This window comes from Pelobates fuscus, chromosome 2, assembly GCF_036172605.1.
Source record: "Pelobates fuscus isolate aPelFus1 chromosome 2, aPelFus1.pri, whole genome shotgun sequence".
Classification (NCBI taxonomy): Eukaryota; Metazoa; Chordata; class Amphibia; order Anura; family Pelobatidae; genus Pelobates; species Pelobates fuscus.
Window position 1 is genome coordinate 4,892,453 of NC_086318.1, and position 144,179 is coordinate 5,036,631.

The following is a 144,179-nucleotide window of genomic DNA, read 5'->3' on the forward strand; positions in this document are numbered from 1 at the left end:
TGGACACATCAGTTGTATGAATTGCGCCCAGATCCCACGAACAGAACGGGAGATTTCTGCCATATAAAGTCCTGTTCGGTGATAAGACCTCGATGGCGGCCATGTTTTTGGGTCCGTCAATGGACAGCGGGCCCTCGACTCTGTACTTATGGAGCGGAGGTCGGGTAGCTAGTCATACGAATCCCCGCTACCAGTCTGGTTGTCCCTGTCGATCGAGACACAAACGGAGACCGCCCGGAAGGGGTGCTTTACCTGCGGTTAACCGCAACATGAACGTTCTAATCGATGCCACACGCCAGAACGTAGGTGGTCCCTCATTCGTAAGTCTTTCGGTAATTTTCCTTCTGGGAATTGGACACGAATGGAGGGTCCCCTGGGACCGTCGATTAGCTTGTGGTTAACCGCAGACCGCAAAGCCTTGTGCGGTTAATGAGCGGCACACTCCGCTTGCCGGGTGGTCGGCCATTCGATACTTCGAGAGGTGATGAGGTTAAGTGGCGGCACACGCCAAAGGCTGGGTGGTCTATCGTTCGTACCGACAAATGAGGCTTTATTGCAGTTCGTATAATCCTTTCGTATGAACTGACTGCCAGCAACATAGGCTTTACATGAGAAGAAGTGAAATATAACAGTACGATGGTTCTTTGTAACAATGCTCCCTCCTTATGGAACACTCTGGCAGACACTGTCTGACCCCTCTTCGGGGCAGATTAAGGCTGTCCAGACTGAAGAGTTATGCTGGACTGAGGTCGGTTTGTCGTGATAACCCGTCGGCATTGCCATTCTGTTTCCCGGGTCGGTAGGTGATAGTAAAATTAAACGGTTGTAGCGACTTGGGGATAGCTTCCCTGGCCAGGGGAATTTGCCAATAACCTTTACAGAGGTCAATGGTAGTTAGATAGTTTCCCCTGGCTATGCGATCCAGCAACTCATCTACCCTGGGCATGGGGTATGCATCGGTCACGGTTTTATCATTAAGTTTCCGATAGTCCACACAGAATCTGGTAGTACCATCTTTCTTAGGTACCAGTACTTCTGGGGACGCCCAAGGACTATCGGAGGATTCAATGACCCCTAGCTTGAGCATCTCAGTTATCTCTTTTTTCATCCCTGCCCGGACCGCCTCGGGGATCCGGTAGGGGTCCTGTCTTAAGGGTTGTTGCCCTGGGGTGTCTACTTGGTGAGTGGCTAAGTCGGTGTACCCCGGTTCCTGTGAGAACATTGCCTGTTTCTCTTGGAGCAGTTTGTGTAGCTGCTCCCTCTCCACTGGCTTAAGTCGGTCCCCTATCTGCACTTGGCTCACTATATCAGACGGGCCATCTTTGGTTAACAAGTCAGGTATGGGCAGGCTATCGGGGTGTTCGGATGCGGGGCTACATATGGACAATACATCTTCTGGTCGTTGAAATATTCTTTTAACATATTCACGTGGAATATCTTTCTTAGGTTCTCATCGTGACAGCTGGCAATTACATAGGTAGTGTCCCCTCTTTTCTCTACTATCTGGTAAGGTCCCTGCCAGGCTGCCTGCAACTTGTCTGCTTTAACCGGCTTGAGTACCATCACTTTCTGCCCTATACAAAAACTAATTTTTCTCGCTCCCCTTTCTGTCGCTTCTGGGCCGCCTGAAGGTTAGCCTGGACCGACCTGGCTAGTTGCTCCATGCGGTCCCTAAGCTCCAGTACATAAGGTACGATGGGGACTCCTCTGTCTCTCCCTCCCAGTGCTCACGGATCAGGTTCAGGGGACCCCGTACCTTACGTCCGTACAGCAGTTCGAATGGAGAGAATCTGGTAGTTTCCTGGGGCACCTCCCGGTAAGCAAACAGGAGATGCATCAGAAAACGTTCCCAGTCTCTGTATATTCCTGGGTAAAGGCTTTTAACATCTGTTTGAGGGTTCCATTGATCCTCTCACATAACCCATTGGTCTGAGGATGATACGGGGAGCTGAGTAGAGATTTTATTTTGCAGACATGCCATAGTTGTTGCGTTCGTTCCGCCGTGAACTGGGTGCCTCTGTCGGATAGGATCTCCCGCAGAAATCCTACCCGAGAGAAGACCTGTACCAATGCATTGGCTACGGTGTCTACCTGGATATTAGATAAAGCTACGGCCTCAGTATAGCGGGTAGCGTAGTCCACCACGGTAAGAATATATCTCTTCCCGGATGGACTAGGGGTGGCAAGGGGCCCTACGAAGTCGATGGCTGCCCGGCTAAAAGGTTCCTCTATAATTGGCATGTTCACGAGATGTGCCTCAGGGTGGTCTCCTCTTTTGCCTACCCATTGGCAGACCTCACATGTGTTGCAGTATGTGAGTACATCTGCATGTACTCCTGGCGAAAAGAGAGTATGGGTAATACGTTAGAGGGTACGGGTTACGGCTAAGTGTCCGGCTAAAGGGATATCGTAACCCACTCTGAGTATACCACGTCTATACTTATGGGGAATGACTAGCTGTCTCCTATAGTTCCCTTTCTTTTCGGTATGTCTGTATAGCCGGCCCTGCTCCCATGCGAACGTCTCTTGGTCTGATCCCCCAGTCCCTGTGTCGGCTCTTTCCCTATATTTCTGAAGGGTCAGGTCAGTTTTAGTTTCAGCCTCAAAGGCTGCAGGGGTATCCCAGGGTAATGGGGATGGGTGATTAGTCACCGTCGGGTTTGGTCTTACCTGAGTCTCCCACACTGGTGAAGGGTCTTGTGTCCTTCCTGCTTGCGACCGGGTCATGACCGGATGCGCCTTCGAGTTTGTAGGAAGGAGCATAAGCAGAAGTCATGGGTCCTAGATCGTTGCCCAGTAAAACCTCAGCTGGCAAATTATTCATGATTCCCACTCTCACAATTCCTTTCCCCGCACCCCAATCCAAATGTAATTGAGCCGTGGGTAGTTTGTAATTATCTCCTCCGGCCACTCGGACAGCAACAGTGTCCATGGAGCATTTATGGGCTGGGACCAGTCGACCTTGTACCAGGGTGATAGTGGCCCCTGTGTCTCTCAGTCCCTGTGTGGGGCGGCCCTCCAGTAAGACCTCCTGTCTGTGGTGTTGCCGGTTGTCGTTCGCGGCATATACGGGGTTAGCTTCGTGCAAAGGTCCCAGATGTTCTTCCAAGGGGCTTTCTTGTTCAACACAAAAAGCGTGTGCGGGGCGGTTTTTCCCCAAGGGAGCCGTATTGTAATTCCTCGAGGTGTAATTGTTGTTGAGGGGGCAGTTAGCAATGAGATGCCCCGGCTGCTTGCACTTGTGGCATGTAGGGCGGGAGCGCTCCGGGGTGTAGGAGCTGGGTGGTCCGGCGTATCGGGTAGGTCCCGTCGGTACAGGTGTACGGAACTCCGTTTGTGGGCTTGGTCGGTATGTGTCCCTGTTCATGTACCCGAGCGTCCCGGTGTTCATCAGCCAGTCTCGCTGCCTCGTTGAGATCACCCAGTCGTCGGTCTTTTAACCACTCTCGGTCTTTTTGCTCAAGTCCTTCATAGAAATATTCTAATAAAAATAATTCCAAAACTTCAGCCGCTGTGACTGCTCGACACCCATTCATCCAATGGGTAGCTGCTCTCCGCATTCGGTGTGCCCATTCGGCATGGGTATCATTCGTTTTCTTTTAAGTGTCGCGGAATTGCCGGCGGTACGTGTCAGTACTGTTTCAGTAACGTGTCTTTGACAAGCGGGTATTCGGCTACTTCCTCGGTGCTAAGAGTCCTTAAAGCCTCCATGGCCCGACCGGCCAATTTCCCTGCCAGTATCCGCGGCCAAGCTGTGGTGGGGATTTGATGCAAGGCACATTACCGCTCAAAGTCGGTTAAAAACTCGTCGATCCCCATCTTGTTCTCCACAAAAGGTTTAAATGCCGCGAACGGGATCTTCGGTAGCCCCGTCCCTTCCGTGGGGTTGCTGTTCGCGTTGACGGTGTTGCCAGGTTGTGCGGTTCTCATGCTGAGCTCATGGGCTCGAGCGCTTTCGATATCCGCCTCTGCCTCCGCCATCAACTGTCTCACTAGTTCCACGGAAGGGTTCGGCCCGTATAGGGGGAGCCTTTCCCTGACAATTCTTGTCTTTTCATCGTTGGGTAGTGCCGTGGGTTCTGCCATGGTGAAACTCTCTCCTTGGATGATTGCTCGCGTTCCCACCTCGGCTCTCGAGTAAATCTTTCAATATGGTACGTTTCAACTTATCGTAATTGCTCTCCATCCGTACCGTATCTCTCTTAATGATTCCAGGATGATCCCGCCGCTGCCACCAATTGTTACGATTGCCTCCGGTCTAGCAGGAGGTTGGATCGCTTGGATTTCCTGGTTCCCGAAGTCAGAGAGTCGAACGATGCTTCAATCGGTAGAAACCTGTAAATGTAGAATCTCCCACTAGCTATAGTAAAGCTAGGATTCCCGGATCCCTACAACATGAGTCGAGGCTGCGAGTTGAGGGTAAAACGAACTAACTTTACTGGCACACAAGCATGGCAATTTATGCAAGTCCCCAGGTCCAGGGACAGCCCCCTATGGACCTGGTGGGATACAGGTACAATGCAACGAGTCAACCAATCACAAGACATTGTATCTTTCAAATTAGTACCCGCCCAGCTTGGAGATAATGAGGCCAACGGTTATACAATCTAATTATCTCCAAGCGCCCAAAAGACCATGCTTTATTTTATTCCAGCAAACCGTATAAAAATACATAACTTAGGCATTATTAATAGTGATGTACTGAACTGTTCGCTGGCAAATAGTTCCTGGCGAACAAAGCGTGTTCGCGTTCACCGCCGCGGGCGAACACATGCGCGGTTCGATCCGCCCCCTATTCGTCATCATTGAGCAAACTTTGACCCTGTGCCTCACAGTCAGCAGACACATTCCAGCAAATTAGCAGCACATTCCAGACCCTCCCACCTCCCTCCCAGCATCTATTTTCGATTCATTCTGAAGCTGCATGCTTAGATAGAGGAGGGAAAGTTTAGCTGCTGCTGATTAGATAGGGAAATTGATAGCTAGGCTAGGGTATTCAGTGTCCACTAAAGTCCTGAAGGACTCATCTGATCTCTGCTGTAAGGACAGCACCCCAAAAAGCCCTTTTTAGGGCTAGAACATCAGTCTGCTTTTTTTTTCTGTGTAATGTAATTGCAGTTGCCTGCCTGCCAGCTTCTGTGTCAGGCTCACAGTGGATACTGTGCCCATTTGCCCAGTGCCACCACTCATATCTGGTGTCACAATAGCTTAAGCTTGACATTTAAAAAGAAAAAATGTTTTTTCACTGTAATAGATTGAATAGCAGTTAGTTGTCTGCCAGCTTCTGTGTCAGGCTCACAGTGGATATTGTGCCCACTTGCCCAGTGCCACCACTCATATCTGGTGTGACTATAGCGTGCCTTTAAAAACAAAAAAAGTTTTTCACTGTAAGCTAATAGCAGTTAGTTGTCTGCCAGCTTCTGTGTCAGGCTCACAGTGGATACTGTGCCCACTTGCCCAGTGCCACCACTCATATCTGGTGTCACAATAGCTTAAGCTTGCATTTAAAAACAAAAAAAATGTTTTCACTGTAATAGATTGAAGAGCAGTTAGTTGTCTGCCAGCTTCTGTGTCAGGCTCACAATGGATACTGTGCCCACTTGCCCAGTGCCACCACTCATATGTACATGAGTATAGTACATGAGTATATGAGTGTACTTTGCCACTCATATCTGGTGTCTGTATAGCGTGCTTTTACAAAGAAAAAAGTTTTTCAGTGTAAGCTAATAGCAGTCAGTGTCATTAAAGCGGGTGTCAGGCCTTCAGCGTGTGCTCTGCCAACCTCAGCAAGTGTAATTTGCCACTCATATCTGGTGTCTGTATAGCGTGCTTTTACAAAGAAAAAAAGTTTTTCACTGTAAGCTAATAGCAGTCAGTGTCATTAAAGCGGGTGTCAGGCCTTCAGCGTGTGCTCTGCCAACCTCTGCCAGTGTACTTTGAATAAAATGGTAAATAAAATAAAATAAAAGTAGTCTTACTCACACTTTTCAGAGCTAGAACCTAGCTCTGATATAAAGCATATAAACGCGTTTCGCCGCAAGGGCTTCTTCAGATAGATATTAATATTATTACTTTACAATAAAGAAAATACTTTGGCATAAAACATTTTATAGCCATTTTCTTTTCTTTTTCACCTGACTATACATATACTGTCTACCTGACGAGAAGCCTAAAGAATCCTTAGGTGGGGATGATACCACCCAAGCGCCTACATTGAGCAGTACAAGTCTGCTCTATATACTGTGAGTAGTATATTTATTCTCTTTTTACACCTTTTAATTACTATACAGAGAGCACTATATACTTTATTTTTCCTCCCTGGGTCGAATAATACCAACTTGGACGTTGAATCTGAGCCAGATACTCGCCAATCAATATTACTCCGCATATCCTTGAGTGGGGATTATTCCACTTCACGTGCGTTATATCAGAGCTAGGTTCTAGCTCTGAAAAGTGTGAGTAAGACTACTTTTATTTTTTTACCATTTTATTCATCTATATACTGTGCCATTGGAGTTCCTTTTGTCTTTTTCTCCACATATTACTTCACTGGATTTCAAGGACACCTTTGTGAAGACACACCCCATTTTACGCCTCAGAATCCCTGTTCTTATACATGGCATGATAAGTGTTTTGGACTATTGCCAACTATCCATTTATATTTCATTTAATATTTCATATTAAATTGTATTATTTTATATTATTTATTATAAACACTTGTAGCGGAACCCTATTGTGGCTGTCCTCCCTGTATTATGGATTGCCCTCATCTACCCTGTTAGTCTGGGGGCAAAGGGGAGAAGTGTGGCGAAACCGACCTCGCCACGTGTCCTTGGAGGGGGCTGCTTGCCCGCCTCTTGCCTTTGGACTATGGCCCTGCAGGTTAAACTGTTTATTTTCCCTGCAGAAAGGCTTATTCGTGTGATCTGAGTGCCATTCATCTAATAATGTGCAGTCAGATCAAAGCTATCTGGGGATATGTAGAAATGTGTGTTTTATGTACTAAATGTATCAGTATGTAATTTTATGTATTTTACTGTCTTTTTGTCTGCCATGTGGGTAATGGAGTTTGGCTCTGTCTTTGGAGATAATTGGATTCCTTCTCCAATTATCTCCAGGGCAGAAGGGAGGAAGCCAGGATGCATTGTGGGGATGGTTTTACTTTTACTGTTTGAACCAGATTAAAATACAATCAGCCAGGGGGAACAAAAGATACTTTTACTAACTTTTAAACCCCTGGTCTGATTCATGCCATTTTTTTATATGTTATTCCCCTGAATGGATTGATTGTGAATATGTATTTTTATGCGAATGTGATGAATATTATAGAAGTTATGAATATGGTGTAAAAGTTATGTTTGAAACTGTACAATAATGGGATTATGTGTCACACTAAGGGGAGGGGATGTGTGGGTTGTACCCAAGATACCATTGGTTGTTTTATGCCTCCCCCTGGGTGTGGCTTGTCTGTGTACAGTTGTAATAAAAGGCAGGCTGGATGTACCAGCCAGCAGTTCTGTTCCTGAAACTGTGTGTCGTCCAGTTATTGGGATTACTGTGGGGATATCGCTGTGTTACTTTGCCTGCTGGAAACTCTGCCTATGGATCTACTATTGCCTTGTTCCTGAGCCTTCCTGGGATCGTCAGTGGAGAATAGCTGTGGGATATCAGCTCTCCGCTACATTGGTTGGCAGCGCTGGGATCCAGACTCACAAGGGAACAAGGATTAATGGAATACGGATGGAGAGTGACTATGCTAAGCTTAAAAGATCCACGCTAAAGGACTTACTGGAAGCAAGAGGGATTGCAGCAAGCAACAAAAAGAAAGCAAGTCTCATTGCAGAAGTCATGGCAGAATACCAAACCGAGGACAGGGCAATCCCTGAACAGCAAAACACATCGGATGGGTCAGAACAAGAAGAATTTCAAAGACAAGTGAAATGTAGACTGGCCTTTTATGGAGGAAAAGAAACGCTTGACATTATTTCCAGGACTATGACCGAGGTGCAAGAATTTATGTGGCGCCAAAGGCCACAACCATCCACAGTACGGGACACAGCAAAAAACTATGTGGAGGCGGAGGAAGACATAGATGCTTTCCTCCAAGATTTTGAAAGACTGTGTGCCTTGCATAAAATCAATACTGAGGATTGGGTACCTATTTTGGCTGGGCGGTTGTCTGGGAGGGCAGCAGAAGCTTATAGAACTGTACCAGATGAGGAGATCCGGAACTACAGCCGAGTAAAAGAGATTATATTGGCCCGGTATGCCATAACACCAGAGGCATACCGAAGGCGGTTTCGAGAGTTGAAAAAGGCAGATAAAGACTCACATGCCGAGTGGGCTTGTAGGTTGCAGCGGGCGGCCCTTGGCTGGGTGCAAGCCAGCAAGGCACGATCCATGGAAGATGTGATACAAATGTTGCTCATGGAACAATTCTATGATGGGGTAACAACGGATGTACAGGAGTGGGTAAGAGACCGCAACCCTGTATCCCTCACAGAGGCGGCTAGGAAGGCGGATGAGTACCTAGATGCACGCAGGTCACAGAAACCGGTAGCCCCAAAAGTCACAATGAAAACCTTTGGGGGAACAAACTACCCCCCTGTACCACCCCGACAGCTACCACCACCACCACCGGCTGTGCAACCACGTTTCCGCCAACCTAGCTCTGGGCCCTGTCATCACTGCCAGAAGTGGGGGCATTACAAAAGAGAGTGCCCACAACTCCGAGACCGATCCTCATGGATCCGACCAGGGCCCCCACCACCCCCGAGAGCCACTGCCCATCACTACCAGGAGGAGCCACCAGTTGCTTATGGCTCCGCGGTTCCTGTCACCACCATAGAACAGTGGGAGGTACTACACGAAGCTAACCCACTACAAGCCCATGCCGATAACCGCCAGCACCACAGACAGACGGTATACCTGGAGGGAAAAGCAGTACAGGGGCTCCGAGACTCTGGTGCCACTATAACCCTGGTCAAAAGCCACTTGGTCGCTGACAAGGCCAAGACTAACCGGACTATAGCCGTCAGAGTTGCTGGGGGAGCCGTCTACCGGCTGGACACTGCCAACGTCCATTTGCATTGGGGAGCGGGGGTAGGGAGGGTGGAGGTGGGGTTGATGCCCCAGTTACCCGCAGAGGTGGTACTGGGAAATGATTTGGGAAAGCTCACATCTGCTTTTGAGCCACAACCCACCATCACTGAGGAAGCACACCCAGTGGTCACCCGACAACAGGCCCGCACCCAGGACTACAACACACTGCCGGAGGTCCAGGTAAGAGAACCTTCCCCTTCCCTAGACTGGGTCCCCTGGTCCCCCCCTAACGAATTTGCAGCAGAGGTGATAACTGACCCTACCTTGCAAGTATATAGAGATAAAGTCACCTCTGATCACCCTGGGGCAGAGGGGGAAAGATTTGTATGGGAGGGACAGCTGTTATACCGGGAGTCCGACAAGAAAGTAGAGGGGTCAGACCCGATTGTGTTAAGGCAATTAGTGGTACCACAGAGGTACCGAGCCGAATTGCTGCGGATAGCACACGACATTCCGCTATCCGGGCATTTAGGGGTTAGTCGGACCAGATACCGACTGACGCAAAATTTCTTTTGGCCGGGAGTTAGCCAGGAAGTACGGAAGTATTGTAATACCTGTGACACGTGCCAGAGGGTGGGGAAGAGGGGAGACCGGCGGAAAGCAAAACTGCATCCGCTACCGATAATTGAGGAACCCTTCCACCGAATAGCGGTGGATATCATAGGCCCCCTCCAGAAACCTAGCCCTTCCGGCAAGAGGTACATCCTCACGGTGGTAGACTACGCTACCCGATACCCCGAGGCAGTGGCCCTGACAAATATCCACGCTGAGACAGTGGCCGAGGCCCTGATGCAGATCTTCTCCCGGGTAGGGTTACCTAGGGAGATCATCTCGGATCAGGGTACTCAGTTTACTGCCGAGATCACCCAACAACTCTGGAGGCTGTGCAATGTTAAGTCCATTATTAGTGCCCCATACCACCCCCAGACCAACGGGCTCTGTGAAAGGTTCAATGGCACCTTAAAGCAAATGCTCCGAACCTTTGCTGAGACCCATAAGAACTGGGAGCGATTCCTGCCGCACCTCCTCTTTGCTTACAGGGAAGTGCCTCAGGAATCAACGGGATTTTCCCCATTTGAGTTATTATTTGGGAGGAGGGTAAGAGGACCCCTAGATCTCATCCGAGAACATTGGGAGGGAGACCGGAGTGCAGACGGTACCCCCATCATACCCTATGTGTTGGCACTTCGGGACCGACTGGAGGCCCTAACTAAGACAGTAGGAGAGAACCTCCAGGCGGCCCAGACGCGTCAGCTTACATGGTATGATCGGGGCGCCAGGGACCGTAGCTTCCAGGTGGGACAGAAAGTTTTAATTTTAAAACCTGTCCGACATGATAAGCTGCAGGCCGCATGGCAAGGCCCTTATAGAGTCGTGGAACAGAGATGTGACACCACTTACATAATTGGCCCCTGCACAGGAACTGGAGGGCGACGCATGCTCCATGTGAACATGCTAAAGCCCTACCGGGAACGTTCAGAGGAGGTGACAGCGATTTGTGCACCCACCTCCGACGAGTGTGACAGCCTTCCCCTTCCAGATCTGCTGGAAGATGGGAAGCTGTCTGGAGATTTAGGAGAAGTTGTACTGGGAGACCGGCTGAGTCCACAGGAGCGTATCGAGGTACAGCAGCTGTTGCGAGAGAAGCAAGAAACTTTCTCTAATGTACCTGGGTACACTCCTCTGGCAACTCACCGGGTCGAGACCCCAGGGCAACTACCCATGCGCCAGACCCCCTACCGCATCCCAGAAGCGGTGAGAGAAAACATGCGCAAGGAGATCGATGAGATGCTCCAACTGGGGGTGATAGAGCCCTCAGATAGCCCATGGGCCTCTCCGGTAGTCCTCGTGCCGAAGCGAGACGGTACGACTCGCTTCTGCGTGGACTATAGGAGATTAAATGAGAAAACCGTGTCAGACGCCTATCCTATGCCCCGGATAGACGAGTTACTAGACAGAATGGCCAGGGGCCAATACCTCACCACTATTGACTTGTGTAAAGGATATTGGCAAATCCCCCTGGCCCCAGACGCCATCCCGAAGTCGGCCTTTGTCACCCCATTTGGCTTGTATCAGTTTAAGGTCATGCCATTTGGGATGAAAAACGCCCCAGCTACCTTCCAGAGGATGGTAGATCGACTTCTGGATGGATTCCAGGACTATACCTGTGCCTACCTGGACGATATTGCTATTTTTAGCAATACGTGGCAAGAACACTTGGCTCATATAGGAGCTGTACTAGACAGGATAAGGGAAGCTGGTTTGACCCTGAAGCCGGCTAAGTGTAGTATCGGAATGGCTGAGGTGCAGTACCTGGGACATAGAGTAGGGTGCGGTAAACAGAAGCCCGAACCTGCCAAAGTAGAGGCCGTAGCTCAGTGGCCCACCCCTAGGACTAAGACCCAGGTGTTAGCATTTCTAGGGACCGCGGGGTATTACAGGAAGTTTGTCCCCAATTATAGCGCCCTGGCCAAACCCCTCACAGACCTGACCCGTAAGAACCTTCCCCGCCAAGTAAACTGGACCCCGGAGTGTGAGCAGGCATTCCAACAACTGAAAAATGCACTGATAAATGCCCCTGTCTTGGCAGCTCCCAATCCAACTAAACAATTTCTTGTTCACACAGACGCTTCTATGTTTGGATTGGGAGCAGTACTGAGCCAAGTCGGGGCCGATGGCGGAGAACATCCCGTGGCTTACATCAGTCGTAAGCTGTTACCTAGAGAAGTAAGCTACGCCGCCATCGAAAAAGAATGCCTGGCTGTGGTGTGGGCCCTAAAGAAACTGCAGCCCTATCTGTACGGACAGCCTTTTTCCTTGCTCACGGATCACAACCCGTTAGTATGGCTGAACCGGGTGGCTGGGGACAATGCCAGGCTGCTGCGCTGGAGTTTGGCGCTGCAGCCCTTTGACTTTAATATCCAGTACCGACCGGGTAAGCAGAATGGAAATGCTGACGGGTTGTCCAGACAAACTGACATAGAAAAATGATCCGTGAGCCCCGGACATCCCCAAGCCGATCCGTGTTGGATCAGACTGTGTATGCCGGCTTGTGGGCAAGGGGGAGCAGTGTAGCGGAACCCTATTGTGGCTGTCCTCCCTGTATTATGGATTGCCCTCATCTACCCTGTTAGTCTGGGGGCAAAGGGGAGAAGTGTGGCGAAACCGACCTCGCCACGTGTCCTTGGAGGGGGCTGCTTGCCCGCCTCTTGCCTTTGGACTATGGCCCTGCAGGTTAAACTGTTTATTTTCCCTGCAGAAAGGCTTATTCGTGTGATCTGAGTGCCATTCATCTAATAATGTGCAGTCAGATCAAAGCTATCTGGGGATATGTAGAAATGTGTGTTTTATGTACTAAATGTATCAGTATGTAATTTTATGTCTTTTACTGTCTTTTTGTCTGCCATGTGGGTAATGGAGTTTGGCTCTGTCTTTGGAGATAATTGGATTCCTTCTCCAATTATCTCCAGGGCAGAAGGGAGGAAGCCAGGATGCATTGTGGGGATGGTTTTACTTTTACTGTTTGAGCCAGATTAAAATACAATCAGCCAGGGGGAACAAAAGATACTTTTACTAACTTTTAAACCCCTGGTCTGATTCATGCCATTTTTTTATATGTTATTCCCCTGAATGGATTGATTGTGAATATGTATTTTTATGCGAATGTGATGAATATTATAGAAGTTATGAATATGGTGTAAAAGTTATGTTTGAAACTGTACAATAATGGGATTATGTGTCACACTAAGGGGAGGGGATGTGTGGGTTGTACCCAAGATACCATTGGTTGTTTTATGCCTCCCCCTGGGTGTGGCTTGTCTGTGTACAGTTGTAATAAAAGGCAGGCTGTATGTACCAGCCAGCAGTTCTGTTCCTGAAACTGTGTGTCGTCCAGTTATTGGGATTACTGTGGGGATATCGCTGTGTTACTTTGCCTGCTGGAAACTCTGCCTATGGATCTACTATTGCCTTGTTCCTGAGCCTTCCTGGGATCGTCAGTGGAGAATAGCTGTGGGATATCAGCTCTCCGCTACAACACTCTTATATGTTTTACTGTATATTTTAGGCGCAACCTTTTTTTGTTCTATTTTGCAGCACTCCTGTCCGCCCTGAACGCACAGGTGGATCAGTGGCTGACTCCGCACCAACTGGAGATCGGCAAAGTGGTTTGTGACAACGGAAGAAATTTGTTGGCGGCATTGAATTTGGGCAAGTTGACACATGTGCTGTGCATGGCACATGTGTGTAATCTGATCGTACAACGCTCGGAAGCAGGCCAGGAAGGTGTGTGGCCATTTCAGGCATTCATACACGGCCATGGCGCACTTTTCAGATATCCAGCGGTTAAAAAACATGCCAGTGAGGCGCTTGATTTGCGACAGCCCGACACGTTGGAATTCAACACTCCTAATGTTCGACCGCCTGCTCCAACAAGAAAAAGCCGTTAACGAGTATTTGTATGACCAGGGTGCTAGGACCGCCTCTGCGGAGCTGGGAATTTTTTTGCCACGTTACTGGACGCTCATGCGCAATGCCTGTAGGCTCATGCGTCCTTTTGAGGAGGTGACAAACCTAGTCAGTCGCACCGAAGGCACCATCAGCGACATCATACCATTTGTTTTCTTCCTGGAGCGTGCCCTGCGAAGAGTGCTGGATCAGGCCGTAGATGAGCGTGAAGAGGAAGAGGAAGAGTTGTGGTCACCATCACCACAAGAAACAGCCTTATCAGCATCGCTTGCTGGACCTGCGGCAATGCTGGAAGAGGATTGCGAGGAAGAGGAGTCAGAGGAGGAATGTGGCTTTGAGGAGGAGGAGGAAAACCAACCACAACAGGCATCGCAGGGTGCTCGTTGTCACCTATCTGGTACCCGTGGTGTTGTACGTGGCTGGGGGGAAGAACATACCTTCAGTGAGATCACTGAGGACGAGGAACGGGACATGAGTAGCTCTGCATCCTTGTGCAAATGGGGTCTTTCATGCTGTCGTGCCTGTTGAGGGACCCTCATATAAAAAGGCTGAAGCAGAACGACCTGTACTGGGTGTCCACGCTACTAGACCCCCGGTATAAGCAGAAAGTGCCTGAAATGTTACCGAATTACCGCAAGTCGGAAAGGATGCAGCAGTTCCAAAATAAATTAAAAAGTATGCTTTACACAGCGTATAAGGGTGATGTCACAGCACAACGGGAATCTAACAGGGGAAGAGGTGAAAGTAATCCTCCTCCTCCCACGACCATGCCGGCAAGGACAGGACGCTTCACAGACGTGTTGTTGATGGAGGACATGCAGAGCTTTTTAAGTCCTACGCATCGCCACAGCCCTTCGGGGTCCACCCTCAGAGAACGACTCGACCGACAGGTAGCAGACTACCTCACCTTAACTGTAGATATCAACACTCTGAGGAGCGATGAACCCCTTGACTACTGGGTGTGCAGGCTTGACCTGTGGCCTGAGCTATCCCAATTTGCGATAGAACATCTGGCCTGCCTCGCTTCAAGTGTCCTGTCAGAAAGGACCTTCAGTGCAGCAGGAGGTATTGTCACTGAGAAGAGAAGTCGCCTAGGTCAAAAAAGTCTAGATTACCTCACCTTTATTAAGATGAATGAGGGATGGATCCCGAAGGGACTGACACTGGGCGATACATTCGACTAAAAAAGGCCTGATGAGGGGGACTACTTAACACACCACTCCTATCTGGTGGCACATTAGATTACACGCGCAGTGCCCCAAATTTGAAGTAGGAGGACCAACCAAGCATCTTTTTCCATCTCCCGGTTCCTAAAATCGATGCCATATACACGTCCCCTGATAGGGGACTACTTAACACACCTTATAATAACACAGAGAGAGGCAACACAGAGAGAGGAGTCTGAAGAAGAGGAGTCAGAGGAGGAAGGTGGCTTTGAGGAGGTGGAAGACCAAACACAGCAGGTGTCCCATGGGGCTTGTTGTCACCTTTCGGGGACCCTTGGTGTTGTACGTGGCTGGGTGGAGGAAGAGACCTTCAATGGACATCAGTGAGGACATGGCTAGCTTAGTATCCAACCTTGTGCAAATGGGGAGTTTGCGGTTGTGCAAATTGACTGTTTGTGGTTGTTTGCGGTGCGTTAAATGGGGAGTTTGGTCTGTCACTGTGAAGCGGGCGTAACCCTTACACTACCTGATCGATACAACATCATACCTGATGTTTTAAAGCAGGTTATTCCAAACAATTTAGGAATGTTAGGTGATTTATGCCCTTTATGGATTAAAACCAGACTCTGCATCAACTATGTAATTTTCCATGGGAGTTTTGCCATGGATCCCCCTCCGGCATGCCACAGTCCAGGTGTTAGTCCCCTTGAAACAACTTTTCCATCACTATTGTGGCCAGAAAGAGATCCTGTGGGTTTTAAAATTTGCCTGCCCATTGAAGTCTATGGCGGTTCGCCCAGTTCGCCCGTTCGCGAACATTTGCGGAAGTTCTCGTTCGCCGTTCGCGAACGGAAAATTTTAAGTTCGCGACATCACTACAACAGAAGAACCATTGGCGGTAAACACACTCATAGCCAAGATTTGCAGAGGGGTTTTCCAATCTCCACCATTTGCAGCATGGCACCAAACACAAACACATTGGTATTGTCACAAGGAAATCTACCCTTAAACAAAGACTAACCATAGACTTATTGGCACCACACACCTCTGCTACCCCAAGTCTCAACTCCCTCATAGCCTCCAAGGAGTTTCCTTACTATACAACACCATTGATCTACCTTTACAGCTATCACTCAAGCATGGGTTGAAGCTTGGTTTAGTAAGACCAATATCATCAACGCAGTAAACAGCTACCATTTACCCTACACACTGGCACTTACATGACATAAAATGGGCAATCCTTTCCCCGCTCAACTTTCGGGCTACAGATTAGCCTACTATCGATATTCGCAGATACTCTGTGCTGGTTATGATAACATATCCAGAGGCCTTACAGTCATAAACTATCTAGAAGACTTCTTGTTGATCAAAGATAACATATTTTTCACTAGAAGCCTCACGGCAGCTTAGTCTGGTTGACCACTTGGGCGTCCCAGTACCCCATAAGAAACAGAAGGCCCAGACACTATCATCACATTACTGGGCATACGACTTAAGTCTGCATCCATACACGCAAGTTACCACAAGACAAATAGGGAACATTCTCAACTACATCAATCACCTCCTGCTTAGTACTTACAAATGCAAGGAACTACAATCCCTTCTAGGTTCCTTAATTTTACCATGCCAATCATACCACAAAACCACACTTTCACATCCAGAGTACTTTCCCCTTTTCTTCACACTTCCAACATGACGATCAGAGGATGTCCCTAGACACCCCAGCAACAGCAGACCTGCACATGGGGGGGAATTTCTTAACCACTTGGCATGGTAAAAGCATGTTCCTTCCAGGATTGTCTGACACTTCTCCAACCAGATGGTCAGACGCGGCGTCTACCACGGGTTTGGCAGCGATCTACCGGGAACCATTACTTTGGAGCTGTTGGCCATGGCATCCAGGTTTGGAAATTTTTCCACCACCTCAGCCCCTTTGGGGGATCTACCCCATTGTAGCAGCTGCTGTGGCATGGGGTAAATCATGGTCAGGGTCATCAATCCGTTGTTACTCAGACAACTAAGCACATGTCATATCATCAACAAATGCCACTACTCATCCATAAGGTCATGATATTTCTGGAGAACTCACTTGATTGGTAACTTATCACATTTCTTTTACTTTCATGTACCAGGCGGGGGTATACATCCCTGCCGACAACTGTCTCATTTATATTCCAGGCATGTTCATCATACGCTTCCTACAGCCGCCCATACAGTCACGGCCACTCTTTCGTTCCAGAGACAAAATCATGGATTAGACATACTCATGCAGCATAGCATGCACTATCCCACCTAGCACTTTCGTCCCATACTTGTAGAACGCATAACACAGCTTTTCGCCTGGCTTAAAGAATCTCATTGGAACATGACATAGCTCAACCTGTGTCATAACATTTCTCCTAGGTTTTGCTTCTTTTTGCCACCTTAAACTTAAACTATCTCACACACCATTAATTATATATTTTACAGGCATTCAAAAACACAAGATAACCTATGGCCAAAACTACCATAACTTCATGCTATCATACCAGACAAGAATATACTCTGAGGTTTTCAGGAATCGATTCCCCCACGTTCCTCTCAGAGATTACCAATAGTCATCCAACTTTTCATCCTTATCGGACCTATTAGATCTACAACCATTCAATTATACCACCAAGTTGGCCATTACCAGCCATGCACACTGCCTTCTATGTATTTTTCAGGCCAGAGAATCCACTACCATCACCACCACTCAGACAGATCATTGTCTTTAACGATCCCACGTATGTAAACACATATATCATTACCTATTGGCTCTACCACATTCCAAAACGAGTCAACACGCACCAACAGTAGAGATAACATACTATCCTACCCACAACAAATGGTGTCCACTTTCGGTCCTAGATTCCTACCTTCAAAATCCTTGGTGGGTGGGGGCCCTAAACTAGAATAAGAGGGGGACCTAATGTCCTCCCCCCTGGCCCCCACCCCTGAACGGCGGGTGGGGGCCCTAAATTGGAATAAGGGGGGAACCTAGTGTCCTCCCCCCTGGCCCCCACCCCTCAGTGGCGGGTGGGGGCCCTAAATACTAATAAGGAGGGGGACCTAAGGTCCTCCCCCCTGGCCCCCACCCTTGAGCGGCAAGTGGGGGCCCTAAAAAATGTCCTTTCCCCCCCAGGTGACTAGGGGTCCCCAAACCTCTAGTCACCCCTTCCCCCCCCAATAAAAATTAACCCCCTACCTACCCCCCTCACCCTAAAAATAATCAGGGGGGGACCTTTAACTAAGAACCTGTAAAAAAAAAATCTTACCATTCGATGTTTTCTTTCTTCTAAAATCTTATTTTTTCAGCCCCAAAAAAGGCCAAATAAAAATCCATAATAACCGCCGCAATTATAAAAAAAAAAAAAAACAGCGCAAACAAAAAAAAAACATCTTCACCCATGGAGGGCTCCACGCAGACTGAGCTCTGCAGGGCGCCCTGCAATTAGGCTCTGAGCACTCTGATTGGTGGGTTTAAGCCATCCAATCAGAGTGCTCTGACAGGTAAATGAAGAGACTGACAGGTAAGTCTCTACATTTACCTGTCACAGCACTCTGATTGGTTGGTATGAAATCCACCAATCAGAGTGCTCTGTATCATTTTACACAGCGTGGGAAAGTTCTTTGGAATTTTCCCACGCTGTGTAATTTGACTCATAACTCTCTGATTGGTGGATTAAGTAACCAATCAGAGAGTTATGAGTCAAATTACACAGCGGATACCTAGGGCTCATCACATCCCCTTTCAGAAAAAGGTGCCTGCCCTCCGGATTCAAATACCTATCAACCTCACCAAACTGCAGTTTTGCTGCTATTAAGATTGCTAAAACAGCTCTATGAGCAGTGGGTTGATTACAGCAGATAGCAACCGTATTGTTTACTTTTCAACACAGGAGCAGCTCCCTTTATAAAGTGGGTCTCTTGCAGAAAAGCTATAGCTATATGGCGAAGGAGGAGTTCTACAGTAAACGAGATCTATGTTCCGGAATGTTAGACCCCTGCAGCTCTGAGTTCGGAGAGTATATGAATCTGGACAATAAGCCATGGTATGTAATGTAAGCAGCAATCTGCGACAATCCTAGCTGAAAACGAAACTAGAAAACCTCTGGCAGTGGGGCAGCCAACATGGAAAGTAGCAAAAAGATACGTGGTCAAACAATCATGTCCTGCCAGACCAGAAGGCAAGAGGCAGCCAAACAAGTGGGAGCACCTCCAAAATGATGGGGGCCACACCAAAGCAGGGAATCATCGTGCAGGCACAAAAGCAAAGAAAAGAGAAGTCGAAGGGAAACATAAGATAAAAGACTAGCAGAGGTGTAATAGTGAAAATCAAGTCCCAAAAGAAATTTGAATTGTCCTCGTAAGCGAAGTAATAGACCTCTCACTGGACAGCCAACCCCGCCAGACAAGGCCCTACAGGGCTGAAATGGCACCCCCTCTCTGCAGTGATATATTCATACGAATCTAGGTGGAGGAACATGACTAAGCTCGACCAGATGATTCAATATAACCTTAGAGAGCTTACAATATTGCACGCAACAGCAACAGGAAGTAAAATAAGTAAATGAGCATAGTATAGCTATCATGAGAGTAATATAACTCACACGCGAATGATACATAGCACAGGAACAAAATAAAACATCAGAACATGTAGACCGTCATGCGTATCAACATCATTGCACATCAGAAAAGTACATTTGCAGCTAAATGAGAAACCCTAAGACCAGCGTCCAATAATTCCCTTCTCCCCCTGCAGCCAACACCACCCCTCACTAGGGAGCAGGTAGGGAGTCGACCCTTCCAGCTCCAGAAAAAGAAAAATGATAATGATATCCCCCTCCATACATTTCTGAACCTTCCAAAGTACCATATGACCAATACGGGGGAGGCCATGCACATCAGTCCTGAGATGGAGCACATGGGCCGATACAGAATGCCCATATAAGCAGGGCTGTCTTTAACACGGGCCCAGTTACTCCTGGGGGGCTCAAAACAGCTGCCCCGTGGGCCACAGGACTGAACAGCCCACCGGGATACTGAGAAATTTCCCGGTGGGCTGCAGCAGGTGAGGTAGTCAGGGCCCCCCCGGCCTGTCTGCCTACCTGCTGGGAGAAAGTGAGGTGAGGTCACTTCCTCCCAAGTAAAAGAGTGCCGCTGGGGAGTAGGAGGAAAGGGACTGAGGTAGCCATGTTCCTCAGGTTTCCATTAACCTCAGCCACCCAGCTCCCACTGGACCCCAGGGAAGCCGCCCTTCTGTAAAGGTAAGGCTACAGGAGGGTGGCTAAACTATGTAAATTGATATGTGTGTGTTTGTATCTGACTGTATCTGACTGTATGTGTGTCAGTGTGTGGATCTGTTTGTGTGTGTGTGTGTGTGTATCTGGCTGTGTATGTATCAATGTGTGCATCTAACTATGTGTGTATCTGACTGTATGTGTGTATCTTACTGTGTGTGTGTATCTGACTGTATGTGTGTGTAGCGGTACTTACCTTATCCGGGGGCCGGCCGCGGTCCTCTCTTCAAGCCGCGCGCGGTCCTGCGGCTGCACGAGCCGTGCGCGGCTCATCCGACTCTCCTAACAGGAAGACGGGCAGTGACCGCGAGATGCGGTCACGTGTCCCGCCTGCAGCTAAGAGCGCGCCGCGAGTCTCGGGCGCGCTCTTAAAGAGACAGTGGGAGCCTAAATTGCAAAAAGGCTCCCATTGGCTCCTGTCATGCCAATCACCCCATACACTTACCTGTTGGGGGTGTGGAAGTGACAGGAGCCAATCACATTAGTTTGAAGGCTACTTATACTCACCCTTTTCCCTTAGTTCCTTGCCCTATCGTGGTTTCTGCTACAGTTCCCTTTAGTGCTTATTGTGTTCAGTTGTGTTTCTCCGTATTTGACCTTGGCTTTGTATTCTGACTTCGTTTTCGCTTTATCCTTGTCTGTACTGTTTGCCGGCTTGCTGATTCCTGTGTACCAGACCCCGGCTAGTTTTCGTTTACGCTGTCTCTTTGTGCCCTTGACCTCGGATCGTTCCTGACTCTGTCTTCTCCTATTACGTCGAGTCCGGCCACTCTAAGGTCCGGTAGACGTATCTCTCCTCTGTGCTGTCTTCTGTTTGGCTGGATCCTGCGTGAAGGGGTATATACTCGTTACATTACGATAGGGCCATGGACCCCGCAGATTTAGCTCAACAGATGGCGTCTCATGAGGCTAGATTTGTAGAGCAGGATCACCGTATGGATCAGATAGCTCAGGCTCTCCAGACGCTCTTAGCTAGAACCATTCCAGCAACCGCACCTAACCCTCCTACACCCCTGCTTCCTGAAGTATCGACTGTGCCTAATGCTACAGCACATTTAACGCCTCCTCCTAGGTATGGAGGGGATTCTAAGACATGCAGAGGGTTCATTAACCAAATAGAGTTTAATTTTGAGATGTATCCACGTTCATTTCCCACAGAGAGGTCTAAAGTTGGGTTCTTTATGCACCAACTTACCGACAAAGCACTTGAATGGGCAAACCTTATTTGGGAGGCTAATGGACCTATGGTGCATGACTTTCACAGTTTCCTTACAGCTTTTCGCAGAACTTTTGATACTATGAAAAGGTCTAAGAATGCCGCGAGAGCATTAATGAGGGTTAAACAGGGTTCTAGGCCTGTGGCTGATTACGCTATACAGTTTCGTACCCTTGCCTCACAGGTCGATTGGACCAACAATGGGTTAACTACTGCCTTCATGGAAGGCTTATCAGACTCTATATTGGATGAGGTAGCAGCTAAGGAGCTTCCTGTTGCCTTAGAGGACCTTATTGACTACCTCATCGATATAGATAATAGGATTCGTGACAGGCTCTATACCAAGAACAGGAATAGACGTTTTGTTACACCTATTCACCCCAGAGTTAATACACCGGAGAGTGTAAAAGTATCTGAAGAGGAACCCATGCAATTAGGGGTTGCCAAACTCTCTGATAATGAAAAATTACATAGGAGAAGGGAGGGACTCTGCCTATATTGTGGTAGGAGAGACCATATGGTAAAGGAGTGTCCTTTGCTCCCGGAAAACTCTTGCACCTAAGACCTTATAGGGGACTGGCCTTGGGTGTGATTTCTAAGTCTCCTACATTGCCTCCTAACCGACTGCTTCTCCCTGTTTCTTTACATATGGGAGAGAGTTGTATAGTTGAAAATATATACGCCCTGGTTGACTCTGGGGCAGCTGAGAATTTTATAGACTCTGGTTTTGTAAAGAAAAACAATATTCCCATCAGGGAGAAGGAGATACCCTTGGCCGTTGAGGCCATAGATGGTAGACCATTGATATCTCCAGTTGTTACTCACGAGACTGCACCGCTACACATGTACACAGGGGTTCTACACTATGAAACCATTCGGTTCCAGGTCATCACCTCTCCCTCTTCACAGTTGGTGTTAGGGTATCCATGGTTACGTGCCCACAATCCCATTTTTGACTGGGAGACAGGGCAGATAAAATCATGGAGTGAAGCCTGCCATGAGTCATGTACTATTGAAGTCACGCCTGTGAATTCTATTAATGTTCCTACCATTCCTCCTTTGTCTACGGCTATACCCTCTCAGTATTTATCTTTAAAGACTGTCTTTGATAAAAGAGAGGCTGACAAATTACCGCCTCACAGACCCTACGATTGTGCTATTGACTTGTTGCCTGGCACTATACCTCCCAAGGGCAGGGTGTACCCTCTATCGGTTCAAGAAAACCGTGTCATGGAGGAGTACATTAAAGAATCATTAGACAAGGGATTTATTAGGAGATCCTCTTCTCCGGCTGGAGCGGGGTTCTTCTTTGTATCAAAGAAAGAAGGTGATTTAAGACCTTGCATTGATTATAGAGGTCTTAATAAAATCACCATCAAAAATGCTTACCCTATACCATTAATAACAGAATTGTTTGACAGGCTCAAACATGCTACGGTATTCACCAAATTAGATCTTAGAGGAGCATACAATCTGATACGTATAAAAAAGGACCACGAATGGAAGACAGCCTTTAACACTAGGTCAGGTCATTATGAGTATACCGTCATGCCATTTGGGCTTTGCAATGCCCCAGCAGTATTCCAAGAATTTATTAATGATGTCTTAAGGGACTTTATTCACTCATTTGTTATTGTGTACTTGGATGACATTTTAATATATTCTACAGACTTACACACTCATCACAGACATGTTACGACAGTTCTGAAGACCCTTCTTGCTAATGGTCTTTATTGCAAACTAGAAAAATGTCTATTCGACCAATCCGAGGTCCAGTTTTTAGGGTATTTGATTTCCACTAAGGGTTTTCGGATGGATCCCCAGAAGCTCGCTGCGGTCATAGAATGGCCTCTGCCGCAAGGTCTGAAAGCCATCCAGCGTTTTCTGGGTTTCTCTAATTATTATAGACGTTTTATCAAAGGTTTCTCGTCTATCGTAGCACCTATTACTCGTATGACTAAAAAGGATGGCAATACACGTGCCTGGTCTACCGAGGCACTTCAGGCTTTTGACTTTCTTAAGACCTCGTTCGCCTCTGCACCTATTTTACAGCATCCTGTCCCCTCATTGCCATATATACTTGAGGTTGATGCTTCCGATATAGGGGTAGGTGCTGTCTTATCCCAAAGGGAGTCTCCTGACAAGCCATTGCATCCTTGTGGCTTCTTTTCCAAACAATTGTCCAAAGCAGAAAGGAATTATGATGTGGGTAATCGCGAACTCCTTGCTATCATTTTAGCACTCAAAGAATGGAGACATTTGTTAGAGGGCACTAAGGATCCTATCCTCATATTTACGGATCATAAGAACCTATCCTACCTTAGCGAAGCTAAAAGATTGTCTTCAAGGCAGGCTAGGTGGTCACTGTTCTTGTCTCATTTTAATTATATAATCACCTATAGGCCAGGTGATCGGAACACTAAAGCGGACGCTCTGTCCACACAATTCGAGACTATTGACAAACAGGAGATTGATGTCACTCCTGTCATTCCCCCAGACAGGATAATAGCAACTACTATATTGTCTATTTCCTCGTCCCTCTTGCAGGCCATACAAGCGAAACAAAGCATGGCACCTAGCGAGAGGCCTAATGATAAATTGTTCGTTGACGTTCCCGAGAGACGGGATATTCTGTCACTGTATCACGATACTAAGACTGCTGGACATCCTGGTATTTCCAAAACGGTGTCAGCCGTTTCTCGGTATTTCTGGTGGGATACCTTACGTAAGGATGTTACTGACTATATAAGTGCTTGTACTACTTGTGCATGTATGAAATCCTCTCGTAGAGTTCCTGGTGGGCTGTTGCATCCGTTACCCGTTCCCGAGAGACCTTGGTCTAATCTATCAATGGATTTTATTGTTGAATTACCCCCTTTGAATGGTAACACAGTCATCCTAATGATAGTAGATCGGTTTTCCAAAATGGCTCACTTTGTGTCTCTTCGCAAGTTGCCCACTTCCAAGGAACTGGCTCTTATCTTCGCTAGAGAAGTGTTTCGATTACATGGTATTCCTTTATCTATTGTATCCGATAGGGGTAGCCAATTTATTTCCAGGTTCTGGAAAGCCTTTTGTTCGGAGATGGGTATTTCTCTCTCATTTTCTTCCGCTTACCATCCCCAGTCTAATGGAGCTGCTGAACGTGCCAACCAGTCTCTGGAGCAGTACCTCCGTTAGTTTTGTGTCTCACCATCAGGACAATTGGTCTGACCTGCTTCCTTGGGCTGAATTTGCTCGGAATAACGCCCCTCATGATTCTTCCGGCAAAAGCCCTTTTTACGTTGTCTATGGCCAGCATCCCGTGGTTCTTCCGGCTGCATTCTCCTCACAGGGCATGCCAGTTCTGGATGAGCATTTGGCTGCTTTGCGTAATACTTGGGAGCAGGTTCAGCGTTCTTTGGTGGACTCTGCTGCCCGCCAGAAGGCTCAGGCTGACAAGCATCGCAGAGCGGCTCCTTCCTATGTTGTGGGGGACAGGGTTTTGCTTTCCACACGGAATATTCGCCTCCGGGTGCCTTCTATGAAATTGGCTCCCCGCTTCATTGGTCCTTATCGCATTATACATAAGGTTAATCCCGTTTCTTATGCCTTGGGTCTGCCTAAGAATCTGCGTATACCTAATGTATTTCACACCTCGTTGTTGAAGCCTTACGTACGCAACCGCTATACCCGGCATACTCCCCCTCCCCCTCCTGTCTCTGTGGAGGGTCATGAGGAGTTCGAAGTGTCTGCTGTTATTGACTCTCATTTCCTTAGGGGTCGGCTTCAGTACTTGGTACATTGGAAGGGTTATGGGCCTGAGGAGCGCAGTTGGATTTCTGCGGATGCTGTTCATGCTCCCCGCCTTGTACGTTCTTTCCATTCGCGTTTTCCTGCCAGGTCTGGTCCTGCCCGCCCAGAGGGCGTGTCCTCAGGGGGGGTACTGTAGCGGTACTTACCTTATCCGGGGGCCGGCCGCGGTCCTCTCTTCAAGCCGCGCGCGGCTCATCCGACTCTCCTAACAGGAAGACGGGCAGTGACCGCGAGATGCGGTCACGTGTCCCGCCTGCAGCTAAGAGAGCGCCGCGAGTCTCGGGCGCGCTCTTAACCCCTTAAGGACACATGACATGTGTGACATGTCATGATTCCCTTTTATTCCAGAAGTTTGGTCCTTAAGGGGTTAAAGAGACAGTGGGAGCCTAAATTGCAAAAAGGCTCCCATTGGCTCCTGTCATGCCAATCACCCCATACACTTACCTGTTGGGGGTGTGGAAGTGACAGGAGCCAATCACATTAGTTTGAAGGCTACTTATACTCTACTCACCCTTTTCCCTTAGTTCCTTGCCCTATCGTGGTTTCTGCTACAGTTCCCTTTAGTGCTTATTGTGTTCAGTTGTGTTTCTCCGTATTTGACCTTGGCTTTGTATTCTGACTTCGTTTTCGCTTTATCCTTGTCTGTACTGTTTGCCGGCTTGCTGATTCCTGTGTACCAGACCCCGGCTAGTTTTCGTTTACGCTGTCTCTTTGTGCCCTTGACCTCGGATCGTTCCTGACTCTGTCTTCTCCTATTACGTCGAGTCCGGCCACTCTAAGGTCCGGTAGACGTATCTCTCCTCTGTGCTGTCTTCTGTTTGGCTGGATCCTGCGTGAAGGGGTATATACTCGTTACAGTGTGTACCTTTGTGTCAGTGTTTAGGTGTATCTGTGTGTATGTATACCTGTGTCTGTGTACTTGTGTGTCAGTTTGTATGTGTAACTGAGTGTTTATATGAGTGTCAGTGTGTATCTATGCGTGTGCAATGCATACATCCCATAATTCCAGAACCAACACTGCACACAATTACACCACTACATTCCAACACTGACACTGAACACAAATACACCACTGCACGTGTATCTGTGGGAGACCCCTTGTATGTGTGGCGGGCTTTCGGTACCTGGGAGACAAAGAGGTCCCTTTTCCCGTGCCCGGGCTCCCAGGTACAGAGGATCCTGGGATGGAAAACCCTGTGTATCTCTGTGGGAGACCCCTTACAAGGGGTTATGCATAAAAGCCGAGTGTGGAATAATAAAATCATGTTGTACTCCCAGAGCTGTGTCTCGTCCAGTTACTGGGGGGAATGGGTGTCCTTATGTTCTGAGTGGCTCCAGAGTGGCTAAGGAAAGGAAATAGCGGTCTCTCCCCAGCGGCAGTGTAAATTGCAGGGAGAGGAGGCAGCCGGCCTCTCTCCCCAGCGGCAGCGTATCCTCCTGGGAGTGGAGACAAGCAATCTCCCTCCCCAGCAACAGTATTCATCACAGGGGGCCGAAGGTGTCGACCTTTCCCCCCAGCAGCAGTGTTTCCTACAGGGAGGAGAAACAGTCGGTCTCTCCCCCAGCAGCAGGACAATTTATTGGGAGTGGAGACGGTCGGTCACACTCTCCAGTGGCAGCATGTGTTTCAGGGATATTGCCCTCTCTCCCCAGCGGCAGCTTACCCTACAGGGAGAGGAGACAACCAGTCTCCCCAGGGGAGACAGTATTATCCCAGATGGGACCGTGGTCTCTGCACCCGACCCACAGGGATGCTTGACGGCCTGTCCAGATCCCCAACTAACCTCGCAAGAATACCAGGAGGAGGAGGTAAGCGATATCTCACCTCCACAGCCAAGTTCCAGCCAGGTTCTGGGGTTAGTGGTTGGGACTACCCTACCCACTGACCCCCTTCCAGCAGAAGAGTGTCACGTATTCATCCACTTATAAAAATGTGGTTAATGACTGTAACGTATCACCTGGCACCCCGACTGGGTACCTCCGTTAATGGATGCTCCTAGTGCTTCCTGAGGACTCCAAGCACTCTGGCAGACACCACAATCACCGAATCCGAGAAACCTTTTAAATTCTCCCAAGCATATGAATGCTGTAGACCATTGAATAGGAACCATACGAATAGGCTTGTACTCCTAGCAGTCAACTGGAACAGCATACAATAAATCCTTCCCCCAATAATGAGACGACACTTCACTTTGAGGGTAAAACAGGAACTCTGGACTGGCTCATCCAGCCTGGCTTTTATTACACTTGTACACTTACAGGCCACACCCAGGGGGAGGCATAAAATAACCAATCAGATACATGGTACAACCCACACATCCCCTCCCCTCAGATAACCAGTTAACATAATTATACAGCCAGGAAAACTACAGTTTTTATACATGTGCTATAACTTTAAATCCATACATCCAATCTTCCCAAAAACCACATATTTGGAATCAGCACACTTTAAACATAAACCCTTCCAAAAATCAGACAAATCCATCCAGTGGATCAAAAGTTAGCTGGAAGTCCTTTATGACCGACCGCAAGCACAATTTCCTGCCCAAAACAGTTCCATGCATTTTGGCCCTGCGGTCGGTCACAAACAAGGGAATGAAAACAGGCGAATTGCCTGTGTTATAGAGCCTGGAGAGGGTTAGAATGAATTCCCTTGTTTGTGGGGTTCTTTCTACCGAACGGCGGGTCATTCGGTAGTTTCCATACGAATTTCTGGAAGTATGGAGGTCTCAGCGGTGTTTGCCTAGTCAAGTGTCCGATTTTAGTTCCAGACACTCGACGGCAAAACACCGCTGTTCGGTAGTTTAAGATGGCCGCCGCCACGTGTTTGTTTCCCGAATGGCGGCCACCCAGAGGACAAAGAATACATTACACTGATTGCCAATTACCTGTTTGCAACATTGTTGCAAACTGTAATTGGAGGCACACTTATTCCTGGGTGGTCTGGTTGTTCGGTAGTTTCACTCAATATAATAAATGGAGTGATTCTACCGAACAATCTGATGAATGCTGCATACATATCCCAGGTTAAACTTAATACACATATAATATTACAGGCAGTACACTAGAATATATATCACAGTCTTAAAGGGACAGTAGTCCCAAAAGTCCCAATATGTCCATAGATGCTGTTAAAAGGGCCAGTAGCAGCAATATACAGTACAATATGCCCCAAATAACCCAGGGGCCATAGTCAGCAGGTAGGAGGCTAGCAAACAGGCTTCTCCAGGGCCCAGTGGCGAGGTTGGTTTCGCCACAATGACATTTACTGTCCACACAGGAAAAGTTGTGACGAGCAGCAACCAAATCCACAGAAGGGTTAATGCCGAGCAGCAATTATGCAAATGGAAACCTGGTAACTGCTTTGGGGTCAAAGGCCGGTTACAGCCTATCAGATCTAGAGGAGGGGTATTTAGGCCCAGTTCTCATCCTGCTCAGTGCCCTGTTGTGGTTTCCCTTGTGGTTGTCCGAGAGCGCGCCATTGATTCTGGTAATTCTGGTTATTTTGATACCGGAGAAACTGACGGAAGCCAAGCACAGAGAGATGGACACAGGTTTCTTCAGGAAGGAAGAGATTCTTTATTGGATCACCGATCGGGACTCAGAGGGACTAGCGTCACCAAAATACAGCAAAGTCTGAGTACTGAATACATAGAGTACATTCCTTATATAGCACTGTAGCTCCTCCCACAATTAACTACACCCACACATACCCTTAACCTATTTAATAAATAGAGTCTAAACTCATCCATCCGGTCTAACCACGTGGCTCATCTGATACAAAGGAGAGGGACGCGTAATTCCAGTTCTTACATTCCTGCACCTGGTCAGTACAGTGATGACAGTATCTTAGCTACGTGTTATTAACTAACTGATACTACAAACACATATACATACATATGCCTTGTGGCAATCTTAGCCTGCTAAACTTGTATTTTACTGGAATTACATCACATTCCCCCCTTTGATGCCTCTGATATTTCACAATTACTTGAGGCATCACTTAACCTTGGTTTGCATATACCTCAGGTTACCATGAACCAGACCAGACTTATCTTATGATGTGAATCTTCAACATTCATCTTCTTGCATTGGTTCTCCCTGATCTAGAGCCTTATACTTATATATCGCCATTATCTGTGCAGCAGCCTTCCTCTCTGCTATACTTCCTATCAGGCTTTGCACAGACCTAACTACCAAGGGTATAAGACACGGTAGGAGTAGACACAACAGTAAAATCAGTAGGACTCCACCTACCACTGCCTTAAGCCCTCCAAACCACTCATACCAGCTACCAAACCAACTACTTGGATTATACCCTTTCCATACCTGAGTAGGCACATGCGCTAGTTTAACCATATGGCTAGTAAGCTCAGCTATTGCTTGCCCTTCGTCATCTATTTGAAGACAGCAATTACTTAGGTTAAACTTCCCACATACACCTCCCTCTACTGCCAAAAGGTAATCCAAGGCTAATCTATTTTGGTAGACTGCTGTCCTCATCCTGGTGTTATGCTTCGCTAGAAGATTGAGCGCTTGTGATGTTTCATTAGTGATAATCTCAACCACCGCCTGTAACCTTATAATACGGTTGAGCATATAAATAGGGGTTCTATAACCAAAGGTACCATCCTCAGCCCACGTGGCTGGCCCATAGTAATCTATGATACGCTGGGGAGGCCATTCATTATCTTCCCAGGTGCCTATCTCTATGGGTCCCCTTTTCTTCCTATGATTCACATCATACACTTTAACACCTAAAGTCTCACCTGTTTCAATCGGTAACAAGAAGAAGGATAGTTTGAGCATACCCAACACACATGCCCCTTCCCAGTCCTGTGGCAACTCCGAATAGGCTTTCTTACCACAGATCCAGTACAAATTTGCTGGGGCTCTCCAGGTAGATGTGATGGATAGATCAAACCACACGTCCTTTAAATTGGCATATCTAGCAAACGGGTTAGATGGTTCTGAGACATTTGAAGCCGACCACCAAGTTGTATTTTTAGTATCATCATCATAAGCTTTTTGCCCTAGACAAGTTAATTCTCCTACAGAAGTATTATACATTATTCCTTTCCTTGCTATGCAAACATAACCTATGATGGAGGTCTTTAATCTCCACTCAGATTTACCTCTAACACTCATCTGATAATCGGCTTGTGAAGATATTAATTGTTGAACTGCCTCAGAACCGGACATTACCTCCTTTGCTTCCTAAGGCCATTGGTCTCCCATGTTAGTACCTCCACACACATAGCAGTTGGTAACATTAAGACTACCGGCAATACTTTCAGCTAGGTCAATGAACAGGTTTTTAGCGTTATGGGGGATCTTATTATCTATACTCATCTCTTCATAAAAGGAATGGTATACTTGATGAGTCTGGGAGGATACCGTATCAGTCTCTATTCCTATAAACAATAATGTCCCAGGATCTAAACCCGTCCCGTATATCTGAAACCCAAATAAATTTCCATATTTATCTAAGAACTTGTCGGGGTTATTTATAAGAATATGGACTGGATTGCATTCCATAGACTTACAGTATGGATTGGTAGGCAACTTAGTAACAATCATGTCTTTGTCTACTGTCTGTCCCCAAGTCGCCCACCCCACACAAGACCAATATGGACAAAAGTTATAGTCTTTATTTGGGCATCTAGGACTCACATATTTATTTTTGCTACTGGGACAAATATATTTATCGTTAGACCCATACGTCCTCTCCCATCTAAGATCCCCACATACATTCCACGGTTTTCTACCACTTGATATCGCCTTACATGCATCAAATAGCAGAACACCCGAAGAATGTACGGATTCTAACACCGTCTTATTAATTAGGGTCCCCTGAGGATCTCCATTCCTGAGAGTCAACCAAATTGTACGAGGTTGATACTCTGGACTGAAGCACTTAGGTTCTCCTACTCCTAAATGGCACACACTATAGTCTATATTTAGGTATCTACATCTTGATACCTCTCCTTTACATTCGTATTGTGAATGCCAAATTAGGGTTTGGGAAATATGGTTACCTGTTCTCGTAGTCTTAATGCATACCTCACAGCTAGGAGTGTCGGTACCTCTACCTTCCTGAATATAAAAACACATATAAATAAACACAATCAAAAGCACATCTTTCGCCGTCATCCTCAGTCTTCGTCCGTGCGATGGAACCTCAGCTTCCAGGATGTGAGGGCTGCAGGGAATGGAGTTCTGCTCATCTTCACAGGTGTCCCTTCGAGACTTTCCTGGCTTATACACTATGTGATGGTAAGCGGACAGGCTTTATTATGGCCTTCTCACTCACACCTGTAACAATAAAATTTGTAATCCACAATAATTCCTCGTTACTCCGACTGAGTAGTGCGTTTCAACCGGATCTTGCAGGGATTCTCTGGATCTGCTGTAATTTGCCAAGAATCGACTGCTGCTGCTGGTTTAACCCTGGAGTGATGTATCCACGGAGTCACTTCTGCTACTTTTATCGCTGTAGGGGTAGACAAAAGAACAACATAAGGACCTCTCCACTTGGGCCCTAACGGTACATTATTCCACTCTTTAATCCACACTTGATCTCCTGGATGATAACTATGAACAGGGGGATAAATATTCACAGGTAATCTATCTTGTACCCATTTCTGTACCTCCTCCATAGTCTTACCCAACTCTACAACCTGCTGCCGGGTAATTCCTTCTCCCAACTGACTCAAGTCCCCCCTTAAGTTACCAAGTACAGGAGGTGGTCGCCCATACATGATTTCAAAAGGAGAGAGGCCCATCCTTCTGGTAGGGGTACTGCGGATTCGCAATAAAGCTATGGGTAAGAGAACGTTCCACTTAAGTTGGGTTTCCTGACACATTTTAGCCAACTGGTTCTTTATAGTTCTATTCATTCTCTCTACCTTACCAGAACTCTGGGGTCTATATGCAGTATGAAGCCTCCACTTTATACCAAGCATATGAGTCAGTTGTTGTAGGCACTGATGAACAAAAGCTGGACCATTGTCCGATCCTATAGAACAGGGTAGTCCATATCGGGGTATTATTTCTCGTAGCAGGAATCTTACAACTTCTCCTGCTTTCTCTGTACGAGTAGGACATGCTTCTACCCAGCCTGAATAGGTGCACACAATTACCAACAGGTAACGATGTCCACCCGATTTAGGCATTACTGTAAAGTCTATTTGTAGATCGGACATGGGGAGTCCCCCCATAAACTGGACTCCTGGTGGCTTTACTGGTCCTTGTCTTGCATTATTCTTAGCACACGTTACACATCTGCGTACAATGGCCTGAGTCAAGTTGGACAATCTTGGTATGTAGAAATGTTTTCTAAGAGATTCTTCAGTACTGTCTCTCCCAGAATGTGTCCCGTTGTGATAATTTTGGACAATTTCTACCGCTAGTGATGCTGGTATGACTATTCTTCCATCTTCTAGCTGATACCACTTGTTCTCCAAATACTTTCCCGGTTCAGTCTTTAACCACTCCTCTTCTTGAGCTGTATAAACTGGAGTCCATTGGGACAGTGGAGTTGGTATAAGAGCAGCTATATGCCCCACATACTCCTGTCTTCCTGATTCAGCAGCACGCTTAGCTGCACTATCTGCCATCCGATTTCCTTTGGTTACATCACCATCTCCTCTCAGATGCGCTCGACAATGTATGATACCGACTTCTTTCGGCTCCCACACTGCTTCCAATAGTTGTAGGATTTCGGCAGCGTACTTGATTTCTTTGCCTTCTGAATTCAGTAGTCCTCTTTCTTTATACAAAGCTCCGTGGGCATGAGTGGTTAAAAACGCATACTTAGAGTCCGTATAGATATTTACTCTTAAACCTTCAGCCAATTGTAACGCTCGTGTTAGTGCTATTAATTCTGCCTTTTGTGCTGATGTTCCTTTCGCCAGTGGCCGAGCTTCTATCACCTTGTCTATTGTTGTCACTGCATATCCTGCATAGCGGATCCCTTCTTTCACATAACTACTGCCGTCGGTGTAATATTGAACATCGGGGTTCTGGATGGGAAAATCACGAAGATCTGGTCTACTTGAAAATACTTCATCCATTACTTCCAAACAATCATGTTGACTTTCAGTAGGTTGCGGCAAAAGGGTAGCTGGATTTAAGGTGTTTACAGTCTCTAAATGCACTCTTGGGTTTTCACACAACATTGCTTGATACTTGGTCATACGGCTGTTACTAAACCAATGATTTCCTTTGTAATCCAACAACGTCTGTACTGCATGTGGGACTCGTACATAAAGTTCTTGACCCAGAGTGAGTTTATCGGCTTCAGCTACTAGCAGGGCGGCTGCAGCTACGGCTCTTAGACAAGGTGGAAGTCCGCTGGCCACTGCATCCAATTGTTTAGACATGTAGGCAACAGGTCTTTGCCATGATCCCAAGTACTGTGTCAATACTCCCACAGCCATTCTTCTTTGCTCGTGTACATACAGGTAGAATGGTCGTGTGTGATCAGGTAGACCTAATGCTGGGGCACTCATCAAAGCCTTCTTCACATCTTCAAATGCCGTTTGCTGTTCTTGGGTCCATAAGAAGGGGTCGTGCTCTGTACCTTTGATAGCTGCGTACAGAGGTTTTGCTAGTATCGCATAGCTGGGAATCCATATCCTACAGAAGCCTGCTGCCCCCAAGAATTCTCGCACTTGTCTTCTATTCTTGGGTATTGGTATTTGGCAGACAGCTTCTTTTCTCTCTGGCCCCATAATTCTTTGACCTTCAGAGATATGGAATCCTAGATACTTGACAGTTGGCAAACACAACTGAGCCTTCTTTCTAGACACCTTGTATCCTGCCTTCCAGAGAATGTGTAGTAGATCGTGCGTTGCTTGCTGACAGATTTCTTTTGTAACTGCTGCTATCAACAAGTCATCTACATATTGTAACAATACACACTCTCCTGGGATGGACTCGAAATCCAATAGATCTTGACTTAGGGCTGAACCAAATAGGGTAGGTGAATTTTTAAACCCTTGGGGCAGTCTTGTCCAAGTCATTTGGCGTTTTGAGCCCGTTACAGCGTTCTCCCACTGGAAAGCGAAAATACATTGGCTTTCTGCGGCAATTCGGAGGCAAAAGAAGGCATCTTTGAGATCTAAGACTGTGAAGTAAGTAGCCCCGCCCGGAATTAAAGCAAGCAGGTTATATGGATTGGGTACAACTGGATGTATGCCAACAACCGCATCATTGACTGCTCTTAAGTCCTGTACAGGTCGATACTCATCTGTACCGGGCTTTTGAACAGGCAGCAATGGGGTGTTCCAGGGGGAAGTACAGAATTTTAGGATACCATACCGTATGAACTTATCCAGATAGGATTGGATGTTCTTCTTAGCCTTCTGCGGAATGTGATATTGTCTTAGGCTCACTGGATAAACCCCATGTTTCAGTTCAATTTTTATTGGTGGAATATTGCGGGCCAGTCCTGGTGGGTTGTTCTCTGCCCAAACTCCTGGTATGTTAAACAATGTCTCATCACTCCTAGGGTTTTGGCTAGTCAACACTGTATAAAGTCGCCACTCTTCTTCCTTTGGTACGGATAAAGTCATAATACCTGAAGGTCCATTAAACTTTAAAGATGTTGTTCCATCTGGTAGGAACGTAATCTGCGCTTGTAATTTTGATAGCATATCACGTCCCAGCAATTGGACTGGACATTCAGGCATATAAAGGAATTGGTGTTTTACTACGTGGCCTCCCAATGTACAGAGTCGACTTTTAAGAACCGGTTTTTCAGCACTTCTTCCAGTTGCTCCTATCACAGTAATAGTCCTTCCAGATGGAGGAGCAACTAGATTAGTCACCACTGAATGTTCAGCACCAGTGTCGATCATGAACGCACTCCTCTTTCCCCCTATTGATACATCGACCATAGGCTCCGCTCGACCAAGGGGGATGGAGCCCGGTCGGTATCAATAGTCCTCCATGACCGTGTCAGCCAATCCTACAAAGTCCCTACCTTCTCTATCGCGAGACCTTTGCGCTGCTGGAATATACCTGTCTTCCCTAACACTTCCTCTGTTCCCATTACTCCCTCTATAACCATTACTCCCTCCGGGGCCTCCTCTACCTCTCGCTCTACCTCTAAAGTTTCCGTAGCCTGCCCTGGGTTGGTCTCTCTCGTACTGCTCTCTTTGCGGACATTCGTTCCTCCAATGCCCTTCTTCCTTGCAATACGCGCATTGATCCCTACTCAAAGGCTCCCTACTCCATCTATTATTGCCTCTATCTGGGCCCCGTTTATCTACGCCTGCGATCGCTACCGCTAGCATATCAGCCTTTTTACGCATCTTGCGCTCCTCCTCTTTCTTGCTTTCTGTTTCCCTATTCATATAGACCTTATTAGCTACCTCCATTAGTTGGGAGATTGACATACCTGCAAACCCTTCTAACTTTTGTAGCTTGCGCTTAATATCTCCGTATGCTTGGCTGACAAAGGCGGAGTTAACCATTCGGGAATTGTCTGCGTCTTCCGGATTAAAGGGGGTATACAAGCGGTATGCCTCCAATAATCGGTCATAAAAGACACTGGGCGCTTCATCGCTTTTCTGGATCACCTCAACTGTCTTCGACATGTTAATGGCTTTCTTTCCTCCGGCTTTCATGCCAGCAATTATAGCGTCTCTATAGGCTCTGAGTTGAACCATATCAGCACCATTTACGTTCCAATCGGGATCAGTGTTGGGATAATGTGTTGCGGCCCATGCTGCTGGATTAGCTTGGTTCAAAGCACGGGCTCTATCCTCTAATGCTTTAATGGCTGCTTGATTTATTCTTGTCCTTTCCTCATTGTTAAATAAAGTCATTAGTAACTGCTGGCAATCAGCCCATGTCGGATTATGCGTCTGTACTATTGAGGTGAACAGATCAGTCATAGCTTGTGGTTTCTCAGTATACGAGGAATTATGGGTCTTCCAGTTTAAAAGATCGGTTGTGGTAAATGGGACATATACGAAGACTGGGTCAGCGTGTGCCATTTGACCTGCGGCATCGATATAAGCTGACCCGGGATTCAGACGAAGAGGCATCTGATAGTGCTTTAATTGTTGGGCACCAGTCAACTGTCGGGTTTGGATGGGGCTACGTAGAGAGGCGTCAGTCATGGGTTCCGGTCGGGGAGAGATAGGGTATGGGGATGTGGGAGGTCGGTTTTGGGAAAAGGTCGTAAATAAAACACTTCGAGCCGAGCTAGATGAAGCTTGACCGGAAGTCTGAAGTGGCGCCAAATCAGGATATTCGTTTCTAATGGGGGTGGATTCTGGTTCCGGAAGGGGAGATTTAGTACGAGGGGGGGTGGATCCTGTACTGGAGGAGGAAGCGGAAGTGGATGAGGGTAATGAGGGGAGGGGTGCAGGACTTCCTGCGTTTGCGTCACTTCTTCTTAACGGAAAGTAAGGGGGCGGCAAAGGGATCTCGGACTCAGGGGGCGTGTCCAAAATGGGCCTAACACCAGTCCTAGTGGACGAGCAAGTCCTAGCTACCATGAGGCGACACTGCTCCTCGTGGCATGTCTGGAGCCATTTTGGCGAGTCATTTACGGCCTGTCTCCAACAGTCAATATAAGGAAACTGGCCGTAAAGTTCAGGCCTACCCGATACAGCCACGTGTAAGCGCTGTACCAGAGTTGGATCCAAACTGCCACGTGGCGGCCATGCCGCAACCAAAGTAGGCCACTCCCTAGTACACAAAGTGACCAAACGTACAGGAGACATCTTTACCCCAAAATCACAAACTTTGAATCCCTTTTTAAAATTCTTAACCATACATCCTAAGGGATCCGGAATCGTTGACTGCGACGCACCCATACTTAACAATGGAACGTCGTTGACAACGATTACTATACACGCGTACTATTCAACAGTCACACCCGTTTCCTCTGGCAACAGCACCACGTGGTACGGTTACCAAGTGAAACGTACACAATAACAATAAACACTCAGGGAATTCCCGTACACACACAGCTGTTACACCAGTCACTATATAATCAATATTATGCCCTTTGGCGTAACTATACAGTCACCCACGCTATAATTCTCTATATACAAATTACCCGTCTATAACACACCCCAGTAACATCGTCTTTTACAAATAGCGGTTACAGTACGGTTAGCATAGGTCAAAGCACAAGTTAAGGTCACAATACAATTATTAGTGGTTATGGTGTTAAACATGCAATGGACGACAATGATTAGTACTTATTATATAATGTCAGTAAATATACAGGGTTATGGTACCGTGCACTATAATACAGCAACACACTATTAACACTCTCGCTAGACGGCTGAGCTCGCGCTATCTAACAAGATATACACTTTACTAAAACAATCGTTAACACATTTACAATTCCCAACTAAACTATTGGCCAGTACCTTGAATGGACTACCTAAAACTATATACACCCGTTTTGGTTAGCCACACTGCCCAATCACCACATATACATAGCGAGCTAGAGAACCGAATTTACACAGGCGCCTCTTAGTCGCACTATACAACGAGCTAGAGATCCGAATTTACACAGGCGCCTCTTAGTCGTACTATCAAAAGTCTAGTGGGTTCCAAATTTACACGCCTTCCCACTTAGCCCAGATAGGATGAGAACTAGCGAACCGAATTTACACAGGCGCCGCTTAGTCTCCCGGTCCCTCCGACCTAGCGAACGTAATATACACCCTAGAACGCTAGTCTAGACAAGACACCGGTGTCCGGCTAGGGCTATTTACACCAGGACCCCGCCTGACTAACCAAATCAAACGGTCTGACTAAAGAGCGTTCGATCGAGCGGTGCGCCTTCGCTCCTTCCCTCCGACAGAGGGGGCAGATACAGATTCAAAAACCCCTTTGGGCCTACCGCACAATCGGTATACCCCTAGCGGGTCCTGCCGTCTAAAACAGCAGTTATCTTACCTCCTCGTTCCTGAACCTGAGTTCACACTCATCGACGGGGACACCCCAGCACTTCTCACGTAGAGGCCGATGATCTCCTGGACAACAGACCAGTGGCGCCGAGACGAAGGGAGGTCCACGCAGAAGTTCAGGGGTGCAGCCGTAGAGAACGTGGGCAAAGATAGACCGTCTCACGCCTCTGCCTCTCAGCTACCGTTGAACGATGAGCTTCCCGGCCAATGCACCAAATGATACCGGAGAAACTGACGGAAGCCAAGCACAGAGAGATGGACACAGGTTTCTTCAGGAAGGAAGAGATTCTTTATTGGATCACCGATCGGGACTCAGAGGGACTAGCGTCACCAAAATACAGCAAAGTCTGAGTACTGAATACATAGAGTACATTCCTTATATAGCACTGTAGCTCCTCCCACAATTAACTACACCCACACATACCCTTAACCTATTTAATAAATAGAGTCTAAACTCATCCATCCGGTCTAACCACGTGGCTCATCTGATACAAAGGAGAGGGACGCGTAATTCCAGTTCTTACATTCCTGCACCTGGTCAGTACAGTGATGACAGTATCTTAGCTACGTGTTATTAACTAACTGATACTACAAACACATATACATACATATGCCTTGTGGCAATCTTAGCCTGCTAAACTTGTATTTTACTGGAATTACATCACAATTTGTCTTTGGTATTGTTTTTGACTTCCCTGTTTTCTGGCATCCCTGACTCCTGGCTTTTCCTTATTGTTGTGTCTCTTTCTGTATCCCTTGACCTCGGCTATTCCTGACTATTCTTTGGTACGTTAGTCCGGCCATTCTAAGGTCCGTTAATACGTTACCTATTAGTGCTCTGTGTGACACAATTCTACGTGCTGGATCATTCTGTAATCCTGACATTACAACAGGGCCATAGATCCTGTAGAATTGTGTAAGCACATAGCTGCTTGCGAAAGGAAACTGGAGGAGAATGATCACCGCTTGGATCAATTTGCCCAGGCCTTCAGTAAGCTTCTTACTCGTACAGCGCATCTGTAACCTGCGACTGCTCCTACTGTCTCACCTCCGCCTTGTGTACCTCCGCCTATAGTATACAAGGCACCAACTATCTCCCTATCTCCTCCTCTGCATTTTGATGGTAATTTCCAAGAATGCCGGTGTGACGAAGTACCCTGTGACTATGACTCTTTGATGTATTTGGCTTTAAAGCCCCTATTCTACCTTCAGACAGACTATTTATGTAGGTTGCTTTATTTCTCTTATGTTTTAGTCACCCTGTACCCATTATAGGTGCAGGGTGTGTGTAATGTAATTGTGCCCTCTGTTGGTAGCAACAGCAATATGCACTACCTGAATAGCAAGACTGGTTCATTTGCATATTCGGGTAGATTTGCATATTGCTAATTCTGCAGGCACGTGAGATATTTTCTGTTAAATATTGTCTCCCCCACCCCTTTAAAAATATGCCATTGTGTTATAATATGTCACTATATGTTGCCTGGTATGATTTGACTGTTTATAATTTTATTGCGTTTTCACAGCAATGTTAATGTAATGACCATATGGGCTAGTCGCAAGTAAAATAAAGTTTTATACAGTTCTTCTTGATCCCTCAAAACGTAGCTTTGTCTCGTTATTGGAGGGAACTGTTATAATCACACTGGGGATTGCTCTACGTACTCCGTTGAGCTTGAATCACTTAGCTCTTTTAAGAGTTGTTCCTGTTCCGCTCCTGTAACGCTTCCCCGCACAGTCCTGGATGCTGGAGGTTCATACAGGGTGGAAGGAAGAGATCTTTCCCACACTGTTCTGGAGGACAGATGCTGATCCAGAGTGGAAGGAAGACGGCGAGACTCCAGTCAAGCTACGGCAGTTGCGGAGTCTGCAGTGGTTGTGGTGTCCGGTGCGGTGCTTGTGGTCCTCGGCGCAAGCTAGGAAGCGTCCATTAACGGAAGGATCCGTTACAGCCGGGGATTCCTTAACCAAGTAGAGTATCATTTTGAGGCCTCACCAGGATCTTTTCCCACAGACAGAGCTAAAATTGGTTACCTGATTAATCAATTAAAAGGTAAAGCTTTAGCTTGGGCCAATCCATTATGGGAGAGTAATAGGAGTGTGGCACACAATTACCAGGAGTTTATTACAGAATTCAAACTTACGTTTGAACCATTAGGCAGGGAGGATGACGCCTCCACTGCCCTGATGCACATCAGACAAGGGAACCGGTCTATCTAATATGCCATAGAATGCCATAGAATGCCATAGAATTTCGTACCCTAGCTTCCGAGGTAGACTGGACTAATAGTGGGTTAATCTCTGCATTTAAAAAGGGATTATCTGAAACTATGCTAGATGAGATTGCGCCAAAGACTTACCCAAAAAGCTTAATGAATTTATCACTTTTGTCATGCAGATTGATAATAGATTGAGAACCAGAGAAGCTACTCGAAACAAGACCAGACACATGAATATGCCTTTAGCACCCCACTTCTCCAAACCTATTGTCCCTGAATTTCCTGTACAGTCCGAACCTGAACCCATGCAGTTGGGGGTCACTAGACTGTTGGAAGCAGAAAGACAATATGGGAGAAATGAAGGCCTATGTCTATACTGCGGTAGAAAAGGACATATGAGAAACAATTGTCCCATACGTCCGGAAAACTACCGCACCTTAAGGGGACAGGTCTTAGGTGTAATGGAAACGTCCTCTGGAATGGATAAAAATCGGTTTCTCCTTGATATTTCTATTGCCTTTGAAAAGAAGAACTTTTCATGCAAAGCCCTGATGGATTCAGGTGCTGCTGGAAACTTCATCGACGTTCAATTTGTTAAAGATAATACTATACCTATCAAGGAGAGACTATCACCCCAAGCTGTTGAAGCTATTGATGGGAGACCACTCTCACAACCATTGATAACGCATGAAACCTTTTAGTTGTTTTTCCTGGCATGAAACCTTACCCATTAATATTTCCATTGGTGCCTTACATAAGGAAGAGATTACATTTCAAGTTATTGAATCCCCTTCCTGTCCGATCATATTAGGCTTTCCATGGCTTAACAAGTATAACCCTCATATTGACTGGGCTAATGGGGAAATATTAGAATGGGGTAAGGATTGTTATGAAAGGTGTATATTGAATGTTGCCAAAAGAGTGGGCACTATTGGATTACCCACTAGTACACCTCAAAACCCAGAAATCCCTATACAGTATCAAGACATTAAAGAAGAATTCAGCAAAACTCAGTCGAATACTCTTCCTCCTCACAGACCTTATGACTGTTCCATTAATTTACTACCTGGCGCTATGCCACCTAAGGGAGCAGTCTATGCTCTGTCACCTCAGGAGATGTGGGGATATTTATGGGATGATAATAGTAAACAGTTGAGAATTGCCCACTATTTCAACTCTCTAGATCCCAAAGATCGTTATCGTGTAAGTGAAATGTTTTCCATATAAATAAAATCACAATTTGTTATAAAAATAGATACAATTTATTGTGACAAATTAAATAATAATAATAATATGTAACATGCGTGATAATAATCAATGAATATTCAGTATAACATGAGTATGCAATACAATGGCAATACACATTCCAATGGTTAACACAGCAATTGTCAAGACAAGATTTATGATGGGCGTCATAGAGAAAGAAAGTCTTTCACACAGCACAGCGAAAGGCCATAAAACTTTGGTTAGCAGTTAACTAATAACCCTTACAATGCTGGCTAGATCCTCCTAGGCATAAAATACCTATTCTCATGTAATTTTAATTAAGATAACATTTAAACCCGCTCATTAATCATTTCCTGGAACCATCCAATAAGAATAATCTACCAGATTCTATAAGCCGAATTTTAACTTGCCTAAAAAGATATCTTATCTTATTTTAGAGCAAATCAATACACCTGGATAAAAACAACGGTATGCTAACATGTGATAAATCACATCAATATATAATTATTCTTAATTCCACCTGCAGAATGGAATGTTTATAACTATATATTCTTTAGTTAACTAAGATTTCTAAATATCGAAATCTGACTGTGATTTATCCAGTCATATATCATGCTATTAGATTTAATTAATTAAATAAAACCAGCATTATTACCAGTTAAGTAGATGTTCTCATCAGATTAATAGGTAGTCCCAGGATTGGTTGTATGAGTGATTGCATGGAAGTATGCGAGTGTTAGCCTCAGAGTGAATGTCTGTCATAGATCTATCTTCATGTCCGAATCTGGAAGCCCAAACTCCAACTGACTCTTCTCTGACTCACTTGCTTCCTCCCTGACTCCTTGCTTACTCTCTCACTCCTTTTGCTTACTTCCCACTTAGCCTGTGATCCTGATTTTTAAAGGGCCAGACTTTCTGTTCGTCATTGCTTGATAAGCCAATAGGAATTGGAAGGTGGGGTCACCCTGCATATAGCAATTTAGGTATTTGGTCCATAGAGGGCAGTATCGCCTCACTAAACTTTCCTATCCAGGAAACAGTTAACTTTTCCTGATGACGATTTTGACGTAATTTGGCTTATCTATATGGCTGTCATAACTTAAGTTTACTTGTCAGTTCAAAGCATTTGCCTCAGTCTTTGTATCGGCAATTTTTGTCGTAATTTCTAAAACTGACAGTTTAAACTTAATTTCAACTTTTGCTTTACAATGGGGCCCTGTGAAATTTAGAAAGTAAAATTAATTACTTTTCTGGTCACTGGTGTCTGGCTTTCTTGTGTGAAGCTAACTTAAGAAGAGTATTCCATCTCCCTTCTCTGTTAGACTCATTGTATCACTTGGTTTGTTTATATAATGCATTCCTTAGCTCTGGCTAAGTGGTTAGTGTTACAGAAAGGATAGAAATTTAATGTCCCTTTGTTAGCCTGAAATGGAGTCTGCTCTGTTCTGAGTGACTCTGGCAATATACACTTTTAATTTCTATCATAGCACAAAATGTCTGCCGATATAAATATCCTGACAGAGAGTAGAGTAATGAAGGAATAAATTAAGGATTCATTGAATAAAGGCCAAATACGAAAATCATCCTCGCCTGCTGGTGCAGGATTCTTTTTTTGTATCTAAAAAGGATGGTGAGTTGCGCCCATGTATCGATTACAGGGCATTGAACAAAATCACCATTAAGAACGCCTACCCCATTCCTCTTTTTGCTGAATTATTTGACAGACTCCAGGGCGCTAAAGTGTTGAAGAAACAAAGAACTGGACTGCCCAGTGACCTTAGGAAAGTTAAAATATAACTTTTAATGAAATCTCGATGTATTAATAAAAATAAACTTTTAATGGATTGATTTAATAAGAGCTGAATAGATATCAGGCTCTAGACGGACATAACATAAAGGAAAAGAAAACGTTTAGTAAACGTATATGTCCCTACTTGAATAGTCAGTTCCTCAGACTGCAAGTGCAGACTAATAATGAGTTTTTATACTGAGAGATAATCACTGATCTCAATACTAGTAGGGGCAAAGTGAAAATAATATATACAATGATATATACACAAATCGATATTCAGACAAGTAAAGCCAGATATATAAGGAGGTAAGTATTATATCTTAGTCCCAGACAGGGGGAGATTTATTGGATATTTTGATAAGTATCAAGTTTAAACCTCATAGATTACCCAGAGCAGGCAGATCATGCCACTACTCTGGACTGGCTTATACTGACTTTTAATAGTGTAGCTTGGGTCGGCTAAAGGTCCCTGCCTTTGCCAGACAACATATGGTAATGTGGACAAGTGATGTAAAAGCATAGATGTCCCCAAAGTAGAAATATAGATAGGGAGAGCTGAACGAGGTGTCTGTCTACGAGAATCAGATAGTATGGTACTATATTGCTGATTCCTGCTAGATAGCGAGACTGCAGTACCTGAGGGTCTAGAGAATTACTGGTATATACTGCCTTAATTCACGAGGGTTTCAACAGATATACTGAATTTAGAGTCAGATAGCCCGGCTGGCGTCCCAGCAAATCACTGAGATTATAATCAGCTACTTGGACTCAGTTATTATACACAGATTGTCAGTATGTGATAGTACTGGTAAAGTGCTCAGACTGGGTTAAATGATTCCTATGGTTAGGAGTCAAAGGACCCACTAGTATGTATTACAGAGATCGCTGAAATTAACTTTAGATTGGTAGAGCTTTTTAGAAATGAGCTCAATTAATCTAGCTTAAATGGAATTAGTACGGCTGGTCCAGTGCTACTGCATGAAACACAACTCCGCAGGATCAATGTAGTCTGGTCAGTACCACAACCAATAACTAATTTGCTTGATAAATTGGTCTTGTTTGGAAAAAGTATAAGCGGCTCATTAGCACCTGACCGTGAGAGACCGCTAGTCAAGTTGCTGGTACTGACTAGATAACGTCTCATCAATTGGTCGGAGTCCGAAGACCCAATAATGGATACTGCGGAGATTGCTAAGAGTAACAAAAAATATATCAGAGTTAACTGGAGAGTAGTTCAAAAATAGTCTCGTATTGTCTATATGATACCCGTTAACCAAACCCGCTAGATTATACTGCAGAGATTGCTAGAGATAACTGCCGATTGCCAAAGATTTCTAAGATACCACAGATTTCTAAAGTTCAGCTCTAATGATCTGGTTCTTATAGATTTAAAATTAAACAGCTTGTCCAAAACAGCTACAAAAGAACGGAACAAAAGCCCCGACGCGCGTTTCGCCTGTGAGCTTGACCTTAGAAGCGCTTACAATATAGTGAGAATCAAGGAAAACCACGAGTGGAAGACTGCATTTAATACCAGAAGTGGACACTATGAATATCTAGTGATGCCACTCGGGTTGTGCAATGCTCCAGCGGTTTTCCAGGATTTCATTAACGATGTTCTCAGGGATTACATTTACTTGTTTGTCTTGGTCTATCTGGATGATATCCTTATTTATTCTCCTGACATTCAGACTCACCACAATCACGTTAGACAAGTTCTGCAGACCTTGTTAAAGAATCAACTTTATTGTAAATTAGAAAAATGCATCTTTTACCAATCTGAAGTACAGTTTTTGGGATATAATATCTCTGCCTCGGGGTTTCAGATGGATCCTAAAAAGCTGGAATCTGTCATACAATGGCCTTTACCCACAGGGTTGAAAGCCATTCAAAGGGTTCATTGGTTTTGCCAATTATTACAGAAGATTTCTAAAGGGATTTTCTTCAGTAATAGCCTCCATCACCAATATGACACGCAAGGGGGTTAGCAGTACGATATGGTCTAAGGAGGCTATAGAAGCCTTTGAAACTCTCAAACAGCGGTTTGCCTCCGCCGACATATTGATACATCCTGACACCAGTAAGCCTTTCATACTGGAAGTTGATGCATCAGAGACAGGGGTAGGGGCAGTCCTCTCCCAGAGGGAGAGCCAGGAAACTCTGTTACATCCTTGTGGTTACTTCTCTAGAAGGTTGTCTCCTGCCGAGTGCAATTATGATATTGGCAATAGGGAGTTGTTGACCATTATTCTAGCTCTGAAGGAGTGGCAACATATTTTAGAGGGTTCCAAGAACCCTCTTTTGATCATTACTGATCACAAAAACCTGGCTTACATAGGAGATGCTAAATGATTGTCTTCTAGACAAGCTAGGTGGTCTCTGTTCCTTTCTCGCTTTAATTTTCTTATCACTTACAGGCTTGGTTCTAAAAATGTCAAGGCTGACGCCTTATCCAGACAGTTTGATACTGAGTCTATACAAGAGCAAGAAAAGTCCCATATCATTCCCCCGGAATGTATCATTGCGTCCACTGTCCTTTCATTGTCCTCTCCGCTGCTTTGCTCCATCATGGAGGCTCAGTCTCAGGCGCCCTGCGGTAAACCTCAGGACAAATTGTTTGTTCCATTGGGGGAAAGGGTTAATATCATGAAGGTGTTTCACGACAATGTGTCTGCTGGTCACCCAGGTATTAATAAATCCACTTCTGCTATCATGAGGTCATTCTGGTGGGATTCCCTCAGGAAGGATGTTAAGGAGTATGTGCAGGCTTGTTCTGTTTGTGTGGTTTCCAAAGTACCTCATAAACTCCCTTCCAGGAACTGGCTGTTACTTACCTCCTGGACCTGGCTGTAATACTTACCTTCCAGGACCACGCTGTGTTACTTACCTTCCAGGGCCTGGCTGTGTTACTCACCTTCCAGGACCTGGCTGCGCTACTTACCTTCCTGGACCTGGCTGTGTTACTTACCTACCAGGACCTCGCTCTGTTACTGACCTTCCAGGACCTGGCTGTGTTACTGGCCTTCCAGGACCTGGCTGTGTTACTGGCCTTCCAGGACTTGGCTGTTACTTACCTTCCAGAACATTGCTGTTTTACTTACCTTCCAGGACCTCGTTGTGTTATTTACCTTCCAGGACCTGGCTGTGTTACTTACCTTCCAGGATCTGGCTGTGTTACTTACCTTCCAGGACCTGGCTGTGTTACCTACCTTCCAGGACCTGGCTGTGTTACTTACCTTCCAGGGCCTGGCTGTGTTCCCTTCCAGGACCTGGCTGTGTTACTTACCTTCCAGGACCTGGCTGTGTTACTTACCTTCCAGGGCCTGGCTGTGTACCCTTCCAGGACCTGGCTGTGTTACTTACCTTCCTGGACCTGGCTGTGTTACTTACCTTCCTGGACCTGGCTGTAATACTTACCTTCCAGGACCTGGCTGTGTTAGTTACCTTCCAGGGCCTGGCTGTGTTACTCACCTTCCAGGACCTGGCTGTGTTACTGGCCTTCCAGGACCTGGCTGTGTTACTTACCTTCCAGAACATTGCTGTTTTACTTACCTTCCAGGACCTCGTTGTGTTAGTTACCTTCCAGAACCTGGCTGTGTTACTTACCTTCCAGGACCTGGCTGTGTTACTTACCTTCCAGGACCTGGCTGTGTTCCCTTTCAGGACCTGGCTGTGTTACCTACCTTCCAGGACCTGGCTGTGTTACTTACCTTCCAGGGCCTGGCTGTGTTCCCTTCCAGGACCTGGCTGTGTTACTTACCTTCCAGGACCTGGCTGTGTTACTTACCTTCCTGGACCTGGCTGTGTTACTTACCTTCCAGGACCTGGCTGTGTTACTCACCTTCCAGAACCTCGCTGTGTTACTGGCTGTGTTACCTACCTTCCAGGACCTGGCTGTGTTACCTACCTTCCAGGACCTGGCTGTGTTACTTACCTTCCAGGGCCTGGCTGTGTTCCCTTCCAGGACCTGGCTGTGTTACTTACCTTCCTGGACCTGGCTGTAATACTTACCTTCCTGGACCTGGCTGTAATACTTACCTTCCAGGACCTGGCTGTGTTAGTTACCTTCCAGGGCCTGGCTGTGTTACTGGCCTTCCAGGACGTGGCTGTGTTACTTACCTTCCAGAACATTGCTGTTTTACTTACCTTCCAGGACCTCGTTGTGTTAGTTACCTTCCAGGACCTGGCTGTGTTACTTACCTTCCAGGACCTGGCTGTGTTACTTACCTTCCAGGACCTGGCTGTGTTACCTACCTTCCAGGACCTGGCTGTGTTACCTACCTTCCAGGACCTGGCTGTGTTCCCTTCCAGGACCTGGCTGTGTTACCTACCTTCCAGGACCTGGCTGTGTTACTTACCTTCCAGGACCTGGCTGTGTTCCCTTTCAGGACCTGGCTGTGTTACCTACCTTCCAGGACCTGGCTGTGTTACTTACCTTCCAGGGCCTGGCTGTGTTCCCTTCCAGGACCTGGCTGTGTTACTTACCTTCCAGGACCTGGCTGTGTTACTTACCTTCCAGGGCCTGGCTGTGTACCCTTCCAGGACCTGGCTGTGTTACTTACCTTCCTGGACCTGGCTGTGTTACTTACCTTCCTGGACCTGGCTGTAATACTTACCTTCCAGGACCTGGCTGTGTTAGTTACCTTCCAGGGCCTGGCTGTGTTACTCACCTTCCAGGACCTGGCTGTGTTACTGGCCTTCCAGGACCTGGCTGTGTTACTTACCTTCCAGAACATTGCTGTTTTACTTACCTTCCAGGACCTCGTTGTGTTAGTTACCTTCCAGAACCTGGCTGTGTTACTTACCTTCCAGGACCTGGCTGTGTTACTTACCTTCCAGGACCTGGCTGTGTTCCCTTTCAGGACCTGGCTGTGTTACCTACCTTCCAGGACCTGGCTGTGTTACTTACCTTCCAGGGCCTGGCTGTGTTCCCTTCCAGGACCTGGCTGTGTTACTTACCTTCCAGGACCTGGCTGTGTTACTTACCTTCCTGGACCTGGCTGTGTTACTTACCTTCCAGGACCTGGCTGTGTTACTCACCTTCCAGAACCTCGCTGTGTTACTGGCTGTGTTACCTACCTTCCAGGACCTGGCTGTGTTACCTACCTTCCAGGACCTGGCTGTGTTACTTACCTTCCAGGGCCTGGCTGTGTTCCCTTCCAGGACCTGGCTGTGTTACTTACCTTCCTGGACCTGGCTGTAATACTTACCTTCCTGGACCTGGCTGTAATACTTACCTTCCAGGACCTGGCTGTGTTAGTTACCTTCCAGGGCCTGGCTGTGTTACTGGCCTTCCAGGACGTGGCTGTGTTACTTACCTTCCAGAACATTGCTGTTTTACTTACCTTCCAGGACCTCGTTGTGTTAGTTACCTTCCAGGACCTGGCTGTGTTACTTACCTTCCAGGACCTGGCTGTGTTACTTACCTTCCAGGACCTGGCTGTGTTACCTACCTTCCAGGACCTGGCTGTGTTACCTACCTTCCAGGACCTGGCTGTGTTCCCTTCCAGGACCTGGCTGTGTTACCTACCTTCCAGGACCTGGCTGTGTTACTTACCTTCCAGGACCTGGCTGTGTTCCCTTTCAGGACCTGGCTGTGTTACCTACCTTCCAGGACCTGGCTGTGTTACTTACCTTCCAGGGCCTGGCTGTGTTCCCTTCCAGGACCTGGCTGTGTTACTTACCTTCCAGGACCTGGCTGTGTTACTTACCTTCCAGGGCCTGGCTGTGTACCCTTCCAGGACCTGGCTGTGTTACTTACCTTCCTGGACCTGGCTGTGTTACTTACCTTCCTGGACCTGGCTGTAATACTTACCTTCCAGGACCTGGCTGTGTTAGTTACCTTCCAGGGCCTGGCTGTGTTACTCACCTTCCAGGACCTGGCTGTGTTACTGGCCTTCCAGGACCTGGCTGTGTTACTTACCTTCCAGAACATTGCTGTTTTACTTACCTTCCAGGACCTCGTTGTGTTAGTTACCTTCCAGAACCTGGCTGTGTTACTTACCTTCCAGGACCTGGCTGTGTTACTTACCTTCCAGGACCTGGCTGTGTTCCCTTTCAGGACCTGGCTGTGTTACCTACCTTCCAGGACCTGGCTGTGTTACTTACCTTCCAGGGCCTGGCTGTGTTCCCTTCCAGGACCTGGCTGTGTTACTTACCTTCCAGGACCTGGCTGTGTTACTTACCTTCCTGGACCTGGCTGTGTTACTTACCTTCCAGGACCTGGCTGTGTTACTCACCTTCCAGAACCTCGCTGTGTTACTGGCTGTGTTACCTACCTTCCAGGACCTGGCTGTGTTACCTACCTTCCAGGACCTGGCTGTGTTACTTACCTTCCAGGGCCTGGCTGTGTTCCCTTCCAGGACCTGGCTGTGTTACTTACCTTCCTGGACCTGGCTGTAATACTTACCTTCCTGGACCTGGCTGTAATACTTACCTTCCAGGACCTGGCTGTGTTAGTTACCTTCCAGGGCCTGGCTGTGTTACTGGCCTTCCAGGACGTGGCTGTGTTACTTACCTTCCAGAACATTGCTGTTTTACTTACCTTCCAGGACCTCGTTGTGTTAGTTACCTTCCAGGACCTGGCTGTGTTACTTACCTTCCAGGACCTGGCTGTGTTACTTACCTTCCAGGACCTGGCTGTGTTACCTACCTTCCAGGACCTGGCTGTGTTACCTACCTTCCAGGACCTGGCTGTGTTCCCTTCCAGGACCTGGCTGTGTTACCTACCTTCCAGGACCTGGCTGTGTTACTTACCTTCCAGGACCTGGCTGTGTTCCCTTTCAGGACCTGGCTGTGTTACCTACCTTCCAGGACCTGGCTGTGTTACTTACCTTCCAGGGCCTGGCTGTGTTCCCTTCCAGGACCTGGCTGTGTTACTTACCTTCCAGGACCTGGCTGTGTTACTTACCTTCCTGGACCTGGCTGTGTTACTTACCTTCCAGGACCTGGCTGTGTTACTCACCTTCCAGAACCTCGCTGTGTTACTGGCTGTGTTACTTACCTTCCAGGAACTGGCGCTGTGTTAAGGCGCGGTGTATGCCGGGATTGGTAGTTCTTTCCCTCCCATTTGTCCTAGCAGCAGTCAGTCTCCGCACTCGGTGTCCCGGCATGCCGTGCGGCATGGAGCTGGCGCTGTGTTAGGGCGCGGTGTATGCCGGGATTGGTAGTTCTTTCCCTCCCATTTGTCCTGGCAGCAGTCAGTCTCCGGACTCGGTGTCCCGGCATGCCGTGCGGGGGGCACTCTGTCAGAATGGACGGGGAGACCGGGGCAGAGCGGTGCAGCGGGGAGCCGGGGATGGAGCCGGCAGCTCTGGACACAAAGTCCGCCCACCAACCGCGAGCCCAGGACGGGGAGCCGGGCAGAGTGAGGTCACACAGGTCAGAGTGACGTCATCACCCCCAGCATGGCCTCTGACGTCACACACTGTCTGTCAGGGGCCCCTGGATAAACTGGGGGTTCGGTATCCGAGTGGGAGGGCCCCTGGATAAACTGGGGGTTCGGTATCCGAGTGGGAGGGCCCCTGGATAAACTGGGGGTTCGGTATCTGTGTGGGAGGGCCCCTGGATAAACTGGGGGTTCGGTATCTGTGTGGGAGGGCCCCTGGATAAACTGGGGGTTCGGTATCTGTGTGGGAGGGCCCCTGGATAAACTGGGGGTTCGGTATCCGAGTGGGAGGGCCCTGGATAAACTGGGGGTTCGGTATCTGTGTGGGAGGGCCCCTGGATAAACTGGGGGTTCGGTATCCGAGTGGGAGGGCCCCTGGATAAACTGGGGGTTCGGTATCCGAGTGGGAGGGCCCCTGGATAAACTGGGGGTTCGGTATCCGAGTGGGAGGGCCCCTGGATAAACTGGGGGTTCGGTATCTGTGTGGGAGGGGCCCTGGATAAACTGGGGGTTCGGTATCCGAGTGGGAGGGCCCTGGATAAACTGGGGGTTCGGTATCTGTGTGGGAGGGCCCCGGGATAAACTGGGGGTTCGGTATCTGTGTGGGAGGGGCCCTGGATAAACTGGGGGTTCGGTATCCGAGTGGGAGGGCCCTGGATAAACTGGGGGTTCGGTATCCGAGTGGGAGGGCCCCTGGATAAACTGGGGGTTCGGTATCCAATTGGGCGGGCCCCTGGATAAACTGGGGGTTCGGTATCCGAGTGGGAGGGCCCCTGGATAAACTGGGGGTTCGGTATCTGTGTGGGAGGGGCCCTGGATAAACTGGGGGTTCGGTATCCGAGTGGGAGGGCCCCTGGATAAACTGGGGGTTCGGTATCCGAGTGGGAGGGCCCCTGGATAAACTGGGGGTTCGGTATCCGAGTGGGAGGGCCCCTGGATAAACTGGGGGTTCGGTATCTGTGTGGGAGGGGCCCTGGATAAACTGGGGGTTCGGTATCCAAGTGGGAGGACCCTGGATAAACTGGGGGTTCGGTATCTGTGTGGGAGGGCCCCGGGATAAACTGGGGGTTCGGTATCTGTGTGGGAGGGGCCCTGGATAAACTGGGGGTTCGGTATCTGTGTGGGAGGGCCCCGGGATAAACTGGGGGTTCGGTATCTGTGTGGGAGGGGCCCTGGATAAACTGGGGGTTCGGTATCTGTGTGGGAGGGCCCCGGGATAAACTGGGGGTTCGGTATCTGTGTGGGAGGGGCCCTGGATAAACTGGGGGTTCGGTATCCGAGTGGGAGGGCCCTGGATAAACTGGGGGTTCGGTATCCGAGTGGGAGGGCCCCTGGATAAACTGGGGGTTCGGTATCCGAGTGGGAGGGCCCCTGGATAAACTGGGGGTTCGGTATCTGTGTGGGAGGGGCCCTGGATAAACTGGGGGTTCGGTATCCGAGTGGGAGGGCCCTGGATAAACTGGGGGTTCGGTATCTGTGTGGGAGGGCCCCTGGATAAACTGGGGGTTCGGTATCCGAGTGGGAGGGCCCCTGGATAAACTGGGGGTTCGGTATCCGAGTGGGAGGGCCCCTGGATAAACTGGGGTTTCGGTATCCGAGTGGGAGGGCCCCTGGATAAACTGGGGGTTCGGTATCCGAGTGGGAGGGCCCCTGGATAAACTGGGGGTTCGGTATCTGTGTGGGAGGGCCCCTGGATAAACTGGGGGTTCGGTATCCGAGTGGGAGGGCCCCTGGATAAACTGGGGGTTCGGTATCCGTGTGGGAGGGCCCCTGGATAAACTGGGGGTTCGGTATCTGTGTGGGAGGGCCCCTGGATAAACTGGGGGTTCGGTATCTGTGTGGGAGGGCCCCTGGATAAACTGGGGGTTCGGTATCCGAGTGGGAGGGCCCCTGGATAAACTGGGGGTTCGGTATCCGTGTGGGAGGGCCCCTGGATAAACTGGGGGTTCGGTATCCGAGTGGGAGGGCCCCTGGATAAACTGGGGGTTCGGTATCTGTGTGGGAGGGCCCCTGGATAAACTGGGGGTTCGGTATCTGTGTGGGAGGGCCCCTGGATAAACTGGGGGTTCGGTATCTGTGTGGGAGGGCCCCTGGATAAACTGGGGGTTCGGTATCTGTGTGGGAGGGCCCCGGGATAAACTGGGGGTTCGGTATCTGTGTGGGAGGGCCCCTGGATAAACTGGGGGTTCGGTATCCGAGTGGGAGGGCCCCTGGATAAACTGGGGGTTCGGTATCCGAGTGGGAGGGCCCCTGGATAAACTGGGGGTTCGGTATCTGTGTGGGAGGGCCACTGGATAAACTGGGGGTTCGGTATCCGAGTGGGAGGGCCCCTGGATAAACTGGGGGTTCGGTATCTGTGTGGGAGGGCCCTTGGATAAACTGGGGGTTCGGTATCTGTGTGGGAGGGCCCCTGGATAAACTGGTGGTTCGGTATCCGAGTGGGAGGGCCCCTGGATAAACTGGGGGTTCGGTATCCGAGTGGGAGGGCCCCTGGATAAACTGGGGGTTCGGTATCCGAGTGGGAGGGCCCCTGGATAAACTGGGGGTTCGGTATCCGAGTGGGAGGGCCCCTGGATAAACTGGGGGTTCGGTATCCGAGTGGGAGGGCCCCTGGATAAACTGGGGGTTCGGTATCCGAGTGGGAGGGCCCCTGGATAAACTGGGGGTTCGGTATCCGAGTGGGAGGGCCCCTGGATAAACTGGGGGTTCGGTATCCGAGTGGGAGGGCCCCTGGATAAACTGGGGGTTCGGTATCCGTGTGGGAGGGCCCCTGGATAAACTGGGGGTTCGGTATCCGTGTGGGAGGGCCCCTGGATAAACTGGGGGTTCGGTATCCGTGTGGGAGGGCCCCTGGATAAACTGGGGGTTCGGTATCCGAGTGGGAGGGCCCCTGGATAAACTGGGGGTTCGGTATCCGAGTGGGAGGGCCCCTGGATAAACTGGGGGTTCGGTATCCGTGTGGGAGGGCCCCTGGATAAACTGGGGGTTCGGTATCCGAGTGGGAGGGCCCCTGGATAAACTGGGGGTTCGGTATCCGAGTGGGAGGGCCCCTGGATAAACTGGGGGTTCGGCATCCGAGTGGGAGGGCCCCTGGATAAACTGGGGATTCGGTATCCGAGTGGGAGGGCCCCTGGATGAACTGGGGGTTCGGTATCCGAGTGGGAGGGCCCCTGGATGAACTGGGGGTTCGGTATCTGTGTGGGAGGGCCCCTGGATAAACTGGGGGTTCGGTATCTGTGTGGGAGGGCCCCTGGATGAACTGGGGGTTCGGTATCCGAGTGGTAGGGCCCCTGGATAAACTGGGGGTTCGGTATCCGTGTGGGAGGGCCCCCGGATAAACTGGGGGTTCGGTATCCGTGTGGGAGGGCCCCCGGATAAACTGGGGGTTCGGTATCCGTGTGGGAGGGCCCCCGGATAAACTGGGGGTTCGGTATCTGAGTGGGAGGGCCCCCGGATAAACTGGGGGTTCGGTATCTGAGTGGGAGGGCCCCTGGATAAACTGGGGGTTCGGTATCCAAGTGGGTTTATATCATTAAAGGGACACCCCAGGCTCCCACACACGTTAGATGCACTGTGTAGGTTAGGTTACAGTTAGTTATACTGGGTGGGTTTATATTATTAAAGGGACATTCCAGGTTCCCACACACGTTAGGTGCACTGTGTAGGTTAGGTTACAGTTCGTTATACTGGGTGGGTTTATATTATTAAAGGGACTCTCCAGGCTCCCACACACGTTAGATGCACTGTGTAGGTTACAGTTAGTTATACTGGGTGGGTTTATATTATAAAAGGGACACTCCAGGCTCCCACACACGTTAGGTGCACTGTGTAGGTTAGGTTACAGTTAGTTATACTGGGAGGGTTTATATTATTAAAGGGACACTCCAGGCTCCCGCACACGTTAGATGCACTGTGTAGGTTAGGTTACAGTTAGTTATACTGGGTGGGTTTATATTATTAAAGGGACACTCCAGGCTCCCACACATGTTAGGTGCACTGTGTAGGTTAGGTTACAGTTAGTTATACTGGGTGGGTTTATATTATTAAAGGGACACTCCAGGCTCCCACACACGTTAGATGCACTGTGTAGGTTAGGTTACAGTTAGTTATACTGGGTGGGTTTATATTATTAAAGGGACACTCCAGGTTCCCACACACGTTAGGTGCACTGTGTAGGTTAGGTTACAGTTAGTTATACTGGGTGGGTTTATATTATTAAAGTGACACTCCAGGCTCCCACACGTTAGGTGCACTGTGTAGGTTAGGTTACAGTTAGTTATACTGGGTGGGTTTATATTATTAAAGGGACACTCCAGGCTCCCACACGTTAGGTGCACTGTGTAGGTTAGGTTACAGTTAGTTATACTGGGTGGGTTTATATTATTAAAGGGACACTCCAGGCTCCCACACACGTTAGATGCAGTGTGTAGGTTAGGTTACAGTTAGTTATACTGGGTGGGTTTATATTATTAAAGTGACACTCCAGGCTCCCACACGTTAGGTGCACTGTGTAGGTTAGGTTACAGTTAGTTATACTGGGTGGGTTTATATTATTAAAGGGACACTCCAGGCTCCCACACACGTTAGATGCACTGTGTAGGTTAGGTTACAGTTAGTTATACTGGGTGGGTTTATATTATTAAAGGGACACTCCAGGCTCCCACACACGTTAGATGCACTGTGTAGGTTAGGTTACAGTTAGTTATACTGGGTGGGTTTATATTATTAAAGGGACACTCCGGCTCCCACACGTTAGGTGCACTGTGTAGGTTAGGTTACAGTTAGTTATACTGGGTTGGTTTATATTATTAAAGGGACACTCCAGGCTCACACACACGTTAAGTGCACTGTGTAGGTTAGGTTACAGTTAGTTATACTGGGTGGGTTTATATTATTAAAGGGACACTCCAGGCTCCCACACACGTTAGGTGCACTGTGTAGGTTAGGTTACAGTTAGTTATACTGGGTGGGTTTATATTATTAAAGGGACACTCCAGGCTCCCACACACGTTAGGTGCACTGTGTAGGTTAGGTTACAGTTAGTTATACTGGGTGGGTTTATATTATTAAAGGGACACTCCAGGCTCCCACACACGTTAGGTGCACTGTGTAGGTTAGGTTACAGTTAGTTATACTGGGTGGGTTTATATTATTAAAGGGACACTCCAGGCTCCCACACACGTTAGATGCACTGTGTAGGTTAGGTTACAGTTAGTTATACTGGGTGGGTTTATATTATTAAAGGGACACTCCGGCTCCCACACGTTAGGTGCACTGTGTAGGTTAGGTTACAGTTAGTTATACTGGGTTGGTTTATATTATTAAAGGGACACTCCAGGCTCACACACACGTTAAGTGCACTGTGTAGGTTAGGTTACAGTTAGTTATACTGGGTGGGTTTATATTATTAAAGGGACACTCCAGGCTCCCACACACGTTAGATGCACTGTGTAGGTTAGGTTACAGTTATACTGGGTGGGTTTATATTATTAAAGGGACACTCCAGGCTCCCACACACGTTAGATGCACTGTGTAGGTTAGGTTACAGTTAGTTGTACTGGGTGGGTTTATATTATTAAAGGGACACTCCAGGCTCCCACACACGTTAGATGCACTGTGTAGGTTAGGTTACAGTTAGTTATACTGGGTGGGTTTATATTATTAAAGGGACACTCCAGGCTCCCACACACGTTAGATGCACTGTGTAGGTTAGGTTACAGTTAGTTATACTGGGTGGGTTTATATTATTAAAGGGACACTCCAGGCTCCCACACACGTTAGATGCACTGTGTAGGTTAGGTTACAGTTAGTTATACTGGGTGGGTTTATATTATTAAAGGGACACTCCAGGCTCCCACACACGTTAGATGCACTGTGTAGGTTAGGTTACAGTTAGTTATACTGGGTGGGTTTATATTATTAAAGGGACACTCCAGGCTCCCACACACGTTAGATGCACTGTGTAGGTTAGATTACAGTTAGTTATACTGGGTGGGTTTATATTATTAAAGGGACACTCCAGGTTCCCACACGTTAGGTGCACTGTGTAGGTTAGGTTACAGTTAGTTATACTCGGTGTGTTTATATTATTAAAGGGACACTCCAGGCTCCCACACACGTTAGATGCACTGTGTAGGTTAGGTTACAGTTAGTTATACTGGGTGTGTTTATATTATTAAAGGGACACTCCAGGCTCCCACACACGTTAGATGCACTGTGTAGGTTAGGTTATAGTTATACTGGGTGGGTTTATATTATTAAAGGGACACTCCAGGCTCCCACACACGTTAGATGCACTGTGTAGGTTAGGTTACAGTTAGTTATACTGAGTGGGTTAATATTATTAAAGGGACACTCCGGGCTCCCACACACGTTAGATGCACTGTGTAGGTTAGGTTACAGTTAGTTATACTGGGTGGGTTTATATTATTAAAGGGACACTCCAGGTTCCCACATACGTTAGGTGCACTGTGTAGGTTAGGTTACAGTTAGTTATACTGGGTGGGTTTATATTATTAAAGGGACACTCCAGGCTCCCACACACGTTAGTTGCACTGTGTAGGTTAGGTTACAGTTAGTTATAATGGGTGGGTTTATATTATTAAAGGGACACTCCAGGCTCCCACACACGTTAGTTGCACTGTGTAGGTTAGGTTACAGTTAGTTATACTGGGTGGGTTTATATTATTAAAGGGACACTCCAGGCTCCCACACACGTTAGATGCACTGTGTAGGTTAGGTTACAGTTAGTTATACTGGGTGGGTTTATATTATTAAAGGGACACTCCAGGCTCCCACACACGTTAGTTGCACTGTGTAGGTTAGGTTACAGTTAGTTATACTGGGTGGGTTTATATTATTAAAGGGACACTCCAGGCTCCCACACACGTTAGATGCACTGTGTAGGTTAGGTTACAGTTAGTTATACTGGGTGGGTTTATATTATTAAAGGGACACTCCAGGCTCCCACACATGTTAGGTGCACTGTGTAGGTTAGGTTACAGTTAGATATACTGGGTGGGTTTATATTATTAAAGGGACACTCCAGGCTCCCACACACGTTAGGTGCACTGGGTAGGTTTGGTTACAGTTAGTTATACTGGGTGGGTTTATATTATTAAAGGGGCAATCCAGGCTCCCACACACGTTAGATGCACTGTGTAGGTTAGGTTACAGTTCGTTATACTGGGTGGGTTTATATTATTAAAGGGACACTCCAGGCTCCCACACACGTTAGATGCACTGTGTAGGTTAGGTTACAGTTCGTTATACTGGGTGGGTTTATATTATTAAAGGGACACTCCAGGCTCCCACACACGTTAGATGCACTGTGTAGGTTAGGTTACAGTTAGTTATACTGGGTGGGTTTATATTATTAAAGGGACACTCCAGGCTCCCACACACGTTAGATGCACTGTGTAGGTTAGGTTACAGTTAGTTATACTGGGTGGGTTTATATTATTAAAGGGACACTCCAGGCTCCCACACACGTTAGGTGCACTGTGTAGGTTAGGTTACAGTTAGTTATACTGGGTGGGTTTATATTATTAAAGGGACACTCCAGGCTCCTACACACGTTAGATGCACTGTGTAGGTTAGGTTACAGTTAGTTATACTGGGTGGGTTTATATTATTAAAGGGATACTCCAGGCTCCCACACACGTTAGATGCACTGTGTAGGTTAGGTTACAGTTATACTGGGTGGGTTTATATTATTAAAGGGACACTCCAGGCTCCCACACACGTTAGGTGCACTGTGTAGGTTAGGTTACAGTTAGTTATACTGGGTGGGTTTATATTATGAAAGGGACACTCCAGGCTCCCACACATGTTAGGTGCACTGTGTAGGTTAGGTTACAGTTAGTTATACTGGGTGGGTTTATATTATTAAAGGGACACTCCAGGCTCCCACACACGTTAGATGCACTGTGTAGGTTAGGTTACAGTTAGTTATACTGGGTGGGTTTATATTATTAAAGGGACACTCCAGGCTGCCACACACGTTAGATGCACTGTGTAGGTTAGGTTACAGTTAGTTATAATGGGTGGGTTTATATTATTAAAGGGACACTCCCGGTTACAGTTGTCACACAATGTGCAGAATACTCCATATAACACATTGTTGTATAATACACACCCTGGCAGTATCTCGGTTTTCTGATTATTACACACTATGAATGTGGGAGCCTCTGTATTACGTTCTCATTCCTATTTTTATCTGGCAGCTGCATGTTGAGTCTTGCCTATTTTTGGCAGTGCGTCTCTCGTAGCTTTGTTTATACAGAGTCCATGGCAGCGTTACATTGAGTGCTGGTCTGAGTGATCAGAGGTTGTGCTCCAACACTGTGTATCCAGCATGAATCCCACAGGTGCGGACTGTTTTTTTGGGGCAGTTATATCAGGCTGTTCCAGCTTCTTCCCCCATTCCAGGTATTTTTAACCCCACAGATTATAGGACTGGGAGGTATTGCAGGAATAAAGGCAGTAGGGAGTACCAGGAAAGCATATCCAGAACCGGTGCTGGGGAGGGACAGAAGGTGCTAAGGGTGTTATGAGGAGGCAGTGAGAATAGGGAGACACTGTAATGATGGGAGAAGTGCAAAGGGAGCCTGGGGTACATTGGGGGGGGGGGTGCCAGAGCTATCACAATTTATAATGAAGGGAGCCTGGGGTACATTGGAGTGTGCCAGAGCTATCACAATATATAATGAAAGGAGCCTGGGGTACATTGGCGGGGGGGGGGGGGGGGGAGGCAGAGCTATCACAATATATAATGAAGGGAGCCTGGGGTACATTGGGGGGGTGCCAGAGCTATCACAATATATAATGAAGGGAGCCTGGGGTACATTGGGGGGTGCCAGGGCTATCACAATATATAATGAAAGGAGCCTGGGGTACGTTGGGGGGGGGGGGGGGGGGGGGTGGGAGGTGCCAGAGCTAACACAATATATAATGAAAGGAGCCTGGGGTACATTGGGGGGGGGTTCCAGAGCTATCACAATATATAATGAAGGGAGCCTGGGGTACATTGGGGGGGTTCCAGAGCTATCACAATATATAATGAAGGGAGCCTGGGGTACATTGGGGGGGTTCCAGAGCTATCACAATGTATAATGAAGGGAGCCTGGGGTACATTGGGGGGTTCCAGAGCTATCACAATGTATAATGAAGGGAGCCTGGGGTACATTGGGGGGGTTCCAGAGCTATCACAATGTATAATGAAGGGAGCCTGGGGTACATTGGGGGGGTTCCAGAGCTATCACAATGTATAATGAAGGGAGCCTGGGGTACATTGAGGGGGTTCCAGAGCTATCACAATGTATAATGAAGGGAGCCTGGGGTACATTGGGGGGGTTCCAGAGCTATCACAATATATAATGAAGGGAGCCTGGGGTACATTGGGGGGGTTCCATAGCTATCACAATGTATAATGAAGGGAGCCTGGGGTACATTGGGGGGGGGGTTCCAGAGCTATCACAATATATAATGAAGGGAGCCTGGGGTACATTGGGGGGGGTTCCAGAGCTATCACAATGTATAATGAAGGGAGCCTGGGGTAGATTGGGGGGGGGGGGGCATGATGCCAGAGCTATCACAATATATAATGAAGGGAGTCTGGGGTACATTGGGGGGTGGAAGGGAGGGGGGGGGGGGGGGGGGTGCCAGAGCTATCACAATAAATAATGAAGGGAGTCTGGGGTACATTGGGGGGGTGCCAGGGCTATCACAATATATAATGAAGGGAGTCTGGGGTACATTGGGGGGGGTTCCAGAGCTATCACAATATATAATGAAGGGAACCTGGGGTACATTGGAGTGTGCCAGAGCTATCACAATAGATAATGAAGGGAGCCTGGGGTACATTGGAGTGTGCCAGAGCTATCACAATGTATAATGAAGGGAGCCTGGGGTACATTGGGGGGTGCCAGAGCTATCACAATATATAAGGAAGGGAGCCTGGGGTACATTGGGGGGGTTCCAGAGCTATCACAATATATAATGAAGGGAGCCTGGGGTACATTGGGGGGGTTCCATAGCTATCACAATGTATAATGAAGGGAGCCTGGGGTACATTGGGGGGGGGGGGGTTCCAGAGCTATCACAATATATAATGAAGGGAGCCTGGGGTACATTGGGGGGGGGGGTTCCAGAGCTATCACAATGTATAATGAAGGGAGCCTGGGGTACATTGGGGGGGTGCCAGAGCTATCACAATATATAATGAAAGGAGTCTGGGGTACATTGGGGGGTGCCAGAGCTATCACAATAAATAATGAAGGGAGCCTGGGGTACATTGGGGGTGCCAGAGCTATCACAATATATAATGAAGGGAGCCTGGGGTACATTGGGGGGTGCCAGAGCTATCACAATATATAATGAAAGGAGCCTGGGGTACATTGGGGGGTGCCAGAGCTATCACAATAAATAATGAAGGGAGCCTGGGGTACATTGGGGGGGTTCCAGAGCTATCACAATATATAATGAAGGGAGCCTGGTGTACATTGGGGGGGTTCCATAGCTATCACAATGTATAATGAAGGGAGCCTGGGGTACATTGGGGGGGTTCCAGAGCTATCACAATGTATAATGAAGGGAGCCTGGGGTACATTGGGGTGGTGTCAGAGCTATCACAATATATAATGAAGGGAACCTGGGGTACATTGGGGGGGGTTCCAGAGCTATCACAATAAATAATGAAGGGAGTCTGGGGTACATTGGGGGGGTGCCAGGGCTATCACAATATATAATGAAGGGAGTCTGGGGTACATTGGGGGGGTTCCAGAGCTATCACAATATATAATGAAGGGAACCTGGGGTACATTGGAGTGTGCCAGAGCTATCACAATAGATAATGAAGGGAGCCTGGGGTACATTGGAGTGTGCCAGAGCTATCACAATGTATAATGAAGGGAGCCTGGGGTACATTGGGGGGTGCCAGAGCTATCACAATATATAAGGAAGGGAGCCTGGGGTACATTGGGGGGGTTCCAGAGCTATCACAATATATAATGAAGGGAGCCTGGGGTACATTGGGGGGGTTCCATAGCTATCACAATGTATAATGAAGGGAGCCTGGGGTACATTGGGGGGGGGTTCCAGAGCTATCACAATATATAATGAAGGGAGTCTGGGGTACATTGGGGGGGGGGGGGGGGTTCCAGAGCTATCACAATATATAATGAAGGGAGCCTGGGGTACATTGGGGGGGTGCCAGAGCTATCACAATATATAATGAAAGGAGTCTGAGGTACATTGGGGGGTGCCAGAGCTATCACAATAAATAATGAAGGGAGCCTGGGGTACATTGGGGGTGCCAGAGCTATCACAATATATAATGAAGGGAGCCTGGGGTACATTGGGGGGTGCCAGAGCTATCACAATATATAATGAAAGGAGCCTGGGGTACATTGGGGGGTGCCAGAGCTATCACAATAAATAATGAAAGGAGCCTGGGGTACATTGGGGGGTGCCAGAGCTATCACAATAAATAATGAAAGGAGCCTGGGGTACATTGGGGGGGTTCCAGAGCTATCACAATATATAATGAAAGGAGCCTGGTGTACATTGGGGGGGTTCCATAGCTATCACAATGTATAATGAAGGGAGCCTGGGGTACATTGGGGGGGTTCCAGAGCTATCACAATGTATAATGAAGGGAGCCTGGGGTACATTGGGGTGGTGTCAGAGCTATCACAATATATAATGAAGGGAACCTGGGGTACATTGGGGGGGTTCCAGAGCTATCACAATAAATAATGAAGGGAGCCTGGTGTACATTGGGGGGGTTCCATAGCTATCACAATGTATAATGAAGGGAGCCTGGGGTACATTGGGGGGGTTCCAGAGCTATCACAATGTATAATGAAGGGAGCCTGGGGTACATTGGGGTGGTGTCAGAGCTATCACAATATATAATGAAGGGAACCTGGGGTACATTGGGGGGGGTTCCAGAGCTATCACAATATATAATGAAGGGAGGGGGGTGGGGTGCCAGAGCTATCACAATATATAATGAAGGGAGTCTGGGTTACATTGGGGGGGGGGGGGGGTTCCAGAGCTATCACAATATATAATGAAGGGAGCCTGGGGTACATTGGGGGGGTGCCAGAGCTATCACAATATAAAATGAAGGGAGGGGGGGGGGGGTGCCAGAGCTATCACAATATATAATGAAGGGAGGGGGGGGGTGCCAGAGCTATCACAATATATAATGAGGGGAGCCTGGGGTACATTGGTGGGTGCCAGAGCTATCACAATATATAATGAAGGGAGCCTGGGGTACATTGGGGGGGTGCCAGAGCTATCACAATATACAATGAAGGGAGGGGGGGGTGCCAGAGCTATCACAATATATAATGAGGGGAGCCTGGGGTACATTGGGGGGTGCCAGAGCTATCACAATATATAATGAAGGGAGCCTGGGGTACATTGGGGGGTGCCAGCGCTATCACAATATATAATGAAGGGAGCCTGGGGTACAGTGGGGGGTGCCAGAGCTATCACAATATATAATGAAGGGAGCCTGGGGTAGATTGGGGGGGGGCACGATGCCAGAGCTATCACAATATATAATGAAGGGAGTCTGGGGTACATTGGGGGGTGGAAGGGAGGTGGCGGGGGGGTGCCAGAGCTATCACAATATATAATGAAGGGAGCCTGGGGTACATTGGGGGGGGGGGGGTGCCTGAGCTATCACAATATATAATGAAGGGAGTCTGGGGTACATTGGGGGGTGCCAGAGCTATCACAATATATAATAAAGGGAGCCTGGGGTACGTTGGGGGGGGGGGGGGGGGGGAACGGTGCCAGAGCTATCACAATATATAATGAAGGGAGTCTGGGGTACATTGGGGGGGTTCCAGAGCTATCACAATATATAATGAAGGGAGTCTGGGGTACATTGGGGGGGGGGGGTTCCAGAGCTATCACAATATATAATGAAGGGAGTCTGGGGTACATTGGGGGGGTTCCAGAGCTATCACAATATATAATGAAGGGAGTCTGGGGTACATTGGGGGGGTTCCAGAGCTATCACAATATATAATGAAGGGAGTCTGGGGTACATTGGGGGGGTTCCAGAGCTATCACAATGTATAATGAAGGGAGCCTGGGGTACATTGGGGGGTGCTAGGGCTATCACAATATATAATGAAGGGAACCTGGGGTACATTGGAGTGTGCCAGAGCTATCACAATAGATAATGAAGGGAGCCTGGGCTACATTGGAGTGTGCCAGAGCTATCACAATAGATACTGAAGGGAGCCTGGGGTACATTCGGGGGTGGAAGGGAAGGGGGGTGGCAGAGCTATCACAATATATAATAAAGGGAGCCTGGGGTACATTGGGGGGTTCCAGGGCTATCACAATATATAATGAAGGGAGCCGGGGGTACATTGGGGTGGTGCCAGGGCTATCACAATATATAATGAAGGGATCCTGGGGTACATTGGGGGGGGGGGTGCCAGGGCTATCACAATATATAATGAAGGGAACCTGGGGTACATTGGGGGGGTGCCAGAGCTAACACAATATATAATAAAAGGAGCCTGGGGTACATTGGGGGGTGCCAGAGCTATCACAATATATAATGAAGGGAGCCTGGGGTACATTGGGGGGTGCCAGAGCTATCACAATATATAATGAAAGGAGCCTGGGGTACATTGGGGGGGGGGGGGGGGAGGGTGCCAGAGCCATCACAATATATAATGAAGGGAGGGGGGGTGGGGGTGCCAGAGCCATCACAATATATAATGAAGGGAGCCTGGGGTACATTGGGGTGATGCCAGAGCTATCACAATATATAATGAAGGGAGCCTGGGGTTCATGGAGGGGGGGGGATGGGGGAGGTGCCAGAGCTAACACAATATATACTGAAGGGAGCCTGGGGTACATTGGGAGGGGTGCCAGAGCTATCACAATATATAATGAAGGGAGCCCAATGTATAATGGGGAGGGCATAGGGAACCCAATGTATAATGGGGTGGGGGCAAAGGGTGCCCAATGTATAATGGGGTGAGGGCAAAGGATGCCCAATTTATAATGGGGAGAGGGCAAAGGGAGCCCAATGTATAATGAGAAGGGGGCAAAGGGAGCCCACTGTATAATGGGAGGGCACGGGGAACCCAATGTATAATGGGGAGGGGGCTTAGGGAGCCCAAGGTATAATGGGGAGGGGGCAAAGGGAGCCCAGTGTATAATGGGACGGCATAGGGAACCCAATGTATAATGGGGAGGGGGCAAATGGAGCCCAATGTGTAATGGGAGGGCAAAGGGAGACCCAATGTATAATGGGGAGGGGGCATAGGGAACCCAGTGTATAATGGGGAGGGGGCAAAGGGAGCCCAGTGTATAATGGGAGGGCATAGGGAACCCAATGTATAATAGGGCGGGGGCAAATGGAGCCCAATGTGTAATGGGAGGGCAAAGGGAGACCCATTGTATAATGGGGAGGGGGCATAGGGAACCCAATGTATAATGGGGAGGGTGCAAAGGGAGCCCAATGTATAATGGGGAGGGGGCAAAGGGAGCCCAATGTATAATGGGGAGGGGGCAAAGGGAGCCCAATGTATAATGGGGAGGGGGCAAAGGGAGCCCAGTATTTAATGGGGGGGAGCAAAGAGGAGTCCAGTATTTAATGGGGGGGAGCAAAGAGGAGTCTAGTGTATAATGGGACTGGGGGAGAGGAAAGAGAATATTGTGTATAATGGAGAGGGGGGTGCAAAGTGCGCCCAATCTATATAAGGGGGCAAGGGTGCACATTTTATAACGGGAGGAAGGGGTAGAGCAAGGGGAGATTAATGTATTATGGCGGGACAACATGAGCCTAATGTATAATGGGGGAGGCAAGGGAGCCCATATATATATGTATTTATGTGTCCTGTCCGCTGGGTAAGTGAGTGTGTGTGTGTTCTGTCCGCTGGGTAAGTCAGTGTGTGTGTGTGTGTGTGTTCTGTCCGCTGGGTAAGTCAGTGTGTGTGTGTGTGTTCTGTCCGCTGGGTAAGTCAGTGTGTGTGTGTGTCCTATCCGCTGGGTAAGTCAGTGTGTGTATGTGTGTCCGTGTCCTGTCCGCTGGGTAAGTCAGTGTCAGTGTGTGTGTGTGTGTGTGTCCTGTCCGCTGGGTAAGTCAGTGTCTGTGTGTGTGTGTCCTGTCCGCTGGGTAAGTCAGTGTCTGTGTGTCCTATCCGCTGGGTAAGTCTGTGTTTGTGTGTCCTATTCGCTGGGTAAGTCAGTGTGTGTGTGTATCCTGTCCGCTGGGTAAGTCAGTGTGTGTGTGTGTGTGCCCTGTCCGCTGGGTAAGTCAGTGTGTGTGTGTGTGTGTGTCCTGTCCGCTGGGTAAGTCAGTGTCTGTGTTTGTGTGTCCTATCCGCTGGGTAAGTCAGTGTCTGTGTGTGTGTGTCCTGTCCGCTGGGTAAGTCAGTGTCTGTGTGTGTGTGTCCTGTCCGCTGGGTAAGTCAGTGTCTGTGTGTGTGTGTCCTGTCCGCTGGGTAAGTCAGTGTCTGTGTGTGTGTGTCCTGTCCGCTGGGTAAGTCAGTGTCTGTGTGTGTGTGTCCTGTCCGCTGGGTAAGTCAGTGTCTGTGTGTGTGTGTCCTGTCCGCTGGGTAAGTCAGTGTCTGTGTGTGTGTGTCCTGTCCGCTGGGTAAGTCAGTGTCTGTGTGTGTGTGTCCTATCCGCTGGGTAAGTCAGTGTCTGTGTGTGTGTCCTGTCCACTGGGTAAGTCAGTGTCTGTGTTTGTGTGTCCTATCCGCTGGGTAAGTCAGTGTCTGTGTGTGTGTGTCCTGTCCGCTGGGTAAAGAGAAGAGATTGGGGGCACACCTGAAAGATGCATTATGCAAGAAAGGTGCTGCCGCAGTGACCAAAATTCATACAGAAAAAAATAGTTACGGTGCACTCAGACTTGTAAACATTCATAACTAAGAAGGCTACTATAAAACGCCTATCTAAGAGAATAAATATGGGGATTTAGTTCCACCATATGGCCATATGATGTTAAGCCCACCACTGCTTCAAAGTACCCCAATGTCAGTGGGTCCTACGCTAATTACAAAATGTGGGAGACAAATTAAATAGTACTGGTGCTAAACACAAGCTACAGTGTATTGAATTAATTTCTTTGTAAGAGCTAGAATATAAACTTCCGACTGGGGGTGTTTCACATATCTTGATAATACATAAGAATAAACGAATAAGACAGTGTAATGATAAAAAATACAGTATAGTAAAACGAAAACAAACTTCTTTTTTCTTTTTCTTATGCTGGGTTATAAAATATGTGCCATTTCCAATTCAGCATTAATCCCAAATGGAGCCAGAGTTTTCAAAGTATAAATCCAGTACGTTTCTCTATGTATCAAATTCTTTATTAAGTCGTCCCCCCCCCCCCTCCATGGGACTTTAACATTCTGGATTTCACAGTAAGATAGGGACGCTGGATTGCTATTGTGATGTGTATTAAAATGTTCTGACCACGAATGTTTCTCAAATTTTCTGTTAATATTATACACATGTTCTTCCAATCTTGTCTTTAGCATTCGTTTAGTTTGCCCCACATACTGTAAGCCGCAAGTGCAGCTCAATAAATAAATAATCTGTTTGGAGTTGCAGGTTATGCACTCCTTTATTTTATATTCCTTCTTCGTGACTGTTGATGAAAATTCAAAAGTAGCCCCAAAAGGTGGACCTACTAATTTACATATTCGACATGACCCACATTTTAAAAAAACTGTATGTGAATTTAAAAAATGTTTCTCAGGAGACAGCCTAATATAACTATGCAAATATAATTTCAGGTTTCGATGGTAATATCGATGTCAATAATTGGTCTTGTTTCAAAGTACTGCCTTCTTAATATAGTTAGTCTGGGCATTAAAATAGACAATAAGGGGACAAAAACCTTTCATTATTCTTATCCTCATTTTTTTCTTTCGATGCCAAAACTTCCATTCTAGAAACATTTGAGACTTTCTCTGATGCTCTTATCAAGTAGATCCAAATCATACTCTTTTTCTATAAACTGGGCTTTCACTTTCTTTAGTTGGTCTATATACACTCCTTCCTCTGTGCAGTTCTTCTTAATTCTTAAAAATTGACTGTAGGGGACACTTTGCAGACAGGAAGGGAAATGGCAGCTGGATGTCCAAATGAAACTATTGACATCTACAGGTTTAAAAAAAGTTTTGGATTTTAAAATCTCCTTTTCTACATACAGAACCAAATCTAAAAATTCCACTTGTTCTTCACTATATGAATATGTAAAAGACAAGTTAAAATTATTCTAGTTAAGGTATACTAAAAATTCTAACAAATCTGCCTCTGTGCCATCCCAAATAAAAAAAACAATAGTCTATGTAACGTTTGTACAGGACTAGGTTTGCTGCCCAGCGGTGCCCTTGCCAAATAAAAAGGTCTTCCCAATATGACATAAAAATATTGGCATAGCTGGGCGCAAACTTAGTCCCCATAGCAATTCCATTTATCTGTAGGAAAATGTCCTCCTTATACCAGAAAAAAATTGTGTTTCAGGATAAAGTCTATACACTCCAATAGGAATTCTATCTGTTCCATACTTAAACTCTGGTTCTCATACAAAGTATGTCTAGTTGCTCGTAACCCTAAATCGTGTTGGATTATAGTATATAATGTGGTCACATCACATGTAACCAGCCAAAGACATTTTTTTCCAGGTGATTTCTTGAACTATTCTTAAGAGATCACTACTATCTTTAAGGTAAGATTTCGAGAGTTTAACAAATGGTTGTAACAACACATCTATATATTGTGAAAGATTAGATGTCAAAGAATCTATCCCCGAAATAATGGGTCCTTCAGGAGGCTGTGTAATACTGTAACAATACCGTAACAAAATCAAGTTCTTTTTTAGTTAAAATCCCCATAAACCTTACCTTTTCTAATAATGTGAGCAAGGATTTCCTGAAATCCATAGTTGGATCCTTATTGAGTCGTTTATAGGTACTCTGGTCATTTCAAATCCTGTTACATTTAATGTCATGTCTTTTGTGTTAAAGGACCAGTCTAGGCACCCAGACCACTTCAGCTTAATGAAGTGGTCTGGGTGCCAGGTCCAGCTAGGGTTAACCCATTTGTTTCAGAGAAACTGCTATGTTTATTAATGGGTTAAGCCTTCCCCCCAATCCTCTAGTGAAAATCACAGTGAGAGCATGCAAGCGTCCATAGGAAAGCATTGTAAATGCTTTCCTATGCGACCGGCTGAATGCGCGCGCAGCCAGCCTACGGGGCGGAACGGAGGAGGATCGGAGGCAGAGATCTCCCCGCCCAGCGCTGGAAAAAGGTAAGTTTTACCCCTTTTCCCCTTTCCAGAGCCGGGTGGGGGCACCCTCAGGGCACTCTAGTGCCAGGAAAACGAGTATGTTTTCCTGGCACTAGAGTGGTCCTTTAATTACCACTATGCCGCCCCCTTTGTCAGCTGGTTTTATTGTAATTGTGCCATTTTCTTCTAGTTCTCGAAGGGCTTTTTTCTCCAATATTGACTTATTGTATTTATGACCTGATATTTGGGGGATTTTCGTATGGGAAATAAAACTGTAACAAAATTACGCTCTGTTAGTATCTTCTCTATTTAAGGTTGGATACGTATAAAGACACAGATTTCCTGTATCAATTATTGTTGCAGTCATCAATCCCTGCGGACATTTGAAAATACCCACAGAAAGACTGAAATTGGAACTCTTTATTCAGTATATTTTTCTTGTTGACCCCTATGTGAAAAATAGGGGTATATCAACTAAGCACTGATACTGATTTTATCTTATTTTGTGTCTTGTGTGATGTTTTAAAACTTGGGAAGGTGTTTATTGTATCTAGCAGCAACATATACTAATTTTTCTTGTGGATAATTGAAATTGAAGCATCGGCTTAGAAATTCCACGTTACGATCAATATTTATTTGCGCTTTCTATAACTTGTTTTTGTAAACATTCATAACTAAGAAGGCTACTATAAAACGCCTATCTAAGAATAAATATGGGGATTTAGTTCCACCATATGGCCATATGATGTTAAGCCCACCACTGCTTCAAAGTACTCCAATGATTATGATTTTTTTATCACACAGGAATAAAACTTATATTTTTTATGAACAACACAACTTGGGGACAAACATATTAAAAATTCGTACAAATCGATTCAGTGGTTCCAGAGATATTGAAAAAGTCTCTTTGGACCGACCGCACGCCTGTTTGCATGCCCAAAACAGTTCCACAGATTCCGGCTGTGCGGTCGGTCTATTTCTGCCTTGAAAAATAACAAAGTCCCATCCGAAGTCGGCGTTCGAATAGTCGAACGCAATTCGACTTCTGTCGAAGTGTCAAAGTAAAACGAGGTTAAACTTCCGCAGTGGTCGTTAATCAAATGGCAGTCTATTTCACATGAAAAAGAGGACAAAGTCGCATTAGAACGTGTGTTTGAATCTTCGAATGGGACTTAGTCTCCATCTGCAGTGTCGAAGGGTAGGGGAAGGTACAGGTCAGCGGTGTTCGTTCAAATGTGTGGCTGATTTCCGTTCCAGGGATTTGACGGCACACACCGCTGACCGCATTCGACTGCAGTAAAATGGCAGCCGCTACGTGTTCGATTGTCTAATGGCGGCCACTTCGACTACTTCGGCTGTATCCGAAGTGCCATATCAAACGTACCCATTCTTTGCACAACACAGTTAAAGGGCCAGAAACAGTTTAATATAAGTCCATAAGCCCCAACTCAGTTCCTTAAAGTGCAATACATCCCAGGGCCATAGTCGCAGGGCAGGAGGCTGGCAAACAGGCCCCTCCAAACACCAGTGGCGAGGTTACTTTCACCACATAAGTATACTTATTCAAGCACCAACACTTTAATTGTTTAGTTGTTACACTGTTTTTAATTGCTTTTATCACTCTATTTGTATACTCACTTTGCTCTTACAAAGAAATTAATTTAATACACTGTAGTTTGTTTTTAGCACAAGTACTATTTAATTTGTCTCCCACATTTTGTAATTAGCATAGGACCCACTGACATTGGGGTACTTTGAAGCAGTGGTGGGCTTAACATCATATGGCCATATGGTGGAACTAAATCCCCATATTTATTCTTAGATAGGCGTTTTATAGTAGCCTTCTAAGTTATGAATTTTTACAAGTCTGAGTGCACCGTAACTAGTTTTTTCTGTCCGCTGGGTAAGTCAGTGTGTGTGTCCTGTCCACTGGGTAAGTCAGTGTCTGTGTGTGTGTCCTGTCTGCTGGGTAAGTCAGTGCTGGGGAGCTCAGTGTACACTGCCAGTTGTTTTTTTTTTTTTGTGTCCTGACATATTTCTCTGTTCACAGTGATAGTGGAGAGGACTCATTGGACACTCTGCTTACTCGCCTACCCCTGACTCCTTCATTGTCCCCTCGCAAGCGGACAACCAGTCAGAGCAAGACTGAGCCACCATTACTACGCACCAGCAAGAGGACTATTTATACTGCTGGCCGCCCTCCATGGTACAATGAATCTGGAACCCCGTTCAAGGAGGCATTTGTTATAGGTACAGCCACGTCATGTAAATTAATGTTAATTTCCCTTGGCCTACGTAGTGGTATCAACCTGCGTGATTATTCACATTTCAGGTTTATGTGGTGGGAGTGCATCAGGGAAAACCACTGTAGCTAACAAGATTATTGAGGCTTTGGACGTTCCATGGGTCGTCCTTCTGTCAATGGACTGCTTCTACAAGGTGTGTAGCTTGCATATCTCATCTGGTCCTTCCCACTGTCTACCATTGCTTACTCCCATCTCCTCTGTTCCTCCCCACTCTCTCATATCTTAGCTAGTCCTCCCTTTATTCTACCTTAGCTCTCTCCCATCTCTGCTGGTCCTCCTCACTGCCTACCACCACTCTCATCTCCGCTAGTCCTTCCCACGGTCTACTACCTCTCTCTTCCAACTCCGCTGGTCCTCCCAACTGCCTATCACTGCTCTCTGTATTTCCATTGGGCCTTCCCGGTGTTTGCAACCATTTTCTCCTATCCTCCATGGGCTTCTCCACTCTCTGTTACAGCTCATTCCAATCCCAAATTGGCCTCCTCACTGCTCCTTCCCATCACAGCTCCTTCCACTTCCCGCAGGGCTTCTTCACTGCCGGCCACTGCCCCTTCCCATCCCCCCAGGGCCATCCCACTGCCAGCTGTTGCTGCTCCCTTCATCCCGTCTTGCATTTAGTGATCACTGCCTGTACCTCACTTATGTCTATTTACACTTCCATTGTGATGCTGTCTATGATTAGATCCTCAGTAAGGAGGAGCAGGAACTGGCTGCCAGGAATGAATATAACTTTGATCATCCTGATGCGTTTGACTTTGATCTCCTGGTAAACGTTCTTCGGAAACTAAAGAAAGGGAAGAGTGTGAAAGTGCCGGTGTATGATTTTACCACGCACAGCCGTAGGAAAGAATGGGTAAGTACACTCTATGTAAGTAACCTACCATGACACCCCAGCAGTAAAGACTGTACAGCACTCTGGTATATGTTGGTACTTGTTTAACTCTGCAATCCTGATTCTTTTTTTTTAAGTAATGTGTGTTGAGTGCCTGACATGGGATAGATTATTTGATTGATACTCCACAGTCGCTCTTACTGGTATTGTTGTATTCTGTTCTAACGATGGCGTTTGCATGGTGCATTCGGTGTCTGTGAGTGTGCGCACAGCATCATTCGGTGCTTGTGTGTGTGCGCAGCATCATTCTGTGTCTCTGTGTGTGCGCGCAGCATCATTCGGTGTCTGTGTGTGTGCACAACATTATTCGATGTCTGTGTGTCTGCGTGCCAAATCATTCTGTGTGTGTGTGCGCAACATAATTCTGTGTGTGTGTGCGCAACATAATTCGGTGTCTGTGTGCGCAACATCATTCGGTGTCTGTGTGCGCAACATCATTCGGTGTCTGTGTGCGCAACATAATTCGGTGTCTGTGTGCGCAACATTCGGTGTCTGTGTGCGCAACATAATTCGGTGTCTGTGCGCAGCATCATTCGGTGTCTGTGTGTGTGCGCAGCATCATTCGGTGTCTGTGTGTGTGCGCAGCATCATTCGATGTCTGTGTGTGTGCACAACATCATTCGATGTCTGTGTGTGTGCACAACATCATTCGATGTCTGTGTGTGTGCACAACATCATTCGATGTCTGTGTGTGTGCACAACATCATTCGATGTCTGTGTGTGTGCACAACATCATTCGATGTCTGTGTGTGTGCACAACATCATTCGATGTCTGTGTGTGTGCACAACATCATTCGATGTCTGTGTGTGTGCACAACATCATTCGATGTCTGTGTGTGTGCACAACATCATTCGATGTCTGTGTGTGTGCACATCATTCGGTGTCTCTGTGTACATGCGCGGTGTGCATGCAAGCAGTTGTACCCTACTCCATTCTTTATATCATTCGCACAGAGTTCTTAAACAGAGAATTTAAGGTCAAGAGAGCCAAACTGGAAAAAAACGCTTTAAGTCATCTATGTTTCCAGTCCAGCTGCTTTTTGGCATAAATCTGAAATCGATAGATTCTCATTTTACTAAATAAGCCCAACAGTCTTTAAGGAGGTGATATTACACCCTACATTAGGCATTAAAGTAACTGAATTACTTTTGCACTCTAATGGTTTAAAAGTGGTACTACATTCACTTTTCATAAGCCTCACAGTTACAAGAAAAGGGAAGATTTATTGAGGCAAAATCCAGTGCTATTCTGGGGAAAAGCGCTAAATAATGAGCAATCATCATGGAAATGAACAGAATGTCTCCCAACATTTAGCACCCTGTATTGCCTTGACAGATCTCCACCATACAAGGAAAGCCGTTAATGGGGAGTTATGGATTATTGAATACACTGTCCTCTACTCTGAAAAGCTTTGTGTTATATTTAGTGTTCCACCTGTGCAACTCACATTATATGCACATAGAAACATAGAAACATAGAAACATAGAAACATAGAGACATAGAGACATAGAGACATAGAAACACAGAAACATAGAAACATAGACACATAGACACATAGACACATAGACACATAGACACATAGACACATAGACACATAGACACATAGACACATAGACACATAGACACATAGACACATAGACACATAGACACATAGACACATAGACACATAGACACATAGAAACATAGAAACATAGACACATAGACACATAGACACATAGACACATAGACACATAGACACATAGAAACATAGAAACACAGAAACACAGAAACACAGAAACACAGAAACACAGACACACAGACACACAGACACACAGACACAGAGAAACAGAGAAACAGAGAAACAGAGAAACAGACACACAGAGAAACAGAGAAACAGAGAAACAGAGAAACAGAGAAACAGAGAAACAGAGAAACAGACAAACAGACAAACAGACAAACAGACAAACAGACAAACAGACAAACAGACACACAGACACACAGACACACAGACACACAGACACACAGACACACAGACACACAGACACACAGACACACAGACACACAGACACACAGACACACAGACACACAGAGACACAGAGACACAGAGACACAGAGACACAGAGACACAGAGACACAGAGACACAGAGACACAGAGACACAGAGACACAGAGACACAGAGACACAGAGACACAGAGACACAGAGACACAGAGACACAGAGACACAGAGACACAGAGACACAGAGACACAGAGACACAGAGACACAGAGACACAGAGACACAGACACACAGACACACAGACACACAGAGACACAGAGACACAGAGACACAGAGACACAGAGACACACAGACACACAGACACACAGACACACAGACACATAGAATGTGACGGCAGATAAGAACCATTCGGCCCATCTAGTCTGCCCAATTTTCTAAATACTTTCATTAGTCTCTTGCCTTATCTTATAGTTAGGATAGCCTTATGCCTATCCCACGCATGCTTAAACTCCTTCACTGTGTTAAAGGAGCACTATAGCGTTAGGAATCCAAATATGTCTAGGGCCCCGTTCCGCAGCAAATAAATGGTTAAGCATCATACAGTGCCGGGCTCACTTGGCAATGGTGACATCTCCTCCTCCATCTACGTCAGCTCCCAAGTGGGGTCGAATGCGCATGCGCGGCCATATCCAATGGGGACCTTTTTTGATGCTGGACTCCGTGGGGACGTCCTGTAAATCACGGAAGCAGCTCTAGCTCTAGAGGCTGGATTAACCCTCAGGGAAATATCGCAGGTTCTCTGAAACTTCTAAGTTTTCAGCTGCAGGGTTAAAACTAGAGGGACCTGGCACCCAGACCACTTAATTCAGCTGAAGTGGTCTGGGTGCCTATAGTGGCCCTTTAGCCTCTTATATTATATATCTTCCATAATATGCACTTTTTATTAAATCTTTTTATTTCTCTCATTTTGCTAACCTTATAGTTTGTGCTGAGGTTTTGTCAATTAGTAAATGTAAAGTTTTACTTGCGATGCATATCCTTACACGGCCGCGCATACTGCTATACTAATCTCCATGACTCTATATATACTGTCTTTTCTCAGAAAACCGTGTACGGTGCCAATGTGGTGATATTTGAAGGAATTTTGTCTTTTGCCAACAAGGAGCTCCTTAAGGTTAGATTGAAATATTCCACACAGCCTCCAGGCTGCTGTATCTGGGTGCCCTCTCTGCCAGTCTCTTAACCTGTCCTGGCATTTCCCTCCGCAGCTCCTGGATATGAAGGTGTTCGTTGATACAGACTCTGACATCCGGTTGGTGCGCAGACTGAAGCGTGACATCACAGAGAGAGGCCGTGACATTGTTGGCGTCATCAAACAATATAACAAATTTGTGAAGCCGGCATTTGAGCAATATATAGAGCCCACAGTCCAACTGGCGGATATTGTGGTGCCAAGAGGTGTGTAGTCATGTGTCAGCATGATGATTTAAAAATGTGAGTGTTCTGTTTCTCCTTGTATCCCTGATCCAGGAGGAAGTGCCCAGATCAGGTCTGTAACGGATCACCTGGCACCCCGACTGGGTATTTCAGTTGAAGGATGCTCCTAGCGGCTCCGAGCACTCCACCAGATACCATAACAACCGTAGACCCCACGAACCGCCACAGCTTGGTTGGGGTCTCGCTGTCTCCTACCCACCCTGGACCGACGACAAGGTTCCAGGTTCCAGTAGGTGAACCTTTCTTTCCCCAGAGAGCGAAGCAGGAACAAGCTCTTAAAAGTGATTATCCAAGGGAGCATGAAGAGCATAGCAATCCCTTGTAGCTGTTTCCCCCAATAAGAGACAGGACTCTAAATTGAGGGTGAAGTAGAACTGGTTTAATGAGCACAAAGACATTTCTTATATACAGTTTTCCCCACAAGGTTAGGTGGAGCACAGGACACAGTCACAACAGCCAATCAACACAGTATTGTACAGTTAGACACTCCCAGCTAATGTACACAAACCCTCTCCCGCTGCCTGTGATACAATTACCAAACACAATGGACTAACTCACTTACCCACAGGCAGAAAATATAAATTTTTACCCAAAGTCCAGAAACACCCCAAAACAACAACATACCCCCACAAATTACACATCACTGGATAGCCCTGATCTGGGTGAACAACATATCCAAAAATCACCCAGATCAGAGCAGGGGTTCAAAAGTTTTATGGAAGTCACATTTGACCGACCGCAAGCATGGCTTTCATGCCCAAAACAGTTCCCCAGATTTAGGCTGTGCGGCCGGTCTATCGTCTCCTTTATCCTGGAGATAATTGGCTGAAGTGGCTGTGGTAACTTAATTATCTCCAGGTACAGGAAATATCTCTAAGTCAAAAACTGTTAGAAAAACCACATAAAAATACATAACTCTTATAATACAATGTTTAACCTATATGTCCAACATATCCCCAGATAGCTTGGATCTGAGCCCTCAATATGTCTGAAAAGCGCTCAGATCTCACGAATACAGTTGGATCGCCATGGGGTTAAACAATAGCAAGGGCTGATGAGAGATTGAGGAGGGACAAAGCAGCCAGTTTCAACTGGCCTGGCAGTGTCCCTGGGACAACGCCCTGCTGGAGAACAATATGACAGGAAAAAGGGGGAGGGAAAGAGGCACATTTCCCCTTGAATTTAAAGGGGCAGAAAGAGTGTATTAAAATCTTATAAGCCCAAATAGGGTTTTTACCCTCAGGGGCCATAGTCACAGGGCAGGAGGCGGACAAGCAGGCCCCTCCAAAAACTCATGGCAAACTCCCTTAAAAAGGGGAGTTTGTCACAAGGTCATAGCCCAAAGGTTCCAACAAACGTTATATTTTACTTTCCAAAATGATCTGTGCTAGTTGAGCTCAGGCTCCAGGACATTATCCCACTTTACTGTTATTATCCACAGCAGTGTACACACTGATCAGCTACAGCATTAAAACCACCTGCCTAATACCACATAGGTCCCCCTTGTGCTGCCAAAACAGCTCTGATGCGTCAAGGCAAGGACTCCACAAGACCTCTGAACGTGTCCCGTGGTATCTATCACCAAGACATTAGCAGCAAATCCTTTACGTCCTGCAAGTTGTGAGGTGAGCCTCCATAATCACCTCGTTCCACATCTTGCCTTGGCCTCCAAATTCCCCAGGTCTTAATCCGATTGCTGAAATAGGCCCCTGCCATCAGATTAATGCTATGGCCAGGAATGGGTGCATGGGGTCTGCAACAGTTCCACACAAAAGATTGCTAGTAAAACTGAAATCAGTTAGCTTAGATTAAAAAAATGTGTTTTTCAATAGAACACTGGCTTACAGGTAGAGTACTAGAGTAGTTGTAAATAGAAAAGGTGGTAAGTAGAGTGCCTCTGACACAAAACCAGGTAAGATAATACCGTCTGAACACTGTACAGAGGGATTTGGAATAGTGCACAAGTAGCTTTTTTTTCTTTGTATTTTTTGTATGTATTGGGGCTGATGTATACTGTAGTCATTGCTGCTGCCCAAAAACAGTAGGCATTTGAAGCAGGGCTTAATTTTGTATGTTTGCTCCTTGATCCATTTCTGAGGTTCATGTCCCCATTGAAGGTGCTTCCAGCGGTGGACAAGGATCATCACGGGCACTCTGACCGGTCTACAGCTACGCAGCTCCATACACAGCAAACTGCAATGCACTGTCTGTTCTGACACCTTTTTTTTTTTATCTTGGCCAATATAATCACCAAAACAACAACAGCTTACTTGAGCAGTTTTGGTGTATAGATCCTGACTTACTGCTCAATTCTCTGCTATTTAGGAGTGAAATCACTTTGTTTATACAGCCCTAGTCATTCCTCCCTCCATGTGACCTACACAGCCTTCCTAAACACTTCCTGTAAAGGGTCATCTAATGTTTACACTTCCTTTATTGCAAATTCTGTTTAGTATAAAATTTCTCATCTCCTGCTATGTTAATAGCTTGTTAGACCCCGCAGGAGTCTCCTGTGTGTGATTAAACTTCAATTTACAGAGTAGGAGGTAAAAACTTCTGGAGTAAGTTAACATCCGATGCCGGCTGTGTGAATCACAGCCAAGGGAGGTGTGGCTAGGGCTGCATGGACAGAAACAAAAGGGATTTAACTCCTAAATGGCAGATAATTGAGCAGTAATACTGCAGGGACATGATCTATACACCAAAACCACTTAATTAAGCTAAAGTTGTATTGGTGATGTGGCGGAACCAACCTCGCCACTGTGCACTGGAGAAGCCCGGTTGCTCGCCTACAATTGGTGGCAAGCGACGGGATCATTCCCACAGCCCAGAAGCACAGCTACAAGACAACACCAATTCCTGGATTACAAATTGAGGGCAACGCTAGTACCCGTACAGCGCCCCTATCTACAAAGGAACCAACGTCGGCAGAGCAAGCATGGCGTCTGACTACACTCAGAAGGAGTTTGACAGAGCGGTTGCCATACGACTGGCTTACTTTGGACCCAACCCCTCTGAGGAACACGTGCAGTTCGCGAGGAAATTAGCGGCAGAGTACCTACAGGTCAAAACAGATCGAGACTTTGTTCGTCAAATGAACATGTGGCGGCGGCGGCCATCTTAAACTCCCGAACAGCAGTGTTTTGCCGTCGACTGTCTGGAACTAAAATCGGACACTCGACTAGGCAAACACCGCTGAGACCTTCAGACTTCCGTGGATTTGTGCCGAAACTACCGAACGAGCCGCCGTTCGGTAGAAAGACTAATGCTAACATGGGGTTTCTAACGAACACAAGGAAACCCACTGATGGCACGCCGTTCGGGACTTTTTATAACACTAACAGAGACCGACCGCAAGGCCCAACCTCATGGAACTATTTTCGGTTACTTTGCCTGTGCGGTCGGTCAAAACTTTAAACCTCCATAGCTCCCGAACCCCTGGTCTGATCTGGGTGATTTTTGAGTATGTTGCTCACCCATATCAGATCAGATTTTTAGAGGTGTATTCTAGGCACTTGGGTTACATCTAAAACTTGGGGGAAATTGTGCACAGTTTAATTATGTAAACAGATAATGTAGTGGGAGGAGATGTGTGGGTTGTACCTTGTACTGCATTGGTTAATGTATTAATTGTTGTGGGTGCCTCCATTGCATGGGAGAATCCCATAAAAGCAGGGGTTGTTTGATTAAACTCAGATTCTGCTTAACCCTCAAAACAAAGTGCCGTCTCGTTATTGGGGGAATTGGATTGTATGCTGACTGCCAGGAGTGTAACCCTTTCGTATGGTTTTCCTGTTCGGATATTTCCAGTGTTCATGTGTTTTCAGTTCGGGAGATTGGTACTTACAGTAGCTGTCGGTGTATCTGGAAAGGGGAATATCGCCTAAATGGTTTTTAACCTCTGGTGAGCAAAACGGTCTGTTACAGGTGACTATAGTGTTCCTTTAAGTTTTTCAGCAATTTGAGCTACAGTAGCTCTTCTGTGTGATCGGATCAGACAGACTAGCCTTTGATCCTCACGTGCCTTGGGAAACTGCGACTCTGATGCCGTTTTTTTAGTTGTCCTTCATACCAGGAACACCCCACAAGACTTGTCCTTTTGGAGATGCTCTAGATGTCTAGCCATCACTATTTGGCCCCTGTCAATCTCATTCAGATTTTTTCACTAGCCCATTTTCCTGCTTCCAACATTTGAAATTCAAGAACTGACTGTTCACTTGCTGCCCAATATATCCCACCCATTAACAGGCACCATTATAACGATATAATCAATGCTATTCACTTCACCTGTCAGTGGGTTTACTACTGGGGCTGATCAGTGTTCATCCTCTTACTGTACATACACACCAGAGTGACCAATTACCAGGAAAATTAATACAAAAGAAAACTTCTGAGCAAGTCTGAGAATTGACCGGCAAAACCATTTCATCTGTTGCCTTCACAAGCCTGCTGCTTTTGTGGTGTTGGGAGCCCCATTCGGTTGTAGAACCCGGAGCTGTGACTTAGGGATTTCCAGGGACTGCTCGTTGGTGGCCAACATCGACAAAGCGATTTTATTTAATTATTTATACGTTTTGTTTTAGATTTACGTAATACTTTAATTGTGGCATGATTTTTATTTTATGCTTTTTTTATGTTCTGGATCTGCATTACCTCTAAGATCATACTGGATGTTTTTTTTGTTTGAGAAATGTGTGGGTATATGTATAATTTTTATTCATTTTTACTAGTATCCGGGTCCTCTGGTAATTATATATTTGATCAATTCTAAGATGGTCGCCTCCACACTGAAACACAAACAGATCTTCCACCGTGGTCCCGCTGTGCAAGCTGCCGTGGTCGCGCTGTGCGGGCTGCCGTGGTCGCGCTGTGCGGGCTGCCGTGGTCGCGCTGTGCGGGCTGCCGTGGTCGCGCTGTGCGGGCTGCCGTGGTCGCGCTGTGCGGGCTGCCGTGGTCGCGCTGTGCGGGCTGCCGTGGTCGCGCTGTGCGGGCTGCCGTGGTCGCGCTGTGCGGGCTGCCGTGGTCGCGCTGTGCGGGCTGCCGGGGTCGCGCTGTGCGGGCTGCCGGGGTCGCGCTGTGCGGGCTGCCGGGGTCGCGCTGTGCGGGCTGCCGGGGTCGCGCTGTGCGGGCTGCCGGGGTCGCGCTGTGCGGGCTGCCGGGGTCGCGCTGTGCGGGCTGCCGGGGTCGCGCTGTGCGGGCTGCCGGTGTGCGGGCTGCCGGGGTCGCGCTGTGCGGGCTGCCGGGGTCGCGCTGTGCGGGCTGCCGGGGTCGCGCTGTGCGGGCTGCCGGGGTCGCGCTGTGCGGGCTGCCGGGGTCGCGCTGTGCGGGCTGCCGGGGTCGCGCTGTGCGGGCTGACGCGGTCGCCCGGTGCGGGCTGCCGCGGTCGCCCTGTGCGGGCTGCCGGGGGCACCAACAAAATCCCATCCATCATGGATTTCATTGAAAACAAGCAGCATTTCTGATGGACACGATAATAGAGGGTTAAATGCGCCAACTGATCCCCTCTGTTCCCTTAGATAATACTGGACAGGACAGCTCTCATGGACTGTTACATGTAAATGTACATCAGTAAGGTGTATCTGTGTTTATGTCTTGTAGGAGGAGAGAACTTTGTGGCTCTGGATTTAATTGTTCAACATGTACACAGCCAGCTGGAGAAGGTAACACTTTATAAACTGGAACGATGCAGATACCCTGGGTGTCTGGCAATTAGGACACCTGTGGTATATTATCTAGGGATACAGGGGGGATTGTATGGGGTGGTGGGGGCGGCGGGTATTGGATCTGGGAAAGATTATCCATGGGGGGCGGGGACAGGTACAGGATATGGAGACAGATTATCCAGTGAGAAGGGCAGGTATAGAATTTGGGGTAGATTATCCGGGGGTGGGTGGCTGGTCTATAATTTAGGATAGATTATCTGGGGGGAAGGTATATAATTTGGGGTAGAGTATTCAGGGGCGGGGGCTGTTATATAATTTGGGATATAAGCTGGGTGGGTGCAGCTATGTAATTTGGGGTACATTATGCAGAGCGTGCTGGGACAGTGTAGAATTTAGGCTAGATTACCCAAAGAGAGAGATAGTGGGCCGTATAGTATTTGAGGTAGATTATCCAGAGAGAGAGAGAGGGCAGGTATATTATATTGGGTACTTAACTGCTTTGACAGATTTACTGCCTCTGCATAATCAGCTGTGTCAGCGACAGAGTGGTAGACTTTAGGGTCTGATCTGCCCTGTGGATTGCATGTCTGACAGTAACCTCTGTGTTTTTGCCCCTTCCCCATCTCTCTGTTTTTATTTTATTTTATTATTATTTTTTTGCATCTCCTTGCCCTCATATCTCTTTTCACCCAATAACATATTTCTCCTTTCCTGTTAACCTTTTCTTTTCCTTTTTGGTCCTTACCCCTGCATCTCTAATTACTTCCTACGTGTTGCTGTGACCTTTAACCTGTGGTTGTCGATGTGTCAGCGGGAGATCACAGTGAGGTAGGCATCTGATTGGTAAACCTGTCATGTGTCGTTAGTAGGGAAGAGAGCATAGACCTTCTACTGAAAAAACCCAAACTATTGTCATTACTGGGGAGCACATAGACATATTATTGGATAACCTGTCTTATTGTCATTACTGTGGTGGAGAACCTAAACATATTATTGGGAAACCTGTCCTATTGCCATTACTGGGATGGAGCACCTAGACCTATTATTGGGGAACCTATCCTATTGTCATTACTGGGGTCAAACACCTAGACCTCCTATCAGGGAAGTTGTCCTATTGTCATTACCGCGATGGAGTACCTAGACCTATTAGTAGCAAAACTGTCCTATCGACATTATTGGGAAGGAGCACCTAGACCTCCTTTTGGGAAACCTGTCCTATTGTCATTACTGGTATGAAGCATCTAGTTCTCTTATTTGGGAACCTATCCTATTGCCATTACTGGGATGGAGCACCTAGACCTAATATTGGGGATCCAGTCCTATTGCCATTACTGGAATGAAGAACGTAGACCTCCTATGAGAGAACCGGTCCTATTGTCATTATTGGGATCGAGCACCTAGATCACCTGTAGGGGAACCTGACCTATTGTCATTACTGTGATGGAGCACCTAGAGCTATTATTGGGGAATCTGTCCTATGGTCATTACCTGGGTGGTGTACCTAGACATATTATTGGAGACCCTGTCTTATTGTCATTACTGGCATGGAGCACCTAGACCTCCTATGGGGGAACCTGTCCTATTGTCATTACTGGGGTAGAGCACCTAGCCCTATTATTGGGGAACTTATCCTATTTTTATTACCGGGTGGAGCACCTAGACCTCTAATGACTTAGGTGGATGACTATTTTCATGACTTGGGTGGAGCACCTAGACCTATTATTGGGGAACCAGTCCTATTGTCATATTGCGGTAGATTACATCATCCTTGAATGTGAGAATGTGTCCTATAGCCATTGTTGGAGTAGAGTGCTAGACTTTACTTTGGGGAATGTGTACTACAGTCATTAGTGGAGTGGACTGCCCAGCCATTGATTTAGGGAGAGTGTCCTGTAATCATTAGTAGAGCACTAGATCAAATAGATTGGGGAACCTGGAGTGGAAGCAGTGATGGGGTAAAATTCCGTGTGTAACAGGAGGTTTGCAGCCATGTGTTGGCATTGCCTGGATTTTACTCTTTTTTTTCCCCAGATGTGAGGTCTCTGTATGTTTGTGTGAAATATATTAATTGAAACCGCAGTGTGCAACACATGTACAATTTCCGTGTACACGGCTGAATGAATCTGGCTGCAGGTATCGTGTATAGACATGTGCAGTACAGACTGACCGCATGTTGTTTTTCATGTAACTCTCAAAGGTATTCCTGTGTATTCAGGTCACGACTTTCTCTTTATTCGTAGAAAAATAATGGATCTGAACTGTCATCTTCCCTGTCCTTTCCTTCTGAATCCCTGTAACCCTATCCTAATCTGTTCTTTTTAATCAAAGCCCCATAAATTGTCTCCTCCAACACCCTTTAACACTCTGTCCTGTACCTCCATCTAGTGACTGCTCTCTTCAGTCAATTGTCTCACTCCGTAGTGACTGCTTTTTTCACCCCTAAGCTGTGTCCTTGTGATTGAGTCATACCTTCTCCTTTCTCTTCTTTTTGTGACTGTGGCTCATTTTCCTGGTCTTTCCTGTCCACAACACCATATTTCGCAGAGGATGCAACGCTGGAACATGTGAGAGCTCCTGCTTGTTGTTTAATTGCACGGGTGTTGCAAACGGATTTGGGTGCCGGGTCCTGATTGTGCACCATGTATCTTTGTGGATTTTGTGTGTCCAGATTGAGGGCCATGTGTGAAGTCCTACTCCTGTCTGGTGTGGTTCTGTCAGACCTTCAGTGAAACAATTTAGAAAGTCAACTGACGTGGTATATAATCCCAAAATAAGTTGTGGTCACTGCTCAAATTGCAATACATTTTTTACTTTTATTTATGTCCTAAACATTTAAACTTTTCAAACTACTTTAACCCCTTAAGGACCAAACTTCTGGAATAAAAGGGAATCATGACATGTCACGTCATGTGTCCTTAAGGGGTTAAACTTTAAACTTGACAAACTACATCAAAAGTGCCCATGTGGCAACCCTGCTTAACTTAATGAGTTGGGGAACCTAGTTGTGCAGTGACATTGCCTCAGGTTCTCTCTGCTGTGATGGTATTGGCTGAGGGCCATGGCTCCATAATTATGTTGACTGAGGTTTCTTGCTGTGTGGTGGTGTTGGTTGAGCTTTTATATTGTGATGATATGAGAGTCCTGGCTGAAGAATTGATGATGTTGGCTGAGGGTCCTGGCTTAGTGATTGACAACGATGGCTGAGGGTCATGGCTGAACAATTGATGATGTTAGCTGAGGATCCTGGCTGAATGATTGACAATGTTGGCTGATGGTCTTGGCTGAACGATTGACAATGTTGGCTGAGGGTCCTGGCTGAACAATTGACAATGTTGGCTGACGGTCCTGGCTGAAAAATTGACAATGTTGGCTGAGGGTCCTGGCTGAACGATTGACTATATTGGCTGAGGGTCCTGGCTGAACGATTGACCATGTTGGCTGAGGGTCATGGCTGAACGATTGACTATATTGGCTGAGGGTCCTGGCTGAACGATTGACTATATTGGCTGAGGGTCCTGGCTGAACGATTGACTATGTTGGCTGAGGGTCCTGGCTGAACGATTGACGATGTTGGCTGAGGGTCCTGGCTGAACGATTGACGATGTTGGCTGAGGGTCCTGCCTGAACGATTGACAATGTTGGCTGAGGGTCCTGGGTGAACGATTGACAATGTTGGCTGAGGGTCCTGGGTGAACGATTGACGATGATGTTTGCTGAGGTTCCTGGCTGAAGGATTGACGATGATGTTTGCTGAGGGTCCTGGCTGAAGGATTGAAGATGATGTTTGCTGAGGGTCCTGGCTGAAGGATTGACGATGATGTTTGCTGAGGGTCCTGGCTGAAGGATTGAAGATGATGTTTGCTGAGGGTCCTGGCTGAAGGATTGACGATGATGTTTGCTGAGGGTCCTGGCTGAAGGATTGACGATGATGTTTGCTGAGGGTCCTGGCTGAAGGATTGACGATGATGTTGGCTGAGGGTCCTGGCTGAAGGATTGACGATGATGTTGGCTGAGGGTCCTGGCTGAAGGATTGACGATGATGTTGGCTGAGGGTCCTGGCTGAACGATTGACTATGTTGGCTGAGGGTCCTGGCTGAACGATTGACTATATTGGCTGAGGGTCCTGGCTGAACGATTGACTATGTTGGCTGAGGGTCCTGGCTGAACAATTGACAATGTTGGCTGAGGGTCCTGGCTGAACGATTGACCATGTTGGCTGAGGGTCCTGGCTGAACGATTGACCATGTTGGCTGAGGGTCCTGGCTGAACGATTGACTATATTGGCTGAGGGTCCTGGCTGAACGATTGACTATATTGGCTGAGGGTCCTCGCTGAACGATTGACTATGTTGGCTGAGGGTCCTGGCTGAACGATTGACTATATTGGCTGAGGGTCCTGGCTGAACGATTGACTATGTTGGCTGAGGGTCCTGGCTGAACGATTGACGATGTTGGCTGAGGGTCCTGGCTGAACGATTGACGATGTTGGCTAAGGGTCCTGCCTGAACGATTGACAATGTTGGCTGAGGGGCTTGGGTGAACGATTGAAAATGTTGGCTGAGGGGCTTGGGTGAACGATTGAAAATGTTGGCTGAGGGTCCTGGGTGAACGATTGACGATGATGTTTGCTGAGGTTCCTGGCTGAAGGATTGACGATGATGTTGGCTGAGGGTCCTGGCTGAAGGATTGAAGATGATGTTTGCTGAGGGTCCTGGCTGAAGGATTGACGATGATGTTGGCTGAGGGTCCTGGCTGAAGGATTGACGATGATGTTGGCTGAGGGTCCTGGCTGAAGGATTGACGATGATGTTGGCTGAGGGTCCTGGCTGAAGGATTGAAGATGATGTTTGCTGAGGGTCCTGGCTGAAGGATTGTCGATGTTGGCTGAGGGTCCTGGCTGAAGGATTGACGATGATGTTGGCTGAGGGTCCTGGCTGAAGGATTGATGATGTTGGCTGAGGGTCCTGGCTGAAGGATTGTCGATGTTGGCTGAGGGTCCTGGCTGAAGGATTGACGATGATGTTGGCTGAGGGTCCTGGCTGAAGGATTGACGATGATGTTGGCTGAGGGTCCTGGCTGTGTAATAATGCTGAGCGTGCATGCTGTTTGGTTTAGCCTATACAGTGCTTATAATGTGGACTGTCCTGGTTTAGTTACACTCCAGTCTGTTATTAATTATCTCCTGCTGGTCAGAACAACCTGTTTCCGGGGCTTCTGTCTTGCAAAGGAAACTGGTGTTTTTGGAAGTCTTGCTGTAATAGCCTTGCATTTTGAGATGTGGCATGACATTCTCAAATTTATACCTGCATGTTCTCTTTAATTAGTGTGTATCTTCCTTTTATTAACATCATTCGTTTTCCATGAACTGACCACCTCGTTCACAATCTGGCTTAATCATATATATATCCAGCTTTCTATTTCATCTACCGACAACTGTGCCACATCTCAGTGACAGACAGAAGGAGCTATGGGACACGGAGTCTGTCCCTCCCACTGCAGGGTGACACAGACAGAATGAGCTATGGGACATGGAGTCTGTCCCTCCCACTGCAGGGTGACACAGACAGAATGAGCTATGGGACACGGAGTCTGTCCCTCCCACTGCAGGGTGAGACAGAGAGAAGGAGCTATGGGACACTGAGTCTGTCTCTCCCACTGCAGGGTGACACAGGCAGAAGGAGCTATGGGACACAGAGTCTGTCCCTCTCACTGTGGGGTGTCAACGATGGCAGAAATCTGAGATATGGAAATTACCCGGAACACTGCAGGTTTTTTGTTGGAGTTTCTAATGCGTATTCTTGGGCTGCTCTCCCAGAGATAGGACCTGTTCATACTAACCTGTATAGGATTGTCTCAATCATTTTGTTTGGGATATACTTACCAGAAGTTGCTGTGGGTTTGGTGTGTCTAGTAAGTACTTTCTGGCTTCTGACACTTTCTCTCTATTTTAGGGCAGCTCTGGCCTCTGCTCACCAAGGGCAGCCCTTGCCTGAGACCCTGAGTGTTCTCCAGAATACCCCTCAGGTGCGGGGAATGCACACCATCATCAGGTGAGGCCCTCGCTCTGGCAGGCTCTACTCTATTGCATCTGCAATTGTTCTAACCACGTCTCCTCTGGGTTTTATAGAAATAAAGACACAAATCGGGACGAGTTTATATTTTACTCCAAACGTCTCATGCGCCTGCTGATAGAACACGCACTTTCCTTCCTGCCTCTTCAGGTAAGTGGAAGCACCTTCCAGCTCCCACCGTGGAAGCCCCCTACTCCTTGCACTCGGATGATTTCCTGCTTTTTGTTTCTGTCACTCGTAACTAATTAACATGAAATCCTAGCCTCGTTCACCAGCTTGTCATTACCTCTTTCAGCCAGTGACTGTGGAGACTCCTCAGGGAACTTTATACCAGGGCAAGAGAATCCACAAACAGAGGGTGAGTACCCATGAGGGGAACCAGTAATTGTAGATACAGTAACTGGGTAACAAAGAGGAGAGACAGTAAATGGGTTAAAAGGGGGATTAGTAGTAAGTTCAATGAGTGAGTTAGGAGGTGATGGCAGTAGATACAGTAAGTGACAAGATAGCAGTAGGTAGGTGATTGAGGGAGGGGAGAAGATGGCAGTAGATACAGTAAGTGATCGAGGGTGGGGAGAAGATGGCAGTAGATACAGTAAGTGATCGAGGGTGGGGAGAAGATGGCAGTAGATACAGTAAGTGATCGAGGGTGGGGAGAAGATGGCAGTAGATACAGTAAGTGATGGAGGGAGAGGAGAAGGTGGCAGTAGATACAGTAAGTGATGGAGGGTGGGGAGAAGATGGCAGTAGATACAGTAAGGGAGGGAGGGGAGAAGATGGCAGTAGATACAGTAAGGGAGGGAGGGGAGAAGATGGCAGTAGGTACAGTAAGGGAGGGAGGGGAGAAGATGGCAGTAGATACAGTAAGGGAGGGAGGGGAGAAGATGGCAGTAGGTACAGTAAGGGAGGGATGGGAGAAGATGGCAGTAGATACAGTAAGGGGGGATGGGAGAAGGTGGCAGTAGATACAGTAAGGGAGGGAGGGGAGAAGATGGCAGTAGATACAGTAAGGGAGGGAGGGGAGAAGATGGCAGTAGGTACAGTAAGGGAGGGAGGGGAGAAGATGGCAGTAGATACAGTAAGGGAGGGAGGGGAGAAGATGGCAGTAGGTACAGTAAGGGAGGGATGGGAGAAGATGGCAGTAGATACAGTTGTTATGGTACTTTTTGAAAGTAAACCAAAATGTTCAAAGTCTATCTGTTCCTGTCCAAATCAATAAATTAAATTGCGTATATACGCTGAAGTAATTAAGTCTGACACACGAGGTTCAGGTTAAAATAACTTCGAGAAAGTTTATTGGCAAGTGAAGAAAAAGCGGGCGCGCAGGCCCTTTTAAGAGGCATTTTGCGTCATCATTGATTATTAGAATATCAGCAAATAAACATCATCAATTGGATTAATTGTTAAGTGACGGAGTTAGTGTCTTACCTATTGGTTAGTAAAATTAAGAGGTTAGTCCCGTGCCCACCCATCAGAGGTGGGATTATTCTGGACACGGGTGGGGGACAAGGGGGTCCTAAGCGTCATTTTACACGGTCAGTGATATCAGGCTTTATGTCCAGGTGCAAGGTCTCTTATGAATAGAACATTTCATTACTACTGTGTTCTGTGGCCTTCAAACTGTACTATCTTACAAGCTCTTAAGGAGTAGCCAGCAAGTCTTAAGGAGTAGCCAGCACCTCCTGGTACTTGTCCTTGAAGGAAACACGGTCTTTGTCTACTGTATTAATTGGGTTGAGAAGTTCAGTCACGTAATGTAGTTTTAAAATGAACAAGTTAAGTCATGAGGACAAAATGGAGGATTGAAGAAGTCAGGTTAGGAGGACAAAATGGAGGACGAAGTCACAGTATAAAGTTAAAATGGAGTTAGTACAATAATTCAATACAAGTACAATAAAGATTTTTTAATAATTCCACATCAGTCCCCCCTATGAAATGTTAGATTCTAAGAGATAAAACTTTATTATGTTAGTATCAGAAGACGTGTTAACCCAAAGGCACAGAAACCCCGTGGCTGCTAGCTAGATGTTAATGCAAAGTGCAAGGCTGTCCCTAGATCTGACCCTAATAGGCTAACCATCCGTCAGTATGGCTCTCGAACGCTTCACACCCAAGGGTATCCCATGGCAGCTAACCCACCACTTCTCCACATGGGGCCTTTACCATTCACTGACAGATGCTGTCCCTAATCTAGTCCCTTCCTAGAATTCCTGCACTTTATCAACAAAGGGGATAATTTGCAGCGGCAGACAGGGTGAGTTGATGTCTTGGAATTCTTGGTCATCAATTTCGAGATGGGTCAAAGTGGGTGCTGCTTGGTCAACAGTCTTCATGAGGGATTTTCTCAGACATGGGAGGACACAACAAAAGAGAAGAGCAAAAATAAAAAGAAAAATTAGTATAGCCATACCAATCTGCATTAAAGCCTTTTGCCATCCTGTCATCCAACCAAACCATCTTTCCCAGGGATCTTTTATCCCAGAATTCCTTTTTAACTCTTCAGACAAGTCATTTAATTTTTCTATAGCTAGTGTGACTTTACCATTAGGGCCTGTGTTTTCTGGGATGTAGGTACAACATGTCATAGTGTCGGGCAAAATCTTACAAACCCCTCCTTTTTCGGCTAAGATCATATCTAGGGCCATTCTATTCTGAAAAGTCATTTGGGATGTGGCCTGTAACTGTTCGGCCAACCCCTGGAGGGCGTCTCTGGTGTAATTGACAAAACGCTGTTGATTATAGTAAATGTAATTTATCCAATTTAGATTCTTGTTTGCGGTAACTATGGTAAAAATTGATTCAAATCCTGCAGCAACTTCATCCCTAGCTTTAAACTCATTGGGCACCCCCCTGGGCACTCCAATGGCATCAATATATACATGAGGATCAAAACTTCCTTTCACTGGGGCGTCACGTTTAACCTTAGTATGGCTGAACTCATGGGTGTTGAGGTGTGTGTCAGAAATAATATGTATAGGCATGATGGCCTTAGTCAAAGTACACTCTCCCCACCATTCTGTGTCCATTCTGGATCTCAGCTGTAAATCCCCACACAACCAGTAAATGTCTCCTAGTGACCTAGTATGGTGTTGCAGCAAGCGTACAGGAACAGTTCTGTATGTAGCACAATAACCTTTGGAAAAGTTACCCACAAATTTACCAATACCATCGTACATGGCATAGCAAGTGTAATTACCTTTATATACGGTAATACCATCAGGGGGTTTGACATCGTTGGCTAGGAGAGGATACTCCTTTGTCCATGCAATACATATGGACCTGTTAAAATTATAGTGATAGGCAAAAAGGCTTAAAATACATTCTTCTATATCTATAGGTAGGATTAAAGGTACGGTACCTAGGTGAGGCCGGGCACCGCCACACACGTAACATGCAGTTCTATTATGCTTATTAGCATTATATTTCATCCATTCTAACCATAAGTTTACATCATTAAAACCTGTTTCAGCGGCCATGGTATCTTCAAAAGTGGGGTTAGCAATGGCCATCATGTCTTGAAAGGTCTGGATATGAGGTTTTAATGGGTTAGGGACCATATGGGTGGCCCCTTGCCACTCAGAAGAGTTGCACATATCTTTAAGGTAGAAATGCCCTAACTTTTTATAGGAACCCTTTTTCCAATACATCCCCATCACATACTGGTCTGCATCCGTTGGGCTTGGATGCTCAATATTAAGAATTAATTTCATTGGTGTACTCCCCCCGGGCTTTCTCAAAGTCATCCTCTGGAGAAGGGATCTACCATGATCATCTACTTTAGATACGGCACTTTTTGGTTTGTAACCCCAGGCAGGCCCGGCATTCCATCCCGCCGCCCCCCAGTGATCACAATTGTGCCCCCATTGTTTGTCAACTACACAAACATATGGGTCTTTCGAATGAGGGATATCTCTATAGATGCTCTGGATTTGTGGTGTGGGAAATGGGCATTCTACAATATCACAGTAGTCAAAGGTATAAGTAGCCACCTGGGTGCATGATGAATTATACCAGAAGGTGTACCCACTAATGTCTTTGGTAATGGCTACTTGCTGGGCCTTCATAAGGCTAATTAAGGAGAAGATGTACCAGAGATACATGTTTGTGCGATATTCGCTTCCTCTGGGGCAGGAGATTTCTTGCAGTGGGAAGCGTGGATCCAATTTGGCCTACCGGCCAATTTGACGGAGGTTGCGGTAATCAGGAGAACTTGGAATGGACCGTCAAATCTTGGTTCCAGGGTATTTTTCCGCACAAACTTCTTGACCAGGACCCAATCTCCGGGAAGTAGGTTATGGGAACCTGTATCCAATTCGGGATCTGGAATTGAAGAGAAAACTTGGGCATGTATTTTGTTTAGGACATTTGCAAGTTCAGTTACATAGTCTACTAAAACATCTGATTGGAGTTGCAACTGCTGCGGATAATAACAACCTAGTCTGGGTGCTGTCCCAAATAGAACCTCATATGGGGACAGTGAATGCTTCCCTCTAGGTGTGTGCCTAACACTAAATAGAGCTATTGGTAGGCTTTCTGGCCAGGGCATCTTTGTTTCTTGTGACATTTTTAACATTCTAGTTTTTAGGGTGCCATTCATGCGCTCCACTTTACCACTACTTTGTGGGTGGTAAGGGGTGTGGAAGGCTAGAGTCACCCCTAGAGCAGTCCAAATTTCTTTAGTCACAGTTGCTGTAAAGGCTGGGCCTTGATCACTCTCAATAACTTCTGGGAGTCCGAATCTACATACAATATCTGTAAGTAGGCGCTTTGCGGTTGTTTTTGCAGTGATATTGGCCACTGGGTAGGCTTCTGGCCAGCCTGAGAACATGTCCACTATTACTAGTGCATATTCATGGGGCCCACTCTTGGGCATTTGGATGTGGTCAATTTGAATCCGCTGGAAGGGGTACATGGGCTTTGCCAGGTGTTTCGCAGGTACTTTAACTGGTCTTCCTGGATTGCATTTTGCACAAATGACACAGGCCTTGCAGAAGCTATTGATCAATGTTGTGATTCCAGGTGCTTCATAATACTTCTGTATGAGGGCGGCCATCAATTCTTTTGACAGGTGTGCAGGCCCATGTGCCCATTGGACAACTGCTGGATACAAATTTCTGGGAAGACAAAATTTGAAGTTGTTGTAATATATTCCGTCCTTTTGGACAGCTCCTTTCTTTTTCCATTTCTGGACTTCTTCAGGAGTGACTGCAGCTTGCTGTTCTTGTAAAATTCGCAAATCAGTAGGAAGAGTTTGCAGGGCAAAAATAGGGACTTCTTCTTCCTGTCCGGACACTTCTTCATCCACTTCCTGCAAATCCCTGGCCGCTAACTTAGCAGCCTGATCAGCCAAATGGTTGCCCTTTGCTTCATCTGTATCCAATTTCCCATGGGCCTTTACTTTCAAAACGGCCACTTCTTTGGGGAGTAGGAGGGCATCCATTAGCTCCTTGATTGCAGTGCTGTGTTTGACTGGTGTACCGGCGGTGGTAAGAAATCCTCTAGTCTTCCAAATTAGGCCGAAGTCATGTGCCACGCCTAGAGCATATCTTGAATCTGTATAGATGTTGGCACGTTTTCCTTCGGAAATTTTGCAGGCTGAAGTCAGAGCCTGTAATTCAGCTTCTTGTGCAGACATCGCTGGTGGTAAGGATGATGATTTAATAACTTCATCTGTTGTGGTTACGGCATATCCTGTATGATATGTTCCTCCTTCATCGGCATATCTCGATCCGTCCACAAACAGGGTAAAATCCGGATCTGGTAATGGGTTCTCATGCACAGTTGGTAAGTGCACTGTTTCCATTTTCATCTGTTCAAAACAGTCATGAGGTGTTTCTGGGTCATAATCATTCTTTATGACCAGATCTTGAAATTCCTTTTCCAGGAAATGGCGTGGCCATGCTTCTAGAAGGTCAGTTGTTGGGTATTTGACAATACCATTTTCCCGTAGCTGTTCTTCATTCATGGTGGCCCATAGTTTTGCCATGGGCCCAAGATCATTCCATGACCTTGTCTTCAACTTGGTAACAGGAATATGTGGGATAGCAGTATCCCAATGACGGTAAAGGTAGTTAAGTTGTTGAGGTAGCTGGATCAAGACCATACTATTGCCGTCAGAGTCACAATAGAAGTCTTGTGCAGTAAGCTTTACATCGGTCCGGTGGTAAAGCTCATCTTCATAGCAAGGTTCAGGGGTAATGTTTGGTTTGTACCACGTGGTGCAGAAGGCGTGATCTGGGCCTTCACAGAGAGGTTTTTCACCTTCATAAAATGTCAAATGTGGATGCATGACTTTCTTGATACATCCACAGAGCAGGTGAATGTAGGTTTCATCCGTGATAAATCCATAGTAGATACCCCCCTCAGGGAGTGGAAGAAGAGTGGACGGATTAAGCACCTGACATCTTTGGATGGAAATGTTGTCAGGCAAAAGAAGATGACACTGTAAGCGCAGGTGTCTGGCTGGAGACACGTGCTTGAGCTGGACTTGGTTGATGATGGCAGAGATGTCATGAGGGGCCAAAACAACCAGAGGGTGGCCAAGGACCAGGTCTGAGGTCTTCTCTATGAGTTCTCTCGCAGCAAAAACAGCCCTGAGACAGGAAGGAGTCCCTCTGGCCACAATGTCCAGTTGACATGAGAAATATCCAATAGGCCTCTGGCGGCCTCTTAAGTCATTAGTTTGGGTGAGCACTCCTGTTGCGTGGCCTTGTCTTTCAGAGACAAACAATTTGAAAGTTTTGGAGTAGTCAGGGAGGCCCAAGGCAGGAGCAGAAGCAATGGCTCGTTTGAGAGCATTAAAATTGTCCATAGCTTCTTTAGTTAAACAGAAAGGGTCAGACTTAAGTGCGTCATAGAGAGGTTGCATGAGCAGAGAGGCTTCTGGGATCCATGCTCTGCAGTAGGAAATGAGGCCTAGGAAGGCATGAAGAGACTTAGAAGTCCTTGGAGGCGGAATATCCAGCACAGCTCTTACCCGGTCCCGAGTAAGATGTCTGGTACCTTGAGATAGGCAGTGTCCGAGGAAAATTACTGAAGGTTGGCAGAACTGTAGCTTGATGAGCGAAGCTTTGCATCCTTGTTCTGCCAAATAACAAAGCAGACTAATTGAGCACTCTTCGGTAGTGGGTATGTCATCTCCACAGAGCAGCAAATCATCCACATACTGAAGCAGAACAACTTCTGGGTGCTCGGCTTGCCATGGGTCAAGGATGGTGGCCATGGCCTTTGCAAATTGACTTGGTGAATTTTGTGCTCCTTGGGGCATGACAGTCCAGGTATACTGTTGCATCTCATGAGTGAAAGCAAACAGATATTGGCAGGATGGGTCCAGTGGGACACTGAAAAAAGCATTTGCTAGGTCAATAACTGTGAAGAATTTTGCAGATGGTGGGACTCCAGAGAGCAGAGTATGAGGATTTGGTACAAGAGGGGTGTCCAGGACTGTAGCTTCATTAACAGCACGGAGATCCTGAACCATCCTGTACTTCTCTGGCTCACCCTTCGGAGTTTTCTTTTTCACAGGAAATAACGGGGTGTTGCATTCAGATTTACATTTGACAAGGGCACCCTTCTCCAAGAGTGCCTTAATGTGGACAGAAATTGCAGCAGACTGTGCTGGTTTTAATGGATATTGTGGTTTTCTTGGTAATTTAGCTCCTGGAATAAGCTTTACCACCACAGGGGGAACATTTAGGTGACCTATGTCCTCTGGGCCTGAGGACCATAACTTAGCGGGCACCTGTGTTTTTAATTCCTCTGGGAAATTGGACCTTAATTCTGCTGCCCCCCCACGGGGCTTTTCTAAATGCAGCATCAGAGGCAAAGAGCATAGGGCTGAAGTGTCTGATACAGACAGAGGTGTAAACATTTCTACCTGCCCATCCGGGGTAAAAGTGATGGATGCTTGCAGGCGTGAGAGGACATCAGCACCTAACAGGTTAATGGGGCATGTGGAGGATACTACAAAGCGAGCGAGCAGGCTAGAACCAACTCGCAGCGGAGTTGTTAAAGGGCTACGTCTTGGCTGGCCATCCACTCCAACACAAGAGACATCAATACTGGACAGGAAGGATGGGTCTGGCAGGTCTTGTTCTCGTAGAACACTACGGGCTGCACCTGTGTCAACTAGAAATGTGGTGGGGTGGCCTTCAATGGGTAAAGTCACTGTGGCAAGTGGCCCCCCTTTGTCCCCTGTAGACACTGCCATGACAGGGGTCACAGACACAGGCTTGCCAATTTCCTATTCATCGGGTTCCTCAACTATTGGGACCCCTTTTTCGGTCTTAGTGACCGGGGCAGGTCTGGATGGCTTTCTTATCTCTCTTTTGGGTTCCGGGCAATCACTTTTAAAATGACCTTTAGCTTTGCAATTAAAGCAGAAGCTATCCTCTGGTCTGGTGCCCCTGGGAACAGGGATACTGCGTGATACCATAAGAGGAGCAGAGCTTGGCCTTCTGGGGGTCTGGGCAGATTCTAGGCCCCTAGCGACTAAAAGCAGGGTATCCAGGGGAACAACCTTATATTCAGGGCGTGCAGCAATAATTCCCTTGCGTATAGAGTCTTTAACGCCTTGGACAAACGCACCTGACAGCATTTGTGAATGAATTTTGTCAGTAAGATCAAACCCCAAATCTGTGAACATTTGATACAGTCTTGCATGAAACTTTTCCACTGATTCTCCTTTTTCTTGAACAACATCAGTAAGGCCAGCAGCCTGATCTGCAAGTTTGTCCTTAGCCCATTCTCTTAATTGGGTGCAAAAGGTTACCCCGGAGGGGTAATCAACATCACTGGAAAGCAGATCTGTACTGAGGTGACGGGCCATACTTGGCCAATAGGCATCCCCTGCTTTAATAGCACAAATGCTGAGTAGATCACACCATGCGGCGGAATAAGTCTTTTGAATTTGAACTATCCCTCGGTAAAAAGGCATAGGCTGTTTTTCTGGGTCGGGGAGCGATTTCATTAATGCGCTAGCTTGAGTGGGGTTAAAGGCAACATATTTAGAAGGGGCCTGTTCTCCCCGACCCTTGTGGCCAAAAGGGTCATCGATAGAACGGTGAGTTGGGGCTCCCGCGGCAAGCTCCGATGAGACATGGGACACCCTGTCCATCTCGTCATCATCGAATTCTATGATATTGGCTCTTTTGCGTGGTGCAGGGCCCGAATGAGGTGAAAGGATCGGTGGTTGGGAACGAGCCCCAGATGCAGGGGTGGCTAGTGAGTCATAACCTGGGGATAGGTAGTCACCGGGGATTACCGGCATCAGGGCCGAACTGGGGGCCGCCATATTGGTGGCCGGAGAAGGTGCTACATTAGGGTTAAGGGAAGAAGCGGCGGCCATGTTGGAAGAGGGCACATCCGGGGCAGACTGTGTCGGACTGGGCATGACCGGGACCTGGGGAGTGGCTTGGGGAAGGGGTAGTGGATATCCGGGATAGGGCAGAGTCATGGGATACGGGAGGGGGTAGGGCCAGGCTGGGGAGGGGAAGGAGGTGGGGTATTGGACTGGGGTGGAGATGGGAGGGGGAGGAGTCGGGGCGAGGGTGGAAGAGGTGGTTAGTTGGGCGGATGAGGAGGGGAGGGGGTCATGAACGGAGAGGGAGCGTAGGGAAGGAATGGCAGATGAAATGTTAGGGGGAGGTACAGCAGGTAGCGTAGGGATGGACGAGGATGATGGGAATGTTAGGGACGGGGAGGGGGAAAAGAAAGATCCATCAGAATTCAGGACCGGGCAAACAGGGGAGGTGGCGGGATGAGTGTTAGGAGGATTGGGAGCGGGGCACATAGTCAGCTGGCTATCACCTACTGCTGACTGAACCTTGGGGATAGACGTCCCCTGGGCGCCACTTTGGGGCGCTGGCTGAGGGTAGACCCCAGCAACGCAATTCTGATGATACACAAACAATTTCACACCCTTGTGATTTATTTCTTCCTCAACCCAACCTTCTAGCTGAATAGCCTTCGCTACTCTGTACCATGCTTCAGCAGTCTTTAATAAACCATTATCTGTAAGCTTGCCTTTCATTTCTGCCAGTAACTTACGCCAACTTTCTGGTTGCAATCTTCCACCCGTTGGTACAGTAATTTTACATACTTTTGCAATCTTTACAACACCTTTAACCATCTCCTCACCCTCTCTGTTTTCTACCAAATCACATGCTAACCAGCCCTTATTGGGCTTGCTTAAATCCTGCCCCATAATCCCTTTACCCCTATACCAGCGTCCTAGATATAGGGAGAGAGAAGGAAAACGGAACAAGAACGTCTACAATGCTCGACTGCCACCCGAGAACCGTAAAACTTTCTCAGGTGCGTCTTCCCAAAACGTAGACTAGTCACTGAATCCGCCTACCCGGGGTGGTAGACACGGATTGGAGCGAGGTGAGAAGTGTGTGACCAATCACTTCTCCTTCAAGAGGAATGGGAGTGGATAGTATAATAATATAGGAAGTACAGAAAAGATGAAAGGCAAGGAAAATCCTTAGAGACAGACACAGGAGTTCATGAGACTCCTATTAAACAAACAAGACAACAATACAGTTGAAATACAGTGCATGCATCACAATTCAAATGAAATCAACAATAATTCCTTTCCTTTACTCGTGTGCTTACTCCAAAGTCACCTCCCTCAATCCCGTAGTATCTTACTACCAACGGCCAAGGATAACAGCTAACACCGGCCCGAAATCCATATGCCTCCCTCGTCACAGCAGCTCACTAATAGTGTCTGCGCTACCCTCACTCTTGTAGTGCCCCTATAAAGACCCACTTTATAAGTCCCACTACTCCGTGGTGATGAAGACAGCAATGCCTGCCCGAATTCACACACCACAAAATAAAAATTGGAATGGCTCCAGCTCAGCGCTCAAAGCTGGAGGGTACCACCACTCTGCAAGCAGAGTAACGTGCACAGAGAAGCTAGCTAGGCTATCAAAGTGACACAAGAAGGATCCCCAGGAAACTATGAGTCTACACAATCTCCACAGATCCAACACACCTCTTTTTCCCTACAGCCCCAGCCACGAGGCTCCTAAAAGAGTTAAACAGGAAAAGATGACCCCCAGGAACACATCCACAGGTCAACCCCCCTTTTTCCCTACAACCACAGCACAGTGGTTCCTAAACGGAGTAAAACAGGCAACAGAAGACCCAGGCAAGTCCCCTCAGGTCCACCCCCCTTTATCCCAAAAGAGGTAAAATACAAACAGATAAACAGACAAACCGAAGACCCAGGCAAGTCCCCTCAGGTCCACCCCCCTTTATCTCAAAATGGGGAAACAAGCAAACAATTCAAACACACCCAGGCAACAGATAGACTAAAATGCAGGTAAACAAGTGAGTAACGAGACACCGGGCAAGATATTACCTGTCTTTGATGTCCTCCCGGGAAGCAGTCACAGACACGTGGACGGGTCAATCAAAGGGGCCGGAACGTACCGGTGGCTCTGCAGAAGTCTCTACCGTGTATCTGGAGGTGATCAATCTCCCTTCCTTCCCCCTGGATTCCTCCGTCCACCCTTGTCTTCCTTAGGACGGCTCACCGGCCGGACATAGCCCGATGCCCCACGTTGGGCGCCAAGTTGTTATGGTACTTTTTGAAAGTAAACCAAAATGTTCAAAGTCTATCTGTTCCTGTCCAAATCAATAAATTAAATTGCGTATATACGCTGAAGTAATTAAGTCTGACACACGAGGTTCAGGTTAAAATAACTTCGAGAAAGTTTATTGGCAAGTGAAGAAAAAGCGGGCGCGCAGGCCCTTTTAAGAGGCATTTTGCGTCATCATTGATTATTAGAATATCAGCAAATAAACATCATCAATTGGATTAATTGTTAAGTGACGGAGTTAGTGTCTTACCTATTGGTTAGTAAAATTAAGAGGTTAGTCCCGTGCCCACCCATCAGAGGTGGGATTATTCTGGACACGGGTGGGGGACAAGGGGGTCCTAAGCGTCATTTTACACGGTCAGTGATATCAGGCTTTATGTCCAGGTGCAAGGTCTCTTATGAATAGAACATTTCATTACTACTGTGTTCTGTGGCCTTCAAACTGTACTATCTTACAAGCTCTTAAGGAGTAGCCAGCAAGTCTTAAGGAGTAGCCAGCACCTCCTGGTACTTGTCCTTGAAGGAAACACGGTCTTTGTCTACTGTATTAATTGGGTTGAGAAGTTCAGTCACGTAATGTAGTTTTAAAATGAACAAGTTAAGTCATGAGGACAAAATGGAGGATTGAAGAAGTCAGGTTAGGAGGACAAAATGGAGGACGAAGTCACAGTATAAAGTTAAAATGGAGTTAGTACAATAATTCAATACAAGTACAATAAAGATTTTTTAATAATTCCACATCACAGTAAGGGAGGGAGGGGAGAAGATGGCAGTAGATACAGTAAGGGAGGGAGGGGAGAAGATGGCAGTAGATACAGTAAGGGAGGGAGGGGAGAAGATGGCAGTAGGTACAGTAAGGGAGGGATGGGAGAAGATGGCAGTAGATACAGTAAGGGAGGGATGGGAGAAGATGGCAGTAGGTACAGTAAGGGAGGGATGGGAGAAGATGGCAGTAGATACAGGGAGGGATGGGAGAAGATGGCAGTAGATACAGTAAGGGAGGGAGGGGAGAAGATGGCAGTAGATACAGTAAGGGAGGGAGGGGAGAAGATGGCAGTAGATACAGTAAGGGAGGGAGGGGAGAAGATGGCAGTAGGTACAGTAAGGGAGGGATGGGAGAAGATGGCAGTAGATACAGTAAGGGAGGGATGGGAGAAGATGGCAGTAGATACAGTAAGGGAGGGATGGGAGAAGATGGCAGTAGGTACAGTAAGGGAGGGATGGGAGAAGATGGCAGTAGATACAGTAAGGGAGGGATGGGAGAAGATGGCAGTAGATACAGTAAGGGAGGGAGGGGAGAAGATGGCAGTAGATACAGTAAGGGAGGGTGGGGAGAAGATGGCAGTATATACAGTAAGGGGGGATGGGAGAAGGTGGCAGTAGATACAGTAAGGGAGGGATGGGAGAAGATGGCAGTAGATACAGTAAGGGAGGGAGGGGAGAAGATGGCAGTAGATACAGTAAGGGAGGGAGGGGAGAAGATGGCAGTAGATACAGTAAGGGAGGGAGGGGAGAAGATGGCAGTAGGTACAGTAAGGGAGGGATGGGAGAAGATGGCAGTAGGTACAGTAAGGGAGGGATGGGAGAAGATGGCAGTAGGTACAGTAAGGGAGGGATGGGAGAAGATGGCAGTAGATACAGTAAGGGAGGGAGGGGAGAAGATGGCAGTAGATACAGTAAGGGAGGGATGGGAGAAGATGGCAGTAGGTACAGTAAGGGAGGGAGGGGAGAAGATGGCAGTAGATACAGTAAGGGAGGGTGGGGAGAAGGTGGCAGTAGATACAGTAAGGGAGGGTGGGGAGAAGGTGGCAGTAGATACAGTAAGGGAGGGATGGGAGAAGGTGGCAGTAGGTACAGTAAGGGAGGGAGGGGAGAAGATGGCAGTAGATACAGTAAGGGAGGGAGGGGAGAAGATGGCAGTAGGTACAGTAAGGGAGGGATGGGAGAAGATGGCAGTAGATACAGTAAGGGAGGGAGGGGAGAAGATGGCAGTAGATACAGTAAGGGAGGGAGGGGAGAAGATGGCAGTAGATACAGTAAGTGATGGAGGGAGGGGAGAAGATGGCAGTAGCTACAGTAAGGGAGGGATGGGAGAAGATGGCAGTAGATACAGTAAGGGAGGGTGGGGAGAAGATGGCAGTAGATACAGTAAGGGAGGGAGGGGAGAAGATGGCAGTAGGTACAGTAAGGGAGGGATGGGAGAAGATGGCAGTAGATACAGTAAGGGAGGGAGGGGAGAAGATGGCAGTAGATACAGTAAGGGAGGGATGGGAGAAGATGGCAGTAGATACAGTAAGGGAGGGAGGGGAGACGATGGCAGTAGGTACAGTAAGTGCTGTTGGTGGGTTGAAGAAAGCAGAGTAATTGGGTGGTAGATACAGTAAAGTGTCTTGGCTGCTGAGCTCGCACTCTATGTATTATAACTTAATGTAATTATTACCCCTGTACATAGATAACAGGGGTGTCTATTCTCCGTGCTGGGGAGACCATGGAGCAAGCTCTCACTGCAGTCTGTAAGGACATCCGACTTGGAAAGATTCTAATACAGACGAACCATAACACTGGAGAGCCTGAGGTGAGATCCCAGCCCTCTCTTCTTCTTCTGTCTGTACAATGCAGAAACCACACTGGGAATAATAGCCCATATGTAGGCACTGTGTTATCATCAGTGATTTAAGGCTCAGACGTTCAGGGTTATGTCCAGTATGCTGAGCCCTTCCTTGGGGTTGGATGGGGTTATGTCCAGGATGGTGAGTTCTTCCCTGGGGTTGGAGGGGATTATGTCCAGTATGCTGAGCCCTTCCTTGGGGTTGGAGGGGGTTATGTCCAGGATGGGGAGTTCTTTTCTTTGGGTTGGAGGGGGTTATGTCCAGGATGGTGACTTCTTTTCTTTGGGTTGGAGGGGGTTATGTCCAGGATGGTGAGTTCTTTTCTTTGGGTTGGAGGGGGTTATGTCCAGGATGGGGAGTTCTTCCCTGGTGTTGGAGGGGGTTATGTCCAGGATGGTTAGTTATTTCCTAGGGTTGGAGGAGAATATGTCCTGGATGGTGAGCCCTTTCCTGGTGTTGGCGGGGTTTATGCCCAGGGTGGTGAGCCCTTTCCTGGGATTGGAGGGGGTTATGCCCAGGTGTTAAATAGTGGCCGATGCCCACTGTGTTTTTTGACAATAAAAGACATGTTAAAAGAAAATAAAGACATGTTCAGGAATGTAGTTTAATGCGGTGAACGCACAGGCTCACTGTCTGTTACGGTCTATCTCTAGCTGCACTACCTGCGTCTGCCCAAGGAAATCAGCGAAGATTACGTTATCCTTATGGACAGCACCGTGTCCACTGGCGCAGCCGCCATGATGGCAATTCGAGTGTTGCTGGTAGGTACCATGACAGATAATGTCAGTGTGTGCATAGAGTACCACGGCTGTGAGATAATGTCAGTGTGTGCATCGTGTACCACTGCTGTGAGATAATGTCAGTGTGTGCATCGTGTACCACTGCTGTGAGATAATGTCAGTGTGTGCATTGAGTACCAGGGCTGTGAGATAATGTCAGTGTGTGCATTGAGTACCAGGGCTGTGAGATAATGTCAGTGTGTGCATCGAGTACCACGGCTGTGAGATAATGTCAGTGTGTGCATTGAGTACCACGGCTGTGAGATGTCAGTGTGTGCATCGACTACCACGGCTGTGAGATAATGTCAGTGTGTGCATCGACTACCACGGCTGTGAGATAATGTCAGTGTGTGCATCGAGTACCACGGCTGTGAGATAATGTCAGTGTGTGCATTGAGTACCACGGCTGTGAGATAATGCCAGTGTGTGCATCGAGTACCACGGCTGTGAGATAATGTCAGTGTGTGCATCGAGTACCACGGCTGTCAGTGTGTGCATCGAGTACCACGGCTGTGAGATAATGTCAGTGTGTGCATCGAGTACCACGGCTGTGAGATGTCCGTGTGTGCGCTGCATGGCTGTGAGTGTGTGCTGTGTGTGAGTTTCACAACTGTGAGCTTAAATTTTGCCTGACATGACACTTATGTAGCTCTGTAATTGCATACTGTGATCGCGTGGATCATTTGGTTACTGAATACATAAAGGTGAACGTGTGGTTGGAATCTGTGACTGCATGGGATTTGTATTTTCACAGGACCACGATGTTCAGGAGGAAAAGATCTTCCTTCTATCATTACTAATGGCCGAGATGGGTGTGCATTCTGTGGCCTATGCATTTCCACGAGTCCGAATCATCACCACGGCCGTAGACAAGCGGGTTAACCAAGAGTTTCACATTATCCCAGGCATTGGTGAGACTAAGCTTATTCTATGTTAGACCCACTCCTGTCTGGCACGTTTTCTGTCTCGACTCTGTGTAAGGTCTTTGAATCTCTGGACACAGGGTGATTGACAGATGGCGTACCCTATTGCTCCTTCTTGTTGTTCATAACATGTTTTTTCTATACTTGCAGGTAATTTTGGGGACCGTTTTTTTGGCACGGATGCCCCTTCTGACTGGTATGAAGGTGAAGACTGCAATATGGATTTCTGATCTGTCATGTGGTCACTGGCCAATCTCTACATTCCCCCTCCCCCAGTGGACTCCTGTACCGCACTCCAGTTTATGCCCCTTTTTAGCCTGAGGGGGATAAGTTATGCTCATTTTTATTACATGGCTGGTTTTTATTAATTTATCTGGAAAACTTGTTATGAGGTGTGAAGTTCTGCTCAATGAAGACTGCTTCCACCATTCCTACCGTTCTATATGGAATAAAATATGTTTTAATAGAAAATGTTGCCCCTTTTCTGTGCAGTTTGATGATTTTTAACATTGTGAGGATATTTATAGAGTGATAAATTTTAAAAATAATTTCATAAAAATGATTAAAAATGTATTTTATTATATCAAAATGTGATATATTGGCACTGTTCCCCCTGAATAATTTAAAGCTAAGAGTTACCCACTAGTTTTAACTCCTTTAGACCCTGGAATTTGTTTTATCAGAGGATTTTTATTTCACACATTAATCACAAAGTAATTATAAAAATATAATTTATTGTGACAATAATAATATGTAACATGCGTGACAATCAGTGAATTTTTAGGTATAACAATTAAACAATCTGGCAATGGTGTAACAGTTTACAGAACGCTAAATAGCAACATTTTATTTACATGTACAGTTTTCAACAACATTTACGACAGACACTTTTAAATCAGTGATGCAATTCCTTCCCACACGGCTGTCTCACAACAGCGCAGCATAGAGCAATAAAACTTTTAGCTGCCAGTGAATTAACTTATCACTATTGGCTCCAATTCTCATAGGCAATATACCCTTTTATGTTGCAATTGACAATATAATCTCTCATAACAGATCATTTCTTTCTCATCCAATGACCATTAAGAATAATTCTAACCAGTTTTTACGTATGCAGAATTTTAACTTTCCTAGTTAAAGATTACTATCCTGGGCGGGGCCGGGCCGCCAAGCTGGACGGTCGCACGTCGGACCGGCTCCTGGCCCACGATTAGGAATGATCGCAAAAACACGTTTTTATCGCCCCTAACCGGGCCGACGGCGAAGTTACCCGGAGCCGAGGGACTGTTGGACCTGGGGAGAGGCTGGCTCACGGAGCTTCAGTCCCCCAGGGGAGAGGAACCGGTTGCCCCAACCCGGGCCTTCTTCAGCGGTGAGTGAGGCAGACGGCCGCTGCCTCACTATCCTGCACCACAGGTACAGACCGGCGCTGGTCCGGCTCCGTTCCCCCCCCCTATGGACCGGGGGGGTGATCCCGGTCCCCACTCTGGCTGTGACCCCGCAATTCAGGCAGAGAAGCCCGACCGCTACCTCCAAAATGGCGGTCGCCATGCGTGCAGACGGTGAGCGGAAGTCCTCTTGCCTCCTCTCGATCTCACCAAAATGGCTCCTACCTCCCGATCCCCACTCAGGGAAGCGGCAAACACAGCCCTCGCAGTCACTCGGGCTAGCACCTAGAGGCATGGGAGACCCGAACAGACGGGAGACCACAGCTGCACCGGAGGGGCAGAACCCTAAACAGCACTCATCCCAGCGTGACTCCTCTGCCGGAGGACCGACCATGCACCCACTCAGCCTGCAACAACCGGAGAAAGTGCTCCCATCTTACCTGGACTCTCACTCTACCCACACAGAGCGGGCACAACACGCAGGCTCCCTCAGGTCCCCAAGGCTGAAGCTAACAAAGCATAACAACGAACTCACACATGACCAGTGTAACGGATCACCTGGCACCCCGACTTGGTACCTCCGTTAATGGATGCTCCTAGTGCTTCCTGAGGACTCCAAGCACTCTGGCAGACACCATAATCACCGAATCCGAGAAACCTTTAAATTCTCCCAAGCGTATGAATGCTGTAGACCATTGAATAGGAACCATACGAATAGGCTTGTACTCCTAGCAGTCAACTGGAACAGCATACAATAAATCCTTCCCCCAATAATGAGACGACACATCACTTTGAGGGTAAAACAGGAACTCTGGACTGTCTGATCCAGCCTGGCTTTTATTACAATAATACACATACAGGCCACACCCAGGGGGAGGCATAAAATAACCAATCACATACATGGTTCAGCCCACACATCCCCTCCCCTCAGATAACATTAAACCCAATTATCCGGTACACTTTTCCAGCCAAGTTCTGGATGTACCCCAAAACCCGGGGGTACACCTTTAAATCCAGCATCGCTGGATAGCCCTTATTCAGGGGGACAACATATCCAAGAATCAGGTCATTCGGATGAATGGTTCGGGAGATATGGGGTTCTAAAGATTTGACCGACCGCATGGGTAAAGTATCCGAAAACAGTTCCATGCATTTTGGCCCTGCGGTCGGTCACAAACAAGGGAATGAAAACAGGCGAATTGCCTGTGTTATAGAGCCTAGAGAGGGTTTGAATGAATTCCCTTGTTTGAGGGGTTCTTTCTACCGAACGGCGGGCCATTCGGTAGTTTCTATACGAATTTCTGGAAGTATGGAGGGTCTCAGCGGTGTTTGCCTAGTCAAGTGTCCGATTTTAGTTCCAGACACTCGACGGCAAAACACCGCTGTTCGGTAGTTTAAGATGGCCGCCGCCACGTGTTTGTTTCCCGAATGGCGGCCACCCAGAGGACAAAGCATACATTACACTGATTGCCAATTACCCGTTTGCAACATTGTTGCAAACTGTAATTGGAGGCACACTTATTCCTGGGTGGTCTGGTTGTTCGGTAGTTTCACTCAATATAATAAATGGAGTGATTCTACCGAACAATCCGTGAATGCTGCATACATATCCCAGGTTAAACTTAACACACAAATACACATATAATATTACAGGCAGTACACTAGAATATGTATCACAGTCTTAAAGGGACAGTAGTCCCAAAAGTCCCAATATGTCCATAGATGCTGTTAAAAGGGCCAGTAGCAGCAATATACAGTACAATATGCCCCAAATAACCCAGGGGCCATAGTCAGCAGGTAGGAGGCTAGCAAACGGGCTTCTCCAGGGCCCAGTGGCGAGGTTGGTTTCGCCACATTTCTCCCCTTTTCCAAACAGACTAACAGGGTACCTGACCTCTTGCCGGTCAGTGCCCTTGTTAGTCCAGCAGCCCACCCACAAGACAGAACCAGCAGTACAGCCCACCCGCAATAAATGGTCACTACACCTGAGTAATGGAAAAACTTGTCCAGGTCCAGGTGCCTCACCCCGGCTGTGTGTGGGACTAGTAGGCTGTTTTGGTGGGTTGCTGAGTGGGCAGAGACCAGCGGTACTCTGCCCTGGTGCCAGCACTACTACGGGAGTAGTCTGGGTGGAGCCTGGTTGCTGGAGACCGACTGTCTCCCCTTTAGCTGCGCAGCTCTGCTGCTGGAGACCGACTGTCTCCCCTTGAGTTACACAGCTCTGCTGCTGGAGACCGACTGTCTCCCCTTTAGTTACACAGCTCTGCTGCTGGAGACAGACTGTCTCCCCTTTGGCTAAACAGCCCTGTTGTGGGGGGGCAGGACCGACCGTCCCTACCCCCTGTGCTGGAAGTGCAGAGACCACGGTCCCATCTGCACAGGTGTGGGGCTTACAGTCTCCCCCTGGTACATTAAGCTGCCGCTGGGGAGAGGTGGTAACCAGCTCCTCTCCCATTAGAACACTCTGCCCATTGATGATCCGCCGCTGGGGAGAGGTGGTAACAATCTCCTCTCCCATGCCTACTTTCAGTCTTTCTGGAGGGAGACCGACTGTCTCTCCTCCCAATTCAGTGTCCTGCTGCTGGGGAATAGAGACTGGGCTCTCTATTCCCAAAAAATCACGCTGTTGCTGGGGGGTAGGACCAACTACCTCTGCCCCCTGTAACTCAGCCTTCCGCTGGGGAGGGAGGACGCTGCTCTCCTCTCCCTGCACTTCACACTGCCTTCCCGGCATATCACTCTGCTGCTGGGGGGTAGGACCAACTACCTCTGCCCCCTGTAACTCAGCCTGCCGCTGGGGAATGGGGACTGGGCTCCCAATTCCCTGCAATTCACACTGCCGCTGGGGAATGGAGACTGGGCTCCCAATTCCCAACAAATCACACTGCCGCTGGGGAGTGGAGACTGGGCTCCCAATTCCCAATAAATCACGCTGCTGCTGGGGGGTTGGACCCACTACCTCTGCCCCCTGTAACTCGGGCGCAGAGACCACGGTCCCATCTGCACTGGTGTGGGGCTTACTGTCTCCCCTTGGTGTACTAAGCTGCCGCTGGGAAGAGGGGGTAACAAACTCCTCTCCCTTACACACTTTCAGCAGCTGGGGAGCAGGGCTGACCCTCTGTACTCCCTGTAGGCAGGGCGCAGAGACCACGGTCCCATCTGCGCTGGTGAGGGGTTTACTGTCTCCCCTTGGTGGGTTAGGTTGTCGGTGGGGAGAGGGGGTAACAAACTCCTCTCCCTTACACACCTTCAGCCGCTGGGGAGAGGGGATAACAGGTTCCTCTCCCTGCACCGTAGACTGCCGCTGGGGAGCAAGAACGGCACCTTCAGCTCCCTGTAACGCACACTGCCGCTGGGGATCTGGGCCGACTGCCCAGCATCCCTGTAGGGCCGGTAGAGAGACCGCAGTCCCATCTCCACCTGCCATCTGTGGGTCTTCCCAGGACCAATCCGTGAGGCCCCTCAACATTTGTGAGTAAGGGCCACCTGCTTCCCCACCTGGCAACTCTGGCTGCTGCTGGGGATCTGGGCCGGCTGCCCAGCATCCCGGTGGGCCCGGTGGAGAGACCTTGGTCCCATCTCTACCTGCCTGTTGTGGTTCCTCACAGGACCAGTCTATGAGGACCCCCACTTCGGGTTCCTCCCGCCGCCTCAGGGAAAGACGGCTAACCTCCTCGGATGCAGCCTCTACTCGGCTGATGTAACGCTCCTGCTGCTGAGCATACTTCCTCTCTTTTGCCAACCGGAATTCTCGGTCCAGCCTTGTGTTTCGCTCAGCCATGACCTGGTTCCAGATCACCCGGCGTGTCTCCATGGGTATATCATCCCCATACTCGGCCACTCGCTGCCTCACCTCGGCCAGCCAATCATCTCCAGAGCCAGAACCTTCCATACTTGTCTGCTCCCAGGGGCGCTGCACGACTGCTAGCGTTGCCCTCAATTTGTAATCCAAACGAACTGTGTCTCCGAGCTGCTTTACCTCGCACTAGGACGCCATCCCACCGCTTGCCACCAATGTAACGGATCACCTGGCACCCCGACTTGGTACCTCCGTTAATGGATGCTCCTAGTGCTTCCTGAGGACTCCAAGCACTCTGGCAGACACCATAATCACCGAATCCGAGAAACCTTTAAATTCTCCCAAGCGTATGAATGCTGTAGACCATTGAATAGGAACCATACGAATAGGCTTGTACTCCTAGCAGTCAACTGGAACAGCATACAATAAATCCTTCCCCCAATAATGAGACGACACATCACTTTGAGGGTAAAACAGGAACTCTGGACTGTCTGATCCAGCCTGGCTTTTATTACAATAATACACATACAGGCCACACCCAGGGGGAGGCATAAAATAACCAATCACATACATGGTTCAGCCCACACATCCCCTCCCCTCAGATAACATTAAACCCAATTATCCGGTACACTTTTCCAGCCAAGTTCTGGATGTACCCCAAAACCCGGGGGTACACCTTTAAATCCAGCATCGCTGGATAGCCCTTATTCAGGGGGACAACATATCCAAAATTCAAGTCATTCGGATGAATGGTTCGGGAGATATGGGGTTCCAAAGATTTGACCGACCGCATGGGTAAAGTATCCGAAAACAGTTCCATGCATTTTGGCCCTGCGGTCGGTCACAAACAAGGGAATGAAAACAGGCGAATTGCCTGTGTTATAGAGCCTGGAGAGGGTTTGAATGAATTCCCTTGTTTGAGGGGTTCTTTCTACCGAACGGCGGGCCATTCGGTAGTTTCTATACGAATTTCTGGAAGTATGGAGGTCTCAGCGGTGTTTGCCTAGTCAAGTGTCCGATTTTAGTTCCAGACACTCGACGGCAAAACACCGCTGTTCGGTAGTTTAAGATGGCCGCCGCCACGTGTTTGTTTCCCGAATGGCGGCCACCCAGAGGACAAAGCATACATTACACTGATTGCCAATTACCCGTTTGCAACATTGTTGCAAACTGTAATTGGAGGCACACTTATTCCTGGGTGGTCTGGTTGTTCGGTAGTTTCACTCAATATAATAAATGGAGTGATTCTACCGAACAATCAGGTGAATGCTGCATACATATCCCAGGTTAAACTTAACACACAAATACACATATAATATTACAGGCAGTACACTAGAATATGTATCACAGTCTTAAAGGGACAGTAGTCCCAAAAGTCCCAATATGTCCATAGATGCTGTTAAAAGGGCCAGTAGCAGCAATATACAGTACAATATGCCCCAAATAACCCAGGGGCCATAGTCAGCAGGTAGGAGGCTAGCAAACAGGCTTCTCCAGGGCCCAGTGGCGAGGTTGGTTTCGCCACAACCAGCAAGTACCGAAACAATCTAGCACCCGGCGGGAAACACAAGCGTCCCAGAGAGGGCTGAGAAGCCAGCCGACCCAGCACAGATGCAGCAGCAACCAAGCGGAGGCTAACCATACAGAAAGATGATCCTGCAGAGTACTGTATATACTTGGGTTTTGCACTGACTTTTTAATATCATATGAGTGTAACACAGATGATTTTATCACCGTAGGGCAAACATTTACACCTGTCTATGCCTGAAAATATGCACTACCCGGCAAGCTTAGTGGCTCGCTGCCCCCTGGTGGTCAATCTAAAAAGTGCGGAGCTACCTACACCTAACGATGTTTACTGTAACCTGCAATTTACTAATCTATGTTTTTAAGCATGCCTTTAGTTTAAATACTGCTCTTATCCTGTGTATTAATTATTGGTAGTATATCAGACCCACTCTGTCTTCCTTTTACTTTGTCTTAACACACTAAGCACTGAACCATATGTCCTTGACTTAATCCTCTAAAGCGATGCCTTAGCATGTTTTCTCTACTCCTACCTCTCCCTAAACCACGTCACCAATCGATGGGCAAAGCGACGATCCCTTCTAGGTGGTTAGGAAGAACACAATGTTAACCTGTCATATCTTAAGATGCCAGCGTAGCTAAGCGGAATTACTTGTACTCTTGAAATCTAAGCTCTCACTTTATATTTTTCAACCGTTAATATACAAGACCTAATCTTATTTAGCATGCATGTTCTCCATACTAATCGTAGACAAAGCGAGCAACTCTAGTTATAATGCGTAACTGATAATATATTATGTTCTGTTTCTGCAAATATAAAAATTGTGCACTGTTCAAATGCCATAAATGTAACACTACCGTGATTTATCTATGCTCATGAAGCTACTGTGGCGGAGCAAGATGTCCTGTCTAACCATGCACTCAAAAATAAAGAATTAAAAAAAAAAAAAAAAAAAAAAAGATTACTATCCTTAAAGGAGCACTATAGTGCCAGGTAAACACACTCTTTTTCATGGCACTAAAATCCCTTCAGCCACTCACCTGAATCCAGCGCCGGCCTCCCTCGGCGCTGGTGACCTCTCCTCCCCCGCCGACATCTGATTTCCTATGGGGATCTGAATTTACACTGCGTGAGTTCAATGAGAATTTCTCACTGAGAATCGCGGAAGCGCCTCTAGCGGCTGTCAGGTAGACAGCCACTAGAGGCTGGATTAACCCACAATCTAAGGGCTGGATTAACCCTCTGAAACGGTTATGTTTACAGCTGCAGGGTTAAAACTAGGGGAACCTGGCACCCAGACCACTTTATTGAGCTGAAGTGGTCTGGGTGGCTATAGTGGTCCTTTAATTTAGCATAAGTCAATATCTCTGGGTAAAAGTTCAGTATTCTAATTTTGGCAAATTATCAGTGAATGTATTGTTTAATTATTCCACCTGCAGGAATGGAATTTTTATGACCATATATTCCTTAGCTTCACCCAGATATATTCAGCTTTTAAGTAAACATTTGTTAAATAAAATAAAAACCAGCATAATTACCAGTTCTTTTGTAGAATTTCCATCAGGCTTGGACATATGTCCCAGGAATTGTGAATGCAAGTATGAATGAGAATTGTGGGAGATAGGAAAGTTTTTAGTTCAAGTGTTGGGATTTTTTTTTTTTTTAAGTTCCAGAATTAATTGGAAGAGAGAGGGAGAAAGTCAGGTGTGTCCTCGTTCCTGCTCCAGATGTCAGATCTTAGATATTCCATCCCCAGAGAGTGTGTTTCTCTCCTTTGTCCTTAATTTTTAAAGGAGAAGTTCTCTATATGTCACTAGTTGATAGTGACCAATAAAGTAAGGTGGGAGTGTCTTCTCTACACACTATCATCTAGATTTTGGTCAGTAGATGGCGCAATTACATAGAAACATAGAATGTGACGGCAGATAAGAACCATTCGGCCCATCTAGTCTGCCCAATTTCTAAATACTTTCATTAGTCCCTGGTCTTATCTTGTAGTTAGGATAGCCTTATGCCTATCCCATGCCTGCTTAAACTCCTTTACTGTGTTAACCTCTACCACTTCAGCTGGAAGGCTTGTCCATGCATCCACTACCCTCTCAGTAAAGTAATACTTCCTGATATTATTTTTAAACCTTTGTCCTTCTAATTTAAGACTATGTCCTCTTGTTGTGGTAGTTTTTCTTCTTTTAAATATAGTCTCCTCCTTTACTGTGTTGATTCCCTTTATGTATTTAAATGTTTCTATCATATCCCCCCTGTCTCGTCTTTCCTTCAAGCTATACATGTTAAGATCCATGTTAAGAACCTTTCCTGGTAAGTTTCATCCTGCAATCCATAAACCAGTTTAGTAGCCCTTCTCTGAACTCCCTCTAAGGTATCAATATCCTTCTGAAGATACGGTCTCCAGTACTGCGTACAATACTCCAAGTGAGGTCTCACCAGTGTTCTGTACAATGGCATGAGCACTTCCCTCTTTCTACTGCTAATACCTCTCCTTATACAACCAAGCATTCTGCTAGCATTTCCTGCTGCTCTATTACATTATCTGCCTACCTTTAAGTCATCAGAAATAATCACCCCTAAATCCCTTTCCTCAGATGTTGAGGTTAGGACTCTATCAAATATTCTGTACTCTGCCCTTGGGTTTTTACGTCCAAGATGCATTATCTTGCACTTATCCACATTAAATGTCAGTTGCCACAACTCTGACCATTTTTATAATTTACCTAAATCATAAGCCATTTGGCTTATCCCTCCTGGAACATCAACCCTGTTACATATCTTAGTATCATCAGCAAAAAGACATACCTTACCATCAAGACCTTCTGCAATATCACTTCGAAATATACTCCATTGACTACAACCCTCTGTTGCCTGTCACTCAGCCACTGCCTTACCCATTCAACAATATTGGAATCCAAACTCAAAGATTGCAGTTTATTGATAAGCCTTCTATGTGCACAGAAAATTCTTGTCAGGGGTCCATTTACTTTTTTGTAAAATGGATTAACTGAATTTTGTGATGCATTTGACGTCATCTTGGCTATCTTTGATGCCTATTCATCAAAAAGCGGTCAGACTTGAAAGTGTTTCCTTTGGTTTTTTCTAGACATTCTGTCTGGTGTGTTGCCCTTAATATAGAATTTTGGCATCACTGAACCGTTATTCACACTCTTAATACAATGTAACTTTGTATCATCAGATCCCTAATATTTAAAAGTAAATTAATTACTGTAGTGTTATCTGTCATTGGTAATCCTGTGTCTGGTTTTCTTGTGTGAAACTGTGTGTAGCACGTGGTAATGTTACACATGTGATTTATACATGTCTATTACACATATTCCACTAACGTTAGTAAATAATGACATTTCTTCATTGGTATTATATCCATGAATATTCTAATATTATTAACTATTACTATATATATATATATATATATATATAAACATAAATATAGTTCTCTCTATATATATAATTCCATATATATATATATGTATATGGAAACCTGGTATTGTGGGAGGGATTTAATTCCCTATAAAAACGAAACCCTCCTCTTACATGTAGCAACATCGTAAAGTGGGAGGTGTGTCATATCGTTGCTGCCTGCTGTGCAAACACCTGGATCAGCTCCTGTTTCAGTCTGTTTGCTCAGCCCTGCCGGTTTCCGTTAGCCTGCTCTCGGACGGAGCTTTTGGAAGTCGGATTCCCTCAATGCTACGGCCGGACTTTGTCTGGGAGACCTCCTGGATCTTAGCGGTGATCTACGGTACACATGGGTGTCTGGGTTGCTGTCCCGCTCGGGTAGTCAGCAATAACTTGGAGTCCGCCCCCCTTTAGCAGCTGGGGTGAATGGTATTGCGGCACACGCTTCATTGCTGTCAGGATTACTAATTGATCCAGCACGTAGAATTGTATCACACCTAGGACTAAAAGGTAACGTCTTACTGGGCTTTAGACTTAACGCACCAAAGAATAGTCAGGATAGTTGCCAAGGTCAAGGGACACAGAACGAGACACAACGATAAGGGAAAGCCAAGAGTCAGGGATACCAGAATACAGGGAAGTCAAACGAAGCCAAAGTCAATAACCAGAAATAAATGCTCAGGAACACACTCTCAGACAACCACTAAGGGAAACCACAACAGGGCAAATAAGCGAAGTAAAGATTTGTTTAAATAAGCCCTTAACAAATCCAATTGGCCTTTGACCACAGAATGAACGCGCGCGTCTCCCGCGTGACATCACACGCACGCCAACGTCCTCAACATAGGCGGGCATGGGGCTTTAATTTGGCGTGGATCCACAGTGGCCGGCGTCCATCAACATGTTGCAGGAGTCCGGTACATTGACACATGGCCTCTGAGCGCAAATACCGCAAGGTGAGAATGAATATGTTACATTATCCCCCACCTGAAGACCGCCGACCGGGCAGGCAGGACCAGGCTTGGGGGAAACTTGGAGTGGAAATAACGAATCTTGCGACCTGCATGAATATCGGAGGCCGGGACCCAAGAACGTTGAGCAGGCCCATAGCCCTTCCAATCCACCAAATACTGTAATGAACCACGAGAGAACCTAGAATCAATTATGGAGGAGACTTCATACTCCTTCTGTCCAGAAAGCACCAACGGGGGTGGAGAAGCACTTGGGACAGTATACCTATTGCAAATAAGTGGTTTGAGCAAAGAAACATAAAATACGTAATGAGGCAGGGAGAGCCACAGAATACGAGACAGGATTAATTTTACAAAGAATACGAAACGGACCAAGGAATCTGGGAGCAAACTTCATGCTAGGAACTTTAAGTTTGATGTTGCGCGATGATAACCACACCCTCTCACCCACCTGGTAAACAGGGTTGGCACCCCACCATTTATCAGCTTGAAATTTGAAACGATCACCCGCAGTTTTGATAGCAGAGTGAACCTTGGTCCATGTATCAAGAATAGAAGCAAGGTGATCATCCAAAGCAGGGATAGCCGTGTCAGAGAAAACAGCCGGCAGTACAGTAGGATGGCGACTGTTATTAACAAAGAAAGGACTATGACCAGAAGAGTCATGATTAGCATTGTTCCTAGCAAAATCGGCCCAGGGTAGTAATTTGGACCGATTATCTTGAGTGCTATGAACAAAACAACGCAAATACAATTCTAATGACTGGTTAGCCCTCTCAGCCGTGCCATTGGTTTGGAGATAAGAGGAAGAAAATGACAATTCAATGCCCAACTTTTTATTGAAAGCCGAGACACAAACTGAGAACAGATACAATATTGTGAGGAATGCCATGCAATCGGACAATTTCACATATAAAAATAAGAACTAGGTCTTAAGAGGATGGCAATTTTTTAAGTGGAACATAATGAGCCATCTTGGAAAAGCGGCCATCCACCATAAGGATGGTGGTATAGTCATTAGAACTAGGAAGCTCCACGATGAAATCCATGGACAAATGGGACCACGGAACACTAAGTACTAGATGCAACAATCCACATGGAAGCTTATGAGGTACTTTAAAAACTGCACAAACAGAAAAGGCCTGCACATATTCTATTTATCCAGTGGTTTATTGCATGGTGCCTGAGACTGAGCCTCCATGATGGCGCCACGCAGAGGTGAAGATAATGAAAGGACAATGGAAACAATGATACATTCAGGTGGAACAATAGGGGATGTCTCTTGTTCCTGCACTGATTCAGGATCAAACTGTCTAGACAAGGCAATGTAAAAACAGGAAAAAAAAATAGAGGTGTAGAAGTAAACAATGGGCTATTATGGTGAACCCCACAGCACCACTACACAGAGATTATTATTATGATATTTATAGAGCGCTGTCAAATTCTGCAGCGCTTTACAATGGGTGGACGAACAGACATGTAGTTGTAACCAGACAAGTTGGACACACAGGAACAGAGGGGTTGAGGGCCCTGCTCAATGAGCTTACATGCTAGAGGAAGTGGGGTAAAATGATACAAAAAGGTAAGGATAGTATTAGACTAGTGATAGTTGCAGAAGAGGAATCAGTTGGGAGCTATCAACCGTTTAATTGATAAGCTTTTATGAAGAAGTGGGTTTTTAATGATTTTTTTGAAAGAGTTGAGACTGGGTGAGCATCTAACGGAGGAGGGAAGCGAGTTCCACAGGAACGGTGCAGCCCTCGAGAAATCTTGAAGGAGAGCATCAGAGGTGGGAGTACGGACAGAAAATAGACGTAAGTCTTAAGCAGATCGTAAGAGCCTAGACGGGACATACTTGTGTATAAGGGAGAATAGATAGGTGGGAGCAGCATTATGTAGAGATTTGAAAGCAAGAACCAGAATTTTAAATTGAGCTCTATATTTTATAGGAAGCCAATGTAGGGACTGACTGAATGGTGAGGCATGGGAGGTGCGGGCGGGCAGGAAGATGAGCCTCGCTGCCGCATTCATTATGGACTGTAACGGCGCAACTTGGGAGCACGTAAGACCACTGAGAAGCGGATTACAGTAGTCAAGGCGAGAAAGGACAGTGGAATGGACCAACACCTTAGTCGCATCTGGCGTTAAGTAGGGGCAGATGCGCGCAATGTTTTTGAGATGGAAATGACAGGATTTGGCGATAGATTGAACATGAGGCTTGAAGGAGAGGTCGGAGTCAAAGAGAACTTGGAGGGAGACAGACACAGGAGTAACAACACTTGAGGGAGGAAAGACCAGAATTTCAGTTTTGGTCAAGTTTAGTTTAAGGAAGTGGGCAGCCATCCAGTTAGAAACAGCAGAGAGTCAGTCAGAGACACTAGTCAAGAGGGACGGGGAGAGATCAGGAGAGGACAGGTAGATTTGCGTGTCATTTGCATAGAAATGATATTGGAAGCCAAAGGAGCTAATGAGTTTACCAAGGGAGGCAGTATAGATGGAGAACAGTAGGGGACCAAGGACTGAACCTTGGGGGACACCAACAGAGAGGAGTTGGGGAGAAGAAGCAGAGCCAGAGAAAGAAACACTGAAAAAAACGCTGGGAGAGGTAGGAGGAGCACCAGGAGAGAGCAATATCTTGTAGACCGATATTGCTGAGGATGAGAAGAAGCTGTTGATGATCAACAGTGTCAAAAGCCGCAGACAGGTCAAGGAGAATTAGGATAGAGTAGTGACCACGAGATTTAGCAGCGAGTAGATCATTGGATACTTTGGTCAGTGCCGTTTCCACAGAGTGCTTAGCGCGGAAACCAGACTGAAGCGGGTCTAGCAGAGAGTTGGACTCGAGGAAGTCTGTCAATCTCGCATACACAATTCTTTCAAAGATCTTGGATGCAAAAGGCAGTAGCGAGATAGGACGATAGTTGGATGGGGAGTTAGGGTCACGATTAGGCTTCTTTAGAATTGGTGTTACAGTTGCATGTTTGAAGGGCGATGGAAATATACCAGAGGAGAGAGAGAGATTGAGAATTTTAGTGAGAGGTGGAGAAAGAGAAGAAGACAGAGTACGGATGAGATGCGAGGGAATTAGATCTAGGGAGCAGGTGGTGGGGCGGGAGGACTGGAGCAGAGCAGAAACCTCTTCCAATGTAGCGGGTGCGAATGAACATAGAACAGCAAAGGGAGTGAAGTTAGGGGAAGTATTGCAAGGGGGAGGAGAAAGATGAGAGATCTCTTCTCTGATTGTAGAGATCTTGTCAGTGAAGTGATTTGCAAAGTCTGAGGCGGTCAAGTTAGTAGGTGGAGGAGGAACAGCAGGGTGAAGAAGAGAGTTAAATGTGTGAAATAGTCGTTTGGGTTCGCGGGAGAGTGTGGTTATGATAAAAAATAGATACTTATACACCGTATAAGAAAACAGCTCCATCTTAGAGAGATTGAATACCACTTGATAATGTAATATCTACAAAAGGAAAAAATGGCACATAGCGTAAAACAGTACAGAAAAATTAAAAAGGGGTGGAAGGGGGAAGTGAGAGAACTCACAGGACGTCTGGAAATTCAGGCTTCTCTCCCCATAAAGAGGGGTATATGTGAAGTAGATATGTTCAGCTGGTGAGAGATCCAATAGCGTAATAATGTTAAAAAAGACACTTTAATGCTTAAAAATTGCACTTACAAAAGGGCAATTAATTCAAGCTTGTCTCCACTTCAAGTGGACCTGGAACAGTTGTTGCAGAAAATAGATGGAGTATTAAACAGCAGTCCAGCAGCAAAGGAGACACGTATACAAAAGGAACAGTAAAAACAAAATAAAAGTCCCAAATATATCCAACGAGTTTTGTCCGGTTTGTGCACTTCCTCAGGGATCTGGGACCTTGTTCTGATGTTTTCGTTTAAATATGGTGCTTAATTTCATACCTTTCGATCAGCTGGCATTCGCGTGCGTCCCACCGTGGAAGCAAATCATTTCCTATGCGCTGTCATTTCCGGTTTTGTCAAGCCGTCAAACACATTCAAATACAGTACAGTGATTATGGGGAAGGACTATTATATGAAAGAAGCCCATAATATTCTAGATGACCCTAAAACCTATAAAGTCCTCAAAGAAGACCCCACTAAAATATTTTTAAATGAATTGAGGAGGGGGGACAGAGCTTGACCGTCGACGAAAATGGCCGCGCACTAGGAGAGCTCCGTGGCGGCAATAAACCGTGGCGGCAATAAACAGCTCACACCGGGGGCAATCAAGCCCACAGCAAACAGCAACAGACCGAGCGCAACACTAACCAACCACACCGGATCGCAACAGGATGGGAGGAGGGAGGAAATCAAAGACCGGAACGGCCGTGGCTCCAATCTTCAAACCCAAGCCGGAAAAAGAGGCGCCAGGTACGCACAGCCAGCAGGCCTCAGACTATGACTCAGACACTAGCACAGCCAGCCACAAAACGGACACATCAGCATCCCTCACTAAAAGAGACCTGAAAGACATGCTGACAGAGATGAAATCACTAGTGGCAGAGGAGCTGACTAAACACTTAGCTCCACTCAAGGAAGGGCTCACAGACCTCTTCAAACGCACCCAGGTGATGGAAGACAAAATGGAGGAGGTAATAGCCACCACCTCCACCCACGAGGCCTCCTTAAAAGAACTACAGGAGCAAATAACATACTTGGAAGACATGCAAGAGGACCTAAACAATAGGTCCAGACATAATAACATTCGCATCAGGGGGCTCCCTGAATCCTCCACACCAGAAGCACTCACCGCTATACTACACGAAGCATTCAGCAGCCTTCTACCTGACGCCCCGCCATCTACTCCTCCTGGACAGAGCCCACCAGGCCTTACGCCCGCCCTCCTCGAACCCCACGCAGCCTCGAGACATCATCATCCGCTGTCATTACTTCCACATTAAGGAGGCGATAATGCGGGCGACAAGGGAGACCCCATTACAAATCGAGGGTCATACAGTAAAGCTATATCAAGACCTAGCACCTACCACCCTGCGAAAACGGCGGGAACTGAAACCACTGACCCAAGCCCTACAAGCACAGAGGATACGCTATTCATGGGGCCATCCCTTTAAGCTAATGGTACGCCACAACAACCGTACACTCACGCTAACTAGACCGTCAGAGGCCCAAGACTTTGCTGCGCAACTAGGCATCCACGACCTACGCGGAGACCTGAACACAGCCTCACAACCGCCTATATCACAACGCCGAATGTGGGACCCGCAGCCTCGAAGAGACCGCAACAGAGGACAATGCTCCTCACAGTCCCACGCCTAAATCCAAGAACCTGAGTCGTTGCCGCACCCCTACTTCTCCCATAACTCCACAGCTCTATACCGCAGCCCATTCAGACAACTACGGATCCCGATGACTCACAGACTCACACACCGGAGGAACACAGATTGCAGACCCAGCTATAGACCCCCGTTGCAGAGGATGGATGCCCTCCCGCTTCCTGCCTGCCTCCCGGCCCCTGCGGGGCTCCAGTGACGACCAATAACGACCACAGAGACTACGCACACCACCAGCACAGGCCGCAGTCGGGCCTCCCTGTGCCTAGATGCTCACCAGCAAGACCACACAACAAACTAAAGAGCTCTGGAGGGAGCCCCAGCGGGTTGCGGGACCCACCGGATGCTGATCGCCCCTCCGCTCAAGAGACAAAGAGCCTCGAGAACTCAATTGACACTCGGCAAACCGTAAGAACCAAAATGGGACACCCTGTGTTTAATGCGGGGGGATGGGGGAGGGAGGGGTTATCGGGGGCCCTGACGGCCTTCCCCCCCCCTCCTCTCCATGAGGTGGGGGGGCGGCGGGCTGCGACGGCACTGAACCCCGTGGGGGGAATGCACTTAGAGGGTCGCTCTGGACCTGGCCCCTAATCGGTGAAATATACGCTGAAAACCGAGGGCTCCCTGGATTTCGCACTCGGGAGGGGGGATGGGGAGGGTGGGTGGTCCGGGGCTCTGGTGGCCTTTCCCCCTCCCCCTTCCAGAGGGGCGGGGGGGGGCGGTGGGCCGAGACGGCCCCGGGCAGGGAGGGGGGGGGCAACCCCGGGCCGGGGTGCTACCACCAAGCAGAACAGGGGTGCCCGGTATTTGGGGATGGGCGGCGGGAGGGAACGGCCGGCTCGGGGCCCTGGCGGCCTTCCCTTCCCCCCTCGGTGCGGTGCGGGGGGAACGGCGGGCCGCGACGGTCCCGAGACCGGGGGGAGGGGGCTGAACCCTGACAATACATGGTTCATATTTACCTCTGGTGTGCACGATGATGTCCCATAATAGGGCCGAGCTTACTACTGACCGGTCATCGGACCACAACAGACACACCAATAGACCTAGTAACACACCACTCAACATGACCTAATGACGACAAGGGGTGCGGTGCGACACAGTCCCTCATGTAAATAGTTTAAGCAGGTCTCCGGAGACCAGCCCCCTCCTTGTTCCTCAACAGCACCTAGTTCCGCCCCCTCACCCCCCCGGCCTCGGACACCGGGGGGCGGGACAAGGATCGGGGATACCCTGACCCTCACCTGTTGCATCCAAAGATCAACTTACCCAGGTTCTGTAATAAGTCACAACTGCCCAAACAAAACGAAAATTGCCTGCCACCTGCTCCCATGTGGACGACCACTTCTCCCCCCACGACCTGACCCGTGCCGCTGGTCCTGGACCTTGTAGGCCCGAGAGACCACTGGTAACACCATCCACCTTTGCTGGCAATCGGCATAAGCCCAGCATACCCACCCCCTACCTTATCTCACCCGACCCACCAAATCCCACTGCTGCCCTCTGGGGACCAACTGGGCTCCGAACCCCTTCCTGAAACCCAGCGCACCCACACCAAACGACACAGCACACAGCTAACCCACCCCAGGCCATGCCACTTCAACTACACTGTGTTTCCATCAACGCAAAGGGCCTCAACAACCCTAAAAAACGACACTCCCTACTACGATGGGCTCACAGCCAAAAAGCAGACATCCTTATGATACAAGAAACCCACTTTACACCCCCATAAACATTTCCTACTCAAGAACAAACACTACAACCGCACCTTCCTTGCAAACTCAACAGATGCAAAAACCAAAGGGGTGGCCATCACACTCAAATCATCATGCCCATTGACCGATGTGCAGGCCTTCCCGGACAAACAAGGGAGATACGTAACGCTCACAGGCAGAATAGGCTCCACAACCTACTCCATCACCTCCCTATACGCCCCCACGATCCCTGACCCACTGTTCTGGCACACGTTCTCCGCCCACTTAACAGCCCACAACGCCACATTCACCATCATAGGAGGAGACTGCAATGCCACCCACCAACCAACCTTAGACCGCACCACCAAGTCCCAAAGCGAACCGCGACCCTCTCTCAACGACACCCTCTTTTCCAGCTTCCTAAGCACACACAACCTACTAGATATCTGGAGAGCCCAACACCCTTCCACCCTCGACTATACATACTACTCCCATCCCCACAACACCTACTCCCACATCGACTACTTCCTTATCTCCCCAAACATTACCTCACGAATTACACACACCTCCATAGGCCACATCACCTGGTAAGACCATGCCGACATCTCCCTAACCCTCTCCATTCCCAACATGACGCGCCCATGGACATGGAAACTCAACTCACAACTTCTCCAAGACAAGCAAGTCACCATATCCATCGCAAAAGACATCAAAGAGTACTTCACCCTGAACTACCCGTCTGTATCCTCCCCAATCACTTTGTGGGCGGCCCATAAACCGGTTATAAGAGGCAAACTGATAGCTATAGCGACAGCACGCTAAAAACAACACAACAAACTATTAATGGACACCATAGCCGAGATAGGCCGCCTGGAAACCCTACACAAACGAAACCCGACCCCCCTACACCTTGAACAACTCACAACAGCCAGGTCCTTACTCAAAAGCCTTTCTCTCACAGCCACAACCAAGGCACTCACCTGGACCAAACAAAAATATTACGAGAAAGGCAACAAGGCAGACTCTGTTAGCAAACCGCCTCAAACACCTGACTGAAACAAAACGAATATCCAAAATTTGCACCTCAGACGGCACAATGAGTGACACCCCACACACAATAGGTGAAACATTCCGACAATACTTCACATCACTATACAATCATACCCCAGACCCCCCAGCTGACCTAATCCAATCCCTAACGGACAACTTCCTTAGGAAGCTCTCCCCTCCCTCACTGAGGAAGCCAGATCTCTGATCGCAGCAGACATCTACCCAGAGGAAATTCTGGCAGCAATAAAGACCCTGAAGCCCAACAAAAGCCCAGGCCCCGACGGATTAACGGCCATCTATTACAAATCCTTCGGAGACATACTTACCCCCAGACTAAGCACAGTCTTTAATGCAATGCTGAAAGGAGACCCACTACCCGCCGATATGACACAAGCCAACATCACCCTCTTACCCAAACCAGGAAAATCCCACGACGAACCAGGCCACTACCGCCCCATATCCCTCCTAAACATTGACCTAAAAATACTAACCAAAGTAATGACAAACAGACTTAACCCCCTTCTACCGAAACTCATTAACCCGGACCAAGTAGGCTTTATACCGCAAAGACAAGCACAAGACAACACACGGAGAACCATAGACTTAATTTGGTACGCCAACCATAAGCGCCTCCCAACGATAATACTTTCCCTAGATGCCGAAAAGGCGTTTGATCGCCTCCTCTGGCCCTACCTTTACGAAGTACTCCACAAATTTGGATTCCCACCGGAATTCACTCAATTCCTAAAAGCCATGTATCACACACCGACCGCACAACTACTAATCCCCAACATCACTCCCCCCTCCTTCCCGATACTAAACGGTACTCGCCAAGGATGCCCCCTATCCCCCCTTTTATTTGCCATCTCTCTCGAACCCCTCCTAGAGACCATACGAAACAACCCACAAATAGAAGGACTCAAAATAAGGGACGAAACATTCACCGTCGCTGCATATGCAGATGACATCCTCCTGACCCTAACTAACCGCATCCCAACCTTAACTGCCCTTATGTCAACCCTACAAGACTACTCAATGATATCGGGATACCAACTAAACGCCACAAAATCAGACCTCCTGCCACTCAACCTCACCGACCCCACTACCTCCACTTTGCGAAGTAACTTCCCCTTCCACATCTGCCCAACGGCAATTACATACCTAGGCATCCAAATTACCAACGATACCTCCACCCTCTACACAGCCAACTACCCCCCCCCCCCTCCTGCACAAAGCATATCTAGACCTAGAACGCTGGAAACCGATGAGCATCTCCTGGCTCGGTAGAATAGCGTCGGTCAAAATGAACCTCCTACCCAAATTCCTTTACGCATTCCAAATTTCCAAGCGCTACCCACCCCCTGCAACAAAAACGACCTCAAACACCTACAATCAGCCATAGACCAGTTCATCGGGAATGAAAAGAAACCCCGAGTCCGTAGAACCACACTATACGTCCCCAAGCCCTCTGGTGGGCTGGGCCTCCCCAACCTCTTACACTACCTACATGCAGCCCACCTAACACAAATACAACACTGGCACCCCCCCACCCTGCTCACAAACGATGGGTAGACCTGGAGCACCTCATCTTCGGTAGGGTGCATCCCTCTCAATATATGTGGATCCCAAAACCACACAGACCGCTACCACCTCCCACATCAACAATGATCACCCACTCCCTAGATCTCTGGGATCGCCTCAGCGACAAGTTCGACCTCTCCACGGGCTTATTGCCCCTCACACCAATCCTCCGCAACAAAATGTTCCCACCAGGCCTCACACCACGACACTATGCCCACTTTGAAGACAGGGATATAGTCAGACTAGGACACCTCTATCCCAATGGCAAGCTCTTACAATACACGGACATCCCCAACCCCGAATCCCTAACCACTTACGACTATTTCCGATACCTCCAACTCCGAAGCTTTGCAGCCACGGACGCGATTCGCATGGCAGCCACCTTGACCCTGACTGGGTTCGAGAGGGACACCCTCCGCTCACCAGCCAGAAAGAGCCAAATATCAAATCTATACACAGCATTAACCACACACCATACTCAGGTGGCCCTCCCATACATCGCAGCATGGGAGCGCTACCTGGGGCCCCTTGAAGATCCCACCGATTGGGCAGACATCTGGGCATCCATCAAATCCATCTCAATCTGCGTAACCCATAAAGAGCAGGCCTATAAAATGCTCTTCAGGTGGTACCTAACCCCCCTCCGCCTAAGGGCAATGAACCGAATACCCAATAACCTCTTCTGGAAAATGTGCGGTGAAACCGGCACATTCCTCCACTGCTGGTGGACATGACCCAAACTCACTCCACTATGGAAAACAATCACAACACTCTTAACCAGAATACTTAACAAACCAGTACCTCTAGACCCCTGGGCTCTCCTGCTCTCTAAACCTATCGACACATTCACCCGCAATGAAAACAAACTCATCGCAAGAATAGCACTGGCCACAAGCAGAGCAATAGCCGAAACCTGGTCCACATCACATATACCCACTCAACCCCAGATAAACACCAAAATAACTGACAACATAGCCATGGACAAGCTTACAGTGCAAGTTCATGACACCCCAAAATCATTTCATAAAGTATGGGACCCATGGCTGGACGGACACAACGCACTCCCATGGTGATTCACAGCAACCACACAACCCACACCTCCAGTCCCCCCAACCCAATCCCACCACTCGGAGTCCCGGGGGGTAACCAGCCGGGCAGCCTCACATCACCTCCCCTCCTGAACACCCCCTTCATCCCTCTCCCGACCCCTACGAACCCACCTCCCCTACCCCACTACCCACCAGACCAACAACCTGAATCACACGCCAGGCACCGCTGACCCAACGCTATCTAACAAACCATTCTACAGCAGCGACCTCCACAGAAGCCAACCTTCACCCAAAAACGACCACTTATAACAACTCTGGCAAAACAGACATACAAGCTCTACCCCTACTCTCCACCGACGAAGCCAACAAACCAGACCGCGACCCAGCACAGAGTGCCGCATTACAATCCTAACCTCCACATTGAAGCACGCAAACAACTAACATGAACAGGGTGATGGACCGTGTGAACCCCAACAGCGGTCCACGACAGACGGGATAGACAACGACACCCCTGCCCAAAGAGCCAGACTCAAATGCAAACAACCCAAGGTCGTACCTAACTGTTGTTATCCAAATAACCACCCTCTTCTTTACCCTTTTTCTGTAAAAACTTTAATATGTTCATATGCAACCTGAAAATGAAAATAAAGAATCTTTAAAAAAAAAAAAAAAAATTAATTGAGGAGTCTATTACAAATTGGCTTAGATCAAAATATATTATCAATGCCAGAATTCAATTTTACTTTTAACCCCTTCTGTAAAACGGCTATATTTTACTTTTTACCGAAGATTCACAAGAATTTGTTAAATCCACCAGGACGCCCAATCATCAGTGGCATGACTCTCTATCATGCAATCTTTCAGCTTATATCGATTCTTTCCTTCAACCATTAGTCTCCTTAATAGTGATGTCGCGAACATAAAATTTTCCGTTCGCAAACAGCGAACGCGAACTTCCGCAAATGTTCGCGAACGGGCGAACCGGGCGAACCGCCATAGACTTCAATAGGCAGGCACACAGGGACTCTTTCTGGCCACAATAGTGATGGAAAAGTTGTTTCAAGGGGACTAACACCTGGACTGTGGCATGCCGGAGGGGGATCTATGGCAAAACTCCCATGGAAAATTACATAGTTGATGCAGAGTCTGGATTTAATCCATAAAGGGCATAAATCACCTAACATTCCTAAATTGTTTGGAATAACGTGCTTTAAAACATCAGGTATGATGTTGTATCGATCAGGTAGTGTAAGGGTTACGCCCGCTTCACAGTGACAGACCAAACTCCCCGTTTAACGCACCGCAAACAACCGCAAACAGTCCATTTGCACAACCGCAAACTCCCCATTTGCACAAGGTTGGATACCAAGCTAGCCATGTCCCGTTCCTTGTCCTCACTGATGTCATTGAAGGTCTCTTCCTCCACCCAGCCACGTACAACACCAAGGGTCCCCGAAAGGTGACAACAAGCCCCTGTCTTTTTTTTTTTTTTTTAAATGTACACTATTGTTACACCAGATATGAGTTGCACTGGTGTGACACTGTGCCCTGGCAGGCCCTGAAACGCACACATGTGAAGGAAACTGACTGCTATTATTTCACAGTCAAATTTCTAGTTTGTTTTTTTAATGTACACTACTGTTACACCAGATATGAGTTGCACTGGTGTGACACTGTGCCCTGGCAAGCCCTGAAACGCACACGTGTGAAGGAAACTGACTGCTATTATATTACAGTCAAAAAAGGTGTTTTTTTTTTTAAATGCAAGCTATTGTGACACCAGATATGAGTGGTGGCACTGGGCAAGTGGGCACAGCATACGCTGTGAGCCTGACACACACACTGGCAGGCAGGCAACTGTAATTAGATTACACAAAAAAAAAAAAAAAAAAAAGCAGATGTTCTAGCCCTAAAAAGGGCTTTTTGGGGTGCTGTCCTTACAGCAGAGATCAGATGAGTCCTTCAGGACTGTAGTGGACACTAAATACACTAGCCTAGCTATCGATTTCCCTATTAAATCAGCAGCAGCTACACTGTCCCTCCTCTCACTAAGAATGCAGCTTCCGGGGTGCGGGGCCTAGCTGTCATCGAGGAAAGACGCACTTTGTGTGAGCTCCCTCAATATCTCACTTTAAGCAGCTATCAATAAGCGAATTTCACCCCAGAAGGGGATGACCCAGCAATGTTGCTGCTACCTGACTGACCCGACATGCTTAATAGCGGTCAGCAACTCGACAGAGTCTTACTTACCTCCGCGCGGCAAGTGTGGCCTGGTACTTCCCGGCAGGAGCTCCGTTACCCCCCCCCCCTCGGACCGGTGGGGGTTATCCCGGTCCACCCCTGAGAGGCTGTCTGGAGCTAATGGACGCACAGAGCACAGCCGCCCAGGCTGACATACTCATCTACGACTCTCCCAATATGGCGGCAGCCGCGTGTCCTCCTGGTACCAGCAAAGCATGGCAGGATATTGAGTCTAAGCTGGACAAACTCTTTAATCAATTTTGGAAGCAAATAACAAGCAGGAAGCCCCAACAAGCTCCACCACAGCTAAGCGAAGCAGTTCCCATTAAAATCCACCAACACAAAAGGCGTTGAAGACGGGACCGGAGGCACAAACAGAAATGCAGAGCCTGCCCCACGTCAAGCACTCGCCTCCACCTTAAGCCACCACAATCCCGCACTGGATGTGAAGCACCACTGGGACAGATCCGACCACCCGACAAAACAAGCTTTCACCACCCCTAGTCGCGAACCCGGCACTCAGCCAGAGACTTGCTGATACCGGAGAAACTGACGGAAGCCAAGCACAGAGAGATGGACACAGGTTTCTTCAGGAAGGAAGAGATTCTTTATTGGATCACCGATCGGGACTCAGAGGGACTAATGTCACCAAAATACAGCAAGTTCTGAGCCCCGGACAATAGTGCAGGCTCCTTATATAGGCACATAACTCCTCCCATATTAAGCTCCACCCGCACATTCTCTTAACCAATCAACACAAATAAGAATTAACTTCCTGTTTGACCGCATGGCTTGTCCAGCACAATGGAGGAGGGGGAATACTATATCCTGTATTCTTGCACATGCTCCGTACACTACTGATCGTATCTTGCCTCGTGCAACCAACTGATCGATACGTCAGCATATGCACGTACACATGCCACGTGGTAATCTCGGCCTACTAAATTTATTTTTACCGAGATTCCACCACATTCCCCCCTTTGATGCCTCTTGATATTTTACAATTACTTGAGGCATCACTTAACCTTGGTTTGCATACACCGCAAGTTACCTTGAACCAGACCAGACTTATCTTATGATGTGAATCTTCAACACTCATCTTCCTGCATTGGTTCTCCCTGATCTAAAGCCTTATACTTATAAATCGCCATGATCTGTGCAGCAGCCTTCCTCTCTGCTATACTTCCTATCAGGCTTTGCACAGACCTAACTACTAGGGGTATAAGACACGGCAGGAGTAGACACAACATTAAAATTAGTAGGACTCCACCTACCACTGCCTTAAGCCCTCCAAACCACTCATACCAGCTACCAAACCAACTACTTGGATTATACCCTTTCCATACCTGAGTAGGCACATGCGCTAGTTTAACCATATGGCTAGTAAGCTCAGCTATTGCTTGCCCTTCGTCATCTATTTGAAGACAGCAATTGCTCAGGTTAAACTTCCCACATACACCTCCCTCTACTGCCAAAAGGTAATCCAAGGCTAATCTATTTTGGTAGACTGCTGTCCTCATCCTGGTGTTATGCTTCGCTAGAAGATTGAGCGCTTGTGATGTCTCATTTGTGATAATCTCAACCACCGCCTGTAATCTTATAATACGGTTGAGCATATAAATAGGGGTTCTATAACCAAAGGTACCATCCTCAGCCCACGTGGCTGGCCCATAATAATCTATGATACGCTGGGGAGGCCATTCATTATCTTCCCAGGTGCCTATCTCTATGGGTCCCCTTTTCTTCCTATGATTCACATCATACACTTTAACACCTAAAGTCTCACCTGTTTCAATCGGTAACAAGAAGAAGGATGGCTTGAGCATACCCAACACACATGCCCCTTCCCAGTCCTGTGGCAACTCCGAATAGGCTTTCTTACCACAGATCCAGTACAAATTTGCTGGGGCTCTCCAGGTAGATGTGATGGATAAATCAAACCACACATCCTTTAAATTGGCGTATCTAGCAAACAGGTTTGATGGTTCTGAGACATTTGAAGCCGACCACCAAGTTGTATTCTTTGTATCATCATCATAAGCTTTTTGCCCTAGACAAGTTAATTCTCCTACAGAAGTGTTATACATTATTCCTTTCCTTGCTATGCAAACATAACCTATGATGGAGGTCTTTAATCTCCACTCAGATTTACCTCTAACACTCATATGATAATCGGCTTGTGTAGATATTAGTTGGTCAACTGCCTCAGAACCGGACATTACCTCCTTTGCTTCCCAAGGCCATTGGTCTCCCATGTTAGTACCTCCACACACATAGCAGTTGGTAACATTAAGACTACCGGCAATACTTTCAGCTAAATCGATGAACAGGTTTTTAGCATTATGGGGGATCTTATTATCTATACTCATCTCTTCATAAAAGGAATGGTATACTTGATGAGTTTGGGAGGATACCGTATCAGTCTCTATCCCTATAAACAATAATGTCCCAGGATCTAAACCCGTCCCGTATATCTGAAACCCAAATAAATTGCCATATTTGTCTAAGAACTTATCGGGGTTATTTATAAGTATATGGATGGGATTACATTCCATAGACTTACAATATGGGCTAGTCGGCAACTTAGTCACTATCATGTCTTTATCTACTGTCTGTCCCCAAGTCGCCCACCCCACACAAGACCAATATGGACAAAAGTTATAGTCTTTATTTGGGCATCTAGGACTTACATATTTATTTTTACTACTGGGACAAATATATTTATCATTAGACCCATACGTCCTCTCCCATCTAAGATCCCCACATACATTCCACGGCTTTCTACCACTCGATATCGCTTTACACGCATCAAATAGCAGAACACCCGAAGAATATACGGATTCTAACACCGTCTTATTAATTAGGGTCCCCTGAGGATCTCCATTCCTGAGAGTCAACCAAATTGTACGAGGTTGATACTCCGGACTGAAGCACTTAGGTTCTCCTACTCCTAAATGGCACACACTATAGTCTATATTTAAGTATCTACATCTCGATACATCTCCTTTACACTCGTATTGTGAATGCCAAATTAGGGTTTGGGAAATATGGTTACCTGTTCGGTGTCGGTACCTCTACCTTCCTGAATATAAAAACACATATAAATAAACACTATCAAAAGCACATCTTTCGCCGTCATCCTCAGTCTTCGTCCGTGCGATGGAGCCTCAGCTTCCAGGATGTGAGGGCTGCAGGGAATGGAGTTCTGCTCGTCTTCACAGGTGTCCCTTCGAGACTTTCCTGGCTTATACACTATGTGTTGGTAAGCGGACAGGCTTTATTATGGCCTTCTCACTCACACCTGTAACAATAAAATTTGTAATCCACACGATTCCTCGTTACTCCGACTGAGTAGTGCGTTTTAACCGGATCTTGCAGGGATTCTCTGGATCTGCTGTAACTTGCCAAGAATCGACTGCCGCTGGTTTAACCCTGGAGTGATGTATCCACGGAGTCACTTCGGCTACTTTTATCGCTGTAGGGGTAGACAAAAGAACAACATAAGGACCTCTCCACTTGGGCCCTAACGGTACATTATTCCACTCTTTAATCCATACTTGATCTCCTGGATGATAACTATGAACAGGGGGATAAATATTCACAGGTAATCTATCTTGTACCCATTTCTGTACCTCCTCCATAGTCTTACCCAACTCTACAACCTGCTGCCGGGTAATTCCTTCTCCCAACTGACTCAAATCCCCCCTTAAGTTACCAAGTACGGGAGGAGGTCGCCCATACATAATTTCAAAAGGAGAGAGACCCATCCTTCTGGTAGGGGTACTGCGGATTCGCAATAGAGCTATAGGTAAGAGAACGTTCCACTTAAGTTGGGTTTCCTGACACATTTTAGCCAACTGGTTCTTTATAGTTCTATTCATTCTCTCTACCTTACCAGAACTCTGGGGTCTATATGCAGTATGAAGCCTCCACTTTATACCAAGCATATGAGTCAGTTGTTGTAGGCATTGATGAACAAAAGCTGGACCATTGTCCGATCCTATAGAACAGGGTAGTCCATATCGGGGTATTATTTCTCGTAGCAGGAATCTCACAACTTCTCCTGCTTTCTCTGTACGAGTAGGACATGCTTCTACCCAGCCTGAATAGGTGCACACAATTACCAGCAGGTAACGATGTCCACCCGATTTAGGCATCACTGTAAAGTCTATTTGTAGATCGGACATGGGGAGTCCCCCCATAAACTGGACTCCTGGTGGCTTTACTGGTCCTTGTCTTGCATTATTTTTAGCACACGTTACACATCTTCGTACAATGGCCTGAGTTAAGTTGGACAATCTTGGTATGTAGAAATGTTTTCTGAGAGATTCTTCAGTACTGTCTCTCCCAGAATGTGTCCCGTTGTGATAATTTTGGACAATTTCTACCGCTAGTGATGCTGGTATGACTATTCTTCCATCTTCTAGCTGATACCACTTGTTCTCCAGATACTTTCCCGGTTCAGTCTTTAACCACTCCTCTTCTTGAGCTGTATAAACTGGAGTCCATTGGGACAGTGGAGTTGGTATAAGAGCAGCTATATGCCCCACATACTCCTGTCTTCCTGATTCAGCAGCACGCTTAGCTGCACTATCTGCCATCCGATTTCCCTTGGTTACATCACCATCTCCTCTCAGATGCGCTCGACAATGTATGATACCGACTTCTTTCGGCTCCCACACTGCTTCCAATAGTTGTAGGATTTCAGCTGCGTATTTGATTTCTTTGCCTTCTGAATTCAGTAGTCCTCTTTCTTTATACAAAGCTCCGTGGGCATGAGTGGTTAAAAACGCATACTTAGAGTCCGTATAGATATTCACTCTTAAACCTTCAGCCAATTGTAACGCTCGTGTTAGTGCTATTAATTCTGCCTTTTGTGCTGATGTTCCTTTCGCCAGTGGCCGAGCTTCTATCACCTTGTCTATTGTTGTTACTGCATATCCTGCATAGCGGATCCCTTCTTTCACATAACTACTGCCGTCGGTGTAATATTGAACATCGGGGTTCTGGATGGGAAAATCACGAAGATCTGGTCTACTTGAGAATACTTCATCCATTACTTCCAAACAATCATGTTGACTTTCAGTAGGTTGTGGCAAAAGGGTAGCTGGATTTAAGGTGTTTACAGTCTCTAAATGCACTCTTGGGTTTTCACACAACATTGCTTGATACTTGGTCATACGGCTGTTACTAAACCAATGATTTCCTTTGTAATCCAACAACGTCTGTACTGCATGTGGGACTCGTACATAAAGTTCTTGACCCAGAGTGAGTTTATCGGCTTCAGCTACTAGCAGGGCGGCTGCAGCTACGGCTCTTAGACAAGGTGGAAGTCCGCTGGCCACTGCATCCAATTGCTTAGACATGTAGGCAACAGGTCTTTGCCATGATCCCAAGTACTGTGTCAATACTCCCACAGCCATTCTTCTTTGCTCGTGTACATATAAGTAGAATGGTCGTGTGTGATCAGGTAGACCTAATGCTGGGGCACTCATCAAAGCCTTCTTCACATCTTCAAATGCCGTTTGCTGTTCTTGGGTCCATAGGAAGGGGTCGTGCTCTGTACCTTTGATAGCTGCGTACAGAGGTTTTGCTAGTATCGCATAGCTGGGAATCCATATCCTACAGAAGCCTGCTGCCCCCAAGAATTCTCGCACTTGTCTTCTATTCTTGGGTATTGGTATTTGGCAGACAGCCTCTTTTCTCTCTGGCCCCATAATTCTTTGACCTTCAGAGATATGGAATCCCAGATACTTGACAGTTGGCAAACACAACTGAGCCTTCTTTCTAGACACTTTGTATCCTGCCTTCCAGAAAATGTGCAGTAGATCGTGCGTTGCTTGCTGACAGATTTCTTTTGTAACTGCTGCTATCAACAAGTCATCTACATATTGTAACAAGACACACTCTCCTGGGATGGACTCGAAATCCAGTAGATCTTGACTTAGGGCTGAACCAAATAGGGTAGGTGAATTTTTAAACCCTTGGGGCAGTCTTGTCCAAGTCATTTGGCGTTTTGAGCCCGTTACAGCGTTCTCCCATTGGAAAGCGAAAATACATTGACTTTCTGCGGCAATTCGGAGGCAAAAGAAGGCATCTTTGAGATCTAAGACTGTGAAGTAAGTAGCCCCGCCCGGAATTAAAGCAAGCAGGTTATATGGATTGGGTACAACTGGATGTATACTAACAACCGCATCATTGACTGCTCTCAAGTCCTGCACAGGTCGATACTCATCTGTACCGGGCTTTTGAACAGGCAGCAATGGGGTGTTCCAGGGGGAAGTACAGAATTTTAGGATACCATACCAGGGGCGGACTGACCAGTCGGGCACTTCGGACATGGTCCGAGGGCCCGGCTGGGAGGGGGGCCCGCCGCCAGAAGGGGGCCCGGCGGCAGGGCCGGATTGCCCCACCGCGGCCTCGGCATCTGTGCATGTAAGTGCCACCGGGTGGCCGGTCCGGTGGCACACTGAAGGGGCCGGGTACATGCTGGAGCCGCCGGGCCGGGTGGCAGCCTCGCCGGTCCGGCGGCACTCCTGTCAGGCTGTCAGTAACGCTGAGGACGGAAGGAGGGGAGGAGCATGTCTCTCTCACATGCTCATTTGCGGTTCCCACAATTCCCAGCACAGGATGTGGGAACCGCAAAGGAGCATGTGAGAGAGACATGCTCCTCCCCTCCTTCCGTCCTCAGCGTTACTGACAGCCTGACAGGAGTGCCGCCGGACCGGCGAGGCTGCCACCCGGCCCGGCGGCTCCAGCATGTACCCGGCCCCTTCAGTCTTCTCTTGGTAAATGGGAGGGGGGAAAATAAAACAGAGAGGGGGAAAAGATAGAGGCAGGGGAAGAAACAGACAGTGGGAAAATAGAGAGACAGGGGGAGGGGAAGGAAAGAGACAGAGGGGGGGGAGAGAGTGACACAGGGAAAGGAGGGAGAAATAGACAGGGGGGAGAGTGAGACACAGGGGGAGAAAGAAGGGGAATAGAGAGATGGTGGAGGGGGGAGAAAGAGACAGAGGGGAAGAGAGATGTGGGGTAGGGAGAGACACAGGGAAAGGGGGGAGAAAGAGACAGGGGACGAGAGATGTGGGGTAGAGAGAGACACAGGGAAAGGGGGGAGAAAAAGACAGGGGATGAGAGATGTGGGGTAGAGAGAGCCACAGGGAAAGGGGGGAGAAAGAGACAGAGGGGAAGAGATATGTGGGGTAGAGAGAGACACAGGGAAAGGGGGAGAAAGAGACAGGGGACGAGAGATGTGGGGTAGAGAGAGACACAGGGAAAGGGGGGAGAAAGAGACAGGGGACGAGAGATGTGGGGTAGAGAGAGACACAGGGAAAGGGGGAGAAAGAGACAGAGGGGACGAGAGATGTGGGGTAGAGAGAGACACAGGGAAAGGGGGAGAAAGAGAGAGGGGATGAGAGATGTGGGGTAGAGAGAGACACAGGGAAAGGGGGGGAGAAAGAGACAGAGGGGACGAGAGATGTAGGGTAGAGAGAGACACAGGGAAAGGGAGGAGAAAGAGACAGAGGGGACTAGAGATGTGGGGTAGAGAGACACAGGGAAAGGGGGAGAAAGAGACAGAGGGGACAAGAGAAACAGGGAGAAAGGAGAGAGACCCACAAGGGGAGGGGGAGAAAGAGGCAGAGGGGGAAGAGAGACTGGGAAGGAGAGGGGAGACATGGACACAGAGGAGCAGTGAGGGGGAGAAAGAAACATACAGAGGGACTGGGGGAGACAAAAAGGCACACAGTAGGGCTGTATATATAATTGGTGGATCGCCCCAGCCGATCTCTCTCCCCGGTCTGCAGGCACCGTGCGGGCAGCTGGCAGGGAGGGAAGAAGTGAGGACCCGGGAGCTTAGCCTGCAGCTTCTCTGGGTCCTTCTCACGCAAGCACAGAGCGTTGCCGCAGTTACCACGGCAACGCTCCGGCTCTCGCAAGAGTGAACTCTAGCCCTGGAGCTACGGGCTAGAGTTCACTCTCAACACTGCGACCACCAGGGATTCCTGGTGGTCGTAGTAGTGAGAGTGAACTCTAGCCCCATACAAACACTGCCCCCCCACACACACACCATACACATTCACTCACTGCCCCCCATACACACACACTGTCCCCACACACACCCTACACATTTACACACATTGCCTCACACACACACATACACAGACCCCCATACACAGCCCCCCATACTAACATTGCCACACACACCCTATATGTCCACACACACACACACACACACACACACTGCACCCCTCACACATTGCACCACTGCTCCTATACCCTACTACAGCCCCATATCCCAGCAGACCCCAGGTAAGTTTTCAAACTGTTCTTAAACGGTTTGACTACTTACTCTGGGAGGGGGTCCTGGCCCTCCTGGCACCATAACCACTACACAGAGCAGCAGTGGTTATTGTGCATGGATTATTTCTTTAAATAATCTACAAGTGCCCCCGTAGCCAGCCAGCCCACAAGCCAACCAAGCCACCAGTTAGCCAGCCCACAGGCCAGCCAGGCCAGCAGCCAGCCACAGGCCAGTAGCCAGCCCACAGACTTACAACAAGCCACAGGCTTACAGCCAGCAAGCCCACAGCCTGCCGGCAGTAGCCAGCAAGCCCACAGCCTGCCGGCAGTAGCCAGCAAGCCCACAGCCTGCCGGCAGTAGCCAGCAAGCCCACAGCCTGCCGGGAAGCCACAGCCTGCCAGCCGCAGCCAGCAAGCCCACAGCCTTCCAGCAACAGTAATTAAGGTAGGAGGAGCCAACTTGGCCTAGGTATCAGCAAGCTATGTTGTGTTGCTATATTGTAAATAGGAACCAGAGTGTTGGAGAGACCCCCCTCCAGGCCCCCATTAGACTCCATTGTAGTCTCTAATGGGGCTCGAGTAGATTCTTTCTAACACTCTCTAAATAACACTGAGATAGCATCTGCTAGAAAGACCCCCCCTCCATGGCCCATTAGCCCTCAATTGTAGTCTCTACTGGGGCCTTGAGGGGATTATTGCACTTTTGTTCCTTGTGTCTAAAGATTGTGTAGGGTGTGGCTGGAGGCGGGACAAGGGTGGGGCTTGCTACGGAGCATGGGTGGGGCCTGTAAGGGGGCCCTTGATTTATTTTGCCCGTGGGCCCTGAGGGTTCTCAGTCCGCCCCTGTACCATACCGTATGAACTTATCCAGATAGGATTGAATGTTCTTCTTAGCCTTCTGCGGGATGTGGTATTGTCTTAGGCTCACTGGATAAACCCCAAGTTTCAGTTCAATTTTTATAGGTGGAATATTGCGGGCCAGTCCTGGTGGGTTGTTCTCTGCCCAAACTCCTGGTATGTTAAATAATGTCTCATCACTCCTAGGGTTTTGGCTAGTCAACACTGTATAAAGTCGCCACTCTTCTTCCTTTGGTACGGATAATGTCATGATACCTGAAGGTCCATTAAACTTTAAAGATGTTGTTCCATTTGGTAGGAACGTAATCTGCGCTTGTAATTTTGACAGCATATCACGTCCCAGCAACTGGACTGGACATTCAGGCATATAAAGGAATTGATGTTTTATTACGTGGCCTCCCAATGTACAGAGTCGACTTTTAAGAACCGGTCTTTCAGCACTTCTTCCAGTTGCTCCTATCACAGTAATAGTCCTTCCAGATGGAGGAGCAACTAGATTAGTCACCACTGAATGTTCAGCACCAGTGTCGATCATGAACGCACTCCTTTTTCCCCCTATTGATACATCGACCATAGGCTCCGCTCGACCAAGGGGGATGGAGCCCGGTCGGTATCAATAGTCCTCCATGACCGTGTCAGCCAATCCTACGAAGTCCCTACCTTCTCTATCGCGGGACCTTTGCGCTGCTGGAATATACCTGTCTTCCCTAACACTTCCTCTGTTCCCATTACTCCCTCTATAACCATTACTCCCTCCGGGGCCTCCTCTACCTCTCGCTCTGCCTCTAAAGTTTCCGTAGCCTGCCCTGGGTTGGTCTCTCTCGTACTGCTCTCTTTGCGGACATTCGTTCCTCCAATGCCCTTCTTCCTTGCAATACGCGCACTGATCCCTACTCAAAGGCTCCCTACTCCATCTACTATCGCCTCTATCTGGACCCCGTCTATCTACGCCTGCGATCGCTACCGCTAGCATATCAGCCTTTTTACGCATCTTGCGCTCTTCCTCTTTCTTGCTTTCTGTTTCCCTATTCATATAAACCTTATTAGCTACCTCCATTAGTTGGGTGATTGACATACCTGCAAACCCTTCTAACTTTTGTAGCTTGCGCTTAATATCTCCGTAAGCTTGGCTGACAAAGGCGGAGTTCACCATTCGGGAATTGTCTGCGTCTTCCGGATTAAAGGGGGTATACAAGCGGTATGCCTCCAATAATCGGTCATAAAAGACACTGGGCGCTTCATCGCTTTTCTGAATCACCTCAACTGTCTTCGACATGTTAATAGCTTTCTTTCCTCCGGCTTTCATGCCAGCAATTATAGCATCTCTATAGGCTCTGAGTTGAGCCATATCAGCACCATTTACGTTCCAATCGGGATCAGTGTTGGGATAATGTGTTGCGGCCCATGCTGATGGATTGGCTTGGTTTAAAGTACGGGCTTTATCTTCTAATGCTTTAATGGCTGCTTGATTTATTCTTGTCCTTTCCTCATTATTGAATAAAGTCATTAATAACTGCTGGCAATCAGCCCATGTCGGGTTATGTGTCTGTACTATTGAGGTGAACAGATCAGTCATAGCTTGTGGTTTCTCGGTATACGAGGAATTGTGGGTCTTCCAATTTAAAAGATCGGTTGTAGTAAATGGGACATATACGAAGACAGGGTCAGCGTGTGCCATTTGACCTGCGGCATCGATATAGGCTGACCCGGGATTCAGACGAAGAGGCATCTGATAGTGCTTTAATTGTTGGGCACCGGTCAACTGTCGGGTCTGTATGGGGCTACGTGGAGGGGCGTCAGTCATGGGTTCCAGTCGGGGAGAAATAGGGTATGGGGATGTGGGAGCTTGGTTTTGGGAAAAGGTTGTAAATAGAACACTTCGAGCCGAGCTAGATGAAGCTTGACCGGAAGTCTGAAGTGGCGCCAAATCAGGATATTCGTTTTTAATGGGGGTTGGTTCTGATTCCGGAAGGGGAGATTTAGTACGAGGGGGGGTGGATCCTGTACTGGAGGAGGAAGCGGAAGTGGATGGGGGTAATGAGGGGAGGGCTGCAGGACTTCCTGCGTTTGCGTCACTTCTTCTTAACGGAAAGTAAGGGGGCGGCAAAGGGATCTCGGACTCAGGGGGCGTGTCCAAAATGGGCCTAACACCAGTCCTAGTGGACGAACAAGTCCTAGCTACCATGAGGCGACATTGCTCCTCGTGGCATGTCCGGAGCCATTTTGGCGAGTCATTTACGGCCTGTCTCCAACAGTCAATATAAGGAAACTGGCCGTAAAGTTCAGGCCTACCCGATACAGCCACGTGTAAGCGCTGTACCAGAGTTGGATCCAAACTGCCACGTGGCGGCCATGCCGCAACCAAAGTAGGCCACTCCCTAGTACACAAAGTGACCAAACGTACAGGAGACATTTTAACCCCAAAATCACAGGTTTTGAATCCCTTTTTAAAATTCTTCACCATACAACCTAAGGGATCCGGGATCGTTGACTGCGACGCACCCATACTTAACAATGGAACGTCGTCGACAACGAATACTATACACGCGTACTTATTCAACAGTCACACCCGTTTCCTCTGGCAACAGCACCACGTGGTACGGTTACCAAGTAAGACGTACACAATAACAATAAACACTCAGGGAATTCCCGTACACACACAGCTGCTACACCAGTCACTATATAATCAATATTATGCCCTTTGGCGTAACTATACAGTCACCCACGCTATAATTCTCTATATACGAATTACCCGTCTATAACACACCCCAGTAACATCGTCTTTTACAAATAGCGGTTACAGTACGGTTAGCATAGGTCAAAGCACAAGTTAAGGTCACAATACAATTATTAGTGGTTATGGTGTTAAACATGCATTAGACGACAATGATTAGTACTTATATACAATGTCAGTAAATATACAGGGTTATGGTACCGTGCACTATAATACAGCAACACACTATTAACACTCTCGCTAGACGGCTGAGCTCGCGCTATCTAACAAGATATACACTTTACTAAACAATCGTTAACACATTTACAATTCCCAACTAAACTATTGGCCAGTACCTTGATGGACTACCTAAAACTATATACACCCGTTTTGGTTAGCCACACTGCCCAATCACCACATATATAGCGAGCTAGAGAACCGAATTTACACAGGCGCCTCTTAGTCGCACTATCAAAAGTCTAGTGGGTTCCAAATTTACACGCCTTCCCACTTAGCCCAGATAGGATGAGAACTAGCGAACCGAATTTACACAGGCGCCGCTTAGTCTCCCGGTCCCTCCGACCTAGCGAACGTAATATACACCCTAGAACGCTAGTCTAGACAAGACACCGGTGTCCGGCTAGGGCTATTTACACCAGGACCCCGCCTGACTAACCAAATCAAACGGTCTGACTAAAGAGCGTTCGATCGAGCGGTGCGCCTTCGCTCCTTCCCTCCGACAGAGGGGGCAGATACACAGATTCAAAACCCCTTTGGGCCTACCGCACAATCGGTATACCCCTAGTGGGTCCTGCCGTCTAAAACAGCAGTTGTCTTACCTCCTCGTTCCTGAACCTGAGTTCACACTCATCGACGGGGACACCCCAGCACTTCTCACGTAGAGGCCGATGATCTCCTGGACAACAGACCAGTGGCGCCGAGACGAAGGGAGGTCCACGCAGAAGTTCAGGGGTGCAGCCGTAGAGAACGTGGGCAAAGATAGACCGTCTCACGCCTCTGCCTCTCAGCTACCGTTGAACGATGAGCTTCCCGGCCAATGCACCAAATGATACCGGAGAAACTGACGGAAGCCAAGCACAGAGAGATGGACACAGGTTTCTTCAGGAAGGAAGAGATTCTTTATTGGATCACCGATCGGGACTCAGAGGGACTAATGTCACCAAAATACAGCAAGTTCTGAGCCCCGGACAATAGTGCAGGCTCCTTATATAGGCACATAACTCCTCCCATATTAAGCTCCACCCGCACATTCTCTTAACCAATCAACACAAATAAGAATTAACTTCCTGTTTGACCGCATGGCTTGTCCAGCACAATGGAGGAGGGGGAATACTATATCCTGTATTCTTGCACATGCTCCGTACACTACTGATCGTATCTTGCCTCGTGCAACCAACTGATCGATACGTCAGCATATGCACGTACACATGCCACGTGGTAATCTCGGCCTACTAAATTTATTTTTACCGAGATTCCACCACATTGCCTTTGTTGTTCCAGGTATCAGGGACTCCCAGGGTCTGCACCTGGCGCCCAGAAGGGATTGGATGAGCACAAGCAGTAAACAGCAGCCTGCCAAGCATGTCCCACTATAGCCGATCCTCCACACCATGCCTTTGATCACATTAACTGCTCTCTGCACATTAACTAATCGTAAAGTAGCAAGCGTTTAAACATGTCATTATTTCACCTCCTAAAGAGTTTATTGTCGTAGTTCCTTACATGCCTTTACCTTAACCGTTCATGTATTATGTTATTCACTAGTCTCATCTCATGGGGCGACTCACACTTGATTTCTAATTAGTGGTGGAACTGCTGATATAAATACGCAGTTGATAATGTGCAACAGAGGCGGCTCTAGACTTTATGAGGCCTTAGGCGAAACTCAAACATGAGGCCCCACTAACGAAAAAGTGTCACATATACACATTGATGCACAGTTTACCTGTGTATGTGCCTGAGAGTGTGTCTGACAGAGAGTATCCTTGTGTGTGAGAATGTATGTCTCTGTGAGCAGAAGTGTGTTGTGTGTATGGCAGGTGATGGTGTGAGGGGGGTGATGGTGAGAGGGAAAGGGGGGTGATGGTGAGAGGGAGAGCGGGGTGATGGTGAGAGTGAGCAGGGGTGATGTGAGAAGGAGGGGGGGTGATGTGAGAAGGAGGGGGGTGATGTGAGAGTGAGGGGGGGTTGATGTGAGAGTGAGGGGGGGTTGATGTGAGAGAGAGGGGGGTGATGTGAGCGTGAGGGGGTGATGTGAGAGTGAGGGGGTGATGTGAGAGTGAGGGGGGTGATGTGAGAGTGAGGGGGGTGATGTGATGTGAGAGGGAGGGGGTGATGTGAGAGGGAGGGGGGTTGATGGTGAGGGGGGTTAGGGGGTGAGACTGAGGGTGGTGAGGGGGTGAGGCTGAGGGTGGTGAGGGGTGAGGCTGAGGGGGGTGGGGGGTGATGCTGAGGATGGTGAGGGGGTGATGCTGCGGGTGGTTGGGGTGGGGGGGTGATGCTGAGGGTGGTGAAGATGGTGAGGGGGGTTATGCTGAGGGTGGTGAGGGTGGTGATGCTGAGGGTGGTGAGGGAGGGTGATGCTGAGGGTGGTGAGGGAGGGTGATGCTGAGGGTGGTGAGGGAGGGTGATGCGGAGGGTGGTGGGGTGGTGAGGCTGAGGGTGGTGGGGGTGGTGAGGCTGAGGGTGGTGGTGAGGCTGAGGGTGCTGAGGCTTAAGGTGGTGGGGTGCTGAGGCTGAGGGTGGTGGTGGGTGCTGAGGCTGGTGGGGTGGTGAGGCTGAGGGTGGTGAGGGGGTGAGGCTGAGGGTGGTGGGGAGGGTGGTGAGGCTGAGGGTATTGGGGAGGGTGGGGAGGCTGAGGGTGGTGGGGGGTGCTTAGGCTGAGGGTGGTGGGGGTGCTTAGGCTGAGGGTGGTGGGGGGTGTGGGGAGGGTGGTGAGGCTGAGGGTGGTGGGGAAGGTGGTGAGGCTGAAGGTGGTAGGGAGGGTGGGGAGGCTGAAGGTGGTGGGGAGGGTGGTGAGGCTGAAGGTGGTAGGGAGGCTGAGGTTGGTGAGGCTGAGGGTGGTGGGGAGGGTGGTGAGACTGAGGGTGGTAGGGAGGCTGAGGGTGGTAGGGAGGGTGAGGAGGCTGAGGGTGCTAGGGAGGGTGATGAGGCTGAGGGTGGTGGGGAGGGTGGTAGGGAGGCTGAGGGTGGTGGGGGGTGAGAGAGCCTACCTTTAGTCCCTGGTGGTCCAGTGGGCTCCCTGGTGGTCCGGTGGCCACTGCTCCCAGTCTGCAGCTCCGCAGAGCTGCAGACCATGTAATCTTGCGAGACCATCAGAGCGTTGCCGTGGTAACCCGCGGCAACGCTCTGACTGCCCGGTTTTCGCGAGACACATGGTCTGCAGCTCTGCTCACTGCGGAGCTGCAGACCGGTGTCTGCGGTGGCTGGCCGGGCAGCCAGGAGGGGCCTCGCACCCGGCGGCATACCGGGCAAGCCGCCGGGCCCCCTCCTGGTGTCAGGTCCTCGGTCAGTGACCGAGGACCTGACACAGTCTGCCCACAGGCGGTTTAATGCGGCCGCGAGGCCTTAGGCGGCCGCCTAAACCACCTAATTAGAGAGCCGCCTCTGACGTGCAAGCTACACCCTAAACATGACAGCCATCTTTCACAACAATGTACTGCTATATACTCATACCCTCAGTGCAACTAGCCATGATATATGCACATTCAGCATAGCATGCTCAAATATAACACACTTCTGTCAAAAAAAAAAAAAGAATGCAGCTTCAGAATTAATCTAAATTGTATGCTGTCTAGGAGGTGGGAGGGTCTGGGAGGGAGGGTCTGCTGCTGATTGGCTGGAATGTGTCTGCTGACTGTGAGGTACAGGGTCAAAGTTTACTCAATGATGACGAATAGGGGGCGGACCGAACATCGCATATGTTCGCCGTCCGCGGCGAACAAGCTATGTTCGCCAGGAACTATTTGCCAGCGAACCGTTCGGGACATCACTACTCCTTAACCCTCTCACATATTAAAGACACCAAACATATTTTACAAACCATACAAACATTAGAATGGAAATCTGTTAGCTACAGTTGATGTAACATCTCTTTATTCTAATATTTCTTATTTGAAGGGCATTCAAGCCATCAAGGACATTCTGAAATCTAAAAGTGATTTATGCCACACACAGGTCGATTTTTTGATCCTATGCATTGATTTTGTTCTAACCCGGTATTTTTTCTGGTTTGATTCTGTTTTTTATTTATGGCTGTGTGGTGTCACCATGGGAACGAGGTTTGCCCCGAGTTTTGCTAATTTATATGTCTCCCATTGGGAGTCATTGTATATTCATCTAGGCCCTTGTCTCGGGGGCAGCCTCGTCCTATGGCAACGCTACATAGATGATGTCTTGATAGTGTGGGAGGGGTCTTCTGAAAGATTGTCTACCTTTATCGAATATATTAACCATAATGACTACAACCTCCATTTCACCTCCCATATACATGCCACACAGATTGATTTTCTTGACCTTACTTTATATGTTGAAGAGGACCAGTTACATTCTAAAACCTTCTTCAAACCCACTGATTGTAATACTGCCATTAACAATGAAAGTTTACATAATCCCTTATGGTTGGACAATGTCCCTAAGCGTCAAATGACAAGGATCAGAAGGAATTGTTCTTACCTCAAAATGTTTGACAAACAATCAAATCTGATAAAAACTAGATACATTAATAAGGGGTACAACTGCAATATATCTGTAAGGAGTTTGGATAGATCGGATCTTCATGCAGATAATAAAAATAAGGAAAAAAAGAGTAAATCAAATAAGTTTGAATATGCGTTTGTTACCCAATGTAATGTGCATGCAAAAAAGATTGAAAAGGTGTTAAAGAATACAGAAAATGTTCTCCATATTTACCGTAATTTTCTTCTCCTGGCTATAATTCATGGCAGCATCACTAATGGGTTAGCTCTGCCCCTAACAGGAACAGGACAGGAAACAATTAATCAAATAT

General features: G+C 47.5%; 1 protein-coding gene across 4 annotated transcripts; it reads left to right on the top strand.

The window, feature by feature from the left end:
* Positions 1 to 50,334: 50,334 nt before the first annotated feature.
* On the top strand, positions 50,335 to 103,719 carry LOC134586387 (uridine-cytidine kinase-like 1). Of its 4 annotated transcripts, none has more exons than XM_063441873.1 (15): positions 50,335 to 50,629; positions 70,973 to 71,172; positions 71,255 to 71,361; positions 71,911 to 72,081; positions 75,198 to 75,269; positions 75,364 to 75,553; positions 81,191 to 81,252; positions 82,067 to 82,083; positions 87,206 to 87,304; positions 87,382 to 87,475; positions 87,621 to 87,683; positions 101,390 to 101,512; positions 102,200 to 102,307; positions 103,080 to 103,236; positions 103,399 to 103,719. In XM_063441873.1, exons 1-15 carry the CDS (start codon positions 50,403 to 50,405, stop codon positions 103,476 to 103,478), a joined length of 1,770 nt encoding a protein of 589 aa, XP_063297943.1. In that variant the 5' UTR covers positions 50,335 to 50,402; the 3' UTR covers positions 103,479 to 103,719. The 4 variants fall into 4 exon arrangements, with proteins under 4 accessions (XP_063297943.1, XP_063297942.1, XP_063297945.1 ...); XM_063441872.1 differs by lacking the exon at positions 82,067 to 82,083 and adding an exon at positions 83,800 to 83,819; XM_063441874.1 differs by lacking the exons at positions 50,335 to 50,629; positions 82,067 to 82,083 and adding exons at positions 58,843 to 59,066; positions 83,800 to 83,819.
* The last annotated feature ends 40,460 nt before the right edge of the window (positions 103,720 to 144,179 follow it).

Bases quoted from the DNA above. Each gene is read 5' to 3' on its own strand.
- LOC134586387 (XM_063441872.1), top strand. From the start codon at position 50,403: ATGCCGGGATTGGTAGTTCTTTCCCTCCCATTTGTCCTGGCAGCAGTC. The intron at 71,173-71,254 runs GTACAGCCACGT...TTCACATTTCAG, and splicing joins CAAGGAGGCATTTGTTATAG to GTTTATGTGGTGGGAGTGCA. The intron at 72,082-75,197 runs GTAAGTACACTC...GTCTTTTCTCAG, and splicing joins ACAGCCGTAGGAAAGAATGG to AAAACCGTGTACGGTGCCAA.